Here is a 144,179-nt window from a genome sequence, read left to right as displayed (position 1 = left end):
GGGGACCTTACTCTTGGCACTTCGCAGCTTTTGAAACTAGGATTGCATAATTTCCTTCCTCCACACCATCTTCTTTGCTAAGAACTCAAAGACTGCTCCTCCTACTATCAAGTTCGAAAACTCCTCCCATTCTGGAACTCGAAGGTAATTCACCATAGTTTTCCTATCAATGGATATTAATAATGTATGATCAATTAACACAATTTGTCTAGTGTCCAGATTGTAGTGATTTATGCATTCATAAATCAATTTTGGAGCTTGGACTGCCACTGGGGAAACCAACTACCTCTACTAGTCCACTTCCTTAGAGCTTCTAAGTTATGGGATGAATTGGCTCCAACTTCAACCTCCTTTGGAAATCTTGCATATCATAAAAATGGAGTGAAGAATCTGTGAAATTTTGCAATGTGGACTTGATTCCATTTAGCCCATCAAACCCCAAAAATTTGGTTGCCATTTTATTTGAGAATGAAGTAAATTAAAATTTTGAATCTAGATGAAGAACAAGATATTGAATTTGCAAATACAAACTATTCAAAGTGTTGTGCAATTTAATAGAATAACAGTTCAAGAAAAAGTGGTATTTTGAATAACTATTATGTTTGTATCTATATAGGAGTCTCAATTCATCCGTTGATCTTCAAGATCCGCGCCACATGAATGAATTAAAGGGTAAATATGTTGAAGCAGTAAATGTGTGAGCTCTAATAGATATTTTGATGTCTTCTCACTATTTTTGTTGGCTCAACAATAATTTTCCTTTCTTTCATACTTACTTTTATGTTTCCCATTAAGTTTCAGAGAATTATGAACAGAGTACCCCATAAGGAAATATTTGCCCAATCAAATTTTGCTAAGAATACCTTTCCCACAATGGTTAGATTGTTTCCATTATCATATTAAAATGTTTTGTCTGTAATTTGTGAGCCCATTCTTCTTACAAAGTTGATTTTCTCTTGAAGGTGGAAAATTGTCCTCATGGGTTGAAAATCCACTAAGGAGAAGACGATTCCCATTTTTTCACCCAGACCTTCCTTTAAACTTTATCCTTTGAGTTGATATTTCCTTTAGGTTTGGAAAATCCTAAAAGGACTACAAAAGTTGAAAAAGGGCCCACTTCCTTGTTTCTTTCCTTTACAATTGCCTTTGGCAAAAAATGAACATCATGGGTTAAAAGCCTACCGAGGAGAAGTCATTTTTGAGTTTTACGCTTAAGATGATCTGAATGTTGTGATCAATCCGAATTGTTTCTCAAGGTAGAATATTGTAAGGAAAATAAGAATTTTCCATAAAATATCTCATTATCTTCTTATATAGGCACGTAAACATCATCTATTGCTCTTCGCAAAAAATTGTCTTCATGGATTGAAAACACGTTGAGGAGAAAGTGATGCTCAATTTTTTGCAAGCTTCCTTCTTTCATTGAAAACATGATAAGTCATGAACAAGCCCAACTTTGTGAATAACCTTCACATGTTGCAAGAATCCCCATCGAATTAGGTACTAAGCTACCCATAAACTCACAACATCAAGGAAAACCACCTAGCCAGGAAATGTGGGAGAAGGGAAAGATGGAAAATCTAATGGAGACTCTTTTCACCTAAGGGGAAATAAAACTAGACCTAGACATACCTAGGCTTAACTAAGACACAAAATTTTCTATTTTTTCAAAATGGTTATAGGGTGAAAAGTGGGGCAACATTAAGAATGCTATAAAGCTAAATTGCAAGTAACCAAGTGAATGCAAAGTGGGTACAAAGTGAATGCAAGATGAGTGCTCCAAAATCACCAAGAAAACTTGTAGCATAACCTTAGCATAAGTGAACTAGAGATGAGAGAGTAAGGAGATAACCTCCTTTTAAACAAAAATGGATGGTGGATATTAAGAGGCACAATTAAGGGTGGAGAATGAGCCTTGAGTGATCCATGTGCACAAGAATCTCACCTAAGCAAGATCAATGATTGACTTTTAGAGGCAAAAGATTTGTGGAGAAGAAGTAAAGATTTTTTGAAAATAAAGATTTCTCTCACATAGAAAAGTGTGCCCCTCATGTGAGGAAAAAAACTCTTTTCTTTTATTTTAAAAATAGGAATAATGTCTTTTCATGTGCACACTTAGGATAAGTGAGATCTTGGGGACTTTGTTTAATTAAAAAGGAGCAAGTTCTTGCAATTAAATAGGATACTTAGGATAAGGTGGTCAAACCATGTGTTATAATCAAATAAATAGAAGAGTGGTGATTTAATCAAGAATAAGCATTGGATAAATTAAGCAAAAATGCTAGAAAAGGGGCTCATAGTCTAGATGATCATTTTTTAGTGATTAGAGCTACAAGATGTGTTTCTTAGGATCTTCTTGATACCTTTCTAGCATTCCAACTACATTAGCAATATCAAGTCTTGTATGAGTCAAATAAAGTAAGCCACAAAATATATCTTATTTCCATAGGACTAGGTGAATCATCATCATTAGTCAACTTGCATCCTATTATAGGTGTTCCAACTGATTTCCAATTTTCAATACTAATTTTTCTCAATAACTCCTTAAGGTACTTATTTGGAGATATAAGATACCATCTTTTGGTTGAGTTATTTGCAATCCTAATAAGCACTTCATTTCACCAATCATAGACATCTCAAATTCATTTTTTCATCTCATTGGAAAAATTATTGTTTACTACATCATTTCGTCAAAAAAATCATAACATCCCCAAATACTTCAATAATTAGTAAGCCATCATAATTAAGTATAAATTACTATTTGAATTGCCTTTCTTGAATCCCAATCTCAATAAGTGTTTATCCAACTTCGCATACCAAGTCCTAGGTGCTTGATTTAATCTATACAGTGCTTTCTTTAGCTTGTATACCATATCCTTCTCTTCTATAAATAGAAACCCATCAAGTTTCTCAATGTAGACTTCTTCAAGTTCTACAATCAAGAAGGCTAAGTTAACATCCATCTAACATATTCTAAAATTTATATTAGATGCATAAGCCAAAAATAATCTTACTTTATCTAATGTTGTTGTTGGGGAAAAGGTTTCTTCAAAGTCAATACCTTCATGTTGTGAATAGCCTTTTGTTGAGATAATGGGTGTTGCACACATTGCATAATATTGTTATACTGTATCATTTTATTTTATTATGTAATGTTGCACCTAGATGGGCATGCAACATGTAAAGATTCCCATGGGATATACTTGATGAGTTGTATTGTAACATTGTGATAATATTTCATGTAATTATTTAATATTGGGGAAAATAATTAAATTTCCAATATTAAATGTGGGGTCAATCGGTTAGGTATCACATGGTTTATGTAATACCACTTGGTGGTTTTGTGGGACTTGCTACTATACAAGAAGCCACAAGGGTAGTTGTGTGATAAGTGAGAAGCTAGAAGGGAAAAAAGCAAGAGTTGAGTGGGACAAGGCTTGACAGGTTAGACAAGGGAGCATTTGTGAAGGTTGGAACATGGCATGGGATGTGTGTATTCATGCTTGTTCACATGGATTGCTCAGTTGTGGTTATGGCTTTGAAGGCTTTTGTGGTTGTATTAAAAAGGTGTTTTTACTGAATAATACATGGTGATGGATTCTTTTGGAGGATAGGAATGAGGGTTCCCTAGGGTATATCTTGTGTCGCAATTTTGTGGGTATGTTGTCTATTCTCTTACAGGTGGATTTTAATTACATATTTATTCTAGATCTATTATGGGTTATGTAGAAATGGTTATATTCTTTCTTTCATGTTTCCTTACACCTTTACATACTAGTCTTAATTTGTTCCTTACCACTTCTTGCTCATTCATTTTGATCCAAAATACCTATTTTGTTCCTATAACATTCTTTCCTTTAGGCTTAAGTACTTGTTAGAAAGTAAACTCCACCACAATTGAATCAGTTATTCAATTATAAAAACTCTCAATATCCTTATTTATTCTAAAACATATACATGGTAGATGCAAAAAAAATAGAAAGATAACCATGCACAATAAAACTATTGTTAACTAGGGAAACCCTTGACTAGAGGGAAAACGGTACCCACAAGATGATGTACTAATATAAATATTCCTTGTCAAAGGATGGGCCCTATTAGGAGTCAATGAATTATAATCAATACATACGAGTCCTTGTTAGGAGACTTTGAACCCCTATTAGGAGAATCCAACCCTATTAGGAGTCGAAAGGAAGATAGAAGGACCCACTATCCAAACAACTTTAGTAATATCCTTACTCAATAATACAAGTGTACATCATCAATTGTCTAACAATAATTTCTTTTCCAAATACAGTTCCTTGTAATCTCACCATGCCTTAATTACACCAATCACTTCTCTAATCCAAAAGATATTCACATGTAAGTTCACAGAATACATCAAATAGATATTGATTGCATATCATACAATAATCTCATTAATAATTACAACCAAGGAAACATTGTTCCTTTGTACCAAGTCCTAATTTTTTTTTTTAGTCAGCCTCGAGGCTTTTCCAATTCACAATAATAATATAGGACCAACTAAAGATATTACATTACATGTTACATTTCAATATTACATAATTTTCACAATTACAAGCAACCTGTCAACTCACAATCTTCATAAATATTTACTCATTGATCATCTAAATATGCATGATTAACCACATCACCTTAAATCCTTCAACCTATGTCCAAGTATGCTCAACCAAATTCCATCTCTATTAAAAGATACTATCCAAACAATAGTGCCCACTTTCCATAAACATTGTCTAAAAGTTGTCTTTGCTAAATCCATCATAACTCTATCTAGTCATCATATTTCCATACATGCTCTTGATTGTAGCATCTAGAAATACTCTAGAACCTAATCCCAAGTGCACATAATTTTATCTTTAATCCTCTAACTGCACAAATTCAAATGTTGTATGTTGCTTTGTCAATATTCATAAAATAACCAATATGTTGACATGAATGACAAAGTATCTCATGAATGCAACACACAACCTCTAAATAAAGTCTCCAACATTGCAAGGATACTCTCCCATAGGAATACCATCAACGCTCATGCTAATAGTACTAACTCCCATGTATTGTTCTATTCAATTCGCTCAAGTTATTCCTTCATTACATTGGTCCTAGATAGGGAGGATGAAGGTCAAAAAGATTGGAAAAAGAAAAAACCATTTACCACTATGGATGTTAAAAGTAAAAAATTGAAGTAACCTAAATGTGTCAATATGGATACACTTGATATGAATACCTAGACAGGTTCCCTAGATCTTTCTACTCATTCACATGTCTCCCCTAAGGGTTGGCAAAGGGTTGAACTTGACAAATTTATGTTAGGTGTGCCAAGGCCTATGATGACTATGGTAATCAGGGTAGAGGAGAAGGGTGATAGTAACTTTATTCATCTTTTGGATCCTTCAATGCTCATCTTGAATTATTCTTGTAGGGAGCCTAATGTGGATGTTCTCTGGATAGCCATAAATGGTATGCTAGTATTTTATAGGGTAACTAAGAGCTCCTTCCATGCTTTATACAAGGAAAATTTAAATATCAGTGCCTTGGAAGGAAGGATCATGTGTTGGAAGATAAGGAAAAGGATGAGGCGTAGGTTGTGGATGATAATGAGGGTTTGACTAATGAGCTGACTATGACTATGGAAAGGGAGGACTTTTCCAAGATAGAGGGTAGGGTTAAGGTTATAGAAAAAAAAGTGGAAGGCTTAGAAAATATGCTCATGGGAATTGAAAATAAATTCTATAAAATCATGAAATCATCTTGTGGGTGCGTGAAAATCCTAGTAAACAAGTTGGAAAAGCAGGAGGGTATTGTCATTTAGATTGTTGACGATATATGTGGAGGGCAAACTCATACTGAACTAGGTAGAAGCAAGTGTCTCCTAAGACATTTGTGTTGAAAGGTTGAAGATGGAAGTGGAGTCTATTAATGAGCTAGAAGTTGAAGCAGATGAGCTGCTCAAGAATCTTGGGTAGCTGTATTTTGTTGTTTCCTTTTTTCTTGTTTGTATTGTTTGTGGTATTAAATCTGGTACTTTTGTTGTCCTTTTGAAAGGCTAACATTTTTTGTTTTTTTTGGACTTTTACTATTTTTTGTCTAACTGGTCTATGTTAGTGATCTAATTCTTCCTATCTTGTTATCTATTTTTTAAAAGGGTTTTACAGGCCCTTCAAAATCTAATTTCTACTAATCAAAAACATTAATCCTAGATTTATCTTTGCATGCTTCATCAGTACTTTAAGGTGCAATTTATGAAATCAAACAAATCTCATCTCTTAAATTATTCTTGTTAATACTCCTCTACTTGTATAATCAATAATTTGATCATCGAGATGGTTTCTAGCAACATACTCAAGTGTTATCTATTCTTCTCTAGGCTCTTCATTTTGAACTTGGATCCCATCATCAACCTCAAATAATAGCTCTTGTTTTACATTCTAATTTTGAATTGATCTCTGACTTGTACTTGCTCGATTTGAATCATACTCAAAAGTTCTCTCTTGTACCAAAAATCTTTCATAAATTATGAAATTTTCACTTTCAATAACTTTCTTTAGTTTCAAATTATAGAATCTTTAAGCCTTACTCTTAGTTGAATATCCAAGAAATTTACCTTCATCACTTCTAAGATCAAACTTTCCTATTTCACCATCTCTTTTGCTATAACATTTGCTTCCAAAAATTGTAAAGTATTTAACAGTAAGTGTATAACCAAACCAAAGTTCGCAAGGTCTTTTCCTATTCCTTATCCAATATGAACTTTGTCCATGGTGTATACTATAGTATTAACTACTTCTCTCCAATTTATATGTGATACCTTACCTTCAAGTAACATCACTCTTGTTTCCTCGCTATTTATTATGTTTCTTCTCTTTGTTATGTCATTATGTTTTAGTGTTTTAGGTGTTGAAGTTTTTCTATGAATATTATAGTCCTCACAATATTTATCAAATTGATTCAAAATAAATTATCCATCTCTACTAGACCTTAAACATTTTATCTTCAATCCAAATCCCTTCTGAGCTTTTTCCTCAAAGATCTTGAGTTATCAAATTCTTTAAATTTTTCTCTAAAGAAAGAAACCCACATCATCCTAGTGAAATCGTCAATGAAAAGAATAAAATATCATCATAGAAAGTTCTTATCTTTGTAGGTCCACATAAGCTTGAGTGAATAGTCTCTAGCTTACCTAAAGTAGTTAATGTTTTGCTCTAAAATATGCTCCTATTTCTTTTTTCCATTAAACATTCCCTAAACATCATGTTAGAAGGTTTCATAATCTTAGGTAGACCTATGTCTACATTAGAATTATTTAGCTTTACTATATGTGAAATTTTTTTCTGTCCTATCTAATTATCGTCAAATTTTACAACAAGACAACTTATCTTAGTAGGAATCAACTAAAATACATAACCTTTGGTCCTTGTTGCTATGGAAATCTTATTTCCATGATTATCCTTAATTGAACATTTCTTATCAATGAATTACAAATGATAACCCTATTGGAAACTACAATTGAAGCAATTGTTATATTGTTATTGATATTGGAATAATTGTTATGTTGATATTGATGTCAAACCTTATTGGCAAGACATTTGTTAACAATGTATAGTGCCATATGAGTTTATTGATGAATAGGATTTGAAAAGAAGAGATAAAAAGATGAAGTAGTGAAGTTGTTGAGTAAATATGAGTAAGTATGATGGAATCACAATGGGCACTTGATCAGTTAGTATTTGACAAGATAATGTGTTCTATGGAAGAGATGTTTGTGGAAAGACAAAAAGTTGAGGAAAATGCTAAGCTTGACTAAGTAATAGTTTACTAGGTCAATGAAGAAGTTGAAGCAGAAGATTAAGGAACTTAAGAGATAGTCAAGCAAATAGTATTAATCAAGTGATTGTTATGGTTGAGCAAGATGAAGAAGAAAACTAAAGAAGCAAATGAGTGCACTGAAGGCCAAGCGAACCAATGTAAGCCGAGAAAGATAGATCAATGGAGACCAAGCTACACAATTATGACCAAGATAAAGAATCTAGTGATGACCAAGTGCAAACAAATTAATAATTTGCGAAGGAATCAAAATTTCAGGCAGACACGGTTGAATTTATGAATTGATAAAAATGTGTAAATGATAAGGGTTGATGGTTTGGTATATTTAACACATAAATTGAGTTTGAAAAGAAATAAAAGGTGAAGTTTTAATGAGAAGTTTCCAAAGGTTTCAAGAAAGAAGAAGGACAAAATTGATAGATTTAATGAATATGATCAAACCCTAAGATCTACGGTGATTTTTAAGAAACAAAAGATCAAAGGTATCTATTTAAGGAGGCACAAGAGATATTTTATGGTTGTTGGACTGGAAATTTTTTGAATGAAAAGTGAAGAGTAGAATTACAAAGGAAAGAAGTTAGTGAAGAGTGATTGCTTGAAGATTTGCTAAGCATATCAGTGATGGAGAATGTGATTAAGTCCAATCAATGAACCAGGAATGAGTTGAATGGAGATCTAAAAATTGAAAAGTGAGTTGTAATTTATCATATCAACCTAGTTGTTACTATTTAACCATTGTGGCATTAGAATCCTTTAATAAAGGTTGACCTAACAATCATATTGTAAATCTTTTAATCAAGGTGACAGTCTAATGGAATGATCTAAAGACCTTTAATGAGGTCACTCCTAACAAGATGATTAAATCCTTTAACATGGTCACACCTAACAATGTATTTTGTAAACTTTAATAGGGTTGGCTTTTAACTGAGCTCACTTCAGAAGAATGAAAAGTCGTAGCATGTTACTAGGTGGTTTTTCCTAAATTAGGTTTCCATGTTAAATCTTGGTGTCATACTTGTGTGAATGTTGTTTCCATGATGCATGTTATTTACTGTTATTAATTTCTATTATTCAGCATATACCAAATAGAAAGCTGAGTATTAGATGAATAAGTTGAGTTGCTAATGAATTTCTATATTGGTTGAGTGGATCTATGAGATTGATTAAGTTGTTTGAAGTTGTTAAAAGTTGAATTAGTACATCTAGACCTGAGGATCATTGATTAACCCCTCCCTTCCTGCATCTCTTATCAGAGCTTTGTTGCTTGTAAGGAAAGTTTGAAGGGACCTAAGCTAAAGATCAAGATGTACAAGAGAGAGGTACCTAAGTTGAACAAAGAGAACTTCCCATCATGATGACGATTGATGAGGTTGCATCTATCCGGAGTTGGAGATTCTATACTATACTACTTAGACAATGAATCCATTGAAGTGCCTAGACCTATGAAAATTTGAAAAATCAAAGAGAAGAAGGAACATAATCAAATGAGATAGATCTGGCATCTTCCTTGAGACATGTTGAGTTTGATGATGTGAAGGATTTCAAGACTACAAAGAAAATGTGGGATAAGTTGGCGCAAATCTATGGAGGAGACAAAATTGTGTCAAGGGCTAAAATAGAAATTTTGAAAGGCAAGTTTGATGACATAAAAATGAAAGAAGGAGAAAATATTGCACAATATTGTGGTTGAATCAAAGAAGTGGTGAATGCAATTAGAGGTGTTGGAGCAGACATGTCTAGTGAGCGTGTATTCAAGAAGGTATTGAGGACCTTGCTTATTATCTATGCAATTAGAGTATCTGCAATATAATAAATGAAATGTACACTTGGTAATGATCTGACCCTAGATAGTCCAATTGGTAGAATCACTACATTTGAATTGTCAAACTTTGATAACTATACACCTTCTAGTGTTGAATGTGCTTCCAAGTCTCAACTAACTCTTGATGCATCTAAAAAAAAGAAAAGTTTAAAGAGTAAGCTTGTGGATAGTGACACTGAATCACGTGATGATCTTGATGATCTTGAAGCATCATTGGTAAGAAGGCTTCCAAGAGAAAAATGTAAATAAAAAGGTAAACTTCCTATAATCTATTTTACATGTGACAAAGTTAACCATATTGTTGCAAGGTGTCCTAATAGAGATGAGGAGGAAAGGAAAGACAATAAATATCAAGGAAGGAAAGACAATGAAGATAACTGAGGTAATAAAGACTGCAAAGGAAAAGGTAAGAAATCTTGTTACATTGCTAAAGAAGATGGTTTTGATAGTGATTCTAATGAACATGATGAAGACGTTGTTTATGTTGCAATGAAAGATGAATTAGATCAAGATGAAAAGTTTGAGAAAAATTCTCTAATTCCACATGTGAGTAAGAATGATAAATGGATAATTGATAGTGGTTGCTCACATCATATGACTAGTGATACAAGTAAGTTTTAAAAGCTAGAACATTATAATGGTAGTTGTGTCAAGTTTGGAAATGATGCACCGTATTATGTGAAAGGTAAATGATCTATTATATTAAATTACAAGATCAGATGTGAAAATGCATATTGGGTATATGGATTGAAATATAATCTCTTGAGTGTGGCATAGTTGAACATTAAAGGCTACCAACTTGTATTTCAAAAGAAGAAGAAAAAAATCTATGATGCCATTATTGAAATAATTGGAAGTGGAGAACAAATAGGAGGTAACTTGTTCTATCTAGACCTATATAATTGCTTGAATCTCAAGATGATCATCGAAACAATCATATACTTTATTGAAATAGGTAAACTCAAGTCCCCTCTCTGAAAACCGTATATGAAAATTTATTTCATATAGCTTAAACAAGAACACTCAAATAAAATACTTTTTTGAACAAAGTACATGGTTTGTAAATTTTTTTTAAAAATATATTTCCACAATTTGAAGATGTTTGGTTATGACGTAAGAGGCTATGTCATGTGAACTTTGATAATTTGGTAAGCATTAGTAATATGAAAAGAGTAAGAGGATTACCAAGATTGATAAAACATGATAAAGTGATGTGCAAACAATGTCAAATGGGGAAAATGATCAAGTCTAGTTTCAAGAGCAAGACATGTTCTTCTACTGATATTTTGGAGTTGGTTCATACTGATTTATATGGCCATATTAGAGTGAAAATATATTATGGTGACATATACTTTATTCTATTTGTTGTTGATTTCTCTAGAATGATGACTGTGATGTTTTTTTAAAGAAAAATCCGATGCTATTGAAATGTTTAAGTGGTATTTGGCTAGAGTTGAAAAGGAAACATGTTAAATTCTGAAATGCTTAAGACAATATAGAGGAGGTGAATTCATATTTAATGAATTCAATACATTCTAAAATGAAAAAGGAATCAAACGACAAATGTCAAAACCAAGGTCTCCACCACAAAATAAGATAGCTAAAAGAAGAAATAGATCAATCATGGAATGTGGTGGTAAATATATATGTCCTTCGAAAATAAATGAAAATAATGACTCAAAATGCCTAAATGAAGGTACAAATTCCACCAATAGTTGGATAGATTACCATTGCATTGATAATCCTCCTTTGAATTGAGAGGTACAACTCCCTCTTAGGAGATATTTAATGAATTAAACATCTAGATATACCTTTGACCAAAAGGCACTAAAGTGTGTAAACACTCGTCCATAACCATGGAATGAGTGTTATTATCATATTTACAAACTAAATGGAGATGACATACAAATAACCATAAGATCACCTATTCAACTCTTTGCATTACAGAAGAGAGAAGAGGAGTTAAACATATTATTCTACAAAATGTGAGTATGTGAACCACATGATTACATACAACACATGTTTGATATGAAAAGGAGGATTATATTAAGAAATGTGAAGAATAGAACCTCATGATTACTCTTAATCAAGAAAAATAAATATACAACCCATATGACCTATGAGATAAATTCATTCCTATTTCTAGATATAACAAATAACCACAAGAATATTATGTGTCCTGACTTTACAATCAAGAATATAGAAAATATAAAATAAACTCACCAAGTTTCACCTCTTACAATCAATTCAAATATTCTCTCCCTCCCTCCTTTAGCCATAGGACCTTTGTCAAAAATAAGAACCATGACTCAGCGTTCCCTTTGCATATTTAACTCATTTTGTTAACAACACTCTTTCTTGGTTTCCATAATTAATTTCTCCTTTCTTTGGATTTATCTCCCTTTCAATTTTTTGGGCATGGTGTTCCACATTAAAGTTATGATGAAAATTAAGACATTACATAAAAGACTAGTATGTCCCTTTTTAAAAACCCAAGAGTAGATTCTACAATCCCTCTAAGTCTCTATGTATATATAATGGGCCTCTATTGTGGGAGCCTGCAATACTTGTCCACAAATAATAAGCTTGTTCTCTGAGTTTTAATAAAGCCTTCCCTCCAAAGGCTTATCATGACATGGATATTTTCTATTTGTTTTAATAGTAACTCAAGCTTGCTTTCTTCAGAGTATGTATTACTCTTTACTCTTTCTCTGCACATGAGACTATATACCCATATCTCATTAGTCACAAAGACATGTCTCCAATGGTCTCCTATAAAAATGTTTAACATTGCATTATTGTGTATGAAGAGGGTCGAGCATGATATACCCAATATTGGGTTCAAAACATTCATCCTTCAAATCTACATTGTGATAACTAATTGTGAATTCTGATATAGTTTTTTTCATTCAATGGATTACTTCAATGCATAGCCATCTATTGGGTGCTTGGAACCATCAAAATCATCTTGCTTCCAACTGGGAGTCTCAAGTCCTTTGATTCATCGGGTCTGCCCTCATCGCATTCACCCCCACATGCTTCAAATAAATGTTATCCTTATTGGTTTGATAGAGGCACAATTGATATTTTTTCCGTTGGTTACTACAAACTGAGATTAGATAGGTAGGGATACCTATCAAGTGTCATAATACCATGTTCATTACATGTTCATGATCATTAGAACAAATGAGACACAAATAGCTTCAAGCTTGTTACGACATTGGGGTCATGGTGTCTAGGATTTGCATCGTACTTATTGGGATTTGTTTCTGAGAGGAAGATTTTGTGAAGAAGTCAACTTCCTCCCTCATATCCATGTTTACATTGAGCACTTGATGTGCATCTGTATTTGTATTTTGAGGTATTTTATCAAATTTTTTATGGATATCTCCCATGTATCTATAATTCATGTGCATTCCTCAAATGCATTTGCACTGTAGTTTTAAATTTCCTTGATGTCATACCCAATAATGGACATCATCGTGGATTTATTGGGTCACCATCTTTGTCCCTGCATTGGGTTCCATGTCACAGCTCTCAGTCGTGTCCTGTCTTCATACAAGACATCCATCAAGGGCCGATACATGGCTCTTCACTCATATTTATAGGGCTTGGATATTGCTTGAGAAAAAAAGATAATTGGTTGGGATCTCTTGTGAATCAGAGCGGTGCAAGGATTTGGGCCAAATGATTTGTGCTTATCCACACCTTCCCATACCTTCAATGACTATGGTGACTATTGTTTACCTAGGAGATGGGTGAGGTACTCCTTAATACCATTTCCACTATGCATGATATGTTCCTTTGGCAACATACAGTGACTCGAATTTTCTAATTGATCTTTTTCCTGTCGTTTCTAACTTTGATGATGAGAGCATATTTATCAACATGAGGCTTGAGTTTCATAATGAGTTGTCAAGCTAAGAAAGGGGATGCAACCTCTTAATGTGCATCACACATCTACCAACATCCCTTGTGTTATCCTGGACTCCATAAGCACCCAAATTGCTCGTCAATGCCACATACGTGCCATTAGCCAAAATAACTATATGCAAACCACTACCACCAAACTATATTCTCCTCTTTTTTATAATGAACACGTGAGGGCTCATATAACAAATCTTACGAATACCAAATACCCATAGTCTATTGCATCGACGTACGATTCTTCAACCATTGGTCATAATATTCCATTTGAGGTCCCAATTATTTTCTAGTTCCATAGATGGAATTTTTTTCTTTAATGACAACCTATGTCACAAAGATATTCTCCAAAATTTAGAAGAGCACACATATTTTCTAATAAGCATGGTGAGGCCCATCCCACTAAAATTAACATTTGAGGAGGAGATCATTACCATTGAAATTAATATCTAACTCTGAAATGCATTGCGTCCCCTTATGATAATATTAGTCATACATATTGTTGAGCTTGTGATTTTGAATTGTTCACATCGAGACTGATTTCTCACATTTGAATATTGAAACTCTGATTCTGCACCCGCATTCTTGAACCAATGAACTTAAAATTTGAACTTGAACCTGAACTTAGAATTGAACTTGAAAATTCTAGCTCAAAGTTCAAGTTTGACACAACATTGGGACACTGCTTCTTCATAGATCAAACCTTACAAAGACATCATTAGTAATAAAAACCCACAAGAAAATAAAATGATCTTAGAATTGTTTCAATGGGATTGGTTCTCAAAAGTTTAAGTTAGGGTGTTGAAAAACATGCTTATAGCTAACTCTGACTCGGGATGTGTGTTGTGAGGGGCATCAAGAATCTAGGAATCTATGGTAAAGACCAGTGTCTTATCCATTGGGGGAAATACTCATGGGCACATAAAGAATTGAGAGCCACTTGCAAAGAGGAAAACGAGGTAGGGCAACATGTCACACAACTATACTATGAACATTACAAAAACCAACCAACTAAAACTAGAAATAATAAAGAAAGTTTCCCCTAGACACAAAAAAAATTATGTACAAAGGATAGGACGAGAAGCTCATACCTTAAAGAATGCATCTTGTTGCTTATGGGAAACCATAAATCGATTGAGAAAAATATGTGTCAATGTGGAAAAGTGGTTGAAAAGTGGGATTCACCACTCTAAGAAGACATCTTGAGGCAGTTGTATGAAAATATTCAGCAACAATGTGCTCCAGAAACCTTAGGGACAACATGTTAAATCCAAAAAGCCACTTTGTATTATAAACTTCTGGTTGTAATATTCTACCTTAATTTTAAATAAATTGGCATCTATCACAAACATTGATCTCTTCCACCTTGGAAGGACAATTTAAACCTTTGATAGGAGAAAGGTTGGAAGGATGTCTCACAATAATATCTTTTCCAAAATGTGGAGATAAACTTACTAATAATTTGTTCCCAATTAGTGCATTATCAAATTAATCTTCAAAATAAAATGTCTCACCCGTCAGAGGATTATAGAGTATCTCACCTTTATGAGCAGCCCATAAAGACTCTAATTCAATCTCTATACATGGAGACATCATAGGAGAAAAAGGATTCCCCATAATTTGCACCTCAACTTCCTCAAGACCCTTTGGTGTTTTAGGCTATAACAATTCTTCAGTAGTCTCCTTATGACCAAACTAAAAACATTCATAATCAACATGCAATATTTTTTTATAATTTTGGCATTGTCACCACTACTTATTTATTGATCATTCTGATCCATTATACCTCCTTGACTAAAACCAGGAGTTGAAACTATACAAGAGATAAAACTATACAATATATATTGAATCTAAAAGATTCTAATTCAGATAAAAAGATCTCTGATAGTGGACTTTTATTTGAAATTTTCATCAACCAATTCATGCCCATAGGAAATGTTAATGGAGATTGTCTTGTGGGATTAGCCATGCCTTTAGAAGAATACTTGTGCTCCTCTAATATTTTAGATTGCAACCATTCTTCATGATTTTGAGTGCAAACAAACAAGAAATTTTTGCATTCTGACTGTTCATCAAGTTGAAAAATCCCTTTTATTTCTTCCTCATCAAACTTTTCTCTTGTATGTTGATCCACCATATTTTCTTGAACAACATCATTTGGTGAAATTACATTAGCACTCCCAAATATAAAATATTTAGATTCTAAAATTGAAATGTGTCTTGACAAATCTTTATTTAATTTTCTACAACCAAGTCCATTTAAAAAAGGAGGTATATCAAGGCAGATTGTTGAATCAACTAATTATGAGGCATGTTCATCATCATACACAATATGTAAACAACAACCTCTTGCCATATCAAAGGAACTATTTTTAGTGGATGTGGGCTTTTTAAAATCCTCATCTCATATTCAACATGTAGATGATATGCTCTAGCCATATTATCAGGACTATTTTCAACCATGGGAGGTATTAGAAAATCTTCTTTATTGAAAACTATCAAATTTTGATGAATAGAGGTAAGGGGTATTGGTTTTAGTGTTTTGAGAGCAAACCTTTTTTGTTTGGGCTTTACCCTCAGATAACACTATCGATCATAGAAACAAATTTCTACCTATGAAGTTTTAGCGTATTTTACTCTACTAATGATCATATCATCATCCAAACCAATAGCCTCCATTTGTGCATCTTGGAACCTTTGCAATTTTAGATTATGAAGCAAGAATCTAACTTTAGTTTGTAGGGCAACAATGAAAACACACAACTAATTATTTTCAGTTGGTTGACATGTTTGAGGGATCTTACCAATACATCTATTGAATCTATCAATGAAATCCCTCATAGTTTCACTTCATCTGAATTTGAAACAAATTTAATAATAACTTGGAAACATCAACAACTAGCTTAAATCTTTGAAGAAATGTTACATCAAAGTTGTTCCAACAAGTAGTGCAACTATTTGGAAAATTCTGGAACTAATCTATCATACTTCCAATAAGGCTTCCTATAAATAGTTTGACAAAGATGTTTTCTTCCTACACACCAAGAATCCCACAAGCTATTGCAACCACTTTAGTGTGATCATTTGGGTCTTGATTTGTATCACCATAAATCTTTGGGAGAAATTTCATTGATCTTTCAGGTAGGTCTAAATATTGGGGTAAAGAAAATGACCCAAACAAACCAAAGTCACCAACCCCCATCCTATAGGGGGGGGTACCTTCAAATATCCAAGGAAAGAAAGCACTAGAACTTCACTTTCTTCCCCAACGGATTTCCCAAAAATCTGTTGGTAAACACATGTGTCCTTCAAAAAGAAATGCAAATAATGACTCAAAATGCCCAAATGAAGACACATATTCTACCAATAGTTGGATAGATTATCATTACATTCATAATCTTCCTCTGAATTGAGAGGTATAGCTCCCTCTTAGAAGATATTTAATGAATCAAACATCTGGATATACCTTTAACCAGAAGACACTATGGCATGTTAACACTCACCCATAACCATGGAATGAGTGTTATTATTAGATTTACAAACTAAAATGAAAGAACAGACAAATAACCATAAGATCACCTATTCAACTCTCTGCATTACAGAAGAGACAAGAGGAGTTAAACATATTATTCCAAAAAATATGAGTATGTGAACCACATGATTAAATACAACACATGTTTGACACAAAATGGAGGATTATATTTAGAAATGTTAAGAAGAGAACCTCATGATTACTCTTAATCAAGAAAAATAAATATACAACCCATATGACCTGTGATATAAATTCATTCCTATTTATAGACATAAAAAAACAACCACAAGACTATTTTGTGTCCTACTCTTACAATCAAGAATGCATAAAACATAATATAAACTCTCCTAGATTCCCCTATTACAATTAATTCAAATATGTTCTCCCTCTCTCATTTAGCTACAAGACCTACATTGAAAAGAAGAACCATGACTCTGCCTTCCTTTTGTTAACAATAATCTTTTTTGGTTTCCATAATGGATTTCTCCTTTCTTTGGATTTATCTTCCTTTTCAATTTATTGGGCATAGTGTTTCACATTAAATTTATGATGACAATTAAGACATTACATAAAAGACCAACATGTCCCTTTTTAAAAACCTGAGAGTAGATTTTACAATCCCTCTAATTCTTTGTGTGTGCGTGTGTGTGTGTGTGTGTGTGTGTGTGTGTGTGTGTGTGTGTGTGTGTGTGTGTGTGTGTGTGTGTGTGTGTGTGTGTGTGTGTGTGTGTGTGTAATGGGCCTATATTGTGGGAGCCTACAATTTACTTGTCCACAAATAATAAGCTTGATCTCTAAGTTTTAATAAAGTCTTCCCTCCAAAGGTTTATCATGACTTTATATCTCATGACATGAAGATTTTCTATTTGGTTTGATAGTAACTCAAGCTTGCTTTCTTCAAAGTTTGTATTACTCTTTCTCTATACATGAGTCTATATACCCATATCTCATTAGTCACAAAGACATATCTCCCATGGTCTCCTATAAAAATGTTTAAATTTGCATTATTGTGTACTAACAGGTTCGAGCATGATATACACAATATTGGTTTCAACACATCCTTCAAATCTACATTTTGGTAATGAATTGTGAATTCTGACATAGTTGTTGTCATTTAATGGATTACTACAAGGTGTAGCCATCTATCAAGTGTTTGGCATCATCAAAGTCATGTTGCTTCCAAGTGGAAGTCTCAAGTCCTTTGATTTATCAGGTTTGTCCTAGTCATGTTCACCCCCACATGCTTCAAATAAGTGTTATCCTTATTGGCTTAATAGAGGTACAATTAAGATTTCTACCATTGGTTATTACAAACTGAGATTAGACAGGTAGGGATACCTATCAAATGTCATAATACCATGTCCACTAAATATTCACAATCATTAGAACAAATGAGACACAACTAGCTTCAAGCTTGTTACTCCATTGGGGTGGTGGTGTCTAGGATTTGCATCCTTCCTATTGAGAATTGTTTGAGAGAGGAAGATTTTGTGAAGAAATCAACTTTCTCCCTCTTATCTATGTTTGCATTTGAGGCATTTTGTCAAATAGTTTTTGGATATCTCCCACATATCTATAATTCATGTGCATGCCTCAAATGTAATTTGCACTATAGTTTCAAATTGCCTTGATGTCATTACCCTATGATGGACTTCATCATGGATTTATCAAGTCACCATCTTTGTCCCTATATTGGATTCCATGTCATAGCTCTTAGTCATGTCCCATTTTCATACAAGACATCCATCAAGGGTTGATACATGGCTCTTCACTCAATTTTATTGGGCTTGGATATCGCTTGAGGAAAAAAAAAATCATTGGCTAAGACCTCTTGAGAATCAGAGGGGTGCAAGGATTTGGGCCAAATTATTTATGTTTATCCATGCCTTCTCATACCTTTTATGACTCTAGTGAATATTGTTTACCTAGGAGATGGGTGAGGTACTCCTAATACCATTTCAACTATGTATGTTATGTGCCTTTGGACACATATAGTGCCTTTGGAACATATAGTGACTCAAATTTTCTAATTGATCTTTAGCATGTCACTTCTAACTTTAATGATAAGAGCATATCTATTAAAAGAAGGCTTGAAATTGGTAATGATTTGTTGAGATAAGATAGGGGATGCAGCCTATTAACATCCATTACACATCTACCAACACCCCTTGTGTAATCTTGAACTCCGTAAGCACCCAAATTGTTCATTGATGTCACACATGTGTCATTAGCCAAAATAATTATATGTAAATCACTACCACCAAACTATATTCTCCTCTTTTTTATAATAAACACAGAAGGGCTCATATAATAGAGCTTATGAATACCAAATATCCATAGTTTTTTGCATCGATGTAGGGTCCTTCAACCATAGGTCATGATATGTCATTTGAGGGCCCGATTATTTTCTAGTTCCATAGATGGATTTTTTTTTTGAATGGCAACGTACATCACTAAGATGTTCCCCAAAATTTATAAGAGCGCACATATTTTCTAATAACATTTGAGGAGGAGATCATTACCATTGAAAGTAGTATCTAACTCTGAAATACATTGCATAACATTAGTCATACATATTGTTGAGCTTGTTATTTTGAATTATTCACACTAAGACTGATTTCTCACATCTAAACATTGAAACTTTGATTTTGCACCTGCATTCTCGAACCATTGAACTTAAAGTTTGAACTTGAACCTGAATTTGGACTTGAACCTGAATATTTTGGTTCAAAGTTTAAGCTCGACACAACCTTGGGACACTGCTTCTTCATAGATCAAATCTTACAAAGACATCATTAGTAATTAAAACCCACAAGAAACTTAAATGATCTTAGAATTCCTTCAATGGGTTTGGTTCTCAAAATTTTGAAACCGAGGTGCTAAAAAACATACTTATAGAATGCACAAGAACATTGATGATGGAAAATAATGTTTCACAAAAGTATTGAAGAGAAGCTATAAGTATTGTTGTTTACACACTAAACTAAGTTCAAGTCAAGAAAGGTACAAACAAAACCCCTTTTGAACTATGGTATGGCTATGCACGTAATGTCAAATATTTCAAAGTTTTTGGAAGCAATTGTTATATACTAAAAGATGCAAGGAAAGGAAAACTTGATGCAAAGGATGATGAAGGTATATTCTTAGGATATTCCACTAAAAGCAAGGCATACAAGTATTTGAATTATAACATTAACAAAATTGTGGAAAGTGCAAATGTTAGAATTGATGAATTTGCAAAAAATAATAAAGAAGAATGCAACAAGGAACTTGGAGATTACAAAATTTTCATATACATCTATAAAGGAGATCCAAGTACCTTACCTAAACTAGAGAAAGAGATTGTCCAACATGAACAAACTCGCATTGTCAAGCATTAGCATATAAGCTTTATCAGGCATCAAGTTATAGGAGTTGGGTCATAGAAAGAGGAGACCAAACACTAGATAGAGGAAGTTGAGTTACAATAGGAGATACCTAGAGAAGCTAAGAAAGATGGACCTAGTGAGTTACCACAAGGAGAAAGAAGATTTGAACATGTCTTAGCAAAATATGTGAGAAGACACCATACACCAAATCAAATCATTGGAGACAAAGATTCAAGAATCATGACATGAAATAAGTAGAAGAATGATACATGTTTAGTACATGGTTTTGAACCAAGAGTAATCAAAGATGCATTAGAAAATGAAGTTTGGATTAAAACAATGAATGAGGAGATTGATTGAACAAAGAAGAAAAAGACATGGACATTGGTACCAAGGAAAAAGTATAATAATGTGATTGGAACAAAGTGGGTATTCAATTCAGGCTGAATGAGAAAGGTGAAGTCACAAGGATCAAAGAAAGATTGGTTTATAAGGGATATGCACAAGAGGAAGGAATTGACTATGGAAAGGCATTTGCCCCAGTTGTAAGGTTAGAAGGAGTAAGAACATTACTTGCATATGCTAGTTACAAAGGATTTGAATTATATCAAATGGATGTGAAATCTGCATTTTTTAATGAAATCTCGAAAGAAGAAGTCTACCTTGAACAACCTAAAGGATTTTTTGACCCTAGAGAGAAGAACATGGCATGTAAATTGCATAGAGAATTGTATGGTTTGAAACAAGATCCTAGAGAATAGTATGAAAGGTTACACACATATTTGGTGAAATTTGGTTTTGCAAGAACTAATGACAATAACAATCTGTATTTCAAGAGTGAGTTTGAGAACAAGATATTGCTAGCTAAAATATTTGTGGATGATATCATATTTGGAGGACATGATATATTGTGCAAATCATTTGCTAATGAGACGAAGAAATAATTTGAGATGTCAATGTTTGGAGAGATTAAATTCTTTGTTGGTTTGAAATTTTATCAAATGAAAGGAGGTATTTACATTACACAATCATAGTATATCAAGAAGATATTGAAAACCTTTGGAATGGAATATTCAAGACTAGTTGGAACACCTCTAGCTATTGGACATAAACTTTTAGAGAATGATTATTTTGCTGAAGTAAATAGACAATATATAGGTGGATGATTGGCAAACTGCAATATGTTGTTCATAGCAAACCTAACATTGCATTAGTCATTGGTATTGTTGAAGGATTTTCTTCTAATCCTAAGGATAATCACCTAATGAATGTGAAAAGGATATTGAGATATCTAAAAGGTACAAAAGACTATGGTTTATGGTATAAGAAGAATGACAAGTTTGAGCTAAAAGTTTATGCACATGCTATTTGGGCTAGAAACATTGATGATAGAAAGAGTATAAGTGGAGGTTCTTTCTTTCTAGGAAAGAGATTGATTTCACATGGACGAGTCAGAAGCAAAATTGTATTTCCCAATCCACAAAAGAAGCTGAATATGTTGTAGCAATAATTAATTGTTCAAACATTGTCTGGATCAAGCAATTGTTGGAAGGTATGAAGGAAGAGGTTACTGAACATATGGTGATATATTGTGATAACACAAGAGCTATAAATATATCTAAGAATTATGTGATGCACACAAAGACCAAGCATATTTCAATTAAGTATCATTACTTGAGGGAATTAGTGCAAGAAAAAGAAGCGAGAATAGAGTATGTAAATACAAAGGAACATATAGCTGATATATTCACTAAGGCATAACCTAAGGGTGCATTTATGTATCTAAGAGGTAAGTTAGGTGTTATTCCCCTATCTAGCGCAAACTAAGAAGAGATTCAATATTGCATCAATTGTTGTAATCAAAATATCTTATGGATTGATGTAGGAGGTCACATTTTATGAGTTGCCTAAATATGTTAAAAGAAGGACAATTGTATGAGTTGGTGCAATCAAGGAAAGAGTTGAAAGAGGGAGTGATATTTCAAATATCATTTAGTACAAAAAGTGACAAAGAAGGAGATGTGTACAGTGAATGATGTCTTTGGCATTGTTGTCAAAGAGGGAGAAGTATGAAAATTACCATCCAGTTAAAAAAAGAAGGAGAGTATGAATGTAATATCTAAAGATGTGTGGGGAATATGTATGTTAGAGAGGGAGTCATTACAATTCACATCATAGATGAAGAAGTGTACAAGAACTAAAGAGTGGGCATATAGAAAATTGCATGGATAGGAATCAGAATGAAACTAAGGATATTAATGAAGATTTGATACAAAACATAGAGGGAAATGATAGTGAAAACTAAGTGAACACTTTTTCCATTGCATGGTAACTAAAGGTGTTGTCATCAATGCCAAAAAGGGATATTGTTAGAAACTACTTTTGGAACAATTGTTATGTTGTCATTGATGTCAAACCTTACTAGTAAGATATTTGCTAACAATGTATAGTGTCATATCAATTGATTGATGAAAAGGATTTGAAAATAAGAGATGACAAGATGAACTAGTGAAGTTATTGAGTAAAGATAAGTGAGTATGATGGAATTACAATGAACACTTGACCAATTAGTATTTGAAAAGATAATTTGTTGCTTGATCATTATATAAAGTGCAAAAGAAAGATGAGTTGAAGTATCGAAGAGATGTTTGTTGAAAGACAAGAAGTTGAGTGAAATACTAAGCTTGACTGAGTAATAATTTACCAAGTCAATGAAGAAGTTGAAGCAGAAGATTAAGGAACTCAAGAGATAGTCAATCAAAACATATTAGCCAAGTGATAATTATGGCTAAGCAAGATGAAGATGAAAACTAAAGAAGCGACTGAGCGCAATGAAGGCCGAGTGAGCCAGTGTAAGCCGAGTGAGACATTTTAGTAGAGACTGAGATACACAATGATGACTGAGTTGAAGAACATAGTAATGATAGAGTGTTATAAAATTAATATTTTATGAAAGAATCAAGATTTGAGGCCAATGTAGTTGAATTTATGAATTGGTCAAAACATGTAAATGATAAGGATTGATGGGTTGGCATATATTTAATGCATGAATTGAGTTTGTTAAGAAATCAAAGGTGAAGATTTAATGAGAAGTTTCTAAAAGTTTCAAGAAAGAAGAAGGACAAAATAATGGATAAATTAAATGATTATGATCAAACTCTAAGATCTACGGTGATGTTTAAGTTGCAAAAGATAAAAGTTGTCTATTTAAGGAGGCATAAGAGATGTTTTATGGTTGTTGCACTAGCAAATTTGTGAAGGATAAGTGAAGAAAAAATTTGTAGAGGAAAAGTTGGAATTTAGAGAAGAGTGATTGCTTGAAGAGTTGTCAAGTAGATCAGTGATGGAGAATGTGATGAAGTCTAGCCAATGAACCAAAAATGAGCTGAATGGATATCTGAACAGTGAAAAGTGAGTTGTATGTTATCAGATCAACCTAACTATTACTTTCTAACCATTGTGGTAGTAAAATCCTTTATTAAAGGTTGGCCTAACATCCATATTGTAAATCCTTTAATCAAGGTGACATTACAATGAAATTATCTAAAGACCTCTAAAAAGGTCACTCCTAACAAAGTGATTAAATCCTTTAATAGGGTCACACCTAACAATGTGTTTTGTAACCTTTAATAGGGTTGGTTCTTAACCAAACTCACTTCATAAGAGTGTAAAGTGCTAGCATTTTACTTGGTGATTTTTCTCAATTTGGGTATCCATGTTAAATCTTGGTGTCATACTTGTGTGAATGTTGTTTATTAATGTTATTCTACCTATACTAAACAAAGAGCTAAGTGTTGGATGAATAAATTAGTTGTTGATGAATTACTATATTGGTTGAGTGGATTTATGAGATTTATTAAATTGTTTGAAGTTGTTAAAAGTTGAATTGGTACATCTAGAGTTGAGGATATTTGATTCACTGCCACCAACAACCCCCCTAGTTATTCTAATCATTGTAACAAACTCTTTTAAACAAGTTGTCTGACACTTAACAAGTTATGTTTCAATCCATCAAAAAAATATACATAACCAATGTTAGTCTTACCATCAAGAGTTATTTAACCTCTTCCTTTTATTAAACAAGGTGCATTGTTTCCAACTCTAACAACACCTATATCATAGCTCTTGAGCTTAATAAAATGATCTCTCTCACTTATCATGTGATGTGAACAACCACTATGTATGATCCAATTTGTTCTCTTTTTCTCAAAATGTGAAATAAGTGTTTTTTTCTTCTTTAACAAGAGTTTCTTATTAAATAGAAAAAAAATCCTATTTTATCCTAATTATAACAATCTATAAAATTGGTATCCTTGACCTCAATCTCTTCATCACTAACATAGAGACATTCTTTACAAACTTTTAATTTGTAAGGTATGGGTTTTACATTAGATTCTCTTGTAGGACATCTAGAAGAAAAATGACCAACCTTCTTATAGTGATAGCAAAAAAAGGTAACTTGTTTTTTAATATGCGCTTACCTTTAGGTTCTCTTCTTGTGACCAATGCTTTAAATTCACCCATCTTTTTTTCTTCTTCTTCTACATCTTCCTAATCACCTGTATAATCCCCAAGATTTCTGCTATTGATGTTTGCACTCTTGGTTAGTACTCTCTTATCTTTATGTGCACTAACTCTACAATAAGTTTCAATTCTAGGAAAAACATCTTTCAAACTTCTAGTTTTAAAAGCTTGCAATTTACCAATCAATGTATCCCTATTAAAACCTCTAATAAGAGGAATGGCTTCTTTAATTACATTTACCTTGTTCTCATAGGTTGGAGTTAAGGACATGAAAATCTTATGAACAACTTTATCTTCAGATATGATTCCACGTGAATTTTTTTTATCCTTGTATTAATTTCAGTAAACCTCTATACATATTCTCTAACACTCTCATCTTCTTTCATTTTGGCATTTTCTTGCTTAGTTTTCCAATTTTACAAATTTTATTTCTTTATTAAGCCATCTCCTTCATATAAATTCTCTAACTTAATCCAAATATCATGTGTTAGGTCAAGTTCTTTTACCTCAATGAATTTTGATTCAGATATAGTGCTAATAAGCGCTTCTCTTGCAATCGTGTTGTATTGAAATACCTTGTGTTCATCATATGTGCTTAAAGATAGCTCATTATTTGTCTTGATGTTAACTTCATTCTTTGTAATCAACCAATAATCAATTCTCGTGCAAATAAAGTGTGTTTTCATCTTGTTCTTTCAATTGGCATAGTTATCACCATCAAACTTTGACTCTCCTTCTTATAAGTCATAGATCTCTTGAGGTTGATAAACTTCCTTCTCAAAGAGGACTTGATGCTCTAAACCAATTGGTAAGAAGTAAAATCCACACATAACAGTGTAATTGTTGAGAATGGATTGAAGAAACTAATCAAAGAGGGAGATTGTAAAGGGAGATGTTGAGAACATACAAGTATGACCAATATGCTTTGATCATTATTTTGTCACTGATGTCAAACCTACTATTTGATGGGAAGACATCTGCTTATATGATTTAAGTATTATTGCTTAGTTGATTGATGAAGAGGATTTGATCAAAAGATGTAACAACAACACCTAGAGGAAAGGTTGAGTTATGATTATGTAATGAAGTACAAGAATCAATTAAGATAGTGATAACATGATGTATTGATAATCTACTTAAGGCTACAAAGGCTAGTTACATTGAGAAAATTTAGAAGAACAAGTTACACAAAGTTTGTCTTCCAAGCTTAACTGAGTGGATAGTAGGTGCCGAGAAAAGTTAGTGCAAACCGAGCAGAAAATTAGTTGGAACTGAGTAAAAGTTCATTCTAGTGTATGCCAAGTAGAACAATGGATGTTGAGTAAAGTTTTGTTGATACTGAGCACCAATAAACTTTAGTTCTTGCCAAGTAATTTCAAAATGGATGCTGAGCAATGTAGTATGTGTTGAGCATCAAAAGCTAGATAATGCCAAGCTGTTGCATTATTTAAAAGATCATGAATTCGATGGATCTAAGCCGACAAGTTTGTTTTCTTGGAATTTGTGAACCAGGTGGAAGATAAGGATGATGAGCTGGTGGTATAGACTTCAAGGTAAACTATTTTTATGTGAATTTAAAGAGGATTCAAACAAACGTTTCTAGAAGAGAGATGGAATGTGGGATAGATTCATTGTATCCTACCTAATTTGTCCTAACCCTAAATTGGACGATGGAGAATGAGTAGCAAAATATCTTAATTTCCTATTTATAAGAATGATTGGTAATGAAGCAAAGTAGTCATGTGTGAGAACCTAAGGAAGACAAGGAGTCAAGGGTTTTGCTCATCAAGTGACCTAAGAGAAGAGTCTACACTGGCATGTTAAGCAAGAAGGCTTAAGGAGATGAATGCTTGAAGGGTGAACACGCTATCAGAGTTGCAAAGTATGAAGGCCAAGCAGAATTAAGGACTAAACAATGATCTGTAATCGACAAATGTAGTTGTAAGTTGTATCAGATCGAGCCTTATTGTTACTCTCTAACAATTGTATCAGTCTAGGGTAAATCCTTTGGATTAAGGTTGACCTAACAATCATTTGTAAATCCTTTAACCGAGTGACATTCCAAGTGAATGGTCTAAAGTCCTCTAACAAGGCTCACTCTTAACAGTGTGATTAAAATCCTTTAACAAGGTCACATTTAACAGTGTGTATTGTAACCTTTAACAGGGTTGGCCTTTCATAGGGCATCACTTCATAATAGTGAAAAGGAGTAGCATGTTACTAGTGGTTTTCCCCAATTGGGTTTCCACGTAAATCATTGTGTCATGTGTGCTGATGAATTTGTTATGTTTTGTGTTTACATTTCTGCAAGTTGATTTGACAATAACCTACAAGTTTTAAGTGATTGCATAATCTTATGGATGCATGCATGATGAATAATGTTTTATGGGTTCACTAATCTGTGAAAAGTTTTAGTTATACATCTAGACCTTGGATAATTGATTCACCCCCCCTCTCAATTATCCTAAAGTATTCCAATTGTAATTTCATGCGTCAAAGGAGTTGTATGTCAAATGAGTTTCTCATGAGTAGTTTTTCACTCTTTCGGCATTGCAAAGTTGAGGCCTTGCAATGTTGTGATATCCTTGTTTTGTGTGCTCACAAGGCCACTTTATACTGTGAGGTTTTGTATTGTAACCTTGCAATCAATATAGTTTCGTGCTCTTCACAACGATAGAAGTCCTTTCTATAGAGAGGAGTTATGTGTTGCGGTGACACATAGGCTAAAACTATTGTGCAGTTTTGTGCCAGAGTTCAAAAAATCACTAACATCTTGTGACCTGAGAGCTAAAAATTTATGGTCGAGCTACTTTTTGGAGTTTTTTCATGCGATGTAAAGGCATGCCCTTGCTATGTAGCCATTGCATAGGGTATGTGCATGATTTTATTAATTGTATGACCATTTATTGGCTCATTTTTTGTCACTTCATGAGCATATTTGTGTACAGAATCAGATTTTATCTGATTTCTTTCTTGATTCACACTTTGTAATCTTAACTCTAGTGTAGTTGGAGTTTGAACTTAATTATTGTAATTGAGTTAGGCCTAATCTCTTTAAAAGGCAACTTTGTACATATTTTGGGGGTTCTTCTTTATTGTATTTTTGCAGTAGCATTATGCTTTGCAATTGTATTCCTTTTGCCTTCCATTAATGAAATTCCTATTTTTACTTCTTCTTGTCATTCATGATTTGTGCATGTCTTGTGCCTTGTTTTGAATGTTTATTTTCTACTTCTTAGAGTTATATGTTGTGTTTAATTTATTGATAATTATTGTATTGTGAAAATTCCCTTCCTTTTAGCATTTAATCAATTCCAAACTTGCATGTTGATTCTTTGAAAATAGAAGAGAGTTGAGATCTGTGTATTTGGGTATATCATTCATATGTTGTGTATCTGTAGGCATAGATGTTAACCAAGTTTTAATTTGGTGCATCACCTTTCCCTTTTAGCATCTCCTTCTCCCTTTTTTCAGAAAAGTTGTAGTTTAGGTGCATCCTTATTGTAAGGAAACCGACCTTCTCCGAAAATTCAACCTCAGAGTGCAAGTCCCACACTTGAAGGTTGTTTCCAAGTTACACGAGGTCATTTGAGGGTCATACCTTGAGCAAGGGTGCAAAATTTTATGTCAACATACCCCTCGATAGATATACAGATTGAGCCAAGTTGCAAAGCCCCCTCTCTATCTTTTTAATTAGGATTGTTCTTTATTTCTTGAATTTTATTTTATTTTTGGATGTGTATATATTTTTACAATAATTAAATTGACACACTTATCCATTAAAAATATGTTAGTGGAGAATTTATTTTCCCTAAAATATACATAAAAGTATTATTAAAAATTGATATTATAAATCTTCAAAAAAAATTATCAAATGATTCAGTTAGGAATTATAAGAATTCTTTTGGATGTAAAGGTTATGGGATTTAGGATGATAAATATTATTTTAAAATAGTTTGGAAGGATAACTATTTTGAATTTATATTTTGAATGTATGAGTGTATAAATCATGGATTTTATTTAGTATATTGCTCAAAATTTTAATGGGTTTTATGTGAATGATTTATAGTTTTTTTAGGGGTGTTAAAATTTGTTGATTGTGGATATCATATAGTGTTAAGATTTGTTTATCATAATTATTAAACACATACACCATGAACATCACTTGGTTTAGTAAATTGAAATTCATCAACTATCATTTACATGGATAATTAATTTCCACTTCTTGAAATTCTTAAATTACTCAAATTCATGTGAGCATAGTTGTATTGTGTACTTTGACTCCTTGTTTTCTATTAGTACTCTCTCTCTCTCTCTCTCTCTCTCTCTCTCTCTCCATTATGCCACATGTCTATATTTATCCCTCTTTTCCTCTTCTTAACCCCATCTCCACTTGTCCATTGCTAGTTCTTTATGTATTTAAGAAATTCTTTTATCTATTTTTCTCACTATCCAAGTACTTCCCTCTCTGAACATTTCCCTATACCTTTATCATTATCACGGTCTATCTATCTATTTGCCTTTGTATCTCCATCTATTCATATTTTTCCTTTCGTCTCTCTAGTCTTTATCAAGCCACATCTCTCTAGCCCTATATCTCCCCTCTCATGCCCATATCTCTCTCTCTCTCTCTCTCTCTCTCTCTCTCTCTCTCTCTCTCTCTCTCTCTGATGTAGGAGCATCCTTGGTTGCCTAGCAATCTTGCATGTTGGTATAATTTGACCTTGGAGTTGGAGGACTCGGTCAAAGAATGAAGTGTGACTTAGTATGGTTGTTGTGTTAACCAAGTGACTCAATTAATGAAGATGTTTGGTAATGTGTTTTGGTACTTGGCATACACTGACAGCTTGGTTCATACTACGGGGCTCAGTTATGCTTGGTTGCTCTATTGACCAGGTAGCTCGTTCAATGAAGGGGCTTGGTTGCTTCTGGAGGACTCAACACATACCAGTGCTCGGTTAATGAAGGAGCTTGGTTATATTTAGTGGAATATTGACACTCGACATGGTTTTCTTTGACGCTCAGTTTGGTCTTGGTTTTTGTGGTGCTGAGTTGTCTGAGAGCCAACTTTTGGCATTTAATTTGTGCATAGGTATTTAATTTGTGTTGCAACTGACTTGTGGCTTGCATGGGCATCTAATGTAAGGGTTTATTTTAATTTGTAATGGGCTAGGGTGAACTGTGGCTTAGTTGGGTATAAGTAGGGGTGTTTGGTGGAGTCTTAAGGCAGATTGTAGATTGTCCATCTTGGAGAAGAGGATGACGTGTAGGAGCGAACTTTGAAGGGCTAGTAGCTAAGGCTTGAAAAACCAAGAGATTGCTTGGTGGGCTTGCGAGTATAAGTTGAGATTTCCTTGAGGTTTTTTGCCAGAGTGTGGATTTGGACTAGCTGGGATTAGTATGGAGTTAGATTTTAAGGGATCTTGCAAAACTATTTTGAATTGCTTTTTGTACTTGGCCCTAACCTAGAAGACCTTACAACTAGGCATATTGCATGTAAACAATTGTATTATGAGTCAAATATTATGATTTGGTATTAGATCTTGTATTGTGTTGTGTTTCTATTGTGTGGTTATTTGTAGGGATCCAGATTACCTCCAATAGGGGTACCCTTAGATTTTTGTTGCATTAGGTGGTATTAGAGCTCAGTTGTTCCTGAGTGTGTAGAACGAGCATCGAAGTTGAGGCAGTTTGCACTAGGATTTGGGTGAAGGTTGGAAGTGAAGGTTGATCTTGTGGAGTTGATTGATCTTCTAGATTTGTGGATTTATTGCCTTGGGTTTGCAAAGGATCTTGGAAGATGCCTCCAAGAAGATTGGACACAAGGGCAATTGATGATCTTAGTGATGTTGTGGAAGAAAGGATCTTAGAGAAGATTAAAGTAGAATTTAGATATGAGATGGCGTTGATGAAGAGTGATATGATTACTGAGATTATAAGTGCTATAGGTGGTGTATCTTGACATGTGGGTACTAAAAATAGTTATGAAGAGGTTGCTGAAGACTTTGAAGTTGTTGGATCGAGTGATGAGGGCACAATTGATCGTGTGGAGAGACCTATGGGAAATAGGGCTAGTAAGCTTGCTAGACCTAGATCTCAGTTGAGGTTTAAGCATAAGATGAAGGTTTCTAATTTCTTATGTACTTTGACTCTCGAAGACCTGATTGATTGGATTAGTCAATTGGAAGATTACTTTGAACTTGAGGATATTGAAGATCCACTCATTGTAAGGTTGGCATAAACTAAGTTTAAAGGACACATTGCTCTTTGGTGGAAAGAACTGCAAAGAGACAGAGAGGAGGAAGGTGGAATGAAGATCACTAGATGAAGGTTGATGGTAACTAAGTTGAAGGCTAAGTTCATTCCTGCTAATTATGAACTTGAATTGTTTAAGAGGTTGTAGAATTTGAAACAAAAAGATATGACTATGAAAGAATATACCAAGGAGTTCTACAAGTTGACTATTTAGTTTGGGCATAAAGAATTGTCAAAGGAGAAGGTAGCTCGGTACATTAATGGTTGGAGATTCAATATACAAGATGAAGTTGACATGTTGAAGATTGATTCGGTTGAGGATGCTTATCAATATGCCCTAAAGGCAGAAGATAAGTTGAAGAGGAAAAGTCAAGGTAATTCCAAAGGGAAGGAGAAGCAAGATAGCTCGGCGAAGGCTAAACTAAGTGACGAAGATGAACCAAAACTTGTTGATTAGAAGAGAAGGACAAGTAGAGGTGAGTTTAAGGGTACTTGCTACAAATGTGGAGAAGTGGGACGTATATTATATGAATGTCCTAAGGCTGGTGATAGAAGAGCTGCTGTTGTGAATGAGGTTGAAGTCCATGACAGTCAACTTGAGCAAGGAGAGAGTTTACTAGCTTGGTGAGTGCTGATTGGTCAGAGGAAATTGGACTCTTGTTAGAGAACTAGTTTGTTCAGGACTCATTGTAAGTCTGGAGGCAAAGTCTACAAGGTGAACATGGATGGCGGTAGTATTGATAACCTTGTTGTTGAGGAGATGGTTCAAAAACTTGGTTTGAGAAGAGTAAGACATCCTTATTCTTATAGGATTGGCTAGTTGCAAGGTGAGCATGCTTTGGAAGTGAGGGAGTAGTGCCTTGTTGATTTCCAAATTGGATAGTATAAGGATCAAGTGTTGTGTGATATTGTGGACATGAACAATTGTCATGTGTTACTTGGTAGACCTTGGCAGTGTCATGTGTTACTTGGAAGACCTTGGCAGTGTGATTGCAAAGCTATGCATGATTGTGTCAAGAATGTGTTTTCAATTGTGAAAGGTGGCATGAAGCATTCCCTTATTTCTTTACATAATGAAGAGCTCGGTAGGAGGAATCTGAGTATTGGTAGCCGAGTTGAGTTGAAGGATTTTGAGAGGGTTAGGGATTAGCATGGAAAGTAGACCTGTAGCACACTGACGATGGATGTGAAGAAGCGGAAGAAGGTCAAGGGAAAGAGTGTACAAGTTGAGGACTTGGAGGATATGTATGAGAAGAACCATTTTGGGATTTATGTGCTGAATCCCGAAAGATGTTCTTCCAGCTATTGAGAACATCTTTTTGAACCTAGGGTGTCTGATGTAGGAGCTAGTTGGCTAGCAATCCTGCATGTTGGTATGGTTTGACCTTGGAGTTGGAGGGCTTAGTCAAACAATGAAGTGTGACTCGGTCAATACTAAGTTGGTTTTGGTTGTTGTGTTAACTGAGTGATCAATTAATGAAGACGTTTGGCAATGTGTTTTGGTACTCGACGTACATTGGGAGCTCAATTCATACTACGGGGCTCGGTTATGCTTTGTTGCTATATTGATCGAGTAGCTCGGTCAATAAAGGGGGCTTGGTTGCTTTTGGAGGGCTCGACACATATTGGTGCTCGATCAATGAAGGAGCTTGGTTATGTATGGTGGAAGGCTGACACTTGACATGGTTTTCTTTGACGCTCGATTTTGTCTTGATCTCTACGGTGCTCGAGTTGTCTGAGAGCCGAATTTTGGCATTTAATTTGTGTTGCAACCAACTTGTGGCTTGCATGGGCATTTAATGTTAGGGTTTATTTTAATTTGTAATGGGCTAAGCATACCTGTGGCTTAGTTGGGTATAAGTAGGGGTGTTTTGTGGAGTCTTAAGGCATATTGTAGATCATCTAGCTTGGAGAAGAGGATGAAGTGTGGGAGCGAACTTAGAAGGGCTAGTAGCTGAGGCTTGGTAAACTAGGAGATTGCTTAGTGGGATTGCGAGCACAATTTGAGATTTCCTTGAGGTTTTCTGCTAGAGTGTGGATCTGGACTAACTGGGATTAGTGTGGAGTTGGATCTTAAGGGATCTTGTAGAACTGTTTTGTAATTGCTTTTTATATTTGGCCCTAACCCGAAAGGCTTTACAACTAGACATATTGCATGTAAACGATTGTTTTATGAGTCAAGTATTGTGATTTGGTATCAGATCTTGCATTTGTGTTGTTTTTTCGCTGTGTGGTTATTTGCAAGGATCTGGATTACCTCCAGTAGGGGTACCCTCAAATTCTCGCTGCATCATTCCCTATTTCTATCTCCTTTCCCATCTCTCTTTCTTTCTCTTACATTATCTATCTTCCTCTCTCTATTCCTCTATTCTTATCACAACCATAACACAATTATCTTTCCAATTTTAAGATTTTATGTTAATGGTGTTTTGACTCTTATAAATGGATACATAGTTTATTTAAAGTTATCACTTACCTATTGAAATTTTTGTTAGCCAGAAATCATTTGCTAAAAGATATACCACTTAATCTCATATATTACAAAAATATATACGATTAATAGACCCATTTTTTCCTAACCAACCTTCCACGCCTCTTTGATGCACCCATTTAAAAAAAATTCTTACCGTATTCACCAAATCATACAAAACAGTAAAAATAAACACAAATGTAGTACGTTTAAACATGCCAATGAACATTCAACAAGCACCACGGCGCAAACAACTCCAAGCCTCCTTTCCTCTCCCTCCATCTTGTCCCATCTAAGTGTCGTTTTCCTCGACAGATTACATAAATTATTACATTTCCTTAAAAAAATTAAAAATTAAAAATAAAAATCCAAGCAATCCAAGCCCTTACGCCTCGCTGCAATGCACTTCTCCCCTCGTTGCTAGAAAAACACCAAACGGACAGCACCTGCCATTGTATCAAACAGCCCCCTCATTTAATACGATCGGAAAAATGCTCGAAAGGATCAGAGGCGCGTTTGCATAGTCAATGCCCGCCTCTCGTTAAGCTATTATTGACTTCAGACCTGCAACCTCCCTCCGCTCTTGACTTTGTCACACCCTTGCTCTTTTTACCCATTCGGTCAAAATTTAGATTCTCTACAATAATACCACCCATCTCATTACCTACCACTTTCATTTTGGGGGCCTTTTGACTTTTTAAATATTTTTTCAATTAATAATCTTAAAGCTCGCTTATATCCTTATTCCCTCATTTACCCACGATCCTAATACGCCTTTTGATCCTTCCTGGATTGGTCGCAATACATGTCGAGAAGTCCCGGGCATATGGGCTCTGTCAATACTGTCATGTGACGAAAGAAAATACAAAGATCTGTGATTATTTCCATGTTACTGAAATGGGTTTTGAATAGGATCATGAATCAGGGGAATTCAGTTGTAAAGAGGCATGGTTTGCTTTTGAGCGGATGACTCTGCCTGATCGGTTTATTATCAGGGGCCCATCCAGCTTGCTTTTTGGCATTATCAAGGTAATGTAAGATATCCACACTTTATGCTGCAATTCGTTTTCTTAAGTTAATCCAATATAAAAGTTGTCATTCAGGTACTATGTGGGTTTGAACTTTGTATATGCATAGAATTAAGATCAAACGTGGGTAGAATTACTTTATTCTGATCAACGAATTCTCTGTTGATTCCAAGTAATGGGAACTTTGGTACGATCAAGCTCTGAGAGGGCCTGGGCTTTCGGATATGGATTGCATCAGTTTAGTGTGGTTAGGGTCTATCAGGTGACTGAAAATGGCTACCTTAATCTGTAAAGTAGAATATATACGTTTTCTATTTGCAAAAACGGATTCTTAATCAAAAGATCAAACCTGGGCCTCCAGCAAGGTACCCACTGACTTTTCTATTTGTTCAACTTCATTTTTATACCCACACAGTTGAGATGGACTTTCATCAGGATTAGTGAGAATGGAACTCCTAACTTCCTGCAAAAAGCACAGCTGTTGTTAACATAACCATTTAATCTCTTTAATGCACTTTGTGTGGTCTAAGAACCGAATCTGCTTGATCATGTGGCGGCTGACCTCTAGCAACTTAATGTCGCATGCATTCTGCTGCGGATTTTTTCAGCACAAATCTGATAGTTCTTATTCTCAGCAGTTATTTGAATTTCCTACATCATCAAAGTACGGGTTAATATTTAAGCCTTAAGCCTAACCAGCTTAATGTTAAAATCAGGTCGGTATAATTCCTTGATTCAAAACAATCAATTCCAACATTTCAACTTTCACATGAATAATTGGTTTCCCAAAAGTTAAAAGATGGAGCTTTGCCAAGAACAAGCTATTGAAGGGGGACGGTTTTCAGACGTGGTTTGCATTGGCATAGTGGAGTTGGATCCTTTCTTTGATATCCTCACATAAGATTTGATATTGCAAGCATTGGCTGACAACTTCTACAAACTAGGCCGTGGTCCCATGGGACTTTATTATTACAAACTAAGGCCTTGGTCCCATGGGGCTCTATCATAACTTTTTCAACAGTTTCTTTTGACAGAAACTTGGAAATGTCTGCAGGTAAATGTGTTGCAGAAGCTATGCACTTTTCTACTCTTCCATAGAAATTTGGAAAACAGTACTTTCAAACTTCCAGTAGAATTGTCTGGCAAAAAATAACACAAATTATGCCATTTGGCTATAATAATGCTCCTTTTGCTGTCTGAGAAGATGTTGCAAACATCCAGCTGCCTCTCTTCAGTGATCACTCAAAATTTCTTGAAAATATGTTATACACACTCATTTTGAATTAGAAGATCCTATATATGGTGCTGCTAGTTTATTTTCAAATATTTCATGGAATTGCCCCCCCAATTCCAAGAAAAAATAGCAGCAGCAGCCCCCTCCATGAGAATGGAACTTACAACTTTGCATGTGTTGAGTAATAATGGTTGAAGGTACAAATTGTTTTCATTATGCAAGGTACCCACATTGCTTATTACCTATGTTAACAGTATGGAAATGGGCAATTTTTTATTGGAGTTTGGGTATGCGGGTCTGGGTATGTGTGTGTATTTATATACATATAAGGACAATTTTTTTAAAGAATTATACAAAATTAAATCATTTGATAGAATGATACTTCATCATTGATCAATCCAAATGTCAAAGATAAATATTAAATACCAATTGATAGTTCAAAAATATTCAAATAAGCCATATCACATATGTCTGTTCACTATTCCAATGAAAATCATTATAATTACAAAATGTAGTTCATGATTCATCAATTATAAAAAGGATTATAAAAATAATCATCATCGATTGGTTTTCATTTTCAGCTGATGCAAGTTTAAGATCATTTGAACACAAACTTCCAACTTGGATAAAAAACCAGCAAAAGTAAAAATAGAAATGCAAAGTAAATTAAAGAGTGTTAAGTACTAAATTGTAGAAGTGGCAAAAAAACAAAACAAAACATACTTTTGAGAGGGTCTTGATTGGAATAGGTTGGAGGTACCTAAAATTTTGAACATGAAGGTACCACATGTGACATCATCCATGTCGGATTGGTCGTTAGTAGCTATTTGACTTTGACTTCTTCCTGAGACAAGTATGCCAAATTCTTTCCAAACTTCTTTTTCCAATTCTTCATCTTGGATGTGTCTGGTAAATACTTGCTTGTACTCATTAGCAGGTTCAACATCTCTAAATGGTGGTAATGTCCTTGGCACAAAAGGCACTTTCTTACTATAGTACCTCAAAGATAGAGCATATGCAAGGGGGTGCAATGATGTGGTTATCTTTTCCCAACAATGATGATGATTGATTCCACCTTTTTCCAAAAAGGTTTCGAATACTGGTCATTCTCATGTTTCTATATTGCCACATTTGCTTACTCTACCATTGAGTCCATGCCATCATAAACATCCCCTAAACAAGTTACATCTATGTCAGCAAATCGGAGCATAGTCATGATAGGCCTAGTGAATTCCAATACACATTCCACACAAGCCCATCAATTCTCATCCAGGACTAATGACTTGACCTTTTGGAATCTCTTTGAATTTAAGGCCGTCTATACATCCCATTGGTTGCAAATAACCATTTGATCCAATGCTTTTCACACCTTATAACACTTGTATGAGATGCAAATTGGGTCTTAGCAACCTGGAATCATGTTAATAGTAAGTTAATAATATGTAAATAACACAGTAAAAGAATAATATATTAAGCAAATTTATATACAAATTGATATCAAATATGACAAACAAAATTAAATTTACCTTCAACAACTCCAATCTTGAGAAAGATTTGAACATTGTTTGTGACATTTGGTGGCTTGTTACAAACATCTAGATCTCTTTGCCCTCTTCGTATATTTGTTTCACCCACTTTATTTGAGTGCCAATTTGTTGAATCACCAAGTTGATGAGCATATGATGCATTGTGTCCAAAAACTATGCTCATATCTTGCCTCAACCAAAGCACCTGCACCCATTCAATTTTTTGCATCGTCCGTGATTATCTAGACCACATTCTCATTACCTATAATCTTTGTGCACTCAATGAGGATTTTGGAAATGAAATCTGCATCTTTGACTTCCCCTTCACAATCAATTGCCCTAAAAAACATTGTCCCTTTGGGGGACATTGCAACAACATTTATAAATGGACGGTTTCTGCTATCTTTTGTTGATGTTTTGGTAGCTTTAGTAGGATAAACTTTTGAGATCAGGGAGAAGCTAGTATAATTGTAATGATATATATATATATAGACACACACACACAACTCTAATTAAGTTTACTATTATATTAATTATATTAATGAATAGACATGTCCCATGAAGGGACATGTCTCTTCTTGGTTTATGCCTCATACAAATTCAAAGAGATCGAAGCATTTGGAAAATACATACTAAAGAGGAAGTGCCATTACATTTGCAACGATCCTTAGAAAACCGACATGGTATTGGAGCCCGGTTGCAAATGTTGCGACTTGAAGAATTAAATAACATAATTATGGAGGAGAAGACTATCATGTATGATAAACATATCACCGATGAACAAATGCTAAGCAAACATGCGAATGACAATATGTTCAATTTTTATAATCTTGAGGAACTAAACAATATGAACATATTTGCGACGTAACCTCATTGATTATAGATGTTGTGGTATATTATACGATGTTTTTGATGGTATAGTCAACGTTGCCATTATACTCTAGTGGCTGAATTTATGTCTGCTCGGTCAACTCGTATTTGGGCAAATACTTCTCAGTGGCATTATGGCAATCTCTCTCTTTATACAAGTGTTTTCTATGAAATCCATGACAAAATCCTAGTTTAATAATGTAACCGTAGATGCCTGAAGATGGGTATCAGCGACACCTATTTTGCAGATATGCAATGTTCATTGGTGGTTTTTTAATGCAATGATATAGGGTGCCTGGTCGCTGTCCAATGAGGATTTGTAAGATGATTGAAAATTATGATATGCAAACATTTTTGCTGACCAAGTATTCAGATGGTTTCCCTTCGTTTTTGCGATAATGGACAGTAGTTAGTGGACAGGTGAAAGATGTGACATTCGTGAACAAGTGGACTATGCAATGCCATCCAGAGAAAAGGAGCTCTTTCTCATGCTGGTATCCATGTGGATAATAGGTGGAGCTATGCTGCAAATGAATGCAACCTCTCTATGCCACATGCAATATGAAGAAGATTGCAAGATCAATGTTGGGTCCCGACTGAGAATAAGGGAAGAACTCTCTACTTGCTGCATTGACCAAGTCAGATCATGTGCATGCTGTTGAAGCCTCCCAATGATGACTCACCTCCAAGTTGGATCATGTGGATGCAATGTGAGCAATTGCTCAGCTGTGAAGTCGTTGAAGGGAGCTTGGTATCCGAATTGAATTAGAGTAATAAGAAAACACAAATACTTTGAATGATCATGAGTGACATATATATCAATGGAAGATAGATGGGAAGTTAGTATAATATATAGGAGAAATCAACAAAGGTAATAAATGTTAGGCAATGAAGATGTAAGGACATTATAATAAGAGACATTAAAATTGACAATGCCAAATAACAAGAGGTGACGAGTAAAACACTAAATTGATGATGATCATCTATTAAGAGTATTGATAAAAATAACTAAATTAGAATGTTGACTAAATATTTTATAAAGTGGACTGTTCTAACGCTGGAGTTTATGAATCTCATCATGAGGTGCCAGATTGAGAGGTGGACTAGTTTAGATATATGTAACAATGCAACCGTCATTGAGGGATGATTATTTACTCATTCTATCTGTCATTCTCGATTCATTGAAATGAATATCTTTGATGATTTTGAGTATCCTTCTATATCAAGAGGGAGCCTAATTAGAGAAAACCTCGGACAAAGAGGTGTGAGCATATTGAGTACTAAGAAGAATGTCTAAGGAAGTACAGTGAACAGTGAATGAATGGTTGTGTTAAATGAGATAAGTATTTTCTGAATATTATATTTGTAGTTAAGTTCTTATTTATATTTCTATATGTATTATAATAGCTATTTGTCTTGATCCTTTCTCTCTGAGAATGTTCTTGCAGGAAAAAGAGGGAGATTGAGATTTCGAAGGAGACTGACATTTCAGGCAACCTTGAAAGAGAGGGAGCAGATAGAGGATATGATTTAGTCAGCCTTTAGTGATCTTGGTCATATTGATTCAGAGGGAGTAAACCATGTTGAGGTGGATTCTCATGTAATCAATAAATTGTAGCACTCAAGAGGACTGTAATTCATGAATATCTCTTGTGACTATGTGATTGGCCTACCCCCTATGTAAATCACGAAGAAGTGACATTCCAAATGATCATCACTTGAAATTGCAGAAGTTATTGAAAGGTAACGATCTTACAATAACTTAATTTTCTATCATGATGGATATCATACCATGTCTATGCAGATCATGATAGATTATACTTTGCTTAGTAGATGTTTATATGGTAATCATTATGAGAATGCGTGTGCATATACGTTATAAACATTTTTTGAGTACATGGTGAATGTTATTGATATTCTGGAAGGCCATTATGTAGAGTACTTGGTGAGTATCACGTGTCTTGATGTTCTGGAAGGCCATTACTCATAGAGTACTTGGTGAATGTCATGCGTCTTGATGTTCTGGGAGGCCATTACTTAAGAGTATTTGGTGAATATCATTGATATTCTGGGAGGCCAATACTCTTGATATCATATGTGATATCAAAACTTTTGAGTACTTGGTGAATATCAAATGTTGATATTGTAGGAGACCAAGACTAATGATATCAAAATGTTGAATATCTTCTGATCAAAGATATTTGTATATCACATTGAGTTAATATATCATCATGTGTTTATCCTCCCTAGCTAAGAGGGAGTGTTGATGTTTTGGTAGCTTTAGTAAAATAAACCTGTGAGATCAGAGAGAAGTTAATATAATTGTAATGATATATATATATATATATATATATATATATATATATATATATATATATATATATATATATATATATATATATATATATATATATATATATATATATATATGCACACACATACACAACACTTATTAAGTTTACTATTATATTAATTAATAGACATGTCCCATGAAGGGACATGTCTCTTCTCGGTTTATTCCTCATACAAATTCGAAGAGATTGAAGCATTTGGAAAATACATACTGAAGAGGAAGTGCCATTACATTTGCAACGATCCTCAGAAAACCATCATCTTTCCATCCATTAGAAACAATTGAAACACTTGATTCAATCTAAGAATCTCTAAATGGTCAAAGTGAGGTCTCTACAACATTCCTCTCTCTTTGTAGTAAGGCGTTATGCACCTTTTCAAACACAGGACTTGTGAAAACAGGAGGTGCCTATTGATTGTTGATATCATTTCCTGCCAATATGGTGATCTCACCAAGTTGAAAGGAAGACCATTGGCATAGAGGAAACATGTAATTTTTTGATCCATCCAGTGGACCTCTTTTATGAGTGGTAATTGTACTTCATCTTCGACTTCCATAGAGATTATAGGCAAGAAGAGATGTTTGGAGATTGCTTTTGTATCAGTGGGTAAATTCATTGTTTTTTTTCTTTCGGACAGATAAGCACTTTGATTTTGCTTGTAGAAATGTTTTATCAGCATCTTCTGATTCTTTTATGAATCCTGCTATTTGTGCGGGAGACAACCTGGTTAGATCCCAACATTCACACATTTCCATCCCTTTGCTAGCGGGGGCCATAAAGTGAAGTTTCAGTCTAGGATATGAGCTATTTTTTTGGTAATTTATAGAAGTTACACATCCAAATATATTCCCACCTCTCGTAATTTGTGAAATCCTTGTGGTATGTCTCCATAAAGGAGATCCTATATCAATATTGAATTTATTGTTTCTGTCCTTGCCCATTGAAATTTGATTACTGGCCATTCCTGCAATCTGATTTATAACTACAATAAGAAATTACATAAATTTATATTAGAAAAAAGCTAAGCAATACAAGCATACAAGTGCAAAATAAAGATATAAAAACATTGTAACAAAGAGCTAAACTCGTTTTTTTTTTTCTTAAAATAAAATAGAAAAGAACTTGAAAAAATTCATTAAAAGATTCAAGAATAGGGTCAAATGCCTATCTTAGATGATTAGATTTTTCTTTCTGGAAGCTATTTGACACCTCACAAACAATCCCCTTCAAAAATAATCGCCTGCCCTTCGAAATGCCAAAATGGAGACAAAATAGCAATTAAAATGATATGTTTTTACTATGAAATTTGAATGGCCTCATAAAGAGCCATTTTAGGGTTTTATGGGGAAATTTAAAAAATGAACTTTATAGCATGTATTTTGAGTGAAAAAAACTTCATTTGGACCAGATGCCTTTGGTTATCCAGGTGCATCCACAGTCATGGTACATCTGGACTGGATCCGGCTGCAGATCCATATTCGAATGCATCCACATCGAATGCAGGGGCTGCCAGTGCAGATCTGGTCACAGCCATTTTAGGGTCTTATGGGGAAATTAAAAAAAAAGACTTAATAGCATGTATTTTGAGTGAAAAAAAACTTCATTTGGACCAGATGCCTCTGGGTATCCAGGTGCATCCACAGTCATGGATACATCTGGACTGGATCCGGCCGCAGATCCATATATCGAATGCATCCACATCAAATGCAGGGGCTGCCAGCGCAGATCTGGTATCACAGCTTATTACTGATCCCCACACACCCACTCACCCACCTACCTTACTACCCACAGAGACACACAGTCACTAACATTCTTATGGCGAATTTGCTACAGCATAATATAATGGTCACATGGAGGATTGGTTGAGGTAGCTAGGGTCAAGGTTTGGATATTGGGACCTTCTGAAGTCCTCTATTTGCAACCGGCTTGCAGTTATCTTGCCTCATTGAGTACACATTTTTTGGAACCACTTACTAGGAGATTTTCCTAAAAAAATAATCATTAAATTTAGACCACGAGTAGCTTGCTGTTTGGCACAAAACATTTCTAATCATATAAGTGGCTCCTGTGATCGCCTGATACTTCTAAATTTTTCATCCTAAAATGTAGCTTGCCTGACATATTTTGTAGCTTCTGAAATTTTCATATTTCATGGGGCCAATGCAGCTTAGGAACAAGAATGGTAGCCCTGTGACACGCACCAAAAAACACCAGGAATTGGTGAGCATGGAACTACTAACTTCATGCAATGAGAAAAAACATCTTTTTAAATAAAAAACCAATTCTTTTCATCCATGCTCACAATAATGTTATCTCAAGGACAAAATCTATTCTTATAAAAATTTGTAGTTTTTCTCCAGGGTCATTTGGACTGCAATTTGCCATCTATATCATTCAGTATGCATTTATTTCATATGGCACAAAACAACTTTAGTTTTGTTGCATTAATGTATATCAAGGTCTTCACAAAACTTTCTTTTACAATATTAGAGTCTTATAGGATGGGTAGATATACCAATAATAACTTCCCATGGCAATAAGCCAATATGATACAGATACATGTTCCTTTTCTTGACTGCAACTAATCAAACCATCTGTTGATTTTTAGAGGATTGCTACAAATGTACTAGCATTGCCCTTTTTTCTTGGTATGTGTTTTCTATATGGCAACGACCACTCATTTAAATTGAGAATAAGCGATGAAGAGAGATGTCCTATGAATTGGACATGTCTATTCGTTAATTAGATAATTAATATAATAAACATTTAATCACACACACACACACACACACATATAGATATATCTCACATAACAATAAACTTATATATAAATTATATCTCATATAATTATATATAGGTTTATCCAGCAGAAGATACCAAACATCAACACTCCCTCTTAGCTAGGGAGGATAAACACACTTATTACCTCAAAGTAATATCAAGTTAGCGAGATTAAAGATATCTTTGATTAGAAGATATTCATCATTTTGACATCACATTTGATATCAAGAGTATTGGTCTCCCAGAATATCAACATATGATATTCACCAAATACTCAATAAGGTTTCATATCACATCTGATATCATGAATATTAGTCTCCTAGAATACATGATATTTACCAATTACTCAAAAATGTTTGATATCACATCTGATACCATGAGGATTGGCCTTCCAGAATATCAATGATATTCACCAAATACTCAATAAGGTTTGATATCGCATATGATATCATGAGTATTGGCCTCTCAGAATATCAATGATATTCACCAAATACTCTTTGAGTAATGGCCTTCCAAAATGTTGAGATGCAAGATATTCACCAAATACTATGAGTAATGGCCTTCCAGAACATCAAGTCCTGTGATATTCACCAAGTACTTTGTGAGTAATGGCCTTCTAAAACATCAAGCCGCGTGATATTCACCAAGTACTCTGTGTAATGGCCTTCTTAGAATATTAATGTGCATAAGATTCACCATGTACTCCAAAATGTTTATAAGGTATGTGCACAAACATTCTCATAATGCTTACCAACATCCACTATGCAAAGTATAATCTATTTTGATTTGCATAGACATCATAAGATATCCATCATAATAGAAAATTAAGTTATTGTAAGATCGCCACCTTTCAATAAATTCTGCAAATACAAGTGACATCATTTGGAAGTCGTCACTTCCTCATGATGTACACAGGGGGTTAGGCCCATTAAAATCACACAATCACGAGGTATATGCATGAATCACAATCCTCTTGTCTGCTACAGTTTATTGATCATCGAAGAATCCATCTCAGCATGGTTTACTCCCTCTAAATCAATGCGATCAAGATCCCCGAAGGTTGACTGAATCACATCCTCTATTTGCTCCCTCTCTTTCAAGGCTGCGTAAAATGTCAGCCTCCCTCTGGATCTCAATCTCCCTCTTTTTCCTTGTTCTACATCACTCAAAATATTTTAACATGGCTGACTATTTGCACCAACAATTGAAAACCTCAAAAGTTCACATTCTCTTCCCTTCTCACGAATTTCACTATAATTTTACCATGGAAATTGACGTCAAGACAAATGCATTCCTATACAATTGAGTCTTCACATAAATGGTTTCTATCTACATTGTCCAAATTCTTGTCGCAACCTCTAATTTAAAAATGCCTTCTTCGCATTAACACAATTTCGAGATTATTTCATGTTTGCTATAAGAAAGGACACATTTCTTGTCATTCACTCTTCCTAGGAAAGATAAATACACTTCAATCGTTGAAGGAATGGATCATAGTCTCCAATTGGAAAGTTATACAGATCTATTCTTAGTTATCCCCAATCTTCATTTGCTTTTCTAATTCAATGCAAACATCATAATTTTGATTTGCTTCCATAATCTTAATTTGCTCTTTGAATTGCCATCATGAAGAGAGCAACTCTATGTATTGAGGGAACATGTAAGGATTCCAATGAAGGATAAACAGTTTGCCATGGGCACAACATTGAGTTGAAAACGTCACATTGTTTGTTGGTGTTGTTGATGATATGTGTGCAATCAATGCATTGGGAAGCCTTTGATTCATTGCTCGAGTTCTACAGACAACAAATTTAAAGGAAATGGAAGAAAATGCCACAAACACAAAAGTATTATCACCCTTGATAGTTCAAATTAGCCAGATTTGCATGTTTCCTCTCAATTAGGGCATATTGTTTTCTTTTCGATTGATCCCTCAGAATAGGGTTCCTATCTTGAGTATAATTCTTAGTGTAGGCAACACCAAGTATCCTCCACGACTTATCCCTTATGTTGCCTCCGTGGGTGTGTCAAATCTAATATTATTTATCCTTGCTGTTAAATCGTATACCTCCTTTCTTCGGTGTCGTCTTTTGACTTTGATTGATTTCTGTATTTCAAGGATGATTATATATGGTTGCCACATTACTCCTGTTCATATATCCTCGGGTCTTCTTTATGCTTTGTCCTTAATTTGGGGGGCGCTCATCGCACTCTAATCCTATTCACGTTAGGTATCTATAATATGATGTTGTAGTTTTTATTAATATGGAGTTGATTGAGATCTCCTCTCCCTATCTGATATTAATATTTTCTGTGTTTTATTTCTTCATTTACTAACTGTTCAATTGAATCTTGTCTAATACTCCTCTTGTTGACCATATCTCTGCTTCAAAAGTTGTTTGCTATCCATATATTCAGGTCTTTCGGATCATCCTTAAGTGGTAAAGCTTTCTTCAAAGGAACTAGGCTCTTATACCATGATAATTTTTAGAGGATTGCAACAAATGTACTAGCGCTGCCATTTTTTCTTGGTATGTGTTTTCTATATGGCAGTGACCTGTTATTTAAATTGAGAATAAGCCATGAAGAGACATGTCCCATGAATTGAACATGTCTATTCGTTAATTCGATAATTAATATAATAAACATTTAATCATATATATATATATATATATATACACACATCTCACATAGCAATAAACTTATATCTATAAATTATATCTCATATATAATTATATATAGCCATAGGTTTATCTGGCAGAAGCTACCAAACAACAGCACCATCATTACCAAAATGATAAATCCTTGCCATGATCATTGATAGAAAATTCCGACCATGATAAATATACCAAGTTCCAAAATTATAAGCATAAGTAATGATGTCCTGGTTGGAGTAACTGCAATGGGTAGGCAACATGGGCAGCCTAACGCACATAACCAGGCTAAGAACTAGAACAGTAGATTACTATATACCTCAAAAGTACTTTTTAGCAATGGCTAATCTTTATTCCTTTTACTTTTTTAGGATCTATCCATTGGTTTTCGTATGAAATAACAAATCCAAGATACACAAGTTCCTCCACAAAGTTACGCTTTTTCAGATTTATTTGCAATTTTTCTTTTTATCTATCTTTGCAAAAAATGTCTTAAATGTTTCAAATGATTGTTTGGCTTGCTTAAAATCAAAATAATATCTAAATATACAGTCACAAACATACCTATATAAGGCTTTAGCATCCTGTTCATAGCCCCATAGGGTACTGGATGCACTTTTCAATTTGAATGGCATGACCAACCATTCATGCTACCCATCCATGGTCGTAAAAGTGATTTTCCATTCATGTCCTCTAATTTGGATCTGACTGTATCTGCTTTTCAAGTCAATATTTGTGAAATACTCAGCTCCACTCAGGGTTAGTGGAAACAAATATTTTGCTGTTATCTTATTGATGGGTAAAGAATTTGTGCACATTTTTTTTCCATACATCCCTCTTAGGTGCCAGTATTGCTAGTAGCACAAGGACCTGAGCTTTCTTTGATGAAACCCTTATTATCAGCTTATGGACTTCCCTTTTCATTTCTTCATTCTTTACCAAAGTTATTCTATATGCTGCCTTGTCTTGATAGGCTTGCTCCAAAGATAATATCTATGTAATGACTAATGCTTCTTATTGGTGGTAACTCATCTAACAGTTCTAGTGACAAAGTAAATGAGTGCTGTTTTTATTTCTGCAGGTTTAGGAATCACAACAAACTGCATTCTTTCTTCTTTTACATCACTTAAAGACTGTTTTCCATAAGTCAAACAAACCTTTGGACCGTTATCCACTTCTACCCATCTATGACCTAATGGATTCAACTGTTTTCAACATGCATCTTTTCCACCTTTGATCATGTTGTAGGTGTTCTTGTCATCATGGATATCATACTGTCATTGTCTGCCCAAGAAGATGTGACAACCATCCATAGACATAATATTACACAGGAGTTCATCCTCATGTGCTCCTATTTGAAATTCTACTAAGCATTATTCTTTTTACAAGAAGTTGTTGTCTTTGCAGCAAACATATCATGTATGCTCTGGGATGTGGGATTCATTTCAGCTTCAACTTCTCCACCATTTCACTACATATTAGGTTATCTTTGCTCCCATTGTCAATCACAATTTACAACCGACAACCTTGAAGTTGCATATAGTCCTAAATGATTCTTTCTTTTGGCTGGTTCATGTTCTTCCTTCTTGAATTTCAACGATATCCTCTTCAAAATGAGGGCCTCACCTTGCTTAGGTTCTGCAGCATGCAAAATGGCACTGCATATCTTCATTAGTTTCAACCATATGATTCTTAAATGATCTTATTGTGTTTGTGGGCACTCAAAGGCCCTACAACCACGTTCTTCCACCTAGGTAGCAACCAAACCCTCGTACTTCTTCTTCCTTTGAAGGAATTTCTCTCCCTCTGTTATAATGAATGTCATTGGTATTTTGAGATGTGCTATGCCCCCTCCCAATATTCTGCTGTCTTTCATTTTCACCAAATTGTCCTCTTCCACTTTAATTTTTCTGTTGTTGCTTTCTAGCTAGCTTCTCCTTTGCTCTCAAGGCACATTGGCATTCTTCTTTTATTATCTCACCTATATCATACCAAACTTGGAGTCCATGTAACTTGCAACATTTTCCTCCTCATCCTCTACATCACAAGTACCACTATTGAGCTAGTAAAACTCTTTGGTTTAAGTTTTGACATTCAGCTCCCGTTGTTTTGGGTTTTGTTATTTGCCTAATCAAACTCAGGTGGTACTATACAGCTAGGATTTTAACATCAACTTTGCCAACATTTGGTCCTAGAATCAGATCTTCTATTTTCCCTACCTTTGTCTATCCAAATGTACCTCATCCCACCAAAGGGATGCATGACCCTTCAACTTGGTACTAGCAAGCTTCATCTTCTTTGGGTAATTCGAATTACTTATCCCTGTCTGCTATATTCTAGCAAGGAGGATCTATCCATTGTCAGTTTGCAATAAGAGGCCTAGCCTTGATGGAGGTTTTATTCATATAGTCTTCTCCTTGTACAACTGGTTCTCCTGTTGCCTCTTCTTCTTCAGTCACATTGTTTATGGGTACACCTCTCCTTTGTGCTGTTTCAAAGGTTTTAAACTTTTTCTCCATTGCTTTCAACATCTCTACCACGTAGGTATTAACATGAGCCATATCTTCTTCTCAACCCACTGCAGTTACAGGATCTGCACACCTGCAACAAATTTGTCAGGGCCTTGAAGATCAATTTTGTGACAATCCTACAAGCTCAACCTTGCTCTATTACCACTTTATGCAACCATGGTTGGAGTATTGGCAATTGGTAGCCAACATAGGTAGCCTGACACACAAATAGGTGAAGAACTACTATGGTAAATAATAACAGTCCATGAAATCCACTAAAATTAGAGCTTTTCATGGGCTGAGCAACCACAAAATGCTTGCCTATGATCAGCTACCGATACAAGTGTAGTCGAAATAAATTAACTATTATGTTTAGTACTAGTTAAAGCTAGCTGGGCTGGGTAGTTAGGAGGTGAGGGAATGCGTCGGTTGGTTTCCAACCAACCGATGCTTCTATAAGTACTTGGAATATTGTCAATGTACTTATGTTGTTTTTGGTATTAATAAAGAAACCATTTCCTTGCCCACTGTTATTGTGGTATTAATAAAGAAACCATTTCCATCGGGAGGAGGTGCTCTATCTGGATGAAGTGTTCCCACAGGAGGGAAAAAGCCTCACATAATGGCAATAGACAAACAAAAATTACCAAGATTCATAGGGGATGGCTCGGAGGACCCCGCTTGTCACTATAAAACATGTATAACAATATGGCAAGTGAATGGAGAAAATGACGTAGTTGAATGGCTAAAAGCTTTTCTGACCACACTAAGGGGTATTGCCATTGATTGGTATACCGATTTGGAGGTAGCAAAGAAAAACACATGGAATAGTATTTGTGCAGCCTTTGAGGAAGAATTCAGACTCCTGAGGGATGATGATGAAATAGTAACGGAGATTTATAACACAAGACAAGGGAAGAGTGAATCCGTCAAAGCCTACAACAAAAGAATGAAAGAGCTGATAGGAAACTAGAAAACAAGCCGACAGATGAACTAAAGAAATGATGGTTCATTGAAGGATTAACACTGTCCCTTCGAAAAAAGATGAAGATAGTCCCACCATCGACCTTTGAGGATGCATGTACTTGTGACATGGACATAGAAAGCGAGAGTAAAACTTCCAAGGCAAGAAGGCATGGAAGCGCAAGTGAAAGTTCGAAGGAGAGCGAAGAAGAATCCATAATCATTCAAGCCCTGAGAAAAGACCTGAGGCAATTGATGAATGAAGTGGCAGAGAGTAAAGAAGAAAAGAAAGAAGGGAGAGAACTTTGGTGTATTGATTGTGAAAAAGAAGGCCATACAAAAGGAGCATGCCTGAAAAAAGCATTTTGTGAGATTTCTTAGGTATTGGGGCATGCAATTAAAGATTGCCCCTACAATTTAAAAAGGAGCGCTCAAGTATTCCTGACCCAAGGGGTGCAATCTACACCCCCCTCCACTCCATTGAAGAACACAAATACAAAAGCCTAACCAAGAGGATACAAAAATAACATGAGAGGAAGTAATAATAATAGCAACAACAACAACAATAACAACACACCACGGCGTCCACTCCAGTATGATTCCAAGGGGAGCCCGATGATCCAATGTAGGAGATGTAATGAATGGGGACATTTTGCACGAGATTGTTAGAGTGGAGGCGGACAAAATGTAGGAACGCTCTGTAAATGGTGTGGGCCAAGTAATCATGAGGATGCAAATTGCCCAAGACAGAAGGGGGTAAATATGCTAGACATTGAAGATCCAGAAGGCGAAATTCTTGCGGTCACCAGGATGCAAGCGATAAAATTAACCTATCCAGATGCTATTGCGGAGACCAAAAGATTTCAGGAAGCAAAGAAAGACATTCAATATAGCATGGGAGAGGAAGGAAATAAAGTAGGAAAAGCCTACTTCCAGTAGGGGTGTAACGAATATTGTGTGGCAAGTACTGGAAATTACTATCTTGGTGAAAATAGGTGATTTATTAGAAACATTACCCCAATTGCAGGTAGCACTAACACATGGGGCAAACCCGAAAGGGACAACCTCAAAGAAAGAGAAGAAAGGAGAAGTACGGACAGAAGACAATACCCTGTTCACCATAGGAATGGGGAGAACACTAGCGGTAGTAGAGATGGAGATACTAGGGTGTAAGCTCTCAAATACTATTGTTGATGGAGGTTCCAACGTAAATGTCTTATCAGAAGAAACATGGAAGGAAATAGGGAAACTTACATTCTGGCCACCGACATTTCAACTAGTGGGAGCCGACCAACATGGAATCAAGAGTATAGGAGTGCTGATGGGACAAAAAGCAATGGTACGCAACAATTTTTTATGGATTTTGTAGTTATCACCTTAGAGAAGAAGGGGTGCGATGTTTTATTAGGAAGAGGATGGTTGGTTGCAGGAAAAGCTACCCATAATTGGAAACAAAACACTCTATCTATTGAGTCCGAAGGTAGAACATGCATCATAGATCTCAAGAACCAGTCAATAAGTTAGGACTTGGCATCATACTCCGAAGGAGAAGACTATGGAGGGATGGAACTAGATGAGGAAGGAGTACTTAGATTAGGGGAATGCTCAGAAGATGAGACAAGTTCCCTTAATGGATTATTTCACTGGCAGATGGGAGACTATGAAGTTTTCCATGCGGAATGTAATATGCTGGAAGTACAGGAATTTGAGTCGGAAGAACGATACCTGGAAGGGTACACAGAGTATAAGGAAGGGGTGACAACTCTCAACAAGACAACTGCACACATTTTTGAAAGAAAGGTGGAATACGAAGAGGCCAAACTCCTGACTTTAAACTTGGGAGAAGCAGATCATCCTAAAAAAATCTAGAGAGGAGATGATTGGAACCCAGTGTTGAAGACGACAACCCATAGAATCTTCCTGGAGTATAAGGATGTCTTTGCTTGGATGTACAAAGACTTGAAGGGAGTACCCCTGGAACTGTGTGTCCATCGGATTCTATTGGTACCCGCAGCAAGACCGGTACGAAAAAGACCTTACATAATGAATAAAAACTATGTAGAAATGGTCAGGGAAGAAATCAAAAAGATGTTAGAAGCAATAATAATATTCAAAGTACAAACAAGTGAATGGGTATCCCCTATAGTCATATCACTCAAGAAGGATGGCGCTCAAATTCGGATGTGTAGATTTCAGATGTTTGAATGCAGTGACAATAAAAGATCCATTCCCCATTCTGTTTACTAATAGTATTTTGGAGGAGGTAGCTGACCATGAGATGTATTCCTTCATGGACAGATTTTTTAGGGTACAATCAGATTAGCATTGCGGAGGAAGATACGAGGTATATGCCTATAATAGGATGCCCTTCGGACTATACAATGCACCAGCCACATTCTAGATGTTCATACTACATATCTTCGATGGCATGTTAGTAGGGAGTTTCAAAGCCTTCTTGGATGACTGGTCGGTTTACAGTGGGCAGGAGTAGCACCTAAAAATTCTTGGAGAATGCATGGAGAAATGTCAAAGAGTAAGACTAACCCTCAATCCGAAAAAATGCAGGTTCATGGTTTCACACCAGAGACGTCTTGGGCATATTGTGTGCAAAGAAGGATCGAAGACAGATCTTGATAAGATCAAGATGATTTTGGAAATGGAAGCTCCGTCAAATATAACAGATGTCAAATCATTAATGGGCTATGTAGGATACTATAGAAGGTTTATAAAAGGATTTGCCAAAGTGTCAATGCCACTGGAGAAATTAACTAGGAAAGGAGAGCGGTTTGGGTGGAAGGAAGAACATGAAGACGCCTTCCAAGAATTGAAGAAAAGATTAGTTAGGCCCCCCATCCTCATAGATCTAGACTGGGACAAAGAATTCCATGTCCATGTGGACGCATCCAATTATGCAATAGGTGCCACTTTGGCACAAATAAGGAAGGAAGGGTTGGATCATCCTGTATATTTTGCAAGCAGGATTCTATCTAAAGCAGAGCGTAACTATAGTACCACGGAGAGGGAAGCATTAAGTATGGTGTATGCGGTGCAAAAATTCAGACATTACTTATTAGCCACACCCTTCACATTTTTTGTTGACCAACAAGCACTAATGTACTTAGTAAACAAATCGGTGATCCAAGGGAGAGTAAGTAGATGGCTAATTCTACTACAAGGGTTTACATTTAAAATCATAGTTTGGCCAGGAAAAACTCATGTGATTGCTGATTAATTGTCAAGGATCAAATCAGGAGAAGCCTTGAGCAGTGGGGTGTGTGAGGACTTTCCAAATGCACATGTATTTTAGATTGTGGTGTTACCTCAATGGTATGAAAAATTGGACAATACTTATCAACAACAACCATTCCAAGAGAAATGTTTGCAGTGGAGAGGAGGAAAATTGCTTTAAAAGTAGCCCATTTCAGCTAATTGAAGGGTTATTGTACAAAATGGGACTGGATGGAATACTGAGGAGGTGTGTGATGGAGGAAGAAATTCCAGGAGTTCTAAAAGAATCCTCATGAAGGACTAGTTGGAGGTCACACGGGACCAGATACTACAACAAGGAAGGTACTCTTGGCAGGACTCTGGTGGTTGACATTTGTATGCAGATGCGAGGGAATAGGTATTGAGCTGCGACACTTGTCAAAGGGCAGGCAAACCACTAAAAAGGGACTTCATGCCACTATTCTTGTCTCAACCTCAAGAATTATTCGAATGGTGGGGACTGGACTTTGTGGGTCCCTTACTACTAAGCAAAAGTCATCAGTGTAAGTACATAGTGGTGGCAACAGAGTACCTAAAAAAATGGGTTGAAGTACGGGCCCTTCCGGATAACACGGCTCTCAGCCCGACCAAATTTCTGTATGAGCAAATAGTCATGAGATTCGAGATTCCACTTCAGCTAACAAGTGACAGAGGAATACATTTTGTAAATCACACCATCAGGATAATGACAAGTGAATATACAGTTTTTCATTCCTTCTGAAGTCCTTATTATCCAAGGGCAAATGGCCAAGCAGAGGCCACTAACAAAGTAATAGTAGCAATCCTATATAAAACTTGTGGAGTAGAAGGGCAGGACTGGGAAGAACGAATTCCAACTATGGTATGGGCATACAGGACTACGTATAAGGCCACTACCAGACACACTTTCATCTTATGTACAAACAGGATACTGTGATTCCAATGGAACATATATTACCAAGTCTAAGGGTGACAATTCAAAATAGATTGGGTGATGAAAAGAGCCTCAAGGAAAGACTATTTACTATACTCAAACTCGATGAAAGGAGTATAGAGGTGTCCCAGCAAAGGTGAAAATTTTGGCATGACAAACACTTGAAGAAAATGAATTTTAAATAAGGGCAACTGGTACTAAGGTATAATGGAAAAAATGAAATAATCCTTATTATCCAAGGGCAAATGGCCAAGTAGAGGCCACTAACAAAGTAATAGTAGTAATTCTATATAAAACTTGTGGAGTAGAAGGGCAGGACTGGGAAGAATGAATTCCAACAGTGGTCTGGGCATATAGGACTATGTATAAGGCCACTACCGGACACACTTCCTTTCATCTTATGTACGGACAGGAGGTCGTGATGCCAATGGAACATATAGTACCAAGTCCACAGGTGGCAATTCAAAACAGATTGGGTGATTAGAGCCTCAAGGAAAGACTATATACTTTACTCAAACTCGACGAAAGGACAATTGCTCAATGGAGTATAGAGGTGGCCCAACAAAGGCGAAAATTTTGGCATGACAAACAATTGAAGAAAATTAATTTTGAACAAGGGCAACTGGTACTAAGGTATAATGGAAAAAATGAAATAAAGCTAGGAGAATTTAAAGTCTGATGGTTAGAACCATTTAGAATATTAGAAATTCCCCTTTGCAATTGATGGCAACATATGATGTGAAAAACAATCAATGCACAAAGAAATCAACAATCTTCCTTGAGATTAACAATCAACAATACTACCAAGTACCAACAATATCCATCATTATCTTTCCAAGTCTCTCTACAATGTCTCTCATACCGAAGCTTTCTCCCCCTTTGTTATTCACATGCCTCTCATACTGAAGCTTTCTCCCCTTTTGTTTTTCACATGAGTATCTCTCCCTCTTTGACATCAATGGCAAAGGCACATATGTGCTTTGAAACATAGAAGACAAAATTATTATCTGACATCTCAAAGCTTGGATAACTAACTTACCAAGCTAACTACTTCCCCTAAGTAGTAGCCACCAAACACCAATCCAAGTAAAAGATATCTCCATAAATACACATAAACATCTGAACCCATCCAAGTCATCAGATTGCTTGCCTCTCTTATGCTGAGCCTCAAGAACACTGTCAACATCCACTCATACACCTAAAAAATGCCTTGCGGACCCTTTGGGCCAAAATGTTTTGAATTGAGAATGCACCAAAATGTCTCAGACATACTCTTATAGATGCACAGAGAAAAATATCAACCTGAAGTGCACACTGAACCAATTTCAGTTACACTGTCAACACTGGCAGCCAGCGGAAGAACCTATCACCATACCTGACCTGATATCATATCCAAATTGTCAGGACACACCTCTGTAAGTTGACCTAAACCAAGTACAAACCATCCACGACATTTCATGATGTCTATGACCACTTATCTTCAATAACCGAACCTTACTTAGCCTCTGAACATACTTTACTACTGACTAAACTGTTCAACAAATATGTTGACATCAATGGCAATACATCTTACTTGCCAACAAGTCTGGCCGCTCTGAAATGATCTTTTCCCATTTCAAGAAGATTTTTTTGACCATTACTGTCACTGATTTTTCTCCAAACTATGTTGTAAATCGGATCTTATACACCAATTGTGATTCCTTCCCGTGCTGAATTCCTGTTAAATATAAAACAAAGCTGCCTTCTGGAGTATTTGGGCAGACTAATCTCTGCTGAAACAAAGAAAGGAAAATCTGTAGACAGGCAGCTCAATAACTGATACTAGATTGCACACTAAATCACCTTTTCTGTAGATTGATGAATAAAGAGTTCACGAGAGCCCAGGGTTGTGTCCAAGCTCTGAATTTTTCAGGGGTTTTGTCTTAAAATACTCTTATTTGTTTCTTGCAGAGAAGAAAAATAAAGAACTTACAATATGCATAATCATTACCTCTAATTCCCATCAGACCTCTTAATAAAAGACACTCTATCCCAACAAGCTGCAAACTCTCAATAAATCCTTGATTTTAGGCGACCTGACTTGGGCATTAATATTACCATCAATTATTAGGAATGCCACCATGAAGCTGTTGCCTAGTAAAATCATTCACAACTTAAAGTGATCCACACTTTAGTCCATAATGGATAATTAAATAAATTACTGATCAACTTTAGCTTTTTGGGCTATTATTTAATTATTCATTCATTCTCTTGCTATTCAATTAATTTTCTAGCTTTAGAGAATTAAGTGTCCTAACTTATCCATTTCAACTCCCGAGATCCCCTCCCTCTTCTTGTACTTAATTATCCATTTTATACCCTTATTATTTCCTTGGCTCCATGTCGTGGACATTACAAGTCTACCCATCCTGAGATTGCTTGCCCCAAGCAACTACCGAAATGAAACTTGATTAGGATCAAGTACACCATCAAATTCCCAGGTTCCAAAGAAGCCTTGGTGTGTCTTCTTTGAATCTCCATAGCTCTAAACTGATGTAAACATGATAAGATGCAAGACTATAATGCACACTACCATAATCCCAATGTAAAAGTGCCTCAAACTAAACCACACACTGTAGCAACCTGTTAGCACTTTTGTGGGTGAAGAATTGAATCAATGAAAGTGCAAAACCACTATCATAAGTTGGAACAATGTTTGTATATGACCCCACATGAGTATGCCTATACATAGATGAATCTAGATCAGTAATGTCATCAAGCATATTGACTACACCAATGTCTGGTTCAAGGGCTGAATCCACTAAAGTTGTAAAATGGTGATGTAATTCTTTGGCTATCGAAGAATTTTTTTAGTGTATACCTTTATTAAGTCCCATTTCCAAGCATGAACTACCATCATGTGAAGATGTTATATCGCTGTCAACAACATGTATCAAGACTGCCATGTCAGGTAGATAGGGAGAAATGTTGCTGCTGTTGTTAATGGAACGGACTTTTTCATCCCCTTGCACCCAATTGGTGTTTTCATCATAAAGGTAAGTTTGCATACACCCGACTGCCATAACTTGTGGGTTATCACTTTTGGTAGCTCTCGACATGATTTATTTATTTTCATGGGTAATCTCAAGCTCCATGTTGTTGAAGTCTTGGATGTGTCTTCCAAGAGACTTCAACCATGCTACCCCTACAACTATTTTGCTACTAGCTTATCCCATAAGGATAAGGATGCTTGATTTTTTCTCAGTCCCAACTTCGTACCACTTCCTCAGAAACAAGGTTATCTTTACTTCCACCATCCATTATCACTTTGCAATAATTGCCACCAGACTTGCAAACTGTGTGGAACAGCTGCCTCCTTTGTCAAGGCTCTAGTTCCTTCGTACTCAACAATACTCTTTTGAACATTTGAGACTCTCCCATCTTAGGTTCAACTTCTCTTTTGACCAATTCATCCTTCTCTGTTTGTTCCTCATTTGCCACTAGGTTTTGTTTACCCTTGCTAGAACCAATCAAACATTGGAAAGCCCTATGACCAACATTTCCACATTTGAAACAAATGCCCTTGAAATCTCCATTGTTACCTCTACTCTTTCCATTAGTCTTCCAAACAGGTTCTTCTATAGTTACCAGTTTGTTTCCTTTGTCCATCGATTTATCCCTAACCCTAGGGGTAATTTACTTTCTCTTCAACTTATCTTTTTTCTTCAAGGCATACTGATGAGCATATTCAACTTAACCAATCCTCAACATACTTAACTCATCTTGGAGGTTAAGTCTCAAAGCATTAATATATCTAGCCACCTTCTCTGTGGATGACTCTCGATGCCCGGACCTGATTGCCATCTTGTAGAACTCTTCAATATTCTCTCTAATTGACAAATCTTTGTATTTCAGGTTCTGTAAGCTTTGTAACCCTTGACTTGGTTATCTTCGGTTCACTATTATCTCCCCTATCTTTCTGTAATCCTTTCTACCGTAAAGCAACATGACCCTTCAACTTATTCTGTGCTAACCTTATTCTTTGTGGATCCTTAATATTTTTAAGCTCAAAGTACTCCTCTAGTTCATTAATCCAATCTATCAATTCCTCCGGAAGTAAAGAACTAAAAGAGCATGCATTAATTCTATGGCTCTGATCTATTTGTGCCATAGCTTTCAACAATCTTTACTCTTCGACAAAAAGATCCACATCTGCTATCTCTAGATTCAACAACTTCCTCAAATTCATCTTCTGTCTTAGGGTTCCTCCTAGCCCTACCCAAAGCATTCTGGATCTCAGTCCTTATCTCATTTATGAAATCCTCCATCATTTGCTCTAGTGTTCTAAGATTCATTCACTAGACGGTATGTTTACCAAGATGCCAATCTTTAATTTGTTAGGTTTGGGGATATGATCACAAGTGTTGATTGTCCAAATCCAATTAGACAATCTACCAACACAAACATTCTGCCTCTAGTGGTTAGATTTGTTTGGTAACCAAAAAACTTATCAACTTAACTAACCAGCCAATCCTTCTTGTGTAACTGCCACAGTTGCAGATCAGATCCGATCTTTTGCCACCCTACAACTAGGTCTACAAGTGTGATCTCTATCTTCCAACATCCCAATCCATTTCTTGCCACCTTACATTAGCCTTTAGTTGATGTAGATCAAAATCTCCTCTTCTGCTGCTACACAACAACAAGCAAGTCAAGACACACGATTCCAAGTGCATGTACAATCCCCAATTAGCAACTAGAATCAACTTTGATACCACTTGATGCAACCAAGATCAGAGAATCTCCGAGGGAGATGTCTAACCTTGTAGCAAGAGTAAGCAACAACAAAAATACACAAACAAATTCAGAACAAAACACACAATATAGAAGAATATCATTGGATTATCATTAAGTTGGCTTGCCAAGAGCAACTTGCTTACATCATTTTCAATATACAACTACTACAAGGATCACAACTGATCATCCCTCAAAACTGTAGACCTGACATTCCAATTGCTTCCAAACTACATTTGGCAACCTATCACTTTTGCCACACAACTAGTGCTATCCTTCTTTGCACCTCTAATACTTCCTCGCACATCTAGCACTACTAAAATTAGAACCCCTACCCTACTTATATACAAAATTGCCAACCACAAATTGGCTTATCTGATCAACAATCTCCAAGACAAAGGAAACACATTACAAAGATATAAGTTAGGACCCAAATTATAAGAATAACCCCCGTATAATACATTGTGCCTTGTGAACATACAAGAGGGTCAATGAAATGTGTTACAACATAGAACAATGCACTAACACACATCGCAAGTCGTGAATCTTCATCACAAGTCGAATCTTGCCAACTTGACTATTAGAATTGAAAAGCCAGAATAGGACTAGACGAATCTTAAGATATCTTCATTTGGAATTGACCGCAAGCTAAAACAAGAAGAAACTGTCCTAGTGTGTAATGACTCGTTTCAGGCCATTAGATTTTTAACCCTAATTGTGTGTATATATTTTTTTTCCCTTCTTGATATCTTTTCCAATGCCTTGTATATCCTATATATATGTGTGTATCTCCGAGTAACATGTCCTTTCATTATTAAAATTAAATATATTAATAAGATAACTATATTATATATTATTATATTAAATATGATTATAAATTATATAAATCATATTCCTTGTAATTAATAATACTATCAATAAGTAATTAAGATATGTTTGTCAATAGTTGATTTATGTGTATGTATATTAATTATTTATATTCAATAATATAGTATTTTAATATCTAATATATATAGAAGTATATATATTTATTATATACATGTATAGTTATATGATAATATTTATGGCGTATATATATAATTTATATTTTTCAATTTATCTACATTATTTAATCTTTTTAATAATATATAATGCTTATTTATTATTATATATCAAAATGGGGATATCATAGTCCTCCCCTCTCGGATTTGTTTGTCCTCAAGCAATTGATTTGATCCTCGTTAATTCATAGTCTGGATTCATTCTCTTTCCTACATATGTGTTAGATACTTGAAAAGTAAATATGTTAGTATATAATAACATTTACAAGAACATATGTATAAAGACACAAAGTAGACACATTAATGCATGAAGACGTGATGCAAACACGATGTAGACACATGAATGCAGGAAGACATGAAGAAGACACGAAGCAAACACATGATTCATGAAGACACGATGTAGACACATAGTATACATGTTAAAACCTTGCTTACAAATTGAAATAAGAAAAAGTAAGGAAATGTTTTACCACCTTGATCGTGAATTCTGTGCTCTTTGACCCTGTGTCAAAATCAAAAGTTCGATTGGAAATGCATATTTTCTATAGCTAGTACTATAATAGGGTGTATGATTCCATAGTGGATGGAAGATTTACTGCGGCTCTGAGTTTGGACATGCTCAACTTGGGGCTCCCTCAGATTTTTAATCCATATTGGGATTCTCGCGCCTCAACGTGATCGATTTACTCCTCCCCCTGTGCACACTCCCTACCCCCTAGGAACATACTTAATTTTTGATGTGGATGGGAGATTTACTGCGGCTCTGAGTTTGGACACGCTCAGCTTGGGGCTCTATCAGATCTTTTAATCCATATTGGGATCCTTTTTGCCCCAACGCGACCAAATTGTAATGACCGCTTTTTCCATCCGTATTTAATAAGATAAATTTTGAATTCAGAATCATATATTCTTTCTATTTATTTTCCATCTCCTCATTCCCTTACCAAAATTTGCATTCAGTATATATATATTTCTTCTTTGTTTCTTCTTATTTCCTCTTCACAATATCTCTAAATTTAAGGCTGCTTGAATCCTCTTTTCATATATATTTTTTAAAAGTATTATATATTCTTTTATGTTCTCCTTCCCTTAACGTCGTCTTCTTTTCCACTGATGGTTTCAATCTCTGAAATATCGATATTGATTGGCTATTCCAACTGTTTTATCATGGTCCAAAATGATAAAGATATAATATTCAATGTTGATTTGAACTTCTCCTTTCTATTCGATGCATAATCTCGAGATGTGTATTGCTCCTCTACTAACCCTACAGGATGGCAGGATAGACAACTTTGATACCATTTGTAATGACCTGTTTCAGGCCATTAGATTTTTAACCCTAAATGTGCATATATTTTATTTTTTCCTTCTTGATATCCTTTCCAATGCCTTCTATATCCTATATATATGCATCTCCAAGTGAAATGTCCTTTCATTAGTAAAATTAAATATATTAATAAGATAACTATATTATATATTATTATATTAAATATGATTATAAATTATATAAATCATTTTCTTTGTAATTAATAATACTATTAATAAGTAATTAAGATATATATGTCAATAGTTGATTTATGTGTATGTATATTAATTATTTATATTCAATAATATAGTATTTTAATATCTAATATATATATATATATATATAAAAGTTATATTTTTCAATTTATCTATATTATCTAATCTTTTTAATAATATATAATTCTTATTTATTATTATATATCAAAATGGGGATATCACACAGTGAACAGTGAAACAAATAAACAGAAAGGAAATATTTGTGGGTGATGCAAGATTACCAATGACCCAAAGACGCTTCTGCATCAAGAACCATAACTGAATTTTTTTGAAACCCATTTATGTAAGACTCCACATGTCCTGCTTGCTTAAGTTGGGCCAATTCCCTATAATAGACCTAGATCTCTTTTCAGTCAAAGTGGGTAACCATCCTTTTATCAAACTATTCAATGGAATGTACCATGGCATGGTCTGGGAGACAAATCCATGGTGCCACCGATCATATGCTATCCCCTCTAGGTGCATGATAGAAAACTGTATTTCCTTTTTCTCTTCCATGGGATTAAGTGCCAATAACGTGTCCATCTTATGAACCCATAACCTTTCTGATATACCTTCAGTTCCATTGAAGGTTGGCATAGACATTTTATTCAAAGTATCCTTATATTCCTCAGGTTGAGTGCCCTGCTTCACTGGCCCTCTAGGTCTCCTGTCTTGCCTTTCCAGACAGTTTCTAGCCTTGTCCTTTTGCTGGTTCATGAACTGATTTAAGTTCTTTAGCTGCTTCACATTAGTTAGCTGATAGTTGCATGTATTTGTCTCATGCCACCATAATATCGTCTCTGATTTGTGTCTCTTTGTCCCTTACCTCTGGAATCATTTTTGTAATGGGCCTTGGCAAGAAAACAGGTAGAAAAGGTTGGTCAGATGTGCTGTTTGCCATTCTAACAGTGTTAGAAGCTGTCCTAACTTGATGTTCAGCCCCAACATCACTTCTATTTCCATCCTGATTTTGTGCATGTGGCTGTTGGACTCTTAGGTTTCCAATTTCAGAAAGAAGATGTTGCTGAGTTTGTATAAACATCTACATCATCTGTTTTTGCTGTTGTGCCATATTATCCTAAAGGTTCGGTTGACCGTTACCCCCATCATTTCTCTGTTCCACCATGTTGCCTTGATCAAACCAGGATTTTCTTCTTCACATGCTGCTGACTATTGATCAACTTTACTTGGCGAAGAATCTATATATGATCCTGTCTCTCCAGAGTGCAAAGAACCAATTCAATTTGACATGCAAGTGATTAGAAGCTACATGAAACCATATAATCTGACACACAATTGACAAAACTTGACATGCAACTGAAAATTTTGATATGCAACTGAAAATATTCAGATGCAACGGAAACCCTCATAGGTTGGCAGGGTTACTTTGCTCCGATATCATTGAAATGATCTTTTCCCATTTCAAGAATATTTTTTTGACCATTGCTGTCACTGATTTTCCTCCAAACTCTGTATATCAGATCTTATGTGCCAGGTGTGATTCCTTCTTCATGTGACGAATTGTGTTAAATATAAAATCACTGCGTTCTAGATTATTTGGGCAGATAAATCTCTGCTGAGATGAACTGAGGAGAATCTTTAGATGGCAGCTCAATAACTGATACCAGATTGCAGACTAAATCACCTTTCCTATAGATTGGTCGATAGAGAGTTCATGAGAGCCCAGGGTTGCTCCCAAGCTCTGAATTTTCTAGGGGTTTTGTCTTGAAAAACTCTTAGTTGTTTCTCGCAGAGAAGAAAAATAAAAAAATTACAATATGTATAATGATAACCTCTTATTCCCATTGGACCTTTAAATAAAAGACTCCCCATCCCAAAAAGCTGTGGACTCTTCAATAAATCCTTTTTTTTTTGGGGGACTTGACTTGGCATCAATATTACCATTAATTATTAGGAATCCCACTATGAAGTTGTCGCCTAGTAAAATCATTTGCAACTCAAAGTGGTCCCCACTTTAATCCATAATGAATAATTAAATAAATTGCTGATCAACTTTAGCTTTTTGGGCATTATTTAATTATTCATTCGTTCACTTACTATTCAATTAATTTTCTAGCCTTGGGGAATTAGTTGTTCAAACTTATAATTTAAGCTTTTTCCCTCATACTTAATTATTCATTTTATACCCTTATTAGTTCCTTTGTTCCATGCTGGGGACATTACATGCAGTGGTTTCAAAAACATATGTAAACATTGCCCTTGCAACTCTCTCAACATCAGCCTTCTTTGAATAAGCAAAAATTACAATATATACCTGTTGTTGGCTCATAGGCATTTTGTCTCAAAGATGTTCATATGCTTTTGAAAGGGAGGAAGTTATTTGCAAACTATGCCGCACCTGTTCATACAGATTCTTTCCCTTGCCATGATCTCTTATCAAGCTAAGTACCCAAGGGTGACTGCATGTATATATTTTTTGGTGATTTTCTTCACATCTTCCACTACTTATTTCACCCATGGAATTTTCCAAATGTCCAACAAAGTATCGAGGCAATGGGCAAGTGCAAGGGGTCCATAAAAGTGTTGGGCAGCTTCCCTGAAGCAATCTATTAGTTGCCACATATGTTGTTGCATTATTTATTACAACTTGTAACACATTTTCTATCCCAACTTCTAACATGTATTCCTCCAACATTAGACTTGAATTCTCTTTATTTTTAAATTAATGTCAAACATCTATGCACATCAAGAACACCATCGCTTCATGTAAAGTTGCTAAGTTTGCAATTACTTCTATTTACCTACTATTTGCTAATATGGTGCATCCTCCTTTTTGTGCCACTATTGTTTTTGCATTTGCACTGTCTTTTGGAGCAAGAATTAATGTGGATTGAGTTCTCTATATCCTTTCACCACACTTTCAAGTATTTGATTGAAATCTTCCAATATGGGTTTCTCCTCATACTTTTTAAAATATATATACATACAAAAATTAAAGAAATATACATATGCTCCACGGAGTTTCCGGGATGGGGACGTTTTAGGGGACGTGGACGTGTTTCCAGTATAGGAACGGGTCAAAGCCAAAATTTAGGGGATGGGAACTCAGGGGACGGTAATTAAAAACATAGGGGATTTTTTAATATAGAGAGACAAAATTCAAGTATGCATATCATAATATTGATAAACCATTTACCATAGACATTTTAGAAGATCAATACATGGAAAATTATCAAATGACAAATACTAAGTACTTCCATTATAACAATATCACATACATATATAGCAAAAATCAAAATGCCTAAAGACTCCAACTGTTATGCTTGAAATTGGAATGAAATAAAGAGAAGTCCAACTAAAATAGTAAGTAGTAAATACTAAATGCAATCTTTCCTCATTGTTGTTGCTCTATGTTTTTTTTTCTTCCTCCTAACAAGTACGTTGTATCTTAAAATGAGTAGAAGAGTTAGTTTTTTAATGGACAAATATGGTTTGCATATTTTTATTATGTCTTTAAGACAACTATGGGCCTGCACAAAAAGCAAAAATTTAGTGTTTAGCCTTTACCCGACTAGCTAGAAAAAAGGGTACAACCAACAGTTTTGAGGATGGCTAGAAGTTTCGAGGATGGCTAGGGGACGACAAAGCTGTTCCTGGTACCGCAGGCCGTCCCAAGTTTCCTACCCAATTTTTTTCCGTTTTAGGGACGTTTTCAAATTTGGCAAAAAGGGGACAGTTTTGGGGATGACAAAAAGCTGTCCTCGTTTCGTCCCTAGGACAGGTACGAGCCCAAAATCATAGGGGACACGTCCCCATGGAACACTGAAATATACATAATTAAATCATTTGATAGTATGATACTTAATCATTGATTGATAAAAAAAAAAAAACCATCTATTGTATTTTCATCTCCCTATTGCAAGTTCAAGATCATTTGAACCCAAAGCAGTTCCACTTGCACTAGATGCACCATGTATAGAAATATAAGCCACAATGAGTCTAGTAAGATCATCGACGGTTGCATCACTCTTAGGGGCTACATCTCAAAAGCTTTTCTGCCTCATCATTGTAGTGGGGATTCTTACGTGAAAAAATGCACAAGTTGCTATGAATATAAATCCAGTTTTCTAATGCAACCAATTGCGCTTCATTGAGTGGACAACAATGCGTGTACTTTGATTATTTTCAACAATAGAAGAACTTGCAACTTGGATAGAAAACCAACAAAACCAAAAATAAAAATGTTAAAGTAAATTATTGTTGCCCCACTTTTCACCATGTACCAATTTTGCAAAGTGGAGATTAACTTGTATTGTGTTTAGTTTAGTCGAGTCAGTTGATCCTTTCTTCCTCAATGATAAGTACCTCCATCGGGTTTTCATCTTTTCCCTTCTCTCGCATTGTATGGCCGGGTGGGTTTTATTTATCATCATGAGTCTTTGGGGTAGTTTAGGACCTTGCTCTATGGAGATTCTTAAATTATGTTACTTCAGATGAACTTACTTGCAGCTCATTTTGTTCCGAACATATAGAAAGTTGAATTGGCGGAAAATCTAGTTTCTTCTTCTCCCTGGCGGGTTTTCGCACCCCGAAGGTGAAACTCTGTCGAGATTCACAAATGCGATTTGCGAGTTTAAATGAAGAGAAGCGAATTATGTTATGGATAGATCATTCAAGTATTGCCATGTTTTCATTGTGGGAACCCTTCAAAACTCACTAAGATGATAAAAAAGGGCATCGGCAGAAAACTCAGAAACAACTTCTCCTCGGCGGGCTTCGAACCAAGAAGTCAGTTTTCCCGAAAGGCATTTGTGGAAAGGTAAAGTGGGTCAGTGGGTCCCATCTTTCAATTGCGAAGCTAGTTTTATATTTTCCAAAGGCTTAAAGTAAAGTGGTTAGGGAAGAGAAGGTAAAATGAGGGCAAAAGCAGAAAAGTGGAAATCATCTTCTCCTCTGCGGGGTTTCTACCCTTGAAGGCAGTTTTCCGCATCCAACGGAAAATCACTCTTGCAAGCATGGTTATTTGACAAATCGATTATAGGAGGCTAAAAAACGATAAGGGAAGCATGTTGATCACGTTGAGGAAGGTATTCTATTCAAAATCTAGCTGAGTGGATTTATACTCATGGAGTACTCCGTTCTTAATTCTCCGCAGCTTGGTGAAAAACGGGAAAGTAAAATTGTAATAAAGGAAAGTAACCGTTGGGCCAACGAAAACAGTGAAAAGACAAGAAAGAATCCGTTGTAAGCTCCACATTTACTAATCTAACGGATTTATCATTTAATTCGTTTGTGTGGCGCGGATCTTAAAGATTAATGGGTGGATTGGAGTTCCTATATAGAGATGAACATAACAGATTTTCAAACTACTGCTTACTTATTTGAACGGTTATGCTGTTGAGTTGACTATTGATTCTGAAATTCCCACATTTACAAATTTCTACTCTCTATCCTATTTTGAGTTTTAAGATTTCCAATTTATCTCTACCTCAGTCAAGATGGCAACAAGATTTGTTGGATTTGATGGAGTGAGTGGAATCAAGTCTACATGGCAGAATATCATAGACACTTCACTTCGTTTTTTTGACATGCAAGATTTCCAAAGAAGGTTGAGGACGGAACCAATCCATCCCATAACGGAGAAACTCCGAAGAAGTGGGCTGGTAGAAGCAGCAGCATTTCCTGTAGCAGTACAAGCCCCGGAGCTAATTATTGAATGTATTAATCACTATAACCCAAATACGAAGAAAATCTTACTGCCTGATCAAACGGTGTTAATCTCAATTGATAGGCAAGCGGTAGTCAATTGTTTGCGGATTCCAGAAAGAGAGGAGTTCTCTGAATTAACAATTGGAGGAGCTATGTCTGAATTCTCTCTGAAGAAGATGGTGTGGCGAAAAGAGATCATGAGTTCTTGGTTCCAAAAGCCAAGTGGAGCTAAAAGTAAAGTTCCTAAAACCCTTTTGGGCACTGATCTCAAGCCCGAGATCGTGGACATTTCTAGTTCTTTTGCATTGGTTCAAAGGTGAGGTCGAAGCCCTTAATTTTGTAGAGCAATATTTCTTTTTGGTACAAGTCATTTGCTCGGATACACAATATGTTGAATGGGCGTATGAGGTAATTGAACATCTGTCTAGGGCTCTTAGTGCAGCTAAGTTCTACAATTCATTTTATATGTCTTCTTTCTTGATATATATGTTGGCTTCCCTACAATTATGGCTGAGCCTCCCCAGAATAGAGAATTTTCCAGATGATGTAAAGAGTTATGAGTTTTACCCATGCTTGCAATTACAGAATAGTTACGCAGAGTATATCAGAGTTAATGATGCATTTACAATGAGGTTTTGCAGGGAACTCCAAGGGTGTCCAGAGAGGAGATTCAGCCCAGAAGCATGGTGACCATCAGTCAGTTTGGTAGTTATTTCATCCAATTCTCATCCTTTTCATATTTATGTCTTGCAACTTTCGATGGATTTCCCCCGAAGCTGCCTAGATATCCGGATGACATGATCGTGCTCATTGAGATCCTGAGACAAGCAGTCCAGGTGAATGTTTTGAGCGCCAGTTTGAGGAAAAAGGGATACGAATTTCCCATAAAAGTTGGGGCCTACAGTTGTGAGTCCCGACCAGATGCCAAAAACATGCTCAAGGCATTCGAGAACAAGTTCAAATTAGAAGAATATGAAGTGATGAGGCCTATGTTTGACCCAAATGGGTATGCTAGAGATGTGCTTCAAATTGGAAGCGTGATCAAGCATGTTACTACTGTGGAAGATTATTGGGCGGATTGTAAAGCTGAGATCGGGCTTTTGCTAGATTGACAGTAGATCAAATAAAGACATATGGCATTAACTTAGATGTGGAAGGGCTAGAAGATGATGGGCAAAATATGTATAGTAATACATATTTGACCAAATTGAGAAATACTCCAATCAATTCTGAGGCATATGTTGATATGGAAGAAGACCTTGATGTTATGATGGCCCGGATTGTCAAAAGAACCGGAAAATGGGTCGAGTGGACAGCAAAAAAGGGCCGGATTAGGAGCAAGACTACTCAAGCTTCTCTAGCCGCTGCTACTCCCACTTCTTCTCAAAGTGCCACACCTAGTGTTACAACTACGGCTGCTCAAGGACCTGCTCAATCTGCAGGAGGAGGTGACCAACCCCCGGAGAAGAACATTTCAATAGCTCCAACTTGCCAAGGCGGTCCTCTACCAGTTATTGGAGCCCAAGCTAGCACCGAAGAAAAGAGGACTGAAGAGCCGAAAGATGGTGTTATTGCTCCAGTTTCACCTCCTCATGTTACTCCAACTCCATCTCCTCATCATAGCCTTGGTCCATCTGCAAGCGCTCCCCTTTTGAAGCCAACTGGTTCCCCCATTCAGATAGTAGAGATTGGGGATGAACAGAGCAGTAGCAGCGAGTCCACTGAATTTGACGAAGCTGCAAGGAAAACTCAAGAGGAAGAGAAAGTCCCGAGTTCTTCTAGGCTTCTGTTTCAAGATCCTAAAAATCCTTTTTTTGCAACTAGAGTGGTAGTGACTCCGGTGAAGAAGAAGATGTTCAGTATAGAGTCACTTGGGGCTGCTTCTAAAGTGATTAGTACAGAGTCCTAGCTAGAAGATACCTTAGAAAGAAAGAGAAAGAGGAAAGAGGAGAGCATCCCTGCAAAGGATACTGTGTCTCAAGCAGTTCGCTCTGGGTCTAAATAGTGAAAGCTAAGAAGTAGAAGACTTTATCAGTAATTGGGCAAGATCCAGAAACATGACACTTAACAATGGAGGTAGCAAAGCCTAACAAAGTAGGGAGAATTGAGGACATGACACCCAATGATTTCACTCTGCATTCAATTGATCTTGGAGAAGCTAGACATGATATAAAGGTGGGCCTATGGAGATCAAGTAATGAGGTGATAGAAGAACAATTGGAGAGCCTTAAATTGTCAAAAATCAAGATGAAGGCCGAGATTGAAGAATTGAAAAGATTTATCAGGCAGTTAGTTGTTCCATTGGCAACCATTACCGGTGTGCTTGCTATTGAGAACCCCACAGCAGAAGAGGTGCAAGCTTTCATCTCACAGCTTCAGAAAGATAGGCATTTTGGTCAAATCGGAAGAGAATGGATTGAGAAACTCAATACAGATGGAATTGCTTTGATCGATCAAATTGGAAATGTTATCCTTCGATTGGAAACTGAGAAGGATAATATCATATCTAATCACAATACTTTGGCCGTAGAGAAGGCAAGATGTGATGAATGTATTTCTCTCCTGAAAATGATCATCCAAATGAAGGCAAAAGAGGCAGTTGAAGCAAAGATTTTGAAGAAAGGGACTGAGCCTCTGTTCGAATGGCTTCAAAGTATGCAATTTAAGTTGGAGATGATTCAAGAGGTTGAAGAGGGACTCAAAGAAATAGAGGAAAAAGTGAGGAAGACTCAAGACAGAGCATTCAAACTCATGCGAGGATTACACACTGACCCACAAACCAGTGGGCAAGGGAAAGCTCTCATTGGGGTAGAAGTAATGAAAAACAACTTCTCCACATACTTGAGTAATCTATCTGGAATGACTTCAAGCAGTCAAAACAAAATGGTAGAGTTGCAAACGCTTGGTGGATACGTACACGTGGTTGTTGGAGAATTGACAAGTTAGCTAAATGCAGTGAAGGAGCTGGCTCGAGAGCACTCTAAGTGGCTCTTAAGATTCACTAATGTACATGTGCCTAACCACGAAGAGATGATTCCAATTATAGTCGCTGCTAAAGCATATAGAGCAAAAACTGAAAAGGGAAAGAAGCTCAAGTGATTCAATTGACACTCCCTTTTGGTTTTTTGATGTAAATTTTGCAAATTTTGGAAATTTTGTAATACGACAAACTGGCATCTTGCCATTTGTCATCCTCAGAAGATGAACCGATTAAAATTCCTATTGTAACGGTCATCTCTCAACTCTATATGTATGAAGTTGAATGATTAATGAAAGGTCAGCCAATTTTGGTTTAGGATACTTGATGTTGCAGAGTCAATTGAAAAGTATTTTATGTCAATTATTTCCTGTTCTAGTAAGTTGATAGTTGTTAATTAGTTGATTCGTTCTCTTAAACTAAGTTACAGTAAGAAGGAAAGGATTGTTTCATTGCCTTGTTTCGAGGTTGTGAATAAACCCAGTAGGATATGCTGTGAAATATTCGGAGGAGGACTCATTGGACCTTTTTTTATTATTCCATTTACATTTCTGTTAATAGTTCCTGTAGATTAGTTGAATGCTGAGTATATGAATTCATAAGATGTGTGAGTTCTATCATTTGGTTCATAGACTAGAAAGTTTACCCTGCTTGGATTAAGTTCTGCTTAGGCTTAATTCGGTTTGCCTCTTCTGCTCTCGGGTTAAGAGCATACCCTGTGTTAGTTTTAGGATCAAAACATAATTTATTGCATATTATTCCATAAGGGAGCTGTACCTACCAATTCAGAGAAAAGCCAATAATCAGAGAACGACTTTTCAATTGTTGTAACTAGATATTGTTCACGATTTGGGCACTAAAAGTCATATTCTTAAGAAACAAGGAAGGACAAAATCTGTTTACCAACAATTATTTAATTGAAGCATGTTTAAGTACTAAATTTTAGAATGCAAGTGGTAAAAAAAGAAAGCTTGTGAGACGATCTTGATTTTAAGATGTTGGAGGTGCTTTTGACCATGAATGTACCACCATGTGACAACATCCATGTTGTATTGGTCATTAATAGGGTGTATGACTTCTTCATGAGGCAAACATGCCAAATTCTATCTAGACTTCTTCCTCTACTTCTTCATTTTGGAAGAATCTATTAAATGCCCGCTTGTACCCTTTCAAAACTTCAACATTTCTATATGATGCTAATCTCCCTAGCATAGAAAGTACTTTCTTGCTATGGTACCTCGAGGATAGGCCATATGCAAGGAGGTGCAATGATGTGGCATCTTTTCCCAACAATGATGAATGATTGCTTCCTCCTTTTTGTAAAAGGTTTTACATTCTTTGGGTTCTTTCTCATGTTTTGTATTGCCTCTTTTACTCTCTACTATTGCGTCCATCCCATCATTGACATTCCCCAAATACGGTGCATATGTATCGACAAATCAAAACATAGTCATGATAGGCTCTATGAGTTCCAATACATATTCCACATGAGCCCACCAATTGTCATCCAATGCTAATGACTTGACCTTTGGGGCCCTCTCTAAATTTGAAGTCTTCCATACACCCCATTGGTTGCAAATGACCATTTGACCCAATGCCTCTTGCATCCTCAAAATTCGCCTCATAACAATCGTATGAGATGCAAATCGAGCCTCAACAACCTAAGATCACGTTAATAGTGATTAAATACATATTTGTAAATAACATATTAGAAAAGTATTAAATATTAAGCAAAGTTACAACTTGATTTTGAACATGACATAAATAAAATTAAATAAATAAATTTAATTTACCTTTACCAACTCCACTCTTGAGAAAGATTTGAACGTTGCTTGGGAGATATGGTGGTTGGTTACAAACATTTGTATTTCCTCGCCCTTTTCATATAACTGTCTTGCCCACTCTATTTGAGTGCCAATTTGTTGCATCACCAATTTGAGAGAGCATAGGTGCATGGTGTCTAAAAAATGTTTTCATATCGCACGTCAGCCAACAAACTGCAGCCCTACAACTTTTTGTATTATCTGTAATTATGTGGACGACATTCTTGTTACTCACCATCTCTATGGACTCAATGAGGATTCTAGAGTGAACTCTTCATCTTTCACTTCCCCTTCATAATCAATTGCCCTTAAAAACATTGCTCCTTTGAGGACACTACGATAATAATTATCAATAGATGGTTTCTAGTATTTTTCTATCTGTAAAAAGCAATAGAAACACCTGATTCAATCGAAGAATCTCTAATTGGTTGAAGTGGGGTCTCGATAGCATTCCTTTCTCTTTGAGATAAGTTGGCATGCACCTTTTCATACCTAGGACTTGTGTAACTGACAAACACACTATTGGTTGGCAACACCATTCCTTGCCAATGTGGTGATCTCACTATGCTGAAAGGAAAACCATTGGCATAGAGGCAACATGCAAATTTTTGATCAATAGTATTTGTTGCCTCCATTTTAAATGCCTTGTCGAATGGACCTCTTTTATAGGGGGTAATTTATACTTCGTCTACCTATATAGGCAAGCATGGATGTTTGGAGGTTGCAATTGGATTAGTGGAAAAATTCATTTTTTCCCTTTCCACCTCCACCAATATAAGCACTTCATTCTAATCGGTAAATGAATTGATCAACGTCTTGTTCTTTTAAAAAATGCTGCTATTTGTGTCGGAGATAACCCCTTCTTATCTGGGTCTAGACGCATTCCCATTCCTTTACCAATAGGGCCCATAAAATGAAGTTTCATATGAGAATAGGAATTTTTTTGGTTGTTTATGAAAATTACACCTCCAAATATATCCCGCACCTCATAGAACTTGTGCTAAACTCACACTATTGGTCATTCTTGAAAGCTGATTTCTTGCTATTAAAAGAAATTACATAAACTTAAATTAGGCAAAAAACTAAGAGATACAAGCATAAAAGTGCAAAATATTATAATATAGAGTTATGCTGATGTTTGGTAGCTTTAGTTGGATAAAACTATATATAATTATATATGAGATATAATTTATATATATGTGTTCATCATATACGAGATATAAGTTTATTGTTATATGAGAGAAATTAATATAATATATATAAAAATATAACTATGATTAAAGTTTTTATTATATTAATTTTCTAATTAATAAATAGACATGTATCATGAAGGGACATGTCTCTTCATGGCTTATTCTCATTATATATATATAAGAGGTCTTTGCTATTTGGAAAATACATACCATACATTATGACAACACTTAGTACATTTGCAGCAAATCCTCAGAAAAATAATATTGAATCAGAGCCAGCTCTGCAAATGAAATAGAAAGAAAAGCACGCCAAATAAGGGCAGCCATTGAGCTATGTTATATATATATATATATATATATATATATATATATGACAGTCAAAAGGCATGACTTATCAATATGGTCTTGATCTTAAAATTGATTTATACCTGTTATAAAAGATGACCATATCCTATTTAGATATTGGAGAAGAGAATTGCTAATTGGTGAGATTGCCAGAAGCATGAACATCAAATTCAACAGAAATGGGTGATATCAAAATCTTCAAATTCAGTCACATTCTATCTAAAGGAAGTAGGAGTGATATATTTGAGAGTTTCAAGTGATATTAGTGATTTACGACACATTCTAGATAACAATGACATCAACAAAGATTAGAAATACATCAATGGTAATCACAAAGATGACCCCCGTATAAATACATGCTTGGATGCGATCAATAACTTCATGCAATCCCATCTTGTACTTTGTATAAAATCGAGCCTCCAAGGATACAAAATATTCCAAAAACTTTAAGTAATCTCTTTTCTCTCGATGCCAAAATATCAAGAATAAATGCAGGGACTCTTAAGTGCATTTGAGAAGAGTTGTCTCCATTTATCTCTGGTCAATGAACTCACAAATAATCGAAGTCCACTAGATAACCAATACATATTATTAAATGTGCACAAGGATTCTTCGACGTCTCTAGGAATTGACTAGTCTCTATTTGTTTCATGCAACTTCTCATTCATGCACTAATTTTGACCCCAAACTCGACGAAAGATGGAGCACATTGAGCAAAAATTCAGGCCCCATAACTTGCACATGACACAATGTGGAAGAGTTGTAGGGTGTCGAGAATCATAGGATGGATATGACCATCGAATAGGAAAGAAGTTATGGAGCGTAAGGGAATAGGAAAAGGGAGATAAAAATAAGTTAAAACCTGCAGTGATAAGACTGCACAAATAAGATGAAGTGAGATATACAAACTTCAACACTCATTCCGTTGGTGGACATGGGGCCCGCTGTGAAAGGGTAAATCAAAATATTTAAGGATACCTCTTTGGTGGTTATGTATGCCACGTAGGTACATGGGGACCCACTACTAATTGCGACAATTAGATGGAGAAGATTTAAAGAGATTTAAGTGAATGATAATTCCGTGTTTGAAGAATACTACAAACAAGGCAGAGATGCCACCATGCAAAATCATGCAATCCAATCAAGACATACGTAACAGCAGAGGGCTTGTAAACTTTTATTGGCTTGTCCATTAACTAAACTCTTCAAAACCATTATCTACAATGACAATAGATAGTTAGATAGGTTGAAACGACGTGGAAACAAAAGATATAAGAGATTGGGAATTTAGTCATAAGGGAACGAAAGACTATTAAACATAGTTGATATTTAATCATATAGAGTGGAGATCAGCATTGACATGATCTTACGTACTACCATGAGAAAGTGCAAAATGGTAAGTATGCTTTATCAATTCAAATAACATGTTTATAAAGTTATGCTGATAATGGGAGAAATTCCTAATACTATTTTTAGGAATATAAAATAGAATAAAATTCATAATAACACTGAATATAAACAAGAATGTTATTTTAAATAATAAGAATAGGATAATAATATTGTTTTGAGAATAGAGATGATATATTATTTATTAATACCATAGTAACGAGAATCGCCCAAAAATCGCCTGAATCGGCAATTCCGCGACCAGATTCATCCTGTGCAATTTTTTTTGAATCGTGAATCGGTATCGTCGATTTCTGGGCCATGAATCGCTTGAATCGCCGATTCAGGCGATTCATGTAAAAATTGCCAAAATCGCCTTAAAAAATCGGCTATGAATCGTCCACGGCATGTAAAAAGGGAAGTTGAATTTTTTTTAAAAATCACTTGTTTTTTTCACTTTGTTTTTGACCGATTCTCTTTGTTATAACCCTAAAGAGCCTTCTATTTGTGAAGCATGAGTAGAAGAGAGGAAAAGTGAGGCTTGAGCTGGAGCCTTGTTTTTATATTTTGTTTACACTGTATAGATATTGATAGTGATACTGAATCACTGATAGACATATGTTTCAAACTTTCATGGATCTTCATCTTAGATTTATACATACATTTATGATTTGATGTCTTATAGATCTTCATGATTTCATCTTACTGATTCTATGATTTGAATCATTATGATCATTTGATTTTTATTTACTTCAGCTAGCATACAATTTACATTTTAGTACATAATGATAACATAGTTACGTATGTGATGGATTTTATGTTTCATGTTTATGTATGTTAGATTCTATTTGATGATGTTATAGTGTTTTTAAGTTATATTCAATAAAGGGTGCATGAAATAAGTCTTAAATTGTTAAAATCTTTACATTTAAAGGATTTTTTCAAATTTGCCAATTCATCGCCGATTCACCGGCGATTCACCCCCGATTCACGATTCGATTCAGCCGTGCCAATTCCGATACGATTCTGATTCACGTTACTTTGATTAATACTATTATCATTTTTAGAAAAACTAAGTATTATTATTATTCTTGAGTATTATAGTAGTCTCTCTCTCAATTTCAATACATATTATAAGAGCTATGTGTCTTGATCTTTTTCCTTCGAGAATGTTATTATAGGAAGACGGAGATTGAGATTCAGAGGGAGCCTGACATTTCATCAGAGGCAATCTTGAAAGAGAGGGAGCAGATTGAGGGATATGATTTAGTTAGCCTTTGGTGATCTTGATCATATTGATTTAGAGGGAGTAAGCTATGTTGTGATGGATTCTCCAGTGATAAATAAATTGTAGCAGTCGAGAGGACTGTGATTCATGAATATACCTCGTGATTTTGTGATTTTAATGGACCTACCCCCTATGTACATTATGAGGAAGTGACGACTTCCAAATGATTTTAGTTGTATTTGTAGAAGTTATTGAAAGGTGACGATCTTACGATAACTTAATTTTCTATTATGATGGATATCTTTTGATATCTATGCAGATCATGATAGATTATACTTTGCATGTTGGATGTTTATATGGTAAGCATTATGAAAATGCGTGTTTTGAGTACGTGGTGAATGTTATGCAAATTGATGTTTTGGAGGGCCATTACATGGAGTACTTGGTGAATATCATGCGACTTGATGTTTTGGAAGGCCATTACTCACAGTACTTGGTAAATATCTTGCACGTATTCTGAAAGACCAATACTCATGATATCAGATGTGATATCAAACATTTTTTGAGTAACTGGTGATTATCATGTATTCTGGGAGACCAATACTCTTAATATCAGATGTGATATCAAACTTTCTGAGTACTTGCTGAATATCAAATGTCGATATTCTGAGAGACAAATACTCATGATATCAGACCTTATTTGAGTACTTGGTGAATATAATATGTTGATATTCTGGAAGATCAATACTCTTGATATCAAATATGATATCAAAATGATGGATATCTTCTGATCAAAGATATCCTTAAATTTGCCATTTCTATAATTACCAATGGTGTAATATATGTCATGTGTTTATCCTCCCTAGCTAAGAGGGAGTGTTGATGTTTGGTAGCTTCAATCGGATAAAACTATATATATATATATATATATATATATATATATATATATATATGTATTTGTGTGTGTGTGTGTGTGTGTGTGTGTGTGTTCATCATATATGAGATATAATTTTATTGTTATATGAGAGAAATTAATTTAATAATATAATAATAGAATTATATATATATAACACTATGATTAAAGTTTTTACTATATTAATTATTTAATTAATTAATAGACATGTCCCATGAAGGGACATGTCAATTCAGGGCTTATTCTCATTATATATATAACAGGTTGTTGCCATTTGGAAAACACAGCAAATGTTATGGTAGTGCTTAGTACATTTGCAACAGATCCTCAGAAAAATAACAAGTTGAACTTGTTTCTTCAATTCTTAAAAAAGAATTCCAAAAAAAAAACTTGAAAAATTCATCAAAAAAAAAAAAAACATTAAAAGAGTCAAGAATAGGGTCGAATGCTTACCTTAAACACTTAAATCTTCTTTGTGGAAGCTATCTGGCACCCTATGAATGATCCCCTTCAAAAATGATCACTTGCATTTCGAATTGAAAAAATGGAGACCAAATTAATAAAGTACAAAATAGAAAACAAAATAAAATCTTTTAACAATAAATTGGCTCATATTGAGCCGTTTTAAGGTTTTTAGCCAAAGGAAATATTAAAAAGCATATTAAAATGTGTTTTTAAGTGACTAATGTCACTTTTTGGGTGCTGCATGCCTGGATGCACCTTGGGTGCACATCCACAACATAGGGATGTGCATTCGAGACACATCCCCCTGTATCCGAATTCACACACATCCAAATCTGCATCTATATGTAGGGGTCACATGCAACATCATAGACTTCAGTAATGAAATGGGCATCAACCCAGACTACATAAGTGAGCTCCAACGTATTGAGAGCACAAAGCCTCCTCAAAACACCAATTTCATTCAACAGAAACACCAACTTCATTCAACAGAAGCACCGACTTAAATGATCACACAAACTCAAATGCAAAATAAATAACTCTTTTTTCAAAACTCACTCAACGCCTCAATCACCATGCAAAAATTACACAACACCCCTTTCATTACATCAACCAGTCTGAAATAATTTTCACAGCATTCAGGAAGACAAACACTTATTTCATGATGCATACATCAATCTGAAAATCTGGTGATGGTGCTCAAAATTTCTAAGATGCGACGGACCACAAAATGGCTCATAATTCCTGTTCCACGTCCAATAATGAGCAGGGGTAAATTTTTCAAGAGTTCCCACACAGGTTTGGGCTAACGCCTAACAACAATTGGAAGATAATGGTTAAAGAGAAAGAAAATCTCATGGTTCACGTCCGTTATTCTTAATCTCCTTCCCACACATAGACTCGACAATCAAACCAACCATGCCAAAATGCTCAGCAAGAAATGTGAATTGCTCCAATAAGGGCGATGTTCACTTGAATGAAGACAGATGGATGACCAAAGAAGCAAACATTTACACGATAGGTGCTGTATAAATATAGCTCGATACTAGGAATGAGCAATCACACAATGCTTTGCTCAGTCACAACAACCCACATTTTCCTCCAAAGAAGATTTCTCGCCATCTAAGAATATTTAATGCTGCATACAACATGAACAGACCATGCATCAACTTTTTCATTCAAAAATGACTCTCTAATGCTTGATTGAAGGGTCTTTTAAATAAAACTTCAGAATGGCCTTTTTCATGCTAAAGAAAAAGCGTTACTCAAGCCTGAAGCTGCCACACACAAAAAACATTACTAAACAGCTGTCGTTAGTAGACTTAAGCTGCCACACCAAAAAAGGTGGACAAATCAAAAGAATTGATTTCAAATAAATGTCAGGCATTGAATACTAAAAACATTGTCAAAATATGGTAAAAACTTCTGAAAACTCCCAAAGCCACCAATACCAGAAACCATCACTACAAAATTGAATAAGTCATTACCATAATTAAGAGAATCATGCCTTGATGACTTTTCAATGACAGTTTTGAAAAGTTGACCTTATGAATATTCAATGGTGACTCAACAATTTGACCTGGGCCAACAAGCAGGTGAAGTGGACTAACAACCAGCTCAAGAAGATGACAAAGCTGCTCAAGCATGCAACCAAGTAGCTCAAGCGAGTAACCAGGTAGCTCAAACAGATAATCAAGTAGCTCAAGCAGCTCAAGTAGACAACCAAGTAGCTCAAGCAACCAAGTAGCTCAAACAGGTAACGAAGTAGCTGAAGCAAGTTAGCAACCAACTCATGCAAGTGGTTAAGTCGTTGATGAAGACTTGATGGATAGTCATTACTTTTAGCTCCCTTATTAGAAGTTGAAAATGTTTCTTGAGTAAAATTTAAGAGCCCGAAGAAACATGATTATAAATTTTTGTGCTATTACTTTGAGTAATTCTCCAAAATTTATATGACCTTGATTTCAAACTTTGACACCAAGGACAAAATATTCAGTTATCTCCCCCTCCTTAACTGAGTGAGTTACTTTGGCTATAACAACCTTTTGTTTGAAAAAAGTTTCAAGGAGGGATGAAGACTTCTGCCTCACGTTCTAAATCATGTAGGGAAACAGTTCATCCACTTGTATGAATCTTTGCACAAAATCTGAACACAATACCATCATTACCATTTATGAAAACTGATGTTGAGCTTCATGTCCCATCCAATACTTTTAACATTCTTAGTAGCTTTTGAATTCTGTGCGTTTTGGTGATTTGTAAGATTGCAGTCTCTAATTGGTTGAAATTCAGTGCAGCTGCTGTGATTGGTTGTCTATTTGTCATTTCGTTCTTGATCCATGAAATGTGCTCGATACTTGTTAGTAGTTGAGCTAGAACTGTGGCATACAATGATATCCATTTTCTTGGGATGTTTACTATTGTAATCTTTTTCTTGTCCTTTATTTGGTAATTTTATTATTTTAAAGGCTAAAAGAGTGATCTTTTTGAAATGATAATTGATTGAGGTATTCAATATTTAGCAAAGGAGAGGAATACTCCACAAGTAAGCAATTACAAGAAGATCTTTCCATAGTGGAAACAATTAAGAACTAAAGACATAATAGAAATTACTAAACTAACTAAACAATTCAAAGAACGAAAAGTTACTAAAAACTGAACTTGTTCTTAGAAATAAGTTACTTGCATGACCATTATACTAAATATAACAGTATTACTATAATACCTTTCCATAATGGTCATTCTACTAATTACCCTACTGAAGACTTGGCATAATTTGTAAGTCATTTGGCCATGAAAGCATACAATGCTGACTTCTCCTTAGAACACTCTGTGACACGAGCTTATTGCTGAGACCCTCCCTAGTTGGACCTCTGAGTAGCCAACTGCTTTCTACAAAACTTCCTCATATGACCACTAACAAAAATAAGTTGTCTGCCCTCTAACCTGATGTTGGGTAACAACGCCGTCTCTCCCTCTATTCAAAGACACAAAAACTGTGATTAGCTTATCAAAAAACTTCGATTTTTCTGATAAAAAAAATTGCCAGCAAAGACTCTAAAATCACACTATTGCCAAAAATTGTTCAAAGCAGCTGCTGCAAAACAGTACCAAAAATTTGTGAAAAAATTGTCAATCCCTAAATGCAATGCTAAAGTCACACGATTTTGTGAGGAAACAATCAAAACCCTTATTTTGTAGAAAAATGGTAAAAACCCCATGATTTTGTCAAAAATTCATCAAAAAGCAGCAAAAGAAACCACATTTTAAGAAGATCATGAAAAATTTTGACAAGTTTTTTTCGGGAAAAAAATCATGCAAGAACCCTCCATATTTCGGGAAAAAAATCATGCAAAACCCTCTTAGATCAGAAAAATCATGAATTTTGGGGAAAAAAGTGCAAAGCCATCTGACATTAGATAAGCAACAATCTTTGATCACATGAAGAGAGAATCCTTGCAGATATTAAAAAACATTGTTTTTCTAGTGAAAAAACGGTAAAGATATCTATAGTAAGCACATTTTTTCCAAAAACAAAAAAGCCAAAATTTGAAAACCAAAAAATTGTTTGAAAATTTCCCCACGAAATGTTTCAGGAAAAACTATAAATTTTATTCTACAAAAAATCCATGAAAAAAAACTCTAGGATTATTGTTTTAAAAAAATCAGGCAAAAAGCTGTTAGAAGTTTTCTCAAAACGGCTAGGTAATTAAAAATTTTAAACAATTTTTATTGAAAAAATTCACCAATTTCCAACCTCTTCTTTGATACCATGAAATGATAATTGATTGGGACATTGAATATTAAATAAAAGAGTGGAATGCTCCTTAAATAAACAATTACAAGAAGATCTTTTCATAGCCAAAATGGTCAAGAATTAAAGGCAGAATAGGAAGTCACTAAAGTAAATGACTTAAAGAACATAAAGTTAATAAAAACCAGTGTAACATGGGGACTCGCACCCTCCTCCCAAACCTTGAAGTTCCTGTCCCTGAGATGTCCCTGCATCCAGTACCTGAGTACCCAAGTACCCCCACCTCCGCCATTCCCCAACCATGCCGCCGCTGGGATGTGTACTTGAATTTCCATTTTTGAATGTTACTATTGTATATGTAATATGTTACTATGTTGAATGTTCAACAGTTCTAGTTCATGTTGCAATTTTGCTATTTTCAAGTATTTTAATAATTAATTTGGTATGTTCTACTGAAACATCTTTGATAACTAACATTTCATGTTCTATATGTATGCTATACAACACCCCTCCATACCTTGTCCTCCCCTTGCTGCCGTCCCCTAGCCATCCCCCCGCCTTCTCGAAAATGAGGCCCATTTTCCCCCTGTCTTGGAAACTTGTCCTAGCGTCCCAACGTACCCCAGTACTGGTATGGCACTGCTAAAAACTGACTGACTGACTTAAAAAAAAGTCAAATGATCATTATATTAAAATAACAATATTACTTTAATACCCTCCCTAAATGGTCATTTTACTAACTACCTTATTGAGGACTTCACATAATCGATAGGTCATTTGGCCATGAATGCATAGAAGATTGACTCCTCAAAATGCTCTGCTACATGAGCCTGCTGTTGAGATCCTCCTTGGCTGGACCCTTTGATTGACCAACTGCTTTCTACCAATCTTCCTCATATGACCAATAACAAAAACGAGCTGAGTGCCTTCCAACCTAATGTTGGGTAACAAAGCCATCCCTCCCTTTATTCAAAGGCATCAAAATCAATATCAGCTTCTCAAAAATCTTCATTTTTTGTTGATAAAAAATCACTAAAAAACTCTCAAACTTTGTTTTTGCCAAAAATCATTAAATTAAGCTGCTGCAAAAAACACCGCTATTTCTCGCCAAACTCTTGATGCAATGCCAAAGTGACAGGATTGTGTGAAAAAATCATCAAAAACCCTCATTTAGAAATTGTTAAGAAACCATGATTTTGTCTACAATCATCAAAAAGCAGCGAAAGAAAATCACAATTTTTTGCCAAACTCTTGATGCAATGCTAAAGTAACAGGATTTTGTGAAAAAATAATCAAAAACCCTCATTTAAAATTGTTAAGAACCCCATGATTTTGTCAAAAATCATCAAAAAGCGGTGAAAGAAAATCACAATTTTTGGGGAAAACCATGAAAAAACCCTCCACAATTTTTTGCTAAAAAATATGTAAAACCTGCCATGATTTTTGGGAAAAAATAATTCAAAACTCACCATGCAAAACCCTCTTAGATCAGAAAAATCATGATTCTTGGGGAAAAGAGCCGTGCAAACTGCTCTAAGATCAAAATGACCAGCAACCCTTTGTCACAACTTACAAGAATAAAAACCCCTTGTAGATCTAAAAAAGCACAGTTTTTCTAGTGAAAAAAACAGTAAAGAAATTTACAGAAACTAAGATTTTTGTTTTAAAAAATTGGCCAAAAGCTGAACTCTCAATTTTATAAAAACAATTGAGCCAAAGATCACCTGAAAGTTTCCTAATGAAATGTGCTGGAAAAACAATGAATTTTATTCTACAAAAATGTCCATATTTAATAAATTAAGCAAATTTTTTTGAATTTTTTTCAAAATTTTCAAGTGACTAAACCATAGAATTTATTGGAGAAATCTGCCAAAAACCAACTTCTTCTTTGATAACATGAAATGATAATTGATTGAGATATTCAATATTAAACAATGGAGAGGATTACTGCTAAAGTAAGCAACTACAAGAAGATCCCTAATTAAAAATAATCAAAAACTAAAGATAGAATAGAAAGAAAACCAACTAAACAACTTAAAGAACATAAGAATAGAAAGAAAACCAACTAAACAACTTAAAGAACATAATGTTACTAAAAATTGGCCAACTTAAGTAGAGCTACTTATGTGACCATGTAGAAACTAGCTATGGATTGGACTGAAATCATTATTTCTGATATTTTCAGAGAGATATAATATACATTGGAACTTTTGAATCTTGATGCCAAAATAAAAGCCAACTAAATGGTTTCTTTGTATTGTGTGGAATCAGGTAGCAAAGGAAATACCAACTAAACTTCAGTTAGTAGCAGACAAGCACGGTTATTATTTTGTTGCTTAACTCTTTTGGGAATGCCTATGGAATCCCTGCAGCAGTTGCTAAGTAATATGTCTCTTTCACTTCAGTTACTTAGCTCACTGGGTGATAAGGCAAGGTTCAATCGGTCAAATTGTCATAACTTGGTTAGTCTGTTAAAGCTTGTAAAACCTATGTGTGATGATCTTGGGAAATCAAATATAGCAATGACAGTACCAGTTACAAGAGCACTGGAAACATTAGATGCAGCCTTGATTAAAGCTAGGGATCTTGTGGAGAGATGTGGGCCAAAAGGTAGCAAGATCTATATGGTATGTTATGAAGGTCATTTTTCTATTTATTGTCACAGCTTTTCTGAAGATGCCTTTTTCTTTTCTATGGTTTTTCATACTTCCATTTTGAAACTATTGCTGCTCTCGTGATTTGTTTTCTTCGATGATTGAAGTATAAATATACAAAACTGATGAGTAGCAGCCTGGTATGTTATGAAGGTCATTTTTCTATTTATTGTCACAGCTTTTCTGAAGATGCCTTTTTCTTTTCTATGGTTTTCCATACTTCCATTTTGAAACTATTGCTGCTCTTGTGATTTGTTTTCTTCGATGATTGAAGTATAAATATACAAAACTGATGAGTAGCAGCCTGATAGGACCAGTATAAGGGATTAATTTTGGCAGTGATTCCGTTGTTTGGTGCAAAAGTATGGATAGGTATATTTAATCATATTTTCAAGCTGCTAAACATTTGACATCATTTACGAGTTCTCCATCTTTAATCTCACTTTTACCTTTTTTAGGGGGAAGAGGGTTTGGATTTCTGAGCCCACATAATTGGATCAGGTGCTCTACTCTTTATAATTGATATGAATGTCAGAAAAGTCTTGTCTCTGACTATGGTTTTACCAATTGAAACATAAATATGATACTTACAAAATCCTAAATAGGAAAATTCACCGGTTAAATACTGAAACTCAAAATAATTCAGAAAAGCTGAGTGTTGCTGGTAATTTCTTGAATAAAAACGATGTGACATATTGTAAACTGGGTGTTCAGGTTCTTACCACAAAGTTTAAAAGCCTCAACATCCTGTATGTCATTGCTTATGCGTTTCATAAATCACATAGAAGAGGATAGTTATTAAGAATCAGTCTGCTTTAATTTTCTGGATCACTTATGAACTGGAAGTATTTGAACTTTCTAATTTTAAAATCTCAATTTTCCTTGGGGATTTAGTGGTAAATCTCCCAGTTTGGAAGTTCAAGTTTTGTCAGCTTGTTCTTATTTTGATTATGTTCAGTGGACTTTTGCAACTTGTTCCTCTATCATTATAAGAATTTTCATTGCCTTTTTTCTAACTTTTTCCTCTATCTTGCTAATAATTTGTTCTTCTCTAGATTTTGTGCATTGTCACCATTTGATTTTCTCTTTATAATAGCTTGTTTATTGTTCTGATCTTAAGTAGGCGTCAAACTCTCTTAAAGTTTTGGTGGCCCTATATTCCCCACCTCTATAAATTAGAATATTGCATGCAATTGTACAATATTTTGGTAGATATAATAGGTAGATTTTTTGTTCATCTATTGTCTTTAAATTAGGTTAATAGCACTTTAGATTTTCCAGGAAGGTTGAATTGCTAGGCTATTAAAACTAAAGAAAACACTTAATTGTCTATTTGATAACTGTCTGTCAGGAATGGAAATAGTTTAAAGGAGAAGTGTTCAGCTATTACAATGTTGTTTTCTTTATTTGGTATGCTAGTTTTAGAGATAGCTCTTCAGTACTCTAGTATTTTCAGAATTCTTAAAGTCTCAATATAGTCTCAATTTTATAATTCCAAATCCTAAATCAGCAAGATACGTTGTGCATGTGGTAGCTTAGATTCTATATTTTCTCATCTCACTTTATCTGATTATAGGATAGATATACCGTTGTACCCCTTTCTGCAGAGTAAGTGCAGGTTGAATTATTAGCCTATTTTATTCCCATAGGCTGTAGTTGGGAAAAAATGAATGAATGAATTAGATAATATAATGTTATCTCGCTAAGTTAATTATAAGGGTAATATTTTTCAATTAATTTAGCAAGTGTATACAGTGATCTTAAAGGTTAATTAAATAAATTCGCTTTAATATTTCCTGTGTTTAAGGAAAAAAGTAAGAGGGAATACTTGAAAAGCTTTTTAGATGTTTCCCCAGTTGGTTGTAAAAGAGTAGTGCAGGACTTATTTGGGATATTCTTAGCTATTTTATTATTCTTTTTTGGAGAGCTTCTTGGAGCTTGTAACCTTTGGACAAAAACTCTAAGGGGTTACTGGTTTCAGTAGTGAAACTGTCTCCTCTCCCCTAGCCAGTTGTTGGAGATACAATTTCAGGTATTTCATAGTGCATTTAACGTTTGGATTGTTGAATTTGTGAAGTCTCTATTAGATACAAGTTCGAGTTCAATATTTTTGCAAGATACACATGATATGAATGTCTTGAAGATTTACACATGATTTGGCAGGTTCCATGGAGAGAAAAAGGTAGTTTATGAAATATATACCTGCACCAAAAGCTTTGCCAATGCAGAAGTAGACCTTGGGGTGCAAGTTCTTTGGGCGATCTGTCAGCATCTTCCCTTACTTTAATACTAGCATCACTGTTAGTTTTAGAGACATATCTTTAGCTTTTAGTTGTTGTCTGTGATTAATGTAATTTACAATTTGTTTATTATGGTGATCGATTCCTATGGCAGGGTTCCCACTCATTTAGTACTTCTCTTGTTGTGTGTATTTGTTGGTTGTGTTTCGGTAATAGTTTGGCATAGATGACAATTTGTCTTGCTGAGGTATTACCTGCTTTAAAAGCTTTACCAATAATGAAGCAGGCTTTAGGGTGTAACTGCCTTGGGTTTATGTGTCAGCATCCTCTATCACTATGATACTTTCATCATCAATGATTTTGGTACAGTGTCTTGTGGGTTCTGTCAAACACATGAGTGTCTACTATGTGAAGTCTGTAATCTACAAGCCGCTTACTACAGTTTCTTATATCTACAATGACGTGTTTTTCCACATTATGTTCTTATCTGTTTGCATGGATGGGAGTCTTGTATGTGTGATAACTGTCAGAAAAGAGAATGTCATGATTCACTACTCACAATCCATTTCTTTTGACAGCCGAGAACTAGGATTTGGTGCAAATCCTTGGATGGATGAGGTAGCATCATGCTCCATCACTGAATGTCCACTTGCCACTTGCAAAATAGGGCAAAGTTGACTTGTAATTTCAATAATTACAACTGCTAAAATAAGGCTATAGCAAATTCAAACAAATGGATAGACCTCTCACAGTTTCAAGCAATTACAAGTGCCAAAATAGACTAATTGCTCAAAGTGATATGTCCACTCACAAATGGCTACAATCTGATAGAAAAAATGAGAAGACAAAAAAGTATGCACTCTCAAAAAAGGCATCTAAAAAATGTGTTTGTATGAGCTCAAATGGAGCTTTGGGAGTTGTATAATTGAGGACTGGATAAGTATAGTCACCAGAAACTGTAAAATTTTGAAAACAAAATGTCCATCAAAATAAGAAAATTCCTGCACAACCACAAAGAGTGCGAAATTCTACCCTAAATTTATAAAAAACACAGCTAAAATGAGTGAGTTATGGGTGTTTGAAAACTACCTTAAAATCTCTGAATGCAATCTGTGACATTCATCCTGTAAGAAAATATTCCAACATTTATATACATCAACACGCTCTAAATTTAAGTAAATGGTTGTATTGTGCATGGGCCACAGGTTGGAGTACTTTTGACCCATGCACAATTAAGTATTGTAGCAAAGTACACTTAAAATCTCACATTCATCATGCGATGAAAACTAAGCTCTTTAAACTGAAATTGCACCTTTGCTTGAAGAAAGAGAAACACAGATTCTTGCCGCGTGAATCACTGTTCTTACATATAGTTGGTCCGTCTTCTCAAAAGTTGGTCGGCTGGCTAGTCCATGTCCACCAAAATGGACCAGCAGAGGTGACTAGTCGGGGTTTTGTTCGCGCTTCCAAAGTGATCTGCTTGTTGTCGGAAACTGTCAGAAGAATGCAAGGAGAATAATGTGGGAGACTTCCAATAGAGATGGACCAAATGCCAGCGAATGAAACTTGAGGACAAGGAAACATTAGAGAGCAGTATAGGCCAGCTAAGACAGTGAATACAAGCCCTGCACATAATAACAATGTCCTGCAATAGATATTACAGGAGGCGACAGAGTACAAATACTGAAACAAAAATATTTTTGAAAATAAGCAATGTTTCCAGCTAAAATCCACAGTGAAAAAATATTTAAAATTGCATAAATGGAAAAGAAATTTCTAATGAAAGATCGTACTATCGCAACAAGGGTTGTAGAACCCGCTCGCTAATTGTTTTGCCCCAAATTCAACTTTCATCCAAAATAGGAAAATTTATAGTCAAACTTTGTTGGAACAACCTCGCGAACACATTGGTTAGGTGAGTCTTACTCTAGACACTCCCAAAAAATGTTGCTTCCTAGATCTTGAATGCAAGCCTTCCAACAAACGAAATAAGCTCTCTCCAAATGGCTATGCAATGGATGCTCCAATGGCTCCAATGCCATGAGAGAATTTCTCTGATACCATGTAAGAATTTGCATATGGCAATGAAAACAACAACCAAGATCTAAAGGCCAATGAATATCACAAGAGAGAGAATATTCTGTTGAACTGCAATACATAGAAAAATATTGGATCAAATACAATGTAGATATGCCTACTTATATAAGCAATTCAATAAGAAACTATGATAAGGAGAAGATGACTTATCACCCACAGAAGGTGGAATCAAATGTTCAACAAAGGTGGATCATCCTTCATTGTGCAATGAAGTATGTGCAGCAATATGGAGGACGATAATGTGATAAGAACACTAAAGGTGGAGACAACACATAAAGTAGAAATGTGATCAAAACTATCACCACCTAAAGTGAAACTTCTCCTACAACATGTGCTAATTAAAGTGCAAACTGCTAAGTGTCATAAGTGCAAACTACAATGCATTATCTTAATTAAGCTTAAGTCTAATTTAGAATATTTAATTACACCAATAATTAGAAATAATTGTTTGAAAAGGTCTCCTAGTTCTAGACAAGCTCATATGACCATGTTTAACAGCTTTTACTTACACGGTTATTGTTTTACTTGTAACTACTTTGGTCACAAAGCCGTAAAGTGTTATGGTTGCTAGAAGAGATTTTAGATTAGTGAATAGAAGTTTATTTGCTCTGAGAAATTACAATGTTATTTGTTATAAATGCAATAACCTTGGTGATATTGCAAGAAATTGTAAAAGTGGCATGACAAATTTCACTAAGAAGATTGAGACAAAAAAGACAAAGGAGAGTACTTAAGTATGGAGAAAGGAGGAGAAACAAATGATTGAAAAGTCCTTGATTGTGCAAACAACCTTCCTTGCTCAAAATGAGAACATTTGGTTTGTTGATAGTGGTTATTCCAGGCATATGGGTAGAGATAAAGGTACGTTTCTGACTCGCAAGAAAATGAATGGAGGTAAAGTTAGATTTGGTGGTAAATCATTTGAGAAAATAAGAGGTAAAGGTACACTTGTTTTGGGTGATGGTGAGACTAAAATTGAGAATGTCCAATATGTACAAGGTTTGAACTATAATTATTTTGAATGCAAGTTAGTTATAGGAATAAGGACATAGCTTGGTTTTCTGTTCAAACTGTTGTAAAATCAGTTAAAATGGTATTCACATCGTTGATGCTAGTAGGGAAGCTAATAATTTGTATCTTCTTGGTGATGTTAAGAGTGAGACATGTTTAAGTCAGCTTGATGAAACTTTTCTATGGCACAGGAGGTTTGGACACATGAATTTTGATAATTCTATTCATATTAGTAGGAAAGAAGCTGTTAGAGATATGTCTCTATTAAATATTGTAACTGCGATAGAGATCTTTATCTCTTGAAATCTAGACGTTATTACCATTATGGTCACCTTCAGCTGAAAATGACATTTATTGTAATATTAACTGTAAATGACTTGTGTCATTCACATGCGTTGAGGCATGAATATTCAAAGAGTTATAATTAATTATAGGAGTTATGGGAAATTGAAGATACTTTCGTTTGTTATGTAAAGGGTCTTTTTATTGGTTATATATATCGCATCATGTGAAGGATATTGTACACTTGAATTTTCATGATCAATAAAGTTATATTTTGTTGTGTGGCTGGGTTTATGACTTCATTCTAGAAGGGTTTTCGCAGAATATTTGTGGTGTCCATTGTTTCAGTTTTGGCTCTTTCTTATTGCTGTTTATCATCATTAAATTCCGGGCTTCAGATTTAACACGGTATTAGAGCCATGCATTCCAGTGAGAAGAGTTACAACCAGAAGTATGATGTCTCCTAGGACAATGGTATAGACGTCCTCCAACAGCTACAAGAGCCAAGCTATAATATCTCCTTCTATCAAAGCTATTTGCTTGGGAGCTCTTTACGAAGGTTAATTCTCTGCTATTTCCTATTGACTGCATAGTCTAATGCATAGTTATATGCATTAGGGGATTATAGTCGTCCCTCTCGACTACTCATCTTTCTCCATAGTTGCATTTAAGATTGATATCTTCGATTCTCTTCTGGTGCATGCCAGTGCGGATATAGATCTTTTCTCAAGCACCATAATCTATTTTGTCTCTTGGCATTGTTGCTGAAATGATATTCATGCATGTGTTATTTTTGTACATATTCTCTGCCCAATGCATCCTCATTCGTTCTCATTAATTTGTGGTGGCGAGCATTTCCATTCAGTTTGTGCAATGGCAGAACTGTTGGATGTACTCGTCGCTAATTTGGTTGGATTCTGGCGAGCATTTCCATTCCCTTTGTGCAATGGCGGAGCCATTGGAAGTACTCGTAACCTAATTTGGTTGGATTTTTGTATTAAAGTGTGTTGTATAGCATTGCAACACACTGCATTGGTGTTCGATTATAAGATTCAGAAGTTGCATTTTTGTTTCCACCATGGGTTCTATCTCCTGGCACGCTCTGTCATTTCATATCTCATCAACTCGGATAGTAGCAAGAGATGAGATGGTTGCACAAGTACGTGCTCGTTGTTCCTTGTTTCATTGTAGATCCACTCTCCACCCTAATTTTTTGCCCAATGCTAGAAGCTTTGGGATTGAGGGATGGTGAAAGCTTGGCTGCCTTCAATTTTGCTTGGATGTAGTTACTATGGTCACCACAGAAATCTTTTTCTTTAGCATCAACATTCATTACCTCGGAGAGTGGTTCAAGAAGCACCAAAAATCTTTGATTGGAAGGCGTCATTACTTAGCAACCACCATGGTGCCATGTTGATTGTGTATGCTGTCCGTTCATGTGCCACTAATATTTGAAGTGTATTGGGTGAAGTTGTAACGACAAGGGATGTCTTTGAGTCTTGTCTCCCATACTCAAAACATATTATTGGCATTTTTTTCATATATGCATTCTCAGCGATTGGTTTCAAACTTTCAAGCGATGTGAGAAAAGGTGTGTCGGGTTAAAACGATTATTGACATTGTGACTACTTGACGATTTAGAACTATCTTTAAAAGTGAAACGGTGGCTACATTCTTTGTTGTTGAAATCAATAAAGTGCTATGTGAATTGAATGACGATATGGTTTGATGCTACGTTATGAAAATCTATTACTAATAGTTTGTTATTGTCGTTGATGCAGTTCCTTGCTTTGAATAAATTGGCACCTATAATCCGAGAGATCCAGTAAAGCTTTCTTATCAAGTGATTGTCTCCAAATAATTGTTGTGCTTGACCAAGAGTAATATCTAGTTCGGGCCAGTTGTGCTTGAATGAAGCAGATAAACAAGTCACAAGGTAAACATCCAGTGTATCAAGAGGTTGCTATGGAGAAAATTATGAAAGAGATAAGTATTCAATTTTACTAGGAATAGTGCATAACTTTTTAAAGTTGAACTTATAATGAATTAATTAATCTCTCGTGGTTGCAGGGCACATTCTGATTGATAAGAGATTAATAATGGAGCATATTGTAGGAGTTGCTTGAACAAAATTTTGATTAATGACATATGTTATCTTGCACTTACTTTCTTAGATTGTTCTTGCAACACTCACAAGGACATTCATCGTCTTAATTGGCATGAGTTGTAGTCATGTCACATTGATCTAAGGGTTGAATATGTGGAAATCCCAATGATTGGGGAATTTTTTTGTTTGCCTTCAACATTACTTATGATAAGTTGATTTTATTAATCTTATTGATTGCAGGATGCATCGAGATTCAGAGGGAGATTTTAACTTTAGAGGGAGTATTTATTTAATCCCCTTCATTCTCTTATATGCTTGTGGTATTTGTAAAACTTGAGACTTAAATGGAACTAAGTCTTATTTTGTTATGCATACTTCTATTCTTGTGTGAATAAATGAGACTGTAAGATCAGCTATGATAGTTCTTTCACTATGCGATAGTGAACATCATGTTGAGAGAGTCCATGATGTCATCACATTGAGAGATTCTATGATGAGAGTTGGATGTCATGTTGAGTGATTCCATGAATTATGTTTTGAATATGTATGATCAGAATTTATCATTGACATTTTTTGGTTGCAGCCTTGTGTGACTGTTCAGCTAAAGATCTCTCTCTTGCTAAGAGGGAGTGTTAAAGATTGTAGCTACGATAGAGATCTTTATCTCTCGAAATCTAAACGTTATTACTGTCATGGTCACCTTTAGCTGAAATGACATTTATTGTAATATTAACCATAAATGACATATGTCATTCACATGTGTTGAGGCATGAATATTCAAAGAGTTTTAATTAAATATGGGATTTATGGCAAACTGAAGAGACTTTCGTTTGTTATGTGAAGTGTCTCTTTATTGGTTATATATGTATTGCATCATGCAAGGGATATTGTACACTTGAACTTCCATGATCAATAAAATGATATTTTGTTGTGGCTGGGGTTTTCCATTCATTCTAGAAGGGTTTTCCCATGATATTTCTGGTGTTCATTGTTTCAGTTTTGGCTCTTTTTTATTGCTATTTATCATCATTGATTTCTGGGCTTCAGATTTAACAGTCTCAACTTACTAAACCTTTTGATACTCTATGTAAAGAGTGTCAACTAGGTAAACAAACTCAAAACAGCTTCAAATCAAAGGGGTGGTCGAGCATGAAACCACTAGAGTTGATACTAGTTTGTGTGGTCCCACGAGAACCGCAAGCTTGCAAGGTGAAGAATAATATATGCTTTAGAGAAGTTCAACGCTTTTAAACCTTTGGTTGAAAATGAGAAAGGTCTAGAAATCAAGCCCCTACGTTTGAACAATGGAGGAGAGTTTACATCCAATGATTTCATAAGTTATTAACATGAAATTATGTGTGCTTTCAGCTGCTAGAATACTTCAACTAAATGGTGTTTTTGAGATGGAAAACACATCCCTCCAACAGATGGGGCAGAGTATGATGAATGGATCCAAAGTGAGTGATTGTTTTTGGAAGGAAGCAACCCATGCATCTGTCTATAGAGCTGATTAGAGTAAATCACAAAAAAGACAGCATATGAATTGTGGAATGGTAAGGCGGCCTCAGTTAAGTATTTTGAATTGTTTTTTAGCCTTTCTTACATTAAGAGCTATGAAGATTTTTTGGTGAATTTGGTCCTAGGGCTGATGAAGATTTCTTTTTGGGATATTCATGCAAAAGTAAAGCCTACAAATGTTTTAACAAAATATTGCATAAGATTGTTGAAAGTACTAATGTGAAAGTTCATGAGATTTCTTACACTTGTGAGAAATTTCAAAATTGTGATGATAGCATACAAGAAGATGAAAGTGAAAGTGCTGGGCCATCGAATCGTGGTATTGTGGTTACATCTGAAAATATTAAAAATGAAGCAGCTGATACACATCTAGAAAATGAGGCAGCAAATAATCAGTTAGGGACAGCCAGTGGAACCATTGAAAGTGCATCTGATTTTGGTCAAGGTAAAACCATACTTAGAACAGCATTAAAGACTTTTAAATTTGTTCAAAATAATCATCCTGGTGATCAGATTTTGCAAGATGACCGAAGTAGAGCTACAAGAAAATATATAAATTATTATGAGGATGAAGACCTCTCTTTTTTGTCCATGATTGAGCCTAAGAATTTTGAAGAGGTTGCTGAAAATGAACACTGGGTGGCTTCCATGAAAAAAGATTTAGATCAGATCCAAAACGGTATAACTTGGGAACTTGTCCCAAGGCCTAAAGACAAGAATATAATTGGTATCAGAGCCTTGGGGCACGGGTTCGAGTCTCCCTTCATTGGTGCTAAAGTCTTGGTTAGTGTTGAGGGGGAGATTGTTGACTTGGTGGTCAGCACCTTCTTGGGGACTCGTGACATGGATTAACCACCTTTTGTGAGTTGGGTTAAAGCTAGTATTTGTTTCGGGTTTTGATAGTTCGAGCTTTTGGCACAACGGTAAATGATTCCAATAGAGAACACCTTCAATATTTAGGCAAAGAAAAAACCTCAAAAATACTGTCTTGGAAAACCACAAAAAGAAGTTTTAATTTTGTTGGGAAAATTGATCAAATAATTTTGTAAATTTGAAAACTATGTTTTTCCATTAAAAAATAATGTAAAAAATTCTTTGAAAAAATCTCTAGTTAGAGCATGAATTTCAAAAATTTGTCTTTTCTTTGATAGTTGTTAACGATTGTAGCTTCAATCGGATGATTCCAATCGACGAAATCAAATGTTTGAATGACCTATAGGCCTTAAACATTTGATATCTATCCTTCACTATTACTATTGATAATAAATTAAGTAGATATATGCATGCATGCATGTATATTATATATATGAGATACATACATACATACATACATACATACATATATCTATATAGATATATTATTATCACAGAATCACGATAATACATTGAGAAAATATCATTTGTGATATATGTTAAAGCTATAAGTAATGTGAATTAAGATACTAACAAGAGACATGTCTCTACGGGAGACATGACTCCTTATATCATATACATATTCATTGAAAGAGTAACTTGAAACACTTAGTAATCAATAAGTGCTATTACAAGTTACAACAAAGACATATCATACCATCTCTAGTATAACGCATTACATTATGCATCTAGGAAACAAAAACTAAAATTTAAATTTCCTAAATGTAAATGTGTTCAAACTCTAACAATGATATGCTACAAAATTTGATTATTTGATATTTTGATATTAAACAATGAATCTTTAAAAAACATAATTAATTGTATTAGCAATACACTCACAAATAGAGCTTACAAACACTATAGAAAGTGTTAAGTAAGAAGCAAAGTTGTCCAAATTTAGACAACGTTAAAAAATAGAACTGATTAAAAGAACTAAAAAGAAAGCCTAAATGACCATTAACTAAGTTTCTAGAATAATGAGTTAAATATAGCAAGAACATAGAGTACTAAAAATATTCTTATACTATCTTTTAATATTCATTCTATCAACTACCCTAAAGAAGACAAACATATGTTATAGTTAGAAATCCTTTAGAACATTTTTTTGTTGTTGATACCCTCCCGGATCTAGAAAATGTCAATAACCAAGAGTAGCCAAAAAATAGAGAACGCTATCCCCTTCTTTAGACAAGTCTACAACAAAGAGAAGAGCATGTCACTGACATTGCCTATTGAGATGAGTCTGCCACTAATCCTCCTGGACATGTGACTGGAAATCATCACAAAATGTACAACCTGATGTTGGATAACAGAGCTGCCCCTCCTTGTAGCCGAAGACATGCATCATGAACAACTGCCACAATTTTTAGAAAAAACCAACAAACCCTACAAACTATTGTAGATGAGCAAGATGCCCCAAAATAGACTGCAAGATACCATTATATGAAGTGAACATAGCATTGTTTTCCAGGAAAAAACTATTTAAATACCATAAAATAGGAACACCTGACATGAAATCCCATACAAACTTCGTGAATTACAGAAATTGGAAATGATTTTTGAGGAGAAAATTCGACCAAAATCAAATAGATGGTACAAAATCTTGAGACATGGATTAGCATACACAATATCGTTTAAGGGAAAATGGTAAAACTTTTCCAAAATATTTTCAAGGAAAATATGGTAAGCCTATTAAATGATTTTTGAGGAAAATTATTAAAACCCTACGGTTAATTTTTGAGGGAGAAATTATTAAAACTCAATAGATGATTTTTGAGAAAAAAATCATTAGAACCCTTCCCATAAGGGAGCCATATTCAAAGCGGCCCTCGCACTATTACCATGAAACATAAAAAATGGAATTAATTGTATTAACAATACACACTCTTAAATAGAGATTACAGACACTATAAAAAGTGTCAAGTAAAAAGAAAAGTTATTTGAATAAAGGCAATGTCTAACATAATTGATTTGGATAAGTGAAAATAAAGCCTAAATGGCCATTAACTAAGGTTCGAGAAGAATGAGCTAAATATGACAAGAACCTAGGATAGTAAAAATATTCTAATAAATAATGGCGACAATCTTTCCTTAAATAGAAAAGTACAAGATGATGTTTCTAAATGATTTTTTTTTCAAATGAATACAAAAAATAGAAACTAACTAATAAAACTAAACTCACTAAAGATGACCATTAGAAACATTACATTACTATTTTACTAAAAAAGCTTCCAAGTAGACTTTGTAAAATTTGATAGTCTTTTTATTTTGTGGATACTATTAAGATTTTAAGATATTCATACTTGTCAACATCTCCATATAATGTGTTTATCATTGCAATTGTGGGATGGTTCAGGAAATGAAAAATCTCATGTGGATGATGATGCCATTTTGAGCTAGCCAGGCAACTCATCCACTTGTGTGTGTAATTGGAGTGTTTTTGAACATGTACATTTCAACAAATGTAATTTGCTAACACAATAATGAATGAATGACTTGGCTTTTGTTCATTGCAACATTTGCTTGAAGCTAAAGAAAGCTCAACACAAGACTCTTAATATACTTGTAGTTAGTTGAAATTGTATTCATTTTGTTTTCCACTTGTAAGGAAAAGACTAATTTCTACAAATACAAAAATATGAACTATTGAGGAAGACAAGCCAATTGACCTTGAGATCATGCTGGAGGCCAATGTGGATCCTCTTGTTATTGAATTAGCTAGGGCATGCTCTCACCCAAGAGCTTTATCATTTGGATCTCCTTTCTTCTAGCACATCATTAGCTATATTTGATTTTTGGAACTTTGTACTTAGCTCATAGGTTGAATTTGGACAATATACAAGCACTTTGTAATTGGCATTTTGTTGACTGCCACAATCTAGTTACTATTTTTTTGTTGTTGTCCTATGTGCAAGGCAATTAGTGATATGAATATAAAAAACAAAAATCTATTTTATACAATTCATAGGTTGAACTCTATTTTTTTACTCACAATACCTCTATGCTATGGAAATGCCCTTAAATTTTAAAATTGTAGTTCATGACTCCTTTCTTCAATTTTTTTACTTTTTTTACAACTTTGGTTTTCCCCCCTTTTTGGCACTTTTCTCAAAATATTATTACGATAATAAATAAGCTTCTATTAGTGGTTAATGGCTATCTATTTGTAATTTATTGTAAATATTAGAATGTTTCTAATATTATTTTGTCTGTAGTTATCTGTTAGCTTTATTTTAGTTAGAGTAGAATGTTTCTATTCTTTACGATCGTTTCCTAAGGAAATATTGTTTTATTCTTTTGTATATATTGACCTCTCGGTCTTTGTTAATATTAAGCAAATATTTACCAATTACTTTGTAATAAATATCTTATACTTCTAACTTGTCGAATATTTTTTCCCAAAAGATATTTGTTGTTATGGTTGGAAGTGCTAGTTTAGTTGCTTGGGGACAAAATGATGCGAGTCCTTTTAAAATTGATGCAGCGTTGCTTGTTTTTTCAAGTGAAAACTCTATATACCATTCCTCTACAAAGAATAAAAGCATAGAAGGGGCCAAATAAGAAAGGGTTGCCAAAGGATCTAATATTGGCTTATATTAAACAACAAGAGGATGCAGACTTGAGAAGTAACAAATTAAAGGGTCTTGCATATCCTCTTGCCAAGAAAAGCTCACAGAAACGACTGACTAATCAACATCCTTTCATGCCAATGTCTAAAGAAGATAATATTTTATTTTCATGAAAAGAGGCTCATTGGACAAGACCTTCATAAATAAAATTAGAGAAGTTTGTGCCCCAAGCATTGCTCGTTGCATTTATGGCAATAGGTTTACTTTCAACATTGTTAGATCAATGTATTGGTAGGATACGATGAATGCCCTTGTGATACACCACTTGATTATATTAGTATCAAGTATGAAAAGGTCCACACACATGCACAAAAATAAGGAAATGTTAAGTGCTATCTAAAGTGGGTTTGGTCAATTCATAGGTCTTTGCTCTTCATGACAAGTATAGGAAAAATCTGATGAGTGGTGGTATCTAATATGGTCATGACTCTATTTTCTTGCAGTTCTTGCAACTAATTTTTCCTAAGAAGCACGTATCTTTTTAGTTTTTATTTTTCTCTTTTTCATTCGATGCTATTATGTTAAATATTATATTTTTTATAATATAATTTCTATAATTTATGTTCTAACTTTTTAGTTTTGATTCTTGACTTATAACATTAAATGCTAAATGTTGTAGGCAAATTCAAAAAGTTGTAAGTTCTTCAGCTGAGTACATACTTTATCCATTTAGTGAAGCGTGAACATTTGGGTGTTAAAAAAAGATTTGGTCTACACACACTTCGACCTTTGTAGCTTGTCACATTAGAAACCTGAATACAACGAGGATGTGACAAAGAATTAGGATCTAACTCTTCAGTCTGCTCTTCTAGATACTACTTCTGCACTTGAGACAACTGGTAGGTCTAGCAATCCAATGCATTGTGGTTCAAATGAAGTTAAACGAAATATTGACTACCTTTGATGAATTTTGAATATGAAGATGAAATTTTGATTGTAATTTGAATTTTCATTGTGTACTGACATTTTGAGACGAGTATTATTATTTTTGCAAATTGTGGATATAATAATATGAGATATTTAAATATCCTATTTATTGGCAATTATGGATTTATGAATTTCACTATACTATTAATTATTTATTGGTGATTATGGATTTACAAGTATCACTATTCTTAGAATTTGTAATGTTGAATATATGTATACATATCCAAGGGGAAAAAATGTTGCACTATTGTACTGGGTTTTGATTCTCATACTAGTGCTATCTATTTATTGGCAATTATGGATATATGTGTATCATTTTTAAATTTATAATCTCAACCTAATTTTGATTTATAGTTAATACATACATAGAACTTTGGGATTGGAATATTGTCTAGGTAACTTTTGGTCTTCTAGTGCTATCATTTGTACTTTATGGATGTTGTGGGCCAGCAACACTTCTATTTTACAATGGAAACAAATTGAGAGAATTCAAAAGCACTTGGATCATAAGCAAGTTTACCAAATTTCAGTCAATTATCATATTGTATTGAGTGAGTGGGGGCAGTCCCTATTGAAGCAATTGCCATAGTGTGTCTCATAATTTGTTTAATAAAATTGAAAACATGGAAACAAGTAGATGGCCATACATTGTTCTCATCAACTTCGGTGTGAAACTAGGAGTTGGAGACAGGCAAAAGAAATTCGGGAAGAAAGTGTACTTTGCACTTGTGGAGTAGTAGAATTTGAAAGACACTTCATTTTGGAGTGTGATGCTTATTGCGACATCAAGAATAATTATGATAATGTACAAACAGTTGGGTCATGGTATAGTCCTTTCAGTGAGGGGGCTGTTGAAAATTTATAGTCCTTCATAGAAAAAGAACAGAACTACTTAAGGCAAAGTTTGCATAGCTAACTGTACCATAGGCTGCTTTTTGTTGCCTCATGGACATTACAAGTTCTATGTACATACACACATCTTTGTACCCTACCCGAAGGAAAAAAATGCTGCACTACTGTACTTGGTCCTTTTTTTGTACTTGAACTCCTACCTGAATTGGCGACTTAGAGCATGGCATTTTTATTACATAATTTAGTGCTCCCTCAAAATATACATGGCCTTGAAGGTCAACCATGCATGTAGAATGTTTATTGTAGGCAAATTGGAAAAGGAGATACTGATTCATTTGAAGTATTTGCAACTATCAGCTACAAGAAGTGCATGGCTGGTTTCAAATTAGTAGAAATAAATTAAAAAATCAGACAAATGTAGGTTTTGCTTAAACAGGGATAATAAAGTCAAAATCAATTGGAGAATTGAAGTATTTATAGTCATTATCATCCAGATATGTATGTTTGACACCTTTTAACACTTGCTTTTCCATAAATACAAGAATATATTACTTAAACAAATGCTTTCACATGAAACAAAATTAATAGTTTCCATATTGGTTACCATGATAAACAAATAATCAAATAAAATCAAACCCATAGTGCGCTAGGATGGAAAAGCATATAGAATATTCATAAATATAGCCTATGGTTATGCATATCATTATTTGTTTGTATCCATATAACTAAATGTGTATGTTCTAGAGACATAATTTCAATTTACACTATGCGTAGTTGATTGCTCAACCACCATAGATCCACATGTTCATTTAAGAACATGACTATATGTATGGATTATGTGTGGTTGTGCAATTTGCATAGTCACACCATCGTTGGTGACAGTGAAATGAGGGGATTGGTTCTTGGGACGTGGGGACAAAGGGCCTCAATTTGGGGATGGCGGGGTGGGTCATATATACTATGTACTATACATATGGTACTTAAATGCTAGTTATGAAAAGATGTATGAGATTATTAAGAATTAAAATAGCAAAATTGTGAATGCCAAATGCTAAATAGTAAAGACTTGAACATTGAAGTTTCAAATATTGAATTGCTAATTAGAAATTTGAATACCTAATACTAAATAAGAAATTTAACTTTTGAATCGACAAAGGGAAAATTTCTATTATATCAAAAATATCATAAAGATGATTACAATGGGTATGATATCAATTTGTCAAAATGTAGTGAAGGGAGGCCTCTAATCAATCTTCGGGAGGTCATTCCTCAAGCGGCAATCAATGACTAATGGGTGGTGCAGCTGGAGACTTGGGAATGATCTCCCAAAGTCCCGAGGTCGCTTGCGTTTAGGTGGAAGATGCGTCCCTATAGAACATTGGTGATTTAGTATTTGTACAATCTAATGGTCATTGGCATGCGTATATGCTTATTTATATCTTTACATGTGTAGTATATGTTTACATGTGTGTGCACACACACACGAAAGAATATGAATGAATAGATTACCATGATTCCTTTAAATTGGTAGGTAGGACTCAATACACTTAAATTAGTTAAAGGGTTGATATTCTTTATTAAACACCAGATGACAAAAGACAACCAACTAGACTTAAACAAGGCGATTCCCCACCATAGATCTAATGACCAATAATTCAATAATGGTTCTTGCTTGGATGGCATTGTTGACTTTCACCACTTGTGCACATCCCCTCACTTAGGTGATACTTAGTCCCCAATCATGGGATTGATCTTTTCCTACACCTATTGACAAGGAATTATTGGTCATCTTTATAATTACACAATTATAAATGATAAACCATTTATAGAGTCGTAAGGAAAAATGTTATCCATCCATGAATTAAAAATTTCAAATATAAATCATAGAATAATTATTGCACATAATTGAGATCAAGATCATAATATTCAATTCCTAAATTTAAATGAAGTAAAACCAATTAACGATCTATCATAACACTTGACATGAAACAGTTATTTTGGTTAATAAAAGGTTCACAAGGAAAGGATGTGACAAACAAATTCACCTTTTAATGCTGCTTCTCAAAGAGAGTGGTGTGTAGTTAGGGCAGACGAATGAGGAACTAATGCTATTGTTTTTTCAGCATGTTCTTGAAATAAAGAGAAAGTGCCACATGAAGTTGGATGGTACAGGCATTAAAAAATTGAATATTTGAATCATTTTCCTGTAAAAATGATTGCACATTCAACATCCCTATGGCTTTCTTCTAAGTTACCGATTTTGGTGTGGATGTGGATACAAGTACAAGAACACATATCTATGAATTTTTTTTTCAGGGTTTTGGGTGGGTTTGGCTATGTCCTTTTCTATATATGTAATGTCCCCACCGTTAGGGTTAGATTGGGACACTAATACTTGAATAATTAATGTTAGAATTAAATACTAAAAAGTAGAAATATATTATTTTCTCCTTATTTCTAGCCATTATCTCTTGTTCTCATCTAGCCATTTATACAAGGTTACTAATCTTTCGCACTGGCACGATAGCCATTTACACGAGGATCTCACTTCCTGCACTAGCACTACAAGATTTCATCAATCCCATTTTAGCCATTTATATAAAGACTACTCCTGACTCTATATTGGCATGAAGCCATTTATATAGGTGAGCAATGTCTTTATATTGGCACTATGGGTTCTTAAATCATTTTGTGAAAAATATACAAACTAAATAATTAATTAATTTATATTTCTAAATACCACTAAAAATGAATTATAATATCTTTTAATTATATATATATATATAATTAATCTACAAGTATTATTAATTAATATAAATAAATTCATAACTATAATTAAGAAAATATAATCCATAAACATACATTTCTTACCTTCCTCTTTGCGTGGTCCATTTGGATCCTTATTTTGCCCTTTTTATTTCTTCTTTCTCAAGAGTCACAACCTTTCATAATAGAAATATTTTGAAAAGTCACAACACTTCATAGTTATAATCCTTTCAAGAAGTTGCAACACTTTATAATCAAGATCCTTTAGAAAAGTCCAATTAGTTTATAATTAAAACATTTTTGAATAGTCACAACTATTCATAATAATGACCCTTTCGAAGTTTCACATCCTTTCAATATCATTGATGCCTTTTCAAAAAATCACTTTCTTATTTTCTTCATATTATATTCCTCTTTCGTTTTTCCTTTTTGAACTCTTCTCTTCTCCTCTTCCTTTTTCTTTTTTTCCTCTCTAAAATAAACTCTCTTCTCTTTTATATCTTAATTTAAAGGAGTCATGTCTATTTGTTAAATATCTCTTAACTTTTCATTAGATTTAGTTAATTTATATTATTATAAGTTATTTTATTTATTTACTTACTTATTTGTGTTTATTATTAATATATTACTTATTTCTATCTAGAAAGTTAACATACTTTCGACAATATTGTCTCTTGTAATTAATTTAATTTCTTTATTTATTCATTTTGATTTTATTATTTTTTAACTATTTAAAATATCATATTAAATATGTTTTCATTAATAATATACATTAAATAATAATCATCTCCTATTTTATATTTTAGTACTAGTTTTAATATAACTCTATTATCATTATTTATTTACTAACATTGTATAATCTAATTATTATTAAAATTCTATCTCAAAATAGAGATATGACAATATATATATATATATATATATATATATATATATATATATATATATACACAATTTTTTTGTTGCAAGAAGTGGGAATTAAATAATTTGATAGTATGACACTTCATCATTGGTCAAGATAATTTTTAAACACCAATTGATAGTTAAGAAATATTCAAATAAGCCATATCATATACGCCTATATACACGATTCCAATGAAAATTAGAAAATCATTACAATTACAAAATCCAAATATAGTTCATGATTCATCAATTAGGATTCATTAATCGGAATCATAAGGATTATATAAAAAATCATCTTCATATTTAGCTGCTGCAAGTTCAGAATAATTTGAACCCAAAGTGGTTCCACTTGTACTAAATGCACCATGTGTGAAGATGTAATCATCATCACAATCTGTAGTGAGTCTAGTACGTTCCTTAACAGTTGGATCTATGTTGGCACACCAAATCTCTATGCAGTTTGGATCTTTATTTGACACAAGACGTAAGTAAAATAATGCAACCTATACAATGACAAAAGAACTTGCAACCTATACATGGAAGGTGTTCACAAAATAAAAAATGCAAAGTAAAATAAAGAATTTCAAGTACTAAATTGTAAAATACAAGTGGGAAGAAAATAAATAAAACTTGTGAGAGGACCTTGATTGCAAGAGGTTGTAGACACTTAAATGGTTGACTACAGAGGTACCACCATGTGATAGTGTTAAGAAGTAAAGTCCACACCTCATAACTGGGGGTGGGGTGAATTAATTGTGCACAAATATAATTGATTCCAAATTTATTAAGCTAATCACCAATAATTAAAACAACAATGCACAATAGGAAGAAATGATACACCATAGCACATTGATTTTTGTTCTTGGAAACCCCTTGATCAAAGGGAAACACCTTAGTGGGGATGGTATCCACAATAATGTACTAATATATAAGTTCCTTGTGAAAGGACGTGACCCTATTAGCCATCAAATACAATGCACTAAGTTCAATAGTCTCTGTTAAAGGAAAAATCCTTGTTAGGAGACCTTGAACCCTTGTTAGAAGGTTCCAACCCTATTAGGAGTTGATGAAAACAAAAGACAAATTTCTCGAGCTCACTCTTCAAAGGATGAACAATTACACCATCGTCACAATAGGATTATAGACCCTTGAATGTGAACTGATTGATCTAGAACTTACTCGTGAAAATAGTTCCTTTGAAGTCTGCTAGGAATGATAGATTCCACTTAGGCCTCTTTTCAAAGCATCTGACAACTTTTCAGCTCTGCTCTGACAATTTAGCATCAAGAGTCCTATCTATACTTATCAATCCATACATTACAATGAGGAAAAATAACTTTCCTTTATACCAATTACAAATGATCAATTAGGTTGGTCTATAAGGGCTTTCTCAGTGCAAAATTAATTACATAGGACTATGCTAAGGCAGACACGTGTTCTCAAGCAATTATACAAACATTACATGAAGCGTTCCATACGCTACAATATGAATATAACACTTGCCAATAATATTCAACACACTACAATGATCTAGTTGGCTGCTAGATAAATGCATCACACGTTACACATCAACAACATTTCTAGAATAGGCTAAATAATTGACAAATCTGAACATACACGCACCAAACAGTCTTCTAATAGCTTCCATGCTTGCCAACATTGATTCTTTCTCGCCATCAAGCTACAACAAAAATACTGCAGCTCACTCGTCTTCTATCAATGTTTACCAAACAATTTGTAACTCGACCATAGTATCAAATCAAGTACAACAAACATAGACATGATGTCTACACTCCTACACAAATGTAAGGTCACATATCCAAATTTGTCAATCACTGCTTGAACTGAAAGGATCAATGACCTGTGATATATAGAATCTGAGTCTATCTCAACCAAAGAACATATGTTGACATCAATGACAAAACCTGCCATTAATACATGTTTGCTACCACTCCAAGTGGCATTGATGACAACCTATGGTGAAAAACCATTAATCTAAAAGTATCTAAGTACAACTTTCTGAGTATCCTCAACATATACACTCTTCTAGATTCTCATACACATACCTTCCTGATGATTTTTTTTTCACATAATTCTCTCCCCCTTTGACATCAATGGTAAAGGGTGCCAAAATAATGTCAAATAACAATCTCCCCCTAAGGAAGATCTCTCTCTATCAATATATTTCTTTCCTTAAGAAAGATAGGCAATTCTGATCAAAATATCTGTATTGGATTAAGCCAATCTACAACCAAAAACCAATGTCAAGTGCCAATAAACACTGTTACAAAAATCTGATCAAATAAGAGCTCTTGGACTAGCTTTGCACGATACGACCACTCCCCCCAAGGAGCATTGCCAAGCATTACATCCAGAGGAATGAATGTAATCTGAGTATACTAGACTGATGCATCCCTACATCAAATACTCTTTATAAGGAGTGGCCATCACCCCAAGCACGCCTTTGAGATATTCAAAGGTGTCCTTGGTGAAGGCTTACTAAAGATATTTGCAACTTGCTCTTTTGTACTCACATATTCTAGTCTAACTTGTTAAGGAAATAGGATCAGATTGTAATACTTTTATTTTATTTTATATATATTTACCTTGATGTGATGACTGCACTCTCACTTGAATCTCCTTGTTGATATGATTGATTAAATTCTTCGTGCAGATTTGTACAAGTAGTTTGGGCAGCCAACCTGTAAGTATATCTGTATGCTTGCACTGAATATGAAAATGTAAATACAAAAATTAGAGATCGCAACTTGTAGTTACACTGTTGTAATTCTGTGTGTTTTAAGTGCTTGGCAGATCTGATTATATATATATATGTCTCATGTACAGAGATGTCTCTATGTGGCCCAAGTTCACGCAGGGACATGTCTCTATATGGGACATGCCTCATGATCATAATGCAACCGATTCATAGTATTGATAAGTGTTGTTTCACGTTGTTGATAAGCCATTGCTTTATCAAGGAATATGAATCACTCTTTTTATGTTACGAAGTTATTACAAGTATATCAATTTCATTAAATCGATAATAACATTTGATCGCTTTAAATGATTATTACTGCACACAGTTTATAAGTATAAATTCAATCAGATCAATATTCCGCTTGATATAGTATTGATCAATGATAGTCATTGATTAATAATTGTTAGATGTTATTGACCTTATACAATGTGTGTGTATATATATATATCATAGTAATGAGAATCGCGGCGATCCATGCGATTCGTCCAATTTGGCAATTTGATTCAAGCCAAACGGTTTTTTCTGAATTGGTGAATTGAATCAGCGATAAAGGGTTTATGAAATAAGTTACTAAATCTCAAGGGTTTTTTTAATTTGCTGATTCATGGCCATTCAATTCCGATTCATGGCCAATTTGTGATTCGATTTGGCCTTTGCCAATTCCAATCCGATTCCGATTCTCGTTATTTTGTTAAATATATGTGTGAATGATCTAATAATTATTAATCAATGATAATAATACTTAACTAGTAAACATAATGATTTCAATATCTCGATTAAAACAATTTATCTCTTGATCAAACTATTTAGATGGAAGCTACAACATTGGTTCCCTCTCAGCTAGGGAGGATAGTTTGTATGATCAACACGTTATACTCTCAATCGTGAGAGAGGGATATAATCTCAATAGGATATTCTAGAAAATGGTGTGTTTAAGGAGAGCAATATATATGTATCCATCATTTAGATGTTACCTTACGGTATCATCCGAAGTATGGTACATCCATGAATATCAACCATAAGATATTCACCATAATTATATCTTCCTTGTTATGTGCACTGGCATCAAGTCTCATGATGCTTACTGAAGAAGATATTTGCACATGGTGTCTTCACTGATATTACATCTCATAGTATCCACCATGATGTATCTTAGTAATATAACTTATAGTAGTTGAACACTGCTTGGTTACATAAGAGATATGCACTATCATGATCTCCATAGACATCCATCATGATAGAAGTTTAAACTATTGTTAAGATCGTAACCTTTCATGATGTTTCAATAGAAACATGTAGTAACTCACATGATGGGGATCTTAATGTGTTTCAATTTGTTACGAAATACTAGATTCACTGAAAACTTTGTACAACTTTGATTATCACAGTGTATAATAGTGAGGTCCATGGATTGTCCAAAGAACCCTACCAATAGTTTCCTCAACGATATTGCTTCTCGAGTTCCCATTGATGTTATAATCTACTCGACTTTCATAGAGCTCTGTTTAATTGTTAAACATAATGATTTTAATATACCGTTACAACAATATATCTCTTGGTCAAACTGGTTTGACTGTAACTACAATATTAACATAACTTCCTTCTCTATAACTTTCTCTCATAGAAAATGATATTTGATAGCAATATGTTTAGTCTTTTAATGTAACACTGGATTCTTTGATATGTTAATAGTACTCGTACAATCACAATGCATGATAATAGGTTTAGGAAAAGTTATACCAATGTCCTTCAGCATTTGTTCCATCCATATCAATTGAATACAATTGTTTGATGTTGCCACATATTCTGCTTCTGTAGTAGATTGCGATATACAATCTTGCTTCTTACTTAGCCATGAAAGCAATCTCTCTCCAAAGAAAAATGCACATCCACTTGTACTTTTCCTACCCAATCTGCATCAGTGTAAGCATATAATGTGAAATCATTTGATCTATCATACCATAAACTGAATTCCAAAGTTCCTTTCAAGTTTTAAAAATTCTTTTTACTGCTACCAAGTGTTACTCTTTAGGTTTTGCTTGATATCTTACTACAATACCAACTACATTTGCTATGTTAGGTCTAGTGTAAGTTAAGTATTGTAAACCACTAATCATAGATTTGTACCTTGTTTGAAAAGTGCTAGGGGATTCATCAGTAGTAGTCAATTTACAACCAATAACCATAGGTGTCCCAATTGTTTGCAATTTTTGATAGCATACTTCACTAGCAATTCCTTAAGATGTTTAGTTTGAGATATAAAGATACTATCTTTAGTTTGGGTTATTTGCAATCCAAAAAAGTATTTCATTTCTCCTATAATAGACATTTCAAATTCACCTACCATGTGCTCAGAAAATGTTACTTACCTCATAATTTCATCCAAAGGACAAAGACTTCAATAAGTTACAGTCCATCTGATTTAACTCAGCTATAAATTACTGTTTGCACTACCTTTTTTAAGTCCCACATGCAACAATTGTTTATCTAACCTCTCATACCAAGTTCTTGAAGCTTGCTTCAATCCATAAAGGGCTTTCTTAAGTTTACATACCATGTCTTCTTCTTCTGTCAATGAGAATCCATTTGGTTGTTCAATGTATACCTCTTCTTTCAATTCTCCCTTCAAGAAAACTGATTTAACATTCATCTGATACACTTTAAATTTCTTGTTAATGCATATGTAGAAAGTAGTCTAACTACTTATCTAGCCACAAGAGCAAAGGTTTCATCAAAATCAATACCTTCCTATTGTGATTATCCTTTACATACTAATCTTTCTTTGTTTCTTACAGCTTCTCCTTGCTCATTCATCTTGTTTTTGAATACTCAGTTAGCTCCTATAATATTCTTGTCTTTAGGCTTAGGAATTGTTACATCCCAAAATTTTGACCTAATGTTAAACTTGCTCATAACTGTTGGATTTAACGGATTTTTCTTTCATGATCATGTGAAGTAGGTAGTTATTTATATCTGCTGTATTAATTGTTAATGAAGATGGTTGTTAACCATTAACTATTATATGATGTTTAGCAGTTGCTTGATTTTGGGAATAATGGTTAAATAATTTAAAGTGTTTTAAATGTTTATATGAAAATTATTATGGAATTGTTTTTCATGGGTGATTGTAGGAGAAGATGAAGGGGGGGGGGGAGGCATTGCTAAACGAGATCATCGGAATGGATGCTTGCTTAGTCCAGTCAACAAGATTGACAGGTATGACCTTAAACTTCTTTGATAAGGACCTAACAACTTAAACACAGGATACATCTGTGGGACCCGCATGAGCTATTAAATAAATAATCTAAGAAACATAAAATAATCTAATTAAAATATAAAACGTACCTCAAAAGATTTTAAATGATCTTTCACCATATTATTATAGTATATATGTATATACGTACGTATAGATATAAAAATGAAATGGCACCATTATATTATAATAATATAATAAAATGATGTCACCACATTAATATATTTACATGAACATATGTAAATATAAATGATAACAATAATCAAATTATAACTTTCCATCTTCTCTTCCATCCTTTTTATTTATTTTTCTTCTTGATTGTAATCGAATAAACACTTGGCAAAATAAATTGACAAATAATCTTTTGAGTTACCAAAGCCATGAAGTCATGACTACTCCCTTTAATTTGAAGCCGTGTGTAGAGGTGGACATCTTTTAAATACATCTGACTGCCCTGATGTTCTATGACATTATTCAGGAAAACATTCCACGTATTTCCATACATTCGACTGTCTTAATCAAGTTCGGCTCCTCCTTTTTAAATCCGACTTCTCCCTTATTCTGTTATTTATCAATGCTCGAGTTCCGATTTTATACAACCATCGAACCTCTGCCAGACACAGGTTTTTCTGCAAGTGTTGCCGTCCTTATACATGCTGCCGTACGTTTTTCACTTTGTTGAAGCTGAAGTCACCTCTATATAGTGTGAAATCATTTGAAGAAAATCAGATATCCAGTGTCTAGCAAAGGCTCAGGCATTTCTAGAAAATATACTAGGTCATGAGAATGATCATTCTCTCAATGTTGCTATTTTTTCACCTTCATAGCCATTAATGTTGCTATAATTCATAGTAAAGTACCAAATCATGGAATCATAAATTATTTAGCCAGTAGAAGTTAAAATACAGAGATATCATTTTTATTTTGCAAGCCTTAAATCACAGGATGTGAAATGCTGGAAGCAACCATTTGCCATAAATTAAAAGAACAAAGTCGATTGCTCTGAGAATCCGAACACTTAGGACTCACCAGCTGTATAGCCATGTAAAGGTGAAGAGGTGAGAATGTTATCTGCAAGAACACAAAAGATAAAATCAGATATGTTTAAAAGAATTATATAACCATAATTATTAGCTCATGCTCGTCCCTAAAAATGTAACCTGTTGTCAAGTCGAGCGGTGGTGATCGGGTCATTGAGCCCATCGGAAATCCTTGGCCAAGGTAGTTTAAAAACATGTTTGCCATCTAATGATCACTTGATGTCAGTGGTGCTAGTTATGCAAACATGCCCGTTTCATAACTGTGCAGACATTCTAAACACCAGGATGCTCAGGTGGCTGGACTATGAAAATCCCAAGCCCGATCCCGAGGCAGGGAGGGCCTTTCTAATTTAATAGATTGTGTGTTTAATAGATTGTGTAGGGATAAGTATAGTCCAAGGTTGGGAGGTTAAGCCTATATCAATGCTTCTCCTCTAACCAAAGCCGAGGCTTTCTTGCTAAGCATTTACTTGTATGTAGAAAGGATAGTTAATCGATAATTTAGTTATTTCAGTTAATCAGAGATACAATTATTTTTAGTTGATCATATATATAGTTATATCCAATGGATCGTTAATCTAGTTATTTCAGTAGATCATAAATATAGTTATTTTCAGTTGATCGTTAATATAGTTATTTCAGTTGTTCATAAATACAAATATGTTCAGTTAATCATTAATCTAATTATTTCAGATGATCATTGATATGGATATGGTTATTTCAGTTAATTGTTAAATCAGTTAATGTCATATGAAAAGGATTTCAATTATCTATCAATGAATGTTGAAAAATCTTTATTTAAACTGTCTTTGTTTTTTATATGGAAAACCGTTTGTTACAAGAACCAATTTCTATGTATTGTTCTTTTCAATCTGCTCTAGCTCTTCCTTCATAGCATTAACCAATGATTCATCTTCACATGCTTCATCAGTACTTATAGGTCACTTTGTGAAATCAAACATAGTTCATTTCTCATTCCTCCTCTAGTCATTACTCCACTACTTGCATTTCGAATAATATGTTCATCAAGATGATGCAAAGCTAAATAGTTGGGTGTTCTTTGTTCTTCTCTTGGCTCTACAATTTGAAGTTGAATCCTATTGTCCATCTCAAAGATCTGTTCTTGTTCTACGTTCTTATTTAAAATGGTCTCTAACTTGTGCTCGCCTATTTAACTTCCTCATTTGAATCATATTTAAAAGTTCTCTCTTGCATTTGAAATCTTTCATCAATTCTCATGTTTGCACTTTCAATGATTTTTTAAAAATATCTGTAAGTTTTACTCTTTGTAGAATAACCAAGGAATGTACCTTCATTGCTTCTAGCATCAAATTTTCCTATTTCATCATCTCTATTGATATAGCATTTGCTTCCAAAATTTTTAAAGTACTTTATTGTAGGTACATGACCAAACCAAAGCTCATAAGATGTTTTACCTATTCCTTGCCTTATATGAACTCTATTCAAGGTTTATATTGCAGTGCTTATTGCTTCTCTCCATTGTACATGTGCTACCTTACCTTCAAGTGACAGAAATTTTGCTATACCATTTTTCTATGGTGTTCTAGGCGCTGAAGTTTCTCTGTGAATACCATGATCCTCACAATATGCATTGAACCTATCAGATGTAAACTCTCCTCCTTTGTCAGACTTTAAACATTTTATCTTTAAACCAGATTCATTTTCAACTTTAGCTTTAAAAATCTTGAACTTATCAAATGTATCAGATTTCTCTCTTACAAAACCAACCCACATCATTCTAGTGTAATTATCAACAAAAAGAATGAAATGTTTTTCACCATAGTATGTCCTTGTCTTTGTAGGACCACATAAGTTTGTATGCACCAATTCCAACTTCCCTGGAGTAGTAAATGTTTTGCTTTGAAGTTTGTCCCTTGATTGCTTTGCCATCACACATTCCTTGCATATCATGTTAATAGGCTTCATAATCTTTGAAAAATCTCTGACCTCATTAGAATCACTGAATCTCACCATATTATCAAAGTTTATATGACACAACCTTTTATGCCAGAACTAATAGTCATCAACTTTTGCAAAAAAACAACTTATTTTAGAAGGATTTAATTGAAATACATTACCTCTGGCCTTACCACCAATTGCAATCACATTCCCTTATTGATTTTTGATTGAACATTTTCCATCTCTGAACTGTAAATGATAACCCTTGTCTACAAGTTGTCCAACACTTAGCAAATTATGTTTTAAAACATCAAAAAATAAGACATCATGAATGTTAGTCTTACCATGAAGAGTTATAGAACCTTTCCTTTTTATCAAGCAAGGTGTATAGTTACCAACTTTGGCAACACGTCCATCATACCTTTTCAGCTCAACAGATCTGTCTATCACATGCCATATGATGTGAGCATCCATTGTCTATAATCCAATATGATTTCTTCTCTACTTGTCAAACCAAAGTTTTTTCTTCCTTAACAAAACTCTCATCTTTAATTGCGACAAATCCTATTTCATCTTTATTATTACCCTCTTCAAAGTTAATATCCTTAAGCTCAATCTCATCATCACTAACATAGAAGCCTTTTCTATGAAATTTGACTTGTAGGGTCTAGGCTTAACCTTAGATTCTCTAGTAGGACATCTTGATGCAAAGTGACCAACTTTCTTGCATGAATAATAGATCATAGGTAATTTGCCTTGAACTATTCCCTTACCTCTTTCTTCTATCTTTGCGATCAAAGCTTCAATGTAACATCCAGTTTTCTTGGGTCTAAATTAACAACTAACATACTCATAGGAAATCAGATTATTACTTCGTTTCATAGGAAGACACTTATATCATTCATGTTCATTTGAATAAGATTTACTGTTAAAATCAGTTTGACAAAATTTCTTAACTAAAAACTTGAAGTACCATCAAAATGAAATTACTACAGAAATTGAAAACCACATACCTTGGAAAATTGAGATTGAAATCAAACTAGGGATGCTTCTGCAACCACTCGGGTTAGTCCACAAATACACTATAACAATTACGCATGATGAGTATCATCTAAAAACCGCTATATCAAAATCAAATGATGATCACAATTAAATGCCACTATATTTAAAATTAGGGCATTATATACCACTGTAATATTTAGGGCATCGTTTACCATCAGTTCATTTAGGGCTTCTGATACCACTGATTCAATCAGGGCTTTCGTTACCACAGATTCAATTAGGGTTTTCGATACTACTGATTCAATTAGGGCTTCCGATACCACTAATTCAATTAGGGCTTCTGCTACCATGGATTCAGTTAGGGCTTCTGAGCCCATTGTATCACCTAGGGTTCCAGTCATCACTCCATCAATTTAGTGCTATAGGTTCCTTTTCTTCTAATTGCTTAATTGTGACAGTAACTCAAGATTAGAAATATACTTATATTCAATATTGATAGAATTGAAAAACAATCCATGAATCTATCTCAATTTAATTTTACCTCCTCATAAATAAAAGTGATAATACTTGTTTCCGATAAATAATTGAATGTATAGCTTATCTCTGCTTGACGCTTGACTGACATCTTGGAGAGAGGTGAAACATTGTTAGGGGCTTAACCACCCAACCTTGGACCAAATCTTATCCCCACATGATCTTTAACGAGAAAGGTCCTCCCTACTCGGAATAGACAGGGGTCATCTTGCCATCCACTGGGCATCCTAGTATTTAACACCATACAACTTGACAGCAAGAGATTACAACAAGGTCAAGCATGAGCTATTAATTAATTCATATTAAAATGATAAACATTGATATAATTGATTACTGTTTCATGTTATTGCAGATTCCTTTCTTTCACCTCATCACCCATTTCCTCAGTTACACAACCAGGTGAGTCCCAGGTGTTCGGAATTCTCAGAACAACCGATTCTGTTAATTATACAAGAGAATTACATGCATCCGGCATTTCACAATCTGTGATTACATGATTATGTTCTTTAAGAGTTTAGAATTTGATTTTTTAATTCTAATATCTATTGGCATAATGATTATGGATCCATACTATGTTTTTCTTGGCTTTCACTTGCCATGCATAGGGCTAAGTTTAAGAAGTACAATTTGTAATTTCAACAAGATATCATCTAAATATCATCATGAAGATTACTGAACTTGCTGCAAACCTCACTATGCATAGAATTGCTGATCACAACTGTAACCAGAAATATTATGTTTTTGAGGCTACTTGAAAAAATTAACATTGGATAGTATCTAATTAATTATGAAAGTCTAAAAAGAGGACTGATAATCAAAGGAAATATACATCAAATTCATGTTGTAACTTGGAATAAATTTGAAAAGAAGAATCTTATGAGCCTAACCGGCTGTTATAAAATGATATTGAAATAGCATGACCTGATGTGTATATGGTATTGATATGATAATCCCGAACTCTTATTTGTCCTTTCTAGTTATGCTGAGACGTTACTAGCAGAAATATCACTGGTAGATGACTTACTTCTCGATGGCTGAAATACATGGCAAAGCTGCCGCTTGCTTTGGACGTTTGAATTTGATAATTTTGAGGGAACTCTCAACTCACGGATTGAAGTAATAAAGACAATAGTATCTATAAGGGAGTAAATCGCTGCCATAGAAAACTTGGATGTTACAGAATAATGGTTCTTTCCCTTCCCACGGCTTTCTTCAACAACTCTTGTTTTCTTGGCTCCTTCGGTTAAGGTTGAGTTTATTAAGAGAAAGACGGGATTCTAAGAACGTATATCATCTACTCCTATTTCGATTCCTTATAATACAATAAATGGAAGAGATAGTAAGAATCATAGCCGAGTGGGAAAAAGAATGAATCCGACTCCTTCCTAGGTTCACATAAAAAGAACGAGTCATGACTTGTTAGCTTCCATCGGTTTCAAAGAAAGAATCCATTCAAATTCCAAGATGACCAATCGGATTCCAATTATTAAATCGACTATGAAGAGAGAAAAGAATAAAAGAAAAATAAGAAGTTGAAAAGAAGAATTGGAAGATTATAATTTTAAATTTATAATATTTCAATTATTATAACTCTAATATTATTATAATGTACAACTAAACATCACTCTATTAAATTATTAAATGATAATGGTTCCAAATCATTTTTATTCTATATTAATATGCATGCTTATAAATATTTATTAAAATAATATGATGAAAGATAAATTAAAATCTTTGAGATACTTTATATTTTTAACCCAATTATTTTAATTAAATTATATATTTAAATAACTCATGCGAGTCCCGTAAATGTATCCTGTTCCAAGTCGCCAGGTCCTCAACCCATTTGCCTAGTGATGGTGACGCTCCTGCCTAATTCTTTTCTGACAATGCTTCCACCCCTTCGACATGTTTCCTGCAAGGAAGTTCTCTGTAATTAAATTATATTATCATAATAAATTATTTAATCATAAATCATCATATCGGTTAACCATCTTCTGAATTCCATGAATTTGTGATAAATGATCAACTAACTTGTTATCCTCACTTTGAAATTATAACGACTAACCGTTTTACCATTTCTTAGGATTATAACGAATTAAACTGCCAATTGACTTCATCTGAAACTCAACGGCTACATTTTAAATCAGGTCAAAAATTGGGATGTAACATTCAAGCTCATCCAACTTTCTTTCTTCTTCCCTTATTTTTGCCTAGTGCTTGGCATAATCTCCAAGGTTTCTGCTACTAGTGCTCACACTCTTTGTTAATACTCTTTAATCTTAATGAACAACAACCTTAAATGCAGTTTCAAGCCTAGGTAAAGAATCTTTCAATTTAGTAAAGCTTGTAACTTATCAATTAACACCTCCCTATTGCATCCCTTGATGAGAGGAATCGCTTCCTCATTAGCATTGACTTTGTTCTCATAGGATGGTGTCAAGGATTTGAGAATTTTCTGTACTATCCCATCTTCAAATATTACTCATGTGTTCTTTATCCCTGCCACAATCTTTGTGATTCTTTGAACATAAGCTCTGATGTTCTCATCTTCCTTTTGCACTTTCCAATCTTGCTTTCCAATTCTGCAACTTTGCCTTCTTAGTCTACTCATCTCCTTCATATAGCATCTCTAACTTAATCCGGATCTCATGTGCAGAGTAAAATTCCTTTACCTTTGCAAACTCCGTTGTTGATAATGCGCTATTAAGTGCTTCTCTTGCAATCATGTTATACTAAAATTCCTTCTCTACATCGGTGCATGAAGACAGTTTGCTCTTGGATTTAATAGCAGTCTCATTCTTTATGGTCATCTAATAATCGATTCCCATACAGATCAGATGTGTTTTGATCTTTTTCTTCTAGATGTCATAATTATCTCCATCAAATTTAGGATTTTCCTTCCTATATACCATTATAGATCTCCTCAAGCTGCTAAGCTTCCTTCTCAAGGAGGACCTAATGCTTTGATACCACTTGTTAAGAAGTAAAGTCCACACCTCACAACTGAGAAGGGGGGATGTATTAGTTGTGCACAAATATAGTTAATTTCAAACTTATATAACTGATAACCAACAATTAAAACAAAAACACACAATAATAAGAAATCATATCCCATAACACATTGATTTTTGTTCTCTAGGAAAGTCCTTGATGAGAGGGAAAAATCCAGTGGGTACCATGATGTATTGATATATAAGTTCCTTGTGAAAGGATGCGACCCTGTTAGGAGTCAAACATAATGCACTGAGTACAACAGTCCCTGGTAAAGGACATATCCTTTTTAGGAGACCTTGAACCCTTGTTAGAAGGTTCCAACCCTATTAGGAGTTGATAAGAATAAAAGGCACACTGCTTGAGCTCATTGCTTAAAGGATGAAAGGTTCAACCACCTTTAATTAGGATAACAAATCCAAGAATGTGAACTGATTTATCTGCAACTTACTTGCCAAAATAGTTCCTTTGAAGTCCACTAGGAATGATAGATTTCACTCATGCATCTTCTCAAAGCATCCGACAACTTCTCAACTTTGCTTTGACAATCCAGCATTAAGGCTCACATCTATACTTATCATTCAATGCATTACAATGAGGAAAAATAACTTTCCTTTATACCAATTATAAATAATTAAATAGGTCGATGGACAATTAATTACATAGGACCACGTTAGGACATACAAGCCTTTTCAAGCAATTATACAAACATTACATGAAGTGTTCCACATGCTACAATATGAATATAATGCTTGCCAATAAAATTCAACATGCTACAATGATTTAATCGATTGATAGTAAAATGCATCGCATGTTACCCATCATCAAACTTTCTAGAATAAGCTAAATGACTAACAAATCCCCACATACACGCTTCAAACAATCTTCTAAGAACTTCTATGCTCGCCAACATTAATTTATGCTCGCCATCAAGCAATAACAAAAAGATTGCAATTGCCTCTGGCATGTTTTCTTGCTCCTTGGTTTGCTATTGGTCTTTACCAAACAATTTGTAACTCAACCAATATATCAAGTCAAGTACAATGAACATAGACATGATTTATACACTCCTATACAAATGTAAGCTCACATATCCAAATCTCTCAATCACTGCTTGCACTGAACTGATCAATGACTTGCTATATACAAAATTTGAGTCTATCTCCAACCAAAGAACATATGTTGAAATCAATGAAAAAACCTATCATTAATACATGTTTGCTACCACTCCAAGTGTCAACAATCTCTCCTCTTCGTAACATATAGCTTCCATGTCATTTTGGTCATTAATAGTTGTACTATGATTTCTTTCTAAGGCAAATAAGCCAAATTCTATCCTAACTTTTTTTTGCACTTGTTCATCTGGGAAGTCTTTCAAAAGCTTTCTTGCACCCATTAGCAACTTCTTCATTTGTATATGGTCATAATCTCTCTGGCATAAAAAGTACATTCTATAGCACCTCAAAGTTAGGGCATATGCAAGGAGGTGAATGGGGTGGTCATCTTTTACCAACGATGATGAATGATTGATTCCACCTTATTGTATAAGTTTTCACATTCCATGTTGTCATTCTCATGTTTTTGTTTTGCATTTTTTACCTTCTCTACCATTGTGTCCATGTCGTCATAAACACCCCCCAAACAAGGTGCATCTATATCAAATTTGAAGCATCGTCATAATAGGCTCGGTGAAATCCAGTACATATTGCACATGAATCCACCAACTGCCATTCGAGACCAATGTCTTGACCTTTGTGCTTTCTCTGAATGTAAAGCCTTCCATACAACCCATTGGTTGGAAATTTCAAATAACCATTTGGTTCAATGCTTCTTGCACCTTGAGTAGTTGTCTCACAACTATAGTATGAGATGAAAATAGAGTCTCAACAAGCTAAGTGAGTTAATAACAATATGTGAATAAATAGTAAGAAAATTTATATACAAATTGATAATTGAAGATGACATAAAATTTATGAAAAATAAATAAATTAATTTTAGTAATTACAATTTATTTTCAACAACTCCAATTTTAAAAAGCTTTGAATATTGATTGTGACATTTGGTGGTTCATCACAAACATCTGGATCTCCTCATGGTATATTTGTTTCACCCACCCTATTTAAACTCCAATTTATTGCATCACCAAAGTTGAGGGAGTGTACGATGTGCAGTGTTTGAAAAATGTGGTCATATCGGCCCTCAACCAAAGCACTTGCCTCCCTACAATTTTTTGCATTGTCTATGATCACTACCCACCATCTTTATGGACTCAATAAGAATTCTAGAAATGAACTATGTGAATTTCACTTCCACTTCACAATCAACTGGCCTAAAAAACATTGCTCCTTTGAGGGACATCGCAATAACATTAATCAATGGATGACTTCTAGTTTCTTTTCATCCATCGGAAATAATAGAAACATCCAAATTAATCCAAGAATCGTTAATTTGTTGAAGAGATTTCTTTATAGAAGTCCTCTCTTTTTGGAATATGGTGGTATGCACCTTTTCATACCTAGGACTTGTGTAACCAGCGAATGCACTATTGATGGTCACCACCATCTCCTTTCAATATGGTGATCTCGCCAAGTTGAAAAGAAAATCATTGGCATAGAGGCAATGTCCAATGGCTTGATAAACAATTTCTCTTGCCTCCATTTAAAAAGTTATGTCCAATGGACCTCTTTTATGGGTGGTAATTCCTACTTCATCCTCCACTTCTGGTATAGGAAAGAATGGATATTTGGAGGCTGCAATTGATTCTGTGGGTAATTGCATTTTTTATTTCCAAATGGACCAATAGAAGAAGTTAGTTTCGATCTTCTAACCAATTTGTCAACCTCTTCTTGTTCTTTTATAAATCCTGCTATTTGTTCTGGGACACCTCCTTCTTATCTTTGCCTTTGCACATTCCCATCCCTTTACTAGTACAGCCCATAAAGTGAAGTTTAACTCGAGAATATGAGCTATTAAATGGTCTACTATCACATATGTTACACTTCCAAATATATGACCCACCTCCTACAAACTCTGAAATTCTTGTGGTACACAATAAAGGAGATCCTATATCAATTTTGAATTTATTGGCTCCTCGTCCTCCTACTGAACTTTCACTACTGGCCATTCTTGCAATCTAATCTCTTGTATTATAAGAAATAAATATATTAAAATTAGAAAAAACTGAAGAAATTCAAGCATACTAGTGCATAAAAAGATACAAAAGCATTAAAACAGAGAGCTAAACTTTTTTCTTAATTAATTTTTTTTAAATTGAAAATTTTCATCCTAAACTTGAAAAAAAATCATCAAAATCTGAAAAAAAAATCATTGGAAGGCTTAGAATAGGGTTAAATGCTTACCTTAGATGCTTATATCTCCTTATAGCTCCTGCTTCTCTTCGGAAATAATCACCCGCCTTCCAAAATGTCAAAATGAAGACCAAAAGAGAAGAGAGCAAAATAGAAAACAAAATGATATGCTAAAGCAATAGATGGCCTCGTTAAGGACCATTTTAGGTTTTAGTGGAATTTTTTTAATAAAAAACTCATATTATCATGTCTTGATTGAAATGTTCTAAATTTTTTCATCAGTTTAATCCTTAACAACTCCAGCTGCTTGGATTTGAAACAAATTTCCCTCCCATGTAGGGTATCAATTAATGCGATCAGATTTCCACAATCCATCTTAGTTATGTTGATCAGTTTCTGGATTAGATTGTGTGGAGATTTTTGTCATCAACGTTTCGAATCACACTACGTGATCCATCATCAGGATGAGAGAGCAGGAGTCATCCTGATGATGGATCACGTAGTGTGATTCGAAACGTTGATGACAAAAATCTCCACACAATCTAATCCAGAAACTGAGCAACATGTTCTAAATTTTTACTGGCTTTCGGTGATTTGTTTTGTTTTGGGCATCTGGATGCTCCCGGAAGCCCAAAAGAAGCATTTCAACTCCCGGTGGATGTGCAGCCCTGTGCATCCACAAGAAGCTGTAATGCTTTCTGTGGGCTTCCGGGAGCATCAGCTTCCACCTGCGCATCTGAACTCCTCGGTTTCCATCTCCATCCAGTCAGTAGGAGAATCCAGTAAGTTAGGCTTTCCTTTTGCTTCTCATTGGTCTTCCGCTTTCTTAATTATATAAACCTCAACACTAGTAATCCTAGATGGCATAGAAAATTGTATAGACTCTACTGGCATACCCTTAAATTTTACTTCGCCCTCCATAAAAAATCTATCTACCTTGGGCATTTCAGCTATGGTTATCTTTGGTCAAATCCTGTCATTTGCAAAAGGTGACTGAATACCTTGGTACAACTGGCTAAAATCTTTTTTCCCTAGATGGCATCATCAGTGTCTACTCTCCCCTTATTTTTAATTCTTTTTATTCGTATGAAGCTACTACAAATTTCAAAAGAGTTATAATGGTTTTGAAGGGGCACTTTGCATAAGGTCTCAAGAAGACAGAAGGGCATACAGACAGGCTATCTCGCTATTCCACATCAGCAACAGACTTCAATCATGGCTGCTGGGAGATGGGTATTGGTATTGGAATGAGAGATTGTTAATTGGTGTCGGTATGTCTGATTTGAATAATAGAGGACAGGGGATACTTGGGGATGCATTTTTTAAAATTGAATTTATTAATTTGCTAAAATTAATATTGAAAGTGTCATGCCATTCAACTTTCAAAACAGAAGATTTAACTTCCCCAAAAAACCATGGGCATGGCCACTAAAAGTTGCCCCTGATCCTGAAAAAATATATAGGCATAGTCATTACCACCACCTCAACTTTGAAAAAATGTGGGATTAGTCACTAAAACTGTCAGATTAGGCATTAAAACTGCCTTATTTGAATACAAACTTAGTGCCTAGGAAATACACAGTACTGAATACAAAAATAGTGCAGCCATAGAGTATTAAAGTGGGTTTTACATGGTAGAAGCACTTTTATCGGCAAAATCCTTTGGTTTTTCCTGTTTAAACCACTCCCTAACTTCCAAAACTGTATTTTTATTGGGTTTAAATTACACCACAATTAGAGTTTTTATTGAAAAGTTAAGGAAATGCGGGTGGGACGTTTTCTTCAAGTAGGAATGTTTCTGCTTGCTTTAAAACTGCCTAATTTGCAAACATAGAATACATACATGGTACAGGCATGGGGGGGATTATATTTGTGGGTTTTATACTGTAAAACTGCATTGATCAGAAAAATCCATTGGTTTTTCGGAATCTGTGTCAAAATCATTCCTTGTCTGCCCCAACTGTGTGTTTATTGGCTTTAAATTGCAAGGCGGTTAGAACTTTAATTGGAAACTTATGGAAATGCAGGCGGGACTTCTCCTGCAAGCAGGAACATCTCTGCAAACATTTCCGCTTCGGGAGATGCGTCCCAGTCCCTGAACGCATCTTCCTGCAACATGGTCTACAAACGTCCACATTCTGATGAATGACCAATTCAGTTTGTTTGTTCCATGCCAACTTTTTTACTGCTTCCATTGCTGACTGTGTTATTGTTTGATTAAAAAAAGAGATTGCAAATCAAAAGATTTGCCTCAATTCATTAAATATTTACAATCATGGAAAAGAGATCTTTTTTCTTTGAAAAATATAAAACTTGCCCTACTGCTGTAATGGCATTCTCCTCTTCTCCACTCCGTGATGTCACTGCTGAAAACTCATTGCTTACAAACGTGAAAACACAAAAAAATTGAAATGTGTGTTATCGTTGTATTTGTCAACTTTTAAAAAGAGGACTGCAAATTTAGTTTAAGGGTTCTGAAAGGGTTGTAGGGGCATTGTGGGCCTCTCACTTCTCTTATTTAAAAGGAATGGGACATTTTTGTTTTTATGTTTATTTTAAAGAATGTGCTTCCTATCCAGGGATATCTGGCCTCTGTATGACAGCCCTTTCCAGGATGTTTCTATGCAGGTTTCATTGATGGAGTATGTATTGGGGATGTTTCTGACATGTACCCACTGTTGATTTTCTCAATTAAATTTATATTTCACTTGTATCAATATCCTTCAATATGTATATATATATATATATATTTCAATTTACTCCAATATATATTCTCTTACTATTATATTAGTAAGCTTTGAAAATGATCAATGTCTTTGATTTTCTACCACCTTAATATATGAGTACTTAAAGGAAATTGATTTGACAGTGGCACTATATGTCTGATAAAGTCGGACTGCTGTTAAAATATTATTATTATTCAATGTGTTTGATATATCTCGTGATATTCCTATAATATATCCTATCATAGGGGTGTGACCTTATCTACACCCTTTGGCTATACACATAACATGAAAAGTTCGAACATGAGTCTTCCTTAACTAATCAAGCCCGAACATGATTGGTATGGATACGGGCGACAAGACACGGGATCCGACGTGAGTGGTCAACGCAAGTAATAGACCCGTGAGATTAATAAAGCCAATGCACATTAAAAGTGATAAGAACATTTACTACCATCGGCTAGGACATTAATGCTTGAAGAAAACCGAGTCACGTCGATAAAGGACACGTGAGCAGCAGGTTCAATTAAAGTACAAACCTAGAGATTACTTGAAATGAAAATATAAATGGGCATAGCAATTATGTATGAGAAAATATACAAATAAAGAATTTTGATTTATAACTATCATATATTAGAGAGTGTTATATATATATGTAATTATACACATGCGTGCGCGCGTGCACACACACACACAATAATATTTAATCAAGAAGTTAACCTTTAAGTTCAAAACTTATCATCTTTTGTCCGACAGAAGCTATAAACATTAACATCCGCACCCTCCAAATGTCACATATATGGGGACAGCTGGTTACCCCTGGAGAAGTATTTCTGTGTGCCATAGATAAGAAAGTTAATTAATGAAAGAGTCTTAAAGAAAAGTATGAATTCTGTAAGGCATTTAAGATGACAGACATAGGTTTACAGTATTATTGGCTTATAATTGATTTTTGATGGGAGGAAAAACTTACCTTAATTTTTAGATTATGTTCAAAAGGAGTTGAAACAAGTTAAAATTGCACAGTAAGTTTCATCTAATGCAATGGAGACAAATCAAATTTACAGGCAATTCTCTTTTAAAGAAGTGAATCATTATATAGCAAGGCAGCTGGGGTTCGATTAATCTCATTAAGCACTGGCCTAACTTTTGTTATGAAGTGAGTGTAGTTTCTAGATTTATGACTGCTTTTAAGGCTTGCTCTGGTATGCAGTTAAGGGGGAATGTAGAGATGTAAAGGGAATTCTAAATTCTGGTATGGAATTTATATGGTGTGATGAATACAGAGTGGCATAAGGTGAGTTGTATTGTGACAATATGTAGACTACAGCCTACCGGACATGCCTTTAGTTTGGAAGCAAGTGTAGTTTCTTGGGTCAATAAGATTGACAAATAAAAACAGTTTTTTTTTTGTGAAACAAAGTATGATCAAATACTGTAGAATTATAGTAATCATTCCAGACAATCTGCAACATGATGAATCTTGGTGAACTGTGCTAAAGATAAACAGCTTCAACAGCTTCAGCAAATCTTATAAATTCCAGAGTTATAGAATGAAGTCCAGTGTAGCCATTCAAAAGATAAACATCAGGCTGGGGGGATTCAAAAATTATTTGTCATCATATTGGTTTGTAATTTACTTTTCAAGGTTGGCATTGAAATAGTAGTAGACAGTGCTAGGTTTACAACATTAAATTATGCTGGCATTTAGGATAATGACATAGAAGTTTGGACTTCAATATCTTTGAATATTTGCAATTAGCAAATAATGTAATTGAACTAGGCATTATTGTTATTGCTTGTGGATATGCAGTGATAGAAGTTGCACCTACTGCATTAAATGCGCCAATCAATGTTGTATTATTAACTTTAATAGAATGGAAGTTATTGTGTTGTTCATATTATGTGATTTCTTCTGCCGAGATTCAGTGGAAGAGACTCAGAAAGAAATCTAATTATTTATTTGCATTTATTTAGATGTCACTTTACACTTTTATTGCAATACCTGTTTCAAATTTGTTTCATAACTATTGTAAATTTTTGAAGTTGACTATTATAGCTCTATATTTTGTATAAGATTCTCTATTTGCAAAGGTCCAAGAGCCAAAATAGTAAAATTTGCAAGTAATTTGTGGCTTACTGCGTTTTTCATATTAATTCAACCATTTTGCTGGTTTCTAGTCAAATCTGGGGTTTGACCTGAAAATCTCCTTGATGGTTTGGAAAAAATTAGGAATAACTCACAAATATTTAAGGAAGTGGTTCTGATGTTTTGAAATATATTATCTGTTTTCTCAACTTTTACACTCAATTTTCTGGTTATTTCCTTCGCTAAACTGGGGCGATTCAATTCAATAGACTCTTTTGTGTTGCCATGTCAATGTTGTAATATTCTGAGAACTTTTGTTTTCTTGGGTTTGGAAATGTTTGTTGCAGATATCGTCTTACTACCATGGAATGCTAAATCTTTTGAATTTGAACTATGAAGTGGTTCTGATTTTTTATAATATATCCTTAATTTTTTTTGCAATTTTATTTTTAATTTGATTAGTTTTTTCTGTTCCAAACCTGGGTAATTGAACTTCATTTATTGTAATGCTATGTTAATGTTGTGTAGATGGATTGCTACCATGCTGAGAGCTACTGTATTTTTTGGGTCGGGAAATATTTGTTGCAGACATCATCTTCCTGCTGTGGAAAAATCTTTTGAATTTGAACACATGAATACTTTGTTGCTATTGGTACTGATGGTTGAAAGGGAAACAGTTATATTTACATTTACATTTTTTTTTTAATAATTTTTTTTTTGATTGGTAAGAGGCCAAAGCCAAGATTAATTATTATGTGTTTTGATTAATTATTCTTATTTATTTATTTAATTCAAGTAGATTCGAACCCAAGACCTCCCAAATCAGAGGTTCACAACTTACTGTTGTGTTGTAGGCTTTTGCCTAATATTTACACTTGCATTTTTATATAGATAACTTTTCTTTTGATTTATTGGCCAGATAGGTTTAACTTCTTCTGATCTAAGGGATACTCTTTTCATTGAGGAAAGTGAACTGACTATGTTTGTCTGTTATTCAGGCCTTGCATAGTGAGCAGTTCCAGCCAAAATTTGAGGGTATTTCAGTTAAAATAAGTAGCATATTGAACACACTGCCATTCGCTTCTTTACATCTTTCTGATCACACAAAATCACAGGTATTTGTTGTTTGATGCACCTCTTTGAAATGATGCACTCTATACGAGTCTGCAGTGTTTAGAATTTATCTTTTATATGATGCTTGTAAGAACATGTCACTTGTAATGCTTCTGAGATTCATTAATGCTTTGTTTGTATAGGTTGAGCACTGTGCACAGGAACTAAAAAGAATAAAATATGCACGTGAGTCTTGTGATGAACAAATAGCAGCAGATATAGAAAATGTTTTGAGGGATCGGAGAGAAGGCCTTGAGGTTGACAATGAGAAACTTAAAATGATTACAGAAAAGCTTGAGTTGATATCAAATCAAGATATTTTGAAAGAGGCCTCTTGTCTGGAAAAGGAGAAAGAATATGCACGCACTGACAAGGACAAACAGGAGGAGGATTATATCAATCAAATCATTGGTTTAGTCAAGCAATTGTGTGATTACATGATTGAACTCAAGCAAGCCCAAACTGAAGCAGGAGTCCCAATCCCTGCAGATTTTCGCTGTCCTCTTTCCTTAGAGTTGATGTCAGATCCAGTGATTGTGGCTTCTGGGCAAACATATGAGCGGGTGTACATCCAACAGTGGCTGGATCAGGGTATGACAACATGTCCCAAAACACTTCAGACCCTTAGCCACAAAAACCTCATTCCAAACTACACTGTAAAGGCACTGATTGCAAATTGGTGTGAGTCTAACAATGTCCCATTGCCTGAGCCAGCAAAACTTCTGAACAATATGTCTCCACGAAGTCAAATGCAAAACACAGATTCTGATTCTGGCTTTTTGCCGGCTACAAATAGTTTCATGGTCAAAAACTCAGACACTGAAGCTTTGTGTCAAAAAGAAATTTCCTCAGAAGAGTTTGACCTTGAGAAGGAAAACTTGGGGCTTTTGTCAAGATTCACCCCAGAACAAGGAGAAACAAGCACACAGAGATCTTCTTTATTTAATGGCGAGCATCAGATGCAAGCGTCAGAAGAAATTACCAACCATGTTTCTGATCAGATGCAAGGGCACAGCCGAAATGTCTCTCTTTCAAGTACTGCTTCAAGTCTAGATGATGGGCAAACATCAGCAGGTGGAGATGCCCCTGTTTCAGAAGGGATTGCAGCTTTAAGTGACTGCTCTCCATACAGCAGTGATGTTTCTGGAGAGTTAGCCACACCATTGTCCAATGCCCGTTCACATCGTAGTGACATAGGAACCTCCAGATTATCTGAAAGAGTATTTCCTGGTGGGCGAATCCCAAATTTGTGGGGCCGACGAACTGAGGATCGGATTAGTGTGCCTTCAATTTCCTCTTCCACATTAGCTGACTCAGATGTTGATGTGTCAAGCATTCGTCTACAAGTTGAAAAATTGGTAGAAGATCTAGAAAGTGACTCTGTCGAAATTCAAAGGGAAGCTGCAGGAGAGCTACGCCTTCTTGCTAAATACAATATGGAAAATAGGATCACAATAGCGAACTGTGGAGCAACGAGGCATTTGGTTCGGTTGCTTAGTTCTTTAGACTCAAAGACCCAAGAAAATGCTGTGACTGCTTTGCTGAACTTATCCATAAATGACAACAACAAGACTGAGATTGCTGCTGCAGGAGCCATTGAACCCCTGATAAATGTACTTAGGGGAGGTAATCCTGAAGCAAAAGAGAATGCTGCTGCAACTTTATTCAGCTTATCAGTCATGGAGGAAAATAAAATTGCCATTGGGCAGTCCGGTGCTATACCACCTTTAGTGGACCTCCTAATGAATGGTACTCCCCGAGGAAAGAAGGATGCTGCTACTGCTTTATTTAACTTGTCCATCTTACATGAGAACAAAGGCCGCATTGTACGAGCTGGTGCTGTTAAGCATCTCATTGAACTCATGAACCCTGCGGCTGGAATGGTAGATAAGGCAGTTGCCGTTTTGGCCAATCTATCAACCATTCAAGAAGGTCGTGCTGCAATAGGTGAGGAGCATGGCATTTCTGCTTTGGTGGAAGTGGTTGAAATAGGGTCTCAAAGGGGAAAGGAAAATGCTGCAGCAGCCCTTCTGCAACTTTGTACAAATAGCAATAAGTTCCGAGCTCTGGTTTTACAGGAAGGTGCCATTCCACCTCTAGTTGCATTGTCTCAATCTGGAACTCCACGAGCAAAGGAGAAGGTGAAATTCAACCTCTACATGATTTTTCAAAAGGCACATTATAGTGTAAATCAACTTTTATGGTTAAACTGCATTGCTATATATGTATGTGAACTCTATATGTTGTGGGATTTTCTGATACAGGCACAAGCCCTTCTTCGACATTTTAGGGATCAACGGCATGCAGGTCTGGGAAGGGGTGCTGATAGACACGTGGATAGGCATTTTGATCAGATGTGATAGTTTGTCAAGTGCTAAATCTTCTGTCTATGGCTTCTTCACTTGCTCCATTCATTGCACCACTGTTGGCGATGGCACCACCTGAAACAACTTCATCTCCCACCCAGGGTAGTGATTTTCATGACATTATGCCTCTAGTTTGTTGCCACAGATGCCTTATGCATTTTATTTAACAAACCTTTTTATTGTGGTTTCATGATCTCAAAAATGATAATTGATAGCAGTCAGAAACCTCTTGTATGAGTTGATAGAAAAATATCTTGAGGAAGGCCTTGCTACTTCTATCACGAGGGAGGAATATGTAAATGTCAAAGATATGGCAGATGTAACTAGTAAATACAATGCTGTAATATGCCGTCATTGTCACCATCATCATTTCCACCGTTTATTTAGGGTATCATTTGATAATATTTTGAGCTTGAGAGGTGCCAAATTTCATCAAATTTGAGTTCAAAAGTGGACTGAATCTGTAGAAGCTTCTTGCTTTTAATTTTTCTTAGGGACAGTTAAAGGCTCTAAAGGTTGTTTAGTTGGTCTTGTCTTTGTTTCTTTGGGTTTCTACTTTGGCAAATTGTTAAGAAATGTCAAATATGATTTATTATGGTGGATTGGCTCCAGTTTCTGGTTTTCAGGCAATTCACTGATTGATTAGAAGCATGGTATATGCTTTTAGAAAAAATCAAGAAATGGAGATTGATTCAGGGAATTGAATCTCGGAAATACCGGAAATGCCTGCAGATTATTTATGAACTACGCCCTTGCCGTTCCTATAGGCTCCCTATCAGTGCATTGTATGTTTTAAGCACGCGAATCCTTTCCTTGAGTCATACATTCTCACGCTCAATTCTTTTTATGGAAAGTGGAGCTTTTTGTACTCAAAACTGGTAAAGTTGTATTATATGCAATTGTGTTCTTTTGGTCTAAATGAATGAGATACAATGCCCTACTCTGTTAGAGGCATATTATATTCTAACTTATTATATTCTAAACTCTTGTATGATAGTAAACAATATCATGATTAATTACTTTTCCTGATGTCACGTGTATGTTTCTCAAACATATTTCCTGACAAACGCAGATTTTTGCATAGATCTTTGGGTATGTTGTTAAAGATACCCGAGTTATATAGCATTGTCATTTGCATTTATTTCATGCCCCCAATGTACTCTTATTAATGCCGATAGGCATTTTACAGTGGCAAAAAGGGTGAAGTGAGACAGTCTGAATGTGTTAATTTTAACATTTATGTCTTTAGATTCAATTTGACAATCATTTATATGTCAAAATCATAATATTTAATATAAACAAAGTATATTTGTAAAAATAAGTTATTTTATAATTTTTTTATAAAATATTTGCTAACATTATTAACTTAAGAATAAGCATTTTTTAAGAAATTAAAATAAAAAACTCAAGGGAGTGCAAAATTAATAAATAGAAATACATGAAAAATATAAATATTTTTAAAATCATTTTATAATAGATATGTATCAGTATTTATTTAGATAGATTTTTTTAATATATCTATACTAGTTGAGCACCATCAGAAGTTCCCATAGCAGTGGTTCAGAAAACACGGGAATCCCTTGTCATATGTTTTATGATATATTTCAATATGTTCTTGAGCTTTTTTATTATTCATAATAATAATTTTCAAGAAATTATTTTCTAAGACTTAAAAAAAATAGTTTAATTTTTGTAATGTTTGTAACATTGGGTACTTAAATGTTTCCCGTCCTCATTTCAGACAACCGGACAATCCAGAATAAGCTCACTGTCAAATACACGAGTCACAGTTATGAGTATTTCTATGTCCAACAACGATGAAATCAATAGTAAATTCAGTTCTTTTATCATGCAATATCTAAATGGCTATTCTACAGGAAAGTTTTTTTTCTGTAATGGAACGGTTGCATTAAATTTTATAGCCCAATTTCTCGTGTATTAATTTGTAGAAAGTTACACATCGCCGAAATCCTGAAACTCGTTTTTTACTAATCTTGACAGTCCCATAAACAATCAAATAACCACTTCCAGCCGATATTTTAGGGAAGTGTAATTAAACATTTTTCTCTTATTTAGTTTTAATGTGCTTATTTTGTTCCATTTACTAAGTAGGCTAATCACTTATAAATAAAATCAATGCTTGTCAAAGCATCTACGTACCCCAATCTGCATTTGTCGTTGTCTTGATGCTTTCTTGCCTCTTATTTAGAGTTTTTGTTTTCAACTTTCCAACGCTGTCACATAGTATTTGGCAAGGTTTGCAGCTGCGGAGTATAGAATGAAAAAACGTTATGGACTTTTTAGCATATGCGGAATTTAATGTTTACTAATGGAAACTGAAAGTACACCAAATCTCAGTATTTGGTGGTTGCTATAGAAATCTAATTTCTGTTGGTTATCAGAAAAAAACTATTTTTTTGGTGAAGTTCAAGACCTTAAGTTGTCTTATTAATGGAAGTATACTGTCTAAGACAAAAGATAGCAAGGTTTCTCTGTAGCAGAACTATCATACATAAAATATGATGGATAATGCATTAAAGAAGCTCATGATGCTAGGCTAGATCAGATTTTTTTAATTTTAATTTTCAAAGTCGTTTAATCCATATTTACAAGATCGTCCGGACTACGCAAGCAAATTTTTGACTCAAACTCGGCCTCCAGACTATGCAAAAATTTGGCAAAGACAGTTAATTGAAAAAGTCAAAAAGTTCAATTATTACGTCGAGAGACGTTCTATACAATCACAGCACAAATGCCCAGCACGAAAATATGCTAAAATAGATTCTCCATCAATAAAAAAGAAATGGGAGCGGTTACAAACTTCTAAAGTAAATATTAATTATTAATCATAAAATAAAAAAGAATTCTCAAAATAATAACTGGTCAAAATAATAGGAAGTCAAATGGAAGTCGAAATAATAGGCTCGAAAAAGTTTGGACAAAAAAATAGGGCCTGAAAAAATGGGGGCGAAATAATTTCAATATGATTTTATTTTTTGTTAAATATAATTTTGCATGCACATTCATGCTTATTTTTTGTGGGAAGTGAGGGAATTCGAAACAAATTTGTGGAATGTGAAGAGATGTCTGTTGGGGGATATGAGGAGCTTTTCAAAAGTTATAAAACAAAGACTCCTCATTTCATTTTAATTTTATGTTTTTGCAAGAAGGAAGAGGTGGAGGTTATTGGAGGATTAGATTGGAGTTTTTGAATAGCAGTAGATTGAAGTTTTGGAGCAACTTTTTTAGCAGGTGAGATTTCTATTTTTTTTTTTTTTTACATTTTCATTTAGATTTAGATGTAGACGTAAATTGAAATTCAAAATTAGTTATAATATTCTATTTTGATTTAAATTTAAATTTAAATTAGTTTCATTTAGATTCATAATTCTATTCATAACTATTTAGGCTTGCATTTAATAGTTTAGTCTTGCATGTTTGATTTAGATTTAGATTTGTATTCAAAATTTATTTGATTTGTATATTTTAAAATACTTTTCATTTACATATTTTAAAAGTGCATGTTTCAAATTAGTTTTATATTTGCATGTTTAATATTAGTTTTAGATTCGCATATTTCAAAATAATTTTGGTTTACATGTTTTAGATTTGAATGTTTCATAATAGTTTTACATTTGCATGTTTCTAAGTATTTATATTTTCATGTTTCAAAGTATAATTTTATCATTAATCTAGTTGAGAATGCCACCATATCAATACAATTTGTATTTTATTAAAGTTAATGATTTATTTAAAGTAGATGAATCATATATTTAGTATATATTTTATCATTATTGAATTATAAAATAAAATAAAATTCTCGAAATAATAGTTGGCCAAAATAATATTAAGCCAAATGGATGCCGAAATAATAGGACCCGAAAAGAGGGGCAAAAAAAGAGGACCCAAAAAATAGGACCGAAAAAAACAAGGCCAAAAAAATAGAACCCAAGAAAATAGGGCTGAAATAACTTAATTAAAATTTTAAATATAAAACATTTTCTTTTTGTTAAATATATTTTTGCATTTACATTCATGCTTTTTTTGTGAGCAGTGGGGGAATTTGAAACAAATTTGTGGACTGTCAAAAGACATCTATTGTGGGATATGAGAGTTTTCTCATAAATTATAAAACAATTGCTCCTCATTTCATTTTCATTTTGTGTTTTTACAGGGAGGAAGAGAGGAGTAGATTAAAGTTTCATATAATTTAGCCTTGTATGTTTGATTTAGATTTATAATTCAAAAAATATTTGATTTAGATATTTGATAATACATTTCTTTTGCAGATTTTTAATGTGCATGTTTCAATTTAGTTTTACATTTCCATATTTTAGCTGATAGGCTATTTGTGGGAACTTTGTTTTCGAAAATTAAATTTTTTACGAAAATTTTGCAAGAGTTTGGCTGGAAAATTGAAAATCTTTCCTGTTAATTATTTATTGGCCAATTTTTATCTCCATCCACTTTTAACTCTTGTTTTGATATTTATTAGTTGTTATCTTCACTTTTAACTATTGTTTTTCTTTTTCTATTTATAAGTTGTGATCTCCACATTAGCTGATGTTGTGATCTATTTAGTTAACTTTTCATTTTTTAAATTGATTTAGATTTTAATTTTTTTAATTTTAAATTTTTTTTAAAATATTATTTTTCAATTTCTATGATTTATTTAGTCAATAGAATATTTAATAGACATTTTTTTGTATTTCTCTTATTAATTTTTTATAACAGAATTTTTGATAGGTTTTTTTAAATGATTATTTTTTTCATATTTGATAAATTTAATTTAAATAAATAATATTTATTAATCTATTTAAATAATTTTAGTAAATATTATTTATTTAAATTAAAAATTATTAATGATCTAATTTGTTCACATAAGATTATAATTTAAATATCCACTTTTGACTATTGTTTTTTTTTTCTTATTTATTTAAAAAAATAATTACTTTTGATCTCCACATTAGATTATGTGGTGATTTCTATTTATTAAACTTTTGATTTTTTAAATTGATTTAGGTTTTAGTTTTTAAATTACTTTAAATTATTTTTTTATATTAATTTAGTTTTTTCTTTAAATATTATTTTTTAGTTTCTATAATTTATTTAGTCAATAGAATATTTGTTAGAGATGTCGTTTTTAAATTTATTTTTGGTATTTCTCTTATTAATTTTTCATAATAAATTTTTTAATTTTTTTTTAAATGATTTTTTTTTCATATTTGATAAATTTAATTTAATTGTAAAATATTGAAATTATTGAACACATTTCTTAAGCAATATTCAAATTTCTTAAATATTGTAAATTCTATATCTATGTTTTAATCTTCAACTTTTTTATTTTTGTATTTTCATTTTAAAAAAAACTTATATTTACATTATTTAATGTTCAATAGTTTGCAATAGCAACTGAAGAGAGATAGGCTAAGGGTATCTGTGTTATCATTTAGTCGAGTCTGCAAATCCACGAAGACGATGGAGAAACCAAATTAGGTCAAAAATGACAACAAGCCTGAATGGGTGGGCTCCAAACTCAACCAAAATAACACTACTGGGGGTGGATCTATGACATCTGATAATTCGATGGAGGAGCAAAGTTTGGGTGCGCTCGATCATGGCCCAATCCGAGTGCAGAAGGGAAGTCCCCCATACCACTGAACCATAGAGCACTATGGGTTTTACTAAGGAATCCAAGAGGGATAGCTTAGATGATGTGTCTTGAAAGTGGCGTTTGAAGCACTGTCTCTCAAGCATGACAAGGGAACCCAACCCTTTGTTGATCCAAGGCAAAATGAATAATCTCAATCTAAAAAGGGATCCAAAAAACTTAACCCCAAGGTATGTGTAAGATGATGTAATCTAAACTTCCCAACCTTAGAAGTGAAAATGGAGATGTGAGGTCTTCAGACCGTTGAAGAACATAACACGAGTCTTCTCCAAGTTCATGACCAGCTGTCTCATGTCATAAAAAGACACAAGTCTATCCAAAAGCCTTTGAAGACCCTCAGGAGAAGCGAGAACCAAATCGTCAACAAAGAGAAGGATGGAGATCAATACCTGGTGTAGATGATAGTTGTCACCTGGAAGTGAGGAGTCACTGAGAAAGGCCTTGAGCTCATCAATGTAGATCTTGAACAAGGTGGGAGAGAGGGCAACCCTGCTTCACCCTAATGGTGCTTTGGATAGGGTCGGAGAGGACCTCAGTGGTCCCGAGTCTACCAACCACTGAGAAGACTTCAAATATGCATTGAAATTGAACTCATATATATGATATAAACATAAGATGGACAAGTCAACATTTTTTTGTCTTCGTTTACTTGTACTTGCAGAAGTGTCTTAGGCACATGACTTGGCAAGTCTGCTATGTTAAGCAGACTTGGTCAAGTTCGAACCTAAAGCTTAATAGACTCTACAAAGCTGACTCACCTTGGGACTCACAAAGTCTAGGCTAGACTCATAGAGTCTTTTAACACTGGTATAATCTTGTCACTTTGAAGATGTCTTGTACAACCACAATAAATGCTAGATTTGTTCCATTTTTCCTTATCATATTAGAATCTTGAGGAATCCTTGTTACTTTTCTTTAACTTCCAATGATATATGAGATTATCATTTTTAATTTGTAAACTGAAATTGCGCATATTATGATTGAGGTTATGGTAATCTACAATTATTAAGAAAAATATTTTAATTACTTAAGTTTGCTCCTTTCAACCAAGCATTTGGCTTCAAGAAAAAATGCCACGAAGGTGATTGTTTTGGACAATCTCTTGCCTTGTACCTAATGGCATAACACAATTTGACCTTGAATGCTAGTCCTTCATTGTCTAATCATTTCCAAATTTTGGTGTTCAACTTGAGCTTAATTTTGGGTGGTAATTGTTTGGAAAGGTTCCTTTACACAAGATTGTGACCAATACTTTATACAAACTAAAATATTTTTTTGTTGTGTTTCTAATTTACAAAGTGTTGGGAATACTCTAAAAATGCGATAGATGGTATGTGAGACTAACCTTAGCCACAATAGTTAAGAAAGCCTTTGTAAGGGTATTCAAGAGCCTTTTCTAGAGTAGTACATCCCTATCTACTTTGAAATCATACAAAGGCAAAATTTTTCACAAGCCCAAGGCCTTTTCTACAACAATAGATCCATGTCTATTTTGGAACCATATAGTGGTATGCATTGTCCCAAGTCCAAAGCCCTTTCTAGATTAGTAGATCCCTATCTATCCTAGAACCATAGATCACTGAGAAGAAACCCTTAGTAGAAGGAGTAATGTAGATTTCATCTTTGAAGAAAGGTTGTCAAGTTTTTAAAATCCAATTTAATAGCTCCACCAAACTTGGTTAAAAGTTTTGAAAGTGTTGATCATTATATGTGCTTCATGTGTCTTTTTCTCCTAGATTTTTTCCCTCAAAATTTTTGATGGGAACGACTTATGTTGAGCCTCATGATATAGAGGACCCAAGTGGATTCACCATCAATAAAATCAATTGTTGATTTATTATGTAAGACACCATTAGGGAAACTAAGAGAATTAACCTAAAATATACTATTATATTTACAATTTTTTTCCCTAAGAGTTAACAAGCAATATTATAAAACAATGCGGAAGCAATTTAAGACAACGTAGAATCCATGTAACACAAGATAACACATGCACATAAATGTAACTCAAAACACTTTACAAATCTCAAGGGTTCCATAATGTAGAATTATGCACATTAATAAATCCACTAATCACAATAATAATACACTACTCCACACAATGTAGATGTATGCTCGAGAACATCATCACATATGAGGAACTCAAATACAACTGATACAATTTCCAAATACATAAGGAATCCACAATCACTGCACATTTCATAGGGCATGAGATGTTTAAACAAGTATAAAGTTCATTTACAATATTTCATAAAGGCATCATTACCAATATGTTGAGACAAGATACTAGAATAATACGAGAAAAGTAACACACGTCTCCAAAGGAGAATAAGATAATGCAACTCCTACAAGGATCATTCAACACCAAAATAGGGCATATGAACAATCTCAATGGTAAAAGTAACACTACCACTTGACGTCATGGAACCCAAAAAAGGCCCACTCCCTTCGTGCTGAGGAGATAACAACAAACCCCACTTAGATATCAAGTCACAAGACCAATAAAAAATAACTAAGGATTGGATCTTAGAAATATCTCTATCTCAAGATGTATTACACATACTAAAAAATAACTAAGGATTGGATCTTAGAAATATCTCTATCTCAAGATGTATTACACATACTACTAAGGATAGTCATCTACTTGAGTTACCTTGGGTTGGTCTCTCTAGAACTTGGACCCTCAAGCATCAACTGGTTGAATTATCTTGGATTGGCCACTCTAGACCATGAACCCTCAACATGGTCTATGTGGAACTAGGATATCCTCTCATAAAGACAAGGAACTCTAATCATAACTACTCTCTAAGTATGATCTCATTTGCATCCTTGGCCTATAGAATCACTCAATGCATTGGTGAGACATCATAAATAATCTTGTCTTTAATGTTATCCCCAAATTTTATAATTAAGTTGCCATTGATTAACAACTTGCAATAGGTTATCTTGGAACTAGCCTCTTTGGGCTTCATACCCCCATTATAAGCCACTCCCTTAACACATGCCCAAATAACCTCCCCTAACATATCAGAAATAGATCTCATAAATCACATAAAGCATGATAATCAAATTTAGTCTCATAATGAGACAACTAGAACAAATGCTAGTCCTCAAACCATAACATCATAGAAACATATTCTCTCAAAAAGTTCACAATATCATGAGCTTAAGAAATAAGGTTAAGTAAAAATAATTTTGACCAAGTTAACATCACATATACAGTGAAAATACACATGTCACAAAGACAACAATCCCCAAGCCTCTGGTGTACCACTACTAGAGCCAAAAGAAGACCATCAAATAATGCAATAAAATACACCATGCAAGCAAAAGAATAATGCCCCTTTCTTTGGTTTTCTTGGCTCTTTTGGCCTGTTGTTCTTTGTTGTCTCACATGGTAAGGGACCTATTGTCTATTTTTCTTTTTTATCATGGGGTTTCAGGTGCCTGTTCAAAACCTGTTTGTATGGCTGATGAGTACTGTGTTATCTGCGATGCCACCCTGGTCACTGTGTCTTGTTGGGTGACCTATTTCACCTTTGGACTGTAGTTTTGTTTGGTTTGGGCTTTTTTGAAGATTTTATGATTTGTAAATGGTTTCAAGCTCCCTTCAAAACCTATTTTTCTTATAAAAAACAATAAAGTTGTTTACTAAATTCTACTTTGACCATGATACATTCATATAAAAATCTCATGCACAAATACCTATCTACTAACTTTTTTTTGTAATATATTCATTTTTTTCTTAGAGTTTGAATTTCTTAAAAAAGTTATCTAAAAATAAAATTTCTACAAATAGAATTTCTAAAAATAAATTTTTAATGAACCTATATTTTCTAGGAGTAGCATTTTAATACACACACACACACACACACACACACACACACACACACACACAATATATATATATATATATATATATAAAGAATAAAACATGCAATAATCTAAAAGAACCCAAATTTAGATAACAAAACATAAAAAGTACATGCAAACATTTTCCAAAATCAAACTCCTTAAGAATTCTTAGAGCTATTACATGTCTTTCGTAGTACAAATATATATATAAAGAATAAAACATGCAATAATCTAAAAGAACCCAAATTTAGATAACAAAACATAAAAAGTACATGCAAACATTTTCCAAAATCAAACTCCTTAAGAATTCTTAGAGCTATTACATGTCTTTCGTAGTACAAATCCCAAACCAAACAAACAAAGAAAACAACTTTAAGAAGTAATCCTATTCATATTTTTCATAAGAATCTACTTGCAAACCCTAGACACTAAAACCCTAACTTTGATAATTCTTTCAATAATCACACATGAAATCCTCAAAATAGTACACAAACTCATACTTACACAAAGAAAATAGTAATTGTTGGCTACTTTTGTCCTAATTGAGCCCATCACAGATAATCAATTTCAGACATCATCATGGGATGAATTATGTCGCTATGGGTTAACATGTCATGGTATATGTGGTAACTATGTCGTGTTATCCAAACTACTTCAGTAATATAATAAAGGCAAGGTTTGGTCAAAATCTAATTTCGATGTAACATGGAGGATCCAAAATAAAAAAGTGCTTCCTCGACGTGTTCGTTTACATCGATAGACTATTTTTGATAGGTTTTTTCCTTTTTCTTATCGAAATATCAGGTTGGATAACACATAATATTATCCTCATTTCATAATTTCATTGGGTTCTTTCTTGCCCATGAAATGATGAAAGTAAACAATGTTTTCCACGTGGGTTAATTTTGTTTGATCGTTAGGTGTTGTGGGTTGATACTATTGTTAAGGTTGTAGTTTAGTTGGATTGAATACACCTAGAGATAAATCTTTTATGGTTATTGGTAAATCATCATTTTGAAAATGTGTGTGTGTGTGTGTGTGTGTGTGTGTGTGTGTTATTGTTAATATATTAATTAACTAGCTTATATATATATATATAATGTTGAGGGTAATCGTTCTCGAGGCACCTATTTTTATTTAATCCCAAGGTTATTTTAATCAAAATTGGGATTTATGAAAATAAAAATAGGCACCTCGAGAATGATTACTCTTGGCATTATATATATATATAAGCTAGTGGCAGTCATGATGCAATAGCAAAAACATTTACTTTTTATTTATATTTTGATAAGGTTATTATAAAATTGTTATTTAATTTTAATTAGAGTTGTATAAAGTTACTATAAAATTATGCTTCAATTTTTTTTTAAAAATTTTAATTTAGATTTAAAAAAGTAATTTTATTTTTGGCATATTGTAATGTAAAATGTTATAGTCAAACATAGATATATGGTTAGGGGCAAAGTTACCATTACAATTAATGTTAACCTTAGGGATAGAATAAGGGTTAGGGCTGGAGTTAGGGTTAGGGTTTGAGTTATGGTTAAGGTTAGGGTTAGAGTTATGGTTATGGTTATTGTTAGAGTTATGGTTAAGTTTCGGATTAGAGTTATGTTTATGGTTAAGGTTAGGGTTAGAGTTATGGTCATGGTTAAGGTTAGGGTTAGAGTTATGGTTATGGTTAGGGTTAGTGTTATAGTAAGGCTAGGGTTAGGGTTTGAGTTAGGGTTAAGGTTAGAGTCAAGGTTAGGGTTTGAGTCAGTATTAAAGTTAGGGTTAGGGTTAGGGTTAGAGTCCGATTATGGTAGACTTAGATTTAAGGTTAGAGTTATGCTCATGGTTAAGGTTAGGGTTAGAGTTATGGTTATGGTTATGGTTAGGGTTAATGTAGGGATAGGGTTAGGGTTTGAGTCAAGGTTAAGGTTAGATTTAGGATTACGGTTAGGGTTTTAGTTAGGATTAAAGTTAGGGTTATGGTTAGGGTTAGAGTCTAATTATGGTAGAGTTAGATTTAGGGTTAGAGTTAGGGATAGAGTTATGTTTATGGTTAAGTTTAGGGTTAGAGTTATGCTCATGGTTAAGGCAAGGGTTAGACTTATGGTTATGGTTAGGGTTAGGGTTAGGGCTTGAGTGAGGGTTAAGGTTCTAGAGTTACAGTTAGGGTTAAGTTTTGAGCTAGGATTAAAGTTAGGGTTAGGGTTATGGTTAGAGTCCAATTATGGTAGAGTTAGATTTAGGGTTAGAGTTAGGGACAAATTAATTTTTATGGTTAAGGTTAGTGTTAAGTTTAGGGTTAGGGTTAGGGTTAGAGTTAGAGTTAAGGTTAGGGTTAAGGTTATAATTAAGGTTAGGGTTAGTGTTAAGGTTAGGGTTAGGGTTAGCATAAGGATGAAAATTAGGGTGAGGGATAGGGTTTGAATTAGAGTTAGGGTTCTTGTTAGGGTTAGGTTTACAATTAGATCTATAGTTAGGGTCAGGGTTAGAGTTACAGTTAGGGTTAGAGTTAGGGTTAGGGTTAGGGTTAGGTTTAAAATTAGAGTTAGAGTTGGGATTAGGGTTAGAATTAGGGTTACAAATATAGTTAGGATTAGAGTTAGAGTTAGGGTTAGGGTAAGAGTTAGAATTAGGGTTACAAATATAGTTAGGGTTAGTGTTAGGGTTAGAATAAGAGTTAGGGTTAGGGTTAGAGATAGAGTTAGAATTATAGTTAGAATAAGGGTTGGAGTTAGAGTTAGAGTTAGAGTTAGGGTTATATTTAGGGTTAGAAATAAGGTTAGGATTAGAATTAGTGTTAGAGTTAGGGTTAGGGTTAGTGTTAGGGTTACAGTTAGGGTTAGCATTATGGTTAGGGTTACAATTAGAGTTAGAGTTAAAATTAGAGGTAGTGTTAGTGTTAGTGTTAGTATAAGAGTTAGAGTTAGAATTAGAGTTAGAGTTAGGGTTAGAATTAGGGATAGAATTAGGGTTAGCTTTATGGGAAGGGTTATCATTAGAATTAGAGTTAGAGTTAGGGTTCAAGTTAGAGTTAGAGTTAAAGTTAGAGATAGAGTTGTGGTCAGGGTTAGATTAGGGTTAGGGCTAAAGTTACCTAATTAGATATAGGGTTAGGGTAAGAGTTAAAGGGTTGGGATTAGGATTAGAATTAGGGTTAGGGTTAGAGTTAGAGTTATATATAGTGTTAGGGTTAGGATTAGGGGTAGGTTTATAGTCAAAGTTAAGGTTAGGGTTAATATTGGGGTTAGGGTTACAAAAAGAGTTAGAGTTAGAATTAGGGTTAGAATTAGGGGTAAGGTTAGAATTAGAGATAAAGTTAGAGATAGAGTTAGGGTTAGAGTTAGAGTTAGAGTTAGATTTAGGGTAAGAATCAGAGTTAGAATTAGGGTTAGGATTAGAATTAGCATTAGAGTTAGAGTTAGGGTTAGGGTAGGAATTAGAGTTAGAGTTATAGTTAGGGTTAGAGTTAGGATCAAAGTTATAGTTAGGGTTAGAGCTAGAATTGGGGTTAGGGTTAGAATTGGGGTCAGAGTTAGGGTTACATAGGTTAGGGTTAGGATTAGGGGTAGAATTAGAGTTACAACTAGAGTTAGAGTTAGAATTAGGGTTAAGGTTAGAATTAGGTTTATAAATATAATTAGGGTTATAGATTGAGTTAGAGTTAGGGTTAGTGTAAGGGTAAGAATTAGGGTTAGGGCTAGAATTAGGGTTAGGATTAGGGTTAGATTTCGAGGTAGGATTTGAGCTAGAGTTAGAGTTAGAGCTAGGGTTAGAATTAGGGCTAGGATTATGGTTAGGATAAGGGTTATGGTTAGAGTTAGGATTAGCATTAGGGTTCGGGTTATAATTAGTGTTAGTTTTAGTATTAGTGTTAGTGTTAGTGTTAGGGTTAGAATTGGGGCTAGAATTGAGGTTAGGGTAGGGTTAGAATTAGAGTTAGAGTTAGGGATCAAGTTATAGTTAAAGTTGGAGATAGAGTTGGGGTTAGGGTTAGATTTAGGGTTAGGGCTGGAGTTAGGGTTAGATTTAGGGTTAGATTTGAGTTTAGAGTTAGAGTTAGGGTTAGAATTAGGATTGGGGTTAGGATTAGAGTTAGAGTTACATATAGTGTTAGGGTTAGGATTAACATTATATATAGTGTTAGGATTAGGATTATGGGTAGGATTAGGGTTTGAGTTAGGATTACAATTAGAGTTAGAGTTATAGTTATAGTTAGGATTAGAGTTAGAGTTAGAGTTAGGGTTAGAATTAGGGGTATGGGTAGGGTTAGGGTTAGAGATAGAGTTGGAGTTAGAGTTAGGGTTAGATTTATAATATGGGTTAAAATTAGGGTTGAATTTAGGGTTAGAATTAGTGTTAGAGTTAGAATTAGAGTTAGGATTAGAGTTATAGTAAGGCTTAGGGTTAGGGCTAGAATTAGGGTTAGGGTTAGAATTAGCATTAGATTTAGGATTATAAAGGGTTAAGGTTAGGGTTAGGGGGAGAATTAGAGTTACAGTTAGAGTTAGGGTTAAGGTTAAAATTAGAATTATCTAGTTAGAGTTAGAGTTAGGGTTTGTCTTATTATTTCAGTTAAAGTAATTTTTGGGTTACTAATCATATTATAGCTGATGTTAGTGCTATTATTACACTTTACCTTGGTGTTAGGATAACTTATAGGTTAAATTTTAATGTGGGTTAGTTCTATTATAGCGCCCATGATTAGTGCTATTATGATACAAGTTATTAACCTTCTTAATAATGTAATCCCTCCCCCCCTCTCCCTCCCCCTCTCTCTCTAGTCTCTAGATATGCCCTCTAATCTGTCTCTCTAATCTCTAGATACACCCACTTATCTCTCTCACCCTACTTTCCAGATACTCCTCCTAATCTCTCTCTCTCTCTCTCTCTCTCTCTCTCTCTCTCTCTCTCTCTCTCTCTCTGGGTGTGTGTGTATATACATATTCTCACTTATAAAAAATATAATATTATTTCTAGTTATTTCTCTCTTTGGCTAAGGTATATAATTTACTAAATGATTAGTACAATCATATATATAGAGTAAGAGTTCAAGTTAGGATCCAAGGTTTACAATTTCATTTATATGACACTTGGTGTTATGGTTAGGGTTAATAAGTGGTTAAATGTTACACTAAAATAAGGGACACAATTAAGAGAAGTATGAGATTTAGGTACAGTGTTGGAATATTTGGAGTACAACTATGGTCAAATTTGGGATATATGCTATACAAATGACTCAAATAGTGGAAAAATTAATTCATGAAACATTCAAATCTAAAACATGTAAACCAAAACTATTTTGAAATATGCAAATCTAAAACTAAAATGAAACATACAAATATAAAACTAATTTGAAACATGCACTTTTAAAATATGTAAATGAAAAGTATTATAAAATATATAAATCAAATAGATTTTAAATACAAATCTAAATCTAAATCAAACATGCAAGGCTAAACTATTAAATGCAAGCCTAAATAGTTATGTATAGAATTCTAAATCTAAATGAAACTAATTAAAATTGAAATCAAAATCAAAGTAGAATATTATAACTAATTTTAAATTTCAATTTACATTTACATCTAAATCTAAATGAAAATGTAAAAGGAAAATAGAAATCTCACCCGCAAAAAAAGTTACTCCAAAACTTCAATCTACTCCTATTCAAAAACTCCAATCTAATCCTCCAATAACATCCTCCTCTTCCTTCCTGCAAAAACATAAAATGAAAATGAAATGAAGAGCTTTTGTTTTATAACTTCTGAGAAGCTCCTTATATCCCCCAACAAATGTCTCTTCACAATCCACGAATTTGTTTCAAATTCCCCCACTTCCCACAAAAAAAAAGCATGAATGTGCATGCAAAATTATATTTAACAAAGAATAAAATCATATTAAAATTATTTCACCCCTATTTTTTCGGGCCTTATTTTTTGGTTCCTACTTTTTTAGGCCCTACTTTTTCGGGGCTATTATTTCGGCTAGCTATTATTTTAGGAATTCTTTTTTATTTTATGATTTAATAATTAATATTTAATTTAGAAGTTTATAATCGCTCCCATTTCTTTTTTATTGATGAAGAATCTATTTTGGTATATTCTCTGTTGGGCATTTGTGCTGTGATTGTATAGAACGCCTCTCGGTGTAATGATGATTAACCATAGAGACATGTCTCCTTTTATATTTATAAGTCATTCAAATTTTCATTTGGAACACATCAATATGAATGCAGTGTTATTACATTTGTAGAAAATGATCTTAGTTGCTTATCATGGTATCAGAGCAAGGTTGCTAATGTAAGAAAACTGAGAATTCAAAAGTCACAAAAATTCATACTGCATTCACCCATCATTAAGACCAATATTGGATCTATACTTACCTGTTGACATTAATAGGATGGAAAAGTAATGACAAAACTAGACATGTAAGCCTAGAATCAATTTGAATTAGAATATTTTGAGAAATGTTCTAAACAACTCCATCAATATTTTATTGGCACAATCAATACTACCATAGCCATCATTTTGGTTTATGAATAGTAATGGATTTAGAAGTTCTTGGAGGAATGTCGAGGGATATGAAGCGGCATTCATAGCCTTTTTTATTCAAATCCAACGTTGAACTTGCGAGTTCACAACCCGGAGATATGAATAAATAAATTAAAAATACAAGGAAAGCAAATGTGAATCAAAGT

General features: G+C 34.4%; 1 protein-coding gene across 5 annotated transcripts; it reads left to right on the top strand.

Annotated features, from left to right (window-relative positions):
* The first annotated feature begins 34,121 nt into the window (after positions 1-34,121).
* Positions 34,122-128,936, top strand: PUB4 (RING/U-box superfamily protein with ARM repeat domain-containing protein). Of its 5 annotated transcripts, XM_089832480.1 has the most exons (6): positions 34,122-34,766; positions 34,939-35,027; positions 83,236-83,591; positions 125,485-125,601; positions 125,743-127,740; positions 127,864-128,936. In XM_089832480.1, the coding sequence occupies exons 3-6, from the start codon at positions 83,316-83,318 to the stop codon at positions 127,957-127,959; spliced, it is 2,487 nt and encodes an 828-aa protein (XP_089688606.1). In that variant the 5' UTR covers positions 34,122-34,766; positions 34,939-35,027; positions 83,236-83,315; the 3' UTR covers positions 127,960-128,936. The 5 variants fall into 5 exon arrangements, with proteins under 5 accessions (XP_089688606.1, XP_089688607.1, XP_089688605.1 ...); XM_089832481.1 differs by lacking the exon at positions 34,939-35,027 and having other exon boundaries at positions 34,122-34,771; XM_089832479.1 differs by lacking the exon at positions 34,939-35,027 and having other exon boundaries at positions 34,123-34,766.
* Positions 128,937-144,179: the final 15,243 nt, after the last annotated feature.

Source organism: Cupressus sempervirens, chromosome 5 (assembly GCF_028749045.1).
Source record: "Cupressus sempervirens isolate cs-2001-9-10 chromosome 5, ASM2874904v1, whole genome shotgun sequence".
Lineage (NCBI taxonomy): Eukaryota > Viridiplantae > Streptophyta > Pinopsida > Cupressales > Cupressaceae > Cupressus > Cupressus sempervirens.
Note: the sequence above shows the minus strand (reverse complement) of the source record. Positions and strands in the feature narration are given on the sequence as shown.

Bases quoted from the DNA above. Each gene is read 5' to 3' on its own strand.
- PUB4 (XM_089832480.1), top strand. From the start codon at position 83,316: ATGCCTATGGAATCCCTGCAGCAGTTGCTAAGTAATATGTCTCTTTCA. The intron at 125,602-125,742 runs GTATTTGTTGTT...TTGTTTGTATAG, and splicing joins CTGATCACACAAAATCACAG to GTTGAGCACTGTGCACAGGA. The intron at 127,741-127,863 runs GTGAAATTCAAC...TTTCTGATACAG, and splicing joins CTCCACGAGCAAAGGAGAAG to GCACAAGCCCTTCTTCGACA.